The sequence below is a fragment of the Physcomitrium patens genome, chromosome 15 (genome assembly GCF_059467195.1).
Source record: "Physcomitrium patens ecotype Gransden chromosome 15, ASM5946719v1, whole genome shotgun sequence".
NCBI classification, from domain to species: Eukaryota; Viridiplantae; Streptophyta; class Bryopsida; order Funariales; family Funariaceae; genus Physcomitrium; species Physcomitrium patens.
Genome location: NC_143424.1, coordinates 1,277,817 through 1,401,986, shown reverse-complemented (window position 1 = coordinate 1,401,986; position 124,170 = coordinate 1,277,817). Strand labels below are relative to the sequence as shown.

Sequence of the window (124,170 nt, the reverse complement as noted above, 5' to 3'; positions counted from 1 at the left end):
TTTCTGTTTCTGAACAGATCAACCCAGTTGCATATCAGTTACATCTACCGGAGTCAATGAAGATCCATCCTATATTCCACGTGTCTCTTCTTGAACTATATAAGACAGTGGATATACAAGGAAGAAGACAAATGCCACCGCCTCCTATAGAAGTAGATAATAATGAAGAATTTGAGGTGGAAGAGATATTGGACTCAAGGTGGCGCCAAAATAAGCTGGAATATCTTGTTCATTGGCGCGGATATGATATTAGTGAACGCACATGGGAGCCATCCAGGAATCTAGCAAATGCATCAGCTAAAGTCAAAGTTTTTCATCAACGACATCCATCAAAACCAAGATGAAAATCTCTCTTATAAAAGAGACAAGATTGAGGCAAGATAACATTCAATTTCCTATCTTTGTTTGTAACTTCTTTGTATTTGTGACGCTCATTAGATGGAGAGCCAACAACCAGCGGATTCAACTCAAGAACCTTCATTTGCTGACCTGCTGGATGAGACATTACGATTGTCACAACCTTCAAGACGACGCAATCGAGATGAAGATCTTCAAGAACCTTCTACCTATTTCTATATGTAATTATTAGCTTACATGATTATGGCCGTGACAATTCTACGGACGTCAAATATTCATTCTAATTATTATAATGAATGTTCATAGCATATCTTCTATGATTTGATTTGCATGCTCTATTTGTCTATCTATTTGAAAATAGAAGGCCATAAATATGGCAAGTCGTGTGTCTAATAGTTTGAACAAAACTTTTTAGAAACTCCCCATGAAGTGCGGATCCTAATCTAAAATGATGACTTGTGGTAATCTATGGTGACAAAAGACAATATCAAAGATGACTTATACAAGTGCTAGAGTATCAATATCAAAGTACATTGTAGCTATGTAAAGTTGCTTCAAGAGTCAATCTACAAAGACATCAACCATAGTATGATTGTGAGGCGTCTACGACAAACACATAATGAGATCTATGGTTACCTACTTTTAATGTGTTATAGGTAGTAGAATTGGTTGTAATAGCCTAAAAAATGCCCTATTGTGTACTTTGTTATAGTGGTATGATTCATAAAAACATACAAAAGCTTGAATATTATGATTTAAACCTATCCAAAATCATGTCCTTGAGATTTGTTTTAGAGTCTTCTTACATCCTAAGTATCAAAATATTGGTATGTCATGTCCCTCTTGAAGTATGCACGTTTATAATATAACATCCTCAGATACATAAATTCACTTTTTGAAATAGTGTAAGCCATAACTGATACAATAATCTTAATATTTCACATTGTCCATCTTAAATTGATTAATAACCATCTTGAAATAAGCATTAGAAAATATAAATTCTTTTCATTCTGTTCTTTTTATTAAGTCTGAAATGATACTATTCATAATAGCAACTTTTGTCTCATCATTTGATTCAGATTTTAAGTCAAGTTTGTGTGATAAGGTGTCCAACATGGTATATTGTTGCCTTTGTTTGTATTCAAGCTGAATAACAAAGAACTACAATTGTTCTTTTCAATGATGATATTGTGATTTCATATTTTTCAAATACAAATTGTATAGCAAGGATTAGTGGTCAGTCTAAATAGTCATTGGCTTCTCCAAAAAATAGTATTGCCATACCTTTGTGGCATGTATAAGTGATAGTTGCTGTTAATCACATGTTGAATAATTATATTTTGTCTTTTTGAGTTTGCGTGATTTATACACCATAAATTGAAGGCTCCTACCAAAATCGTGTTAAAAAATTACGTCAATAGTGAAGTCAGAAGCATCAATATCAAATATACATGGAAGGTTGTTATTATATACTTACAATATTATAGTAGTAATCAATGCCTCTTTCAACTCTAAGATCTTTTTTTGTTCTAGTTTCCATTCAAATGGAAAACATTTCTCTAATAAGCTTGTTAATAAGGTAGCAATGTGTGCAAATTGCCAAATAAATCTGCGATAATATCTAGGAAGGTCTAAAAATGACTAGACTTTAAAAGCATTCTTAGGAGTTGACTGATTCTTTACTGCTTTTATCTTATTGTGCTCCATGTATACACCTTCGAAGGACACTATATGCTCCAAAAAGGTGCCTTTTACTTCTAAAGTTCACACTTTGATTGCTTGCAATAGAAGCAATTATCACATAGCCAATGCAATACTTTCCATAGATATTGCTTATGCTCCTCAAGGATTTTATTATAGACCAGGGATTCATCAATGAAGATGACAACATACTTATCTAAAAGGTCCCAAAATAATCTATTTATGTAACCTATAAAAGAGACTAAAGTATTGGTAAAGCCAAAAGATAATACAAACCACTCAAAATATCCATAGTGCATATAAAATGACATCTTTTCTATATCTTCTTTGGCAATAAGAAAGTGCTAGTAACTACTACAAAGGTTCAATTTGCTAAAGATAATTGCATCTCAAAGTTGATCAAGAAGATCATTTACATGTGAAAGTGGATATGCATTCTTGATAATGTGCTTATTGAGGCCTTGATAGTCAATACAAAGTCAAAGTCCACCATCTTTTTTGGGTGCAAAGAGTACAAGTGCTCTGCATAGCAATATGCTTTTTTGAATGAAGCCCTTCTCTAAAAGTTTATCAAATAACTTTTACAATTCTTCAAGTTTATTTAGTGTTAGGCAATAAATTAGATGACTTACTGGTTTAGGTCCAGGCATTAGTTCTATTTGAAAGGGGGCACCTTGATTAGGTGGCATGCTAGTAGGTAAGTTGGTTGGAAAGACATCTCAATATTTATGTATGATCTGCTCTATCTCTTTTGCTCCTTTAGCTCTCTTTCCTACTATTGACGCAAGATTCAAAACTACCATGTATACCAATTGCTTATGCCATATTTGCTTCTTTATAAAGGTTATTCTTGGAAGTAAGCTCTTAGCTACAAATTGTTTTGCCATCTCACTCGATATAGGGGCACAAAGAGTTACCATGTATCTTCTATCTTTAAAAGAGATTATCCTTGCTAGTTAATCAACTTATTTATTTTCCACCTCTAGCTATGGCATACCAAAGATAACATCATATCTAAGTTTTGTTATTCTAAACTTCTCTCTGAAGGCATAAGTATCACTTAATCTTAGGGTTTTTTTTTTTTTTTTTTTTTTTTTTTTTTTTCTTCATTTTTCTCATTCAACATATTCTCTCGATTATTTGTTAGGTATATACTCCATCTTTAATCATATTTGTTTTAATTCCAAGTCGGTTGATAATTGCCATAGAGATGCAATTTTTTATAGAGTCACAATTCACAAGCAGTAGACATGGCTATCTTCTTAGTCGTCTTGTTAGACACACCAGTTGATCCTTTTGATAGTTGTTCAAGGACATGCCATTTGTCTCTAAGAAATAATAACTATCTCAAGTATTGGCTTTCAAAGCCTTTATTAGCAAGCCTTATTTTCTTACTCCACTTTCTCATCAATTTGGTGACCTTTGAGATTGTAAAGTCATCGTGATTTGTAGGTGCTTGAATTTTGACGTTTTGAATAGTCTTTGATCTAATACTCTAATTCTCAATAATAAAAATACTATTCCTTTTGCACCAATATTGTCATTACTATCGTATCAATGGTCCTTACAAAACATCAATCTCTATTGGTATTGGTTGTTGTACTATAGTATTGGCTAGTAGCATAAGATTCCACACTATACATGGTATTCTATGATTTTTGAAATCTATAGCATCAATCTTCTCTGAAATCTTAGCTATCTCCTCAAATATTTGAAGATCTCTTAATTCTATCTTTCACTAGATCATAGGTTTCAATCCTCGTATGAATCAATTCATCATCTTCACTTCTAAAATATTGTAAATTTGAAGATATAAGAACTTGAATTGAGAGACATAATCTTACACTGATATGGATTATATAAGGTTAGCCAACTCATCGTATACTAACTTCTCTACATTGATGGGTGGAAATTGTCTCTTAAGTTTGGTTTCAAATTCCTCCCAATGACAAAATCCGCCTCGAATTCTTTAGCTTTGAGCTCGATGTCACCACCAAATGGCTGTTGTACCTTTCAAATAATTAGAAGCATATATAATTCTTTTGTTGGTGTTTGCGTCATATAATTGGAGGACTTATTGCACACTAAAGGGCCATTGGCATGCATCTTCTTGCCTTGAGGTTCCTAGATATGTATCATGCTTGCTCAATTTCAACTTAGCAAATATCAACTCTCTTGGCTTAGAAGCTTGTATGTGCCCATACAGAGTAGCTATCTAGCCTAGAAGGTGTTATATCTAAGTCTCTATTTGAGATTGGTGTGCCGTATCTCCCATGCTGCAATTCTCTTACTGAACTTTATTATTGTAATACCTTCTCTCCTTCCAATTGACTTTTTAAAGTAACTTGTTGGAGCTCTAAAATGGTATTTGATGTGATGACAATAATTAACTTCCAACTAAATGTTGGCTATCAATATACTATCAAAGAACAAACTAACACTCATTCTCATAACAATGAAATATGACTAAATTCTCTAAAGTCTAAAACCTTATCAATTTCATAACAAAAAAGATCTCAAGACAATGTGTCACGGCCATAATCATGTAAGCTAATAATTACATATACAAATAGGTAGAAGTAAGTAAAAGTACGTAAAAGTAAGTTAATTCTATAGTATTTAATATAGAAGCTTCTTAGAAGCTTTGTAGACGCTGCTTTGACTTCATAGGTGTCTTTAATTGACTTTGTAGATAAGAAACGTGGTCAACAAGTTGGCCATGTGCCACACATGTTGTTAGCTTAAAAATCAAGCTAACTATGTGGCCCACACGTAGAAAAACTTGCCTTGTAAGTCAAGGCATGTGTCCCACAAAATCAACACATATTGGAGGTCCTATAGAACATTGCCATGTAGCCCCTAGTTAGATAGTATATATATAGATAAGAGTGAAGGCTTCTTCAGTCTTGTCAACTCCTTTCTTGCTTCTAGTCTAGTTTCAAGGGTCTCTAGTTTTCTTGTCTTTTGGCAATAGCCATTCCAGTTTCTCTTTCAATATATATACTTGTTTATATATATTTTGTTACCTCTCTTTGAGTGAAGGCTCACTTGTCTGAATTGTTTTCTCATCGAGTTCTTGTCCTTGACAGATTGACAAGAGTACACTTACAATATCAGAGCTTTATCTAATCTTGATTAAAAGTGGATTACCCCTTTTTCTTGATAAGATATAAGCGTATTAGAAGTTGCGGATTACCCTCTTCTAAACTGATATTGTCCTTAGTATTTTCTTTGTCCGCAAGTCCTCTCTTCTATTTGTCTTAAGCGATATTAGACATCTTCTCTCTTCTAAGTATTTTCATGGCAGAACTTCTTGAAATAAAGAGTGCAATGGCACAAATGCAAGAACAATTGAGGGAGTTAATGCTTACAATGCATCAACTCAATTTACTACCACAAGGAGCAACAAGATTGGAAGGAAGTAAAAATATAGAAATGGTTGGAGCTGCTTCAACATCTGCACCAAACCATGTCCTTTCTCCTATGGTGGAACACCCTTCAAATGTTAGAGAACCAAGAATTGTCCTACCTGAGAAGTTTGATGGCACCAGATCCAAGTTTCGAGGATTTATCAATCAAGTGCAACTTGTGATTGAACTTCAACCCCAAAGCTATCCAACTCCAAGATCATAAGTTAGATTCATTGGAACGCTTCTTTTAGGTTCGGCACTATCATGGTTTTCATCTTTTCTTGAATGACGAGATCCAATATTAGATAATCTAGAGGCTTTTTTGGTAGAGTTTTGATCCATGTATGGAGAACATGATGCAATTCAAGGTGCAACCAATAAGATCCGTATTTTACGACAAGGCAATTGATCAGTAACGTTATATGCTTCACAATTTCGACAACTTGCAACTGATATCAAGTAAGATGATACTGCACTTATTAGCCAATTTCTCTACGGATTACAATATGAGGTAAAAAAATTAATGCTCAACTTACTTGATCCTCAAACATTGAGTCAAGCAATTGACTTTGCTGTGAAGTGTGACAATCGTCTTTTTGAATTCCGATCTGAAAATCGTACAAGTACACCTCAATATTACTATAATTCAATGGCAACACCAACATCTCTTCAACACATACATTTGGAAGTAGAGGATATGGAAATTGATGTAATACGTTTCAAACCTCTTACTGAGCAAGAAAAGACTCGTCGTCGTCAAGAAGGATTATGTTTATATTGTGGAGAACCAAAGCACACTGCTCAACATTATCCAAAGAAACGACTCAATCACAAAATGAGGAGTATGGCTGTGAAAGAAGATAATATGTCGGAAAACGAGTTTGTCCAACTACTATAGTTTACTAAAAGACATAGCATATCTTTAGTAAAGAAAACTAAACCTGTTCATATAGAAGTCATAGATGGTCGTCCATTGTCTTCTGGAGATATTACTCACGAAACCCTTCCTATAGAAGTAATAATCAACGATCATAATAGTTTTGTAGTATTTAATATCATTAGATCTCCCTCTAATCCAGTCATTTTAGGTTTATCGTGGTTAAAAAAATACAACCCTCAAATAGACTAGATTTCTCGAACTCTCACTTCCTCTAAAAGTATAACTAACAGTGTAGTTAAGCAAGTAGAGAGTAATAAGTTTAGTTCAATTAAACCCGTATTTATACGTGCAAAAGCTTTCTTGCATGCTGCTATGAAAGAATCACCATACATTATTTATGCTACACCTGTTTCTACTGGTGAAAAGACTTCAAGTGGCATTCCAAGCCAATATCAAGAATTCAAGATGTATTTGAAAAAAAGAATGCGGATACACTCCCAGAACATCGTCCCTATGATTGCTCAATTGACCTTCAAGAAGGAGCACAATCGCCATTCGGACCAATCTATAGTTTATCACAAAATGAGTTGGCTGAACTCAAGGAGTATATTGAAGAAAATCTAGCCAAGAATTTCATACGCCATTCTAAATCTCCGGTAGGAGCTCTAATTCTATTTGTGAAGAAAAAAGATGGATCATTGTGGATGTATGTTGATTATCGAGGATTCAACAAGATTACCATCAAGAATAAGTATCCACTACTTTTAATATCTGGACTTCTTGATCAGCTGAATCAAGCTAAGATCTATACAAAAATAGATCTTCGAGGAGCATACAATCTAGTACACATCAAAGAAAGAGATGAATGGAAGACTGTGTTTCGAACTAGGTATGGATATTTTGAATACAACGTCATGCCTTTTGGACTTACAAATGCACCAGCAGCTTTTCAACATCTAATGAATGATATTTTTCAAGAGTTTTTGGACGATTTTATGGTCTGTTATCTAGATGACATGTTGATCTATTCTAAGAATCCAGAAGAACATGAACTTCATGTTTGTCATGTGTTACAAAAATTAAGAGATGCAAGACTCTATGCTAAGATAGAAAATTGTGTATTCCACGCTACTCAAGTCGATTTCTTAGGTTACATCATTTCAAATGATGGACTTATGATGGATCCTAAAAAAGTTCAAACTATTATAGATTGAAAGATCCCCAAACGGTAAGAGATGTCCAATATTTTTTGGAATTTGCCTACTACTATCAGATCTTAATCAAGGACTTCTCTTGAGTTGTAGCTCCACTTACACATTTGACTTGTAAAGACAAAATCCAATGGAATCAAGAAACGGAAGTTGCTTTTGAATCTTTGAAGACAGCGTTTGTTTCTGCACCAATCTTGTATCGTGTTGATTTTTCCAAAGCATTCTTTATGGAAATAGATACATCGGACTTTGCTCTGGGTGCGGTTTTATCAAAAATGGGAACAGATGACAAACTTCATCCAGTAGCCTTTCATTCAAAAAAATTCTCAGCAGCAAAAATCAATTATGAGATCCACGACAAAGAACTTCTTGCAATTGTGGATTCTTTTCAAGAATGGCATCATTATTTAGAAGGCGCTTCTAGTTCAGTCACCGTGTATATGGATCACAAGAACCTCGAATATTTTATGTCAGCACGCGTATTAAATCATCGCCAAGCTTGTTGGAGCATGTCTTTATCAAGATTCGAGTTCATCATCACTTATCGGCCAGAAAAATAACAAGGTTTATCCGATGCCTTGTCTAGACGTTCTTATCTTGCACTAAAAGAAGGAGATGTAACTTTTGAGCAACAAAGAACGGTTCTCTTGAAGCTGGAGTAATTTCATCTTCGAGCAATAAAATCAACATTGACTATTGATTTAAATTTTCTTAAGCAAGTCCAGTTAAGTATATCTTCAGACCCTCTTGTTCGTGATATCAAGAACAATTCTTCTAAATCTCATGATCCATCTAAATTTTAATTCAAGAACAACCTACTGTATTTCGAAGGACACCTATATGTTCCAGAAGGAGAAGCACGTTTACGTGTTCTTCAAGCTCGTCACGACTTCCCAACAGAAGGACATTTTAGATATAATAAGACTTTGGAGCTGATATCTAGGGATTTTTGGTGGCCTCAAATGTGGAAAGCAGTTAAAGATTTTGTACAATCATGTGATATTTGCTCAAGATCAAAAACTCCTCGTCATCGATCTTTTGGACTTCTTCAGCCATTACCCATTCCAAAACAACCATGGTCTTCTGTTTCTATGGACTTCATCACGGATCTTCCAATCTTTGGTTCTTATGACTCTATATTCGTGATAGTAGATCGTTTTACCAAGATGGCACATTTTGTACCATGTACAAAATCTATCATACGTAAAGAAACAGCCAAGCTCTTTCTTGACAATATCTATCGCTAACATGGATTACCCAAGGATATTATATCAGATAGGGGAACTCAATTTGTATCAAGATTTTGGCAGAGTCTTTTCAAGATTCTTAAAGTGGATATAAAACTATCTTCGGCATTCCATCCTCAAACTGATGGACAAACGGAGTGTGTTAATCAAGTTTTGGAGTAATATTTAAGATGTACCATTAATTACTAACAAGATGATTGGACAACTCTTTTGCCATTGGCAGAGTTTGCTTACAATAACACGGTACACTCTTCTACAAAATAAACACCTTTCTTTGCTAATTATGGTTATCATCCACAACTTGGTACTTTTGACTTTTCAAAAGTTGATAATCTTGCTGCAAAAGATTTGGCAATTCATTTTTCAAAGCTACATGCAACGATGAAGGCGCAGTTAAAAGAGGCTCAAGAACAACAAAAGGCCAATGCGAATGTCTATCGAAAGGAACAACCATCATTCATCTTGGGTGATAAGGTATGGCTACTTCATCGCAATATCAAGACCACTCGTCCTTGTGACAAGTTGGACTATCGAAGGCTTGGACCATTTTCTATTTCTGCACAAATCAATCCAGTTGCATATCGTTTACATCTACCGGAGTCAATGAAAATCCATCCAGTATTCCACGTGTCTCTTCTTGAACCATATAAGATAGTGGACATACCAAGAAGACGACAAGCTCCACCTCCTCCTATAGAAGTGGACAATAATGAAGAGTTTGAAGTAGAAGAAGTCTTAGATTCAAGGCGACGCCAAAATAAATTAGAATATCTTGTCCATTGGCACGGATATGGTATTAGTGAATGCACATAGAAGCCAATAAAGAATCTTCCAAATGCAGCAAAGGCGGTGGAGGCTTTTCATCAATGACATCCATCAAAATGAAGATGAAAACCTTCTTTATAAAAGAAACAACATCTAGCCAAGATAACAATCTACTTTCAATTCTTGTTCGTAGCTGCGTTGTAGTAGTGACGCTGAGGAGATGGAGAATCAACAACCAGCGGATTCAACTCAAGAGCCTTCATTTGTTGACTTGCCAAACGAGACATTACGATTGTCACAACCTTCAAGATGACGTAATCGAGATGAAGATCTTCAAGAACGACATGTTCTTCCTCGAATAGATGGCGAGATACAATGCGTTTGGTATCACAATTTGGGAAGGGACTCCCGATGTTTGGTGATTTTGCTAGAGGTAGGAACAACTCCTGATGGTGTTCCAAATATTCTATTCGAAGGAAGTTACGAAGGCCTCAACAATGATCAAATAACTGGGGTGGTCTTTCTGCCCTGGTATGGGACACTACCGATGGTTGAGAGGTCCTATCAATCATCTTCGAAGAGAACAAAGATCAGAGTATGTGGCGAATACAATTCGTCGCATCATAGATTTTCTCAATATATGATGATCGCTCCTCGTGGAACTCGTCTCTAGAAGGGGGAGTAATGTCACGACCATAATCATGTAAGTTAATAATTACATATAAAAATAGGTAGAAGTAAGTAAAAATAGGTAAAAGTAACTTAATTCTATAGTATTTAATATGGAAGCTTCTTAGAATTTTTCTAGATGCTGCTTTGACTTCATAGGTGTCTTTAATTGACTTTGTAGATAAGAAACGTGGTCAACAAGTTGGCCATGTGCCACACATGTTGTTAGCTTGAAGATCAAGCTAACTATGTGGCCTACACGTAGAAAAACTTGCCTTGTTAGATAGTATATATAGAGACAAGAGTAAAGGCTTCTTCACTCTTGTCAACTCTTTTTTTGCTTCTAGTCTAGTTTCAAGGATCTCTAGTTTTCTTGTCTTTTGACAATAGCCATTCCAGTTTCTCTTTCAATATATATACTTGTTTATAAATATTTTGTTACCTCTCTTTGAGTGAAGGCTCACTTGTCTGAATTGTTTTTTCATCGAGTTCTTGTCCTTGACACAATGTAAGACCAATCATACCAAAACAAAATTGAAAGTAACTAAATGTAATGGAACATGAAAAAGAAATCTAAGTAAAAGAAAATAGAACCAAATAAAATCAAATAGAAGAAAAGAAGAAAAAAGAACAAAACTTTATTGAGAGAAAGAGTCTAAAGCCATACTTGACTGAATGGCCAAATGGCCTCCACTAATTCTATTTATACTTTATTCAACTATCTCTAAAACTTTCTAGAATATTTTTAATGGTGGGCCGTATCATGATATCCGCCCTAAGACTTTTTAGAAGGTTCTATGGTGGATCCCATATAAACTACCATTCTAACCTCAAATCTCAAAACCTCTCAAAAATAACTCCAACTACATATGTCTATGTGCAAAATAATACAAATATCCTATCCATGTCCTGTTACATCTATTCTTTGTAGTATCAAAAGTATTAAATAATTATTTTTTGATATTTTACTAATTTTATTATAAATATTATAATTAAGGTTATTAATTAGTTTCAATTATATTCATAGGTAAAAAAACATCTTAAGTGTAGTGATTTTGGTCTTTTTATCTATTAAAATAAGATTTATTATTAAAATTTCTTTATCTTTGTATCACATAATGTTGTTCATGTGTTATTGATTGTATCTAAGTTTTTAAAGTATTCAATATTATTGAATAACTATTTTTCTTATATTCTTCTATATTACTTAGTAATTCTTGTGGTTCTTATAGGATATTCTATTATATCTTAATCTTAATTATCTTATTATTAATTTTAGATTTATTATCTAATTAGAGAAATTAGATGCCAATTAATTAAATTATTCTTTTAATGCATTGTGTTCTTTATGATTCTATAAGATAGTTATATGTATTGTTGTTTGTATCTAATATTGCTCTCATTTATGCTATTGCATTCATGACATATTTTTTATTGTGTATTTGGTACTACATTATATCATATCTTGTAAAATTTGAAATTAGTGGATATTTTGCAATTCTTTCAATCTACTAACTTAATCTGACAACACATCTGCTAAATCATGGTTGACATATCTTTCATGCATAGCCTTCCATGTTGGATCCTACCAATATTGTTCAATTTTCAATTCAACTTAACTTAATCTTTATGATCTGTGACAATTATTTCTAATGTTTTGTAATTGACAACCTTTTATAAAATTGATTGATTTGTCCTTGCAAGTTTAATCAAACCAATTGTTATGAGATACTTTTTAATTTCTATTTTTCAATTAGATGCACTATATATCTATACCTATTGTGGTTGCAAAGTTTGACCAAACCATGCACTAAAAAACTATTGTACTTGTTGGCATTATCTACCCCAAATTGTGTAGATTAAAACCGCCACAAAATCCGACATACATCGACATTGCTGTAATGTTCTAAGCGACCTTTACTAGCAGCTTGAACCTCGAGACAGACTCCTTCTGACGAACACCCAATTTTTCAAGCAATACACAGCACAATTGGTACTGTGACTAATCCTACTTGAATATTGCGTGATTTCATCAGTAACGTCGATTGTTTATTAGTGGGTAGCGCTGTCGATGAAAACTAGGAAGACGAATCGAGGTTATTGCGTTACTAAGAAGGAAGTTTATGAAAAAAAGCAAGGGTGAATTGCTATATTGTCAGAATGACAAGTGAAATAGCTAAGAAAGGTCATTTATCAGCTTCCATGCTTCATCATGATAGTTAACCTTTCTTCTAGTAGCTGCAAAATCGCAAATTAGTACCTATTTAAAGTGAAGAATGAGCTAAAGAATTGTGAATAAATGCCATGTTTGAACTTTCTATACCATCGGGAAAGAATGTGTTGGTTCCTTGACCTCCATGATCTTGATCACGGATGCTACACCAATGCGATGGAGGGCCACAATAGAGTCACCAACTAAACATAGCTTACGTTTCAGTGCGTATCCAATTGCATCATTCAAAATATCATCTGTTGATTCCGAATCAGTAGCCTTTGCTGAGCCTTCGGCCAAGAGAGGTATCAGACCCCTGCAAACGAGAGCTCGTCGGCTGAGAAACGTACCTCGAAAACAAAGGGCAACGTTAACAATGTATCACTACAAACACAACCCATCGGTCCATATCCATGCACAGGCAGAATAACATTGCCATTTAAAAATATCATGGAAATAGGGTTCGCACACATAAAATACCTGACGACCAAGCTGTGATGAGCAGGAGATTCCTCGCTGCAAGTCCAGGTCAAATGATCTGTGGTCATTACGGGAACGGCAACTGACAGAATTGGCACAAACGGCCGGTATTTTGCCACAAGTCGGGCAGTGCTACCTCCGCGAGTCAATACAATGATGAGAGAGGCGCACACTTTCGCACACGTTCGCACAGCAGAGGAAGCCAGACTCTCCAAGGGGCTCATGGGCAAAGGAACGGACTTCATGATCTCTTTGAATATGGATTCATGGTCCAATGCGGCCTCCGCTTCCTGGCAAATATGGGACATCACTGCCACCTACGACCAACAGCAACCATACTCATCAGCAATTTATGAGCTATAATTCTTACTCCACTAAACACGTCTGTAAAGTAGAAGGTGCTGCGAATGTGGTGATGAACAAGGCGCAAGTTAATTAATACTAACTGGTAAAATTCACTACGGAGCGATTCTTGGCAATGATCCTTTTCATGGTCCATCAGACATACTTTACTTGCAGGTTGAGAAAGCCTTGAGTGAAGTGCAGGCTAAACAGCAAAGAAACTTACTGCTAGTTCAGGGTATGATCCATTTGCTGTTTCTCCACTCAGCATTACACAATCCGTCCCATCAAGCACTGCATTTGCGACATCCGTTGCTTCAGCACGCGTCGGCCGAGGAGACTTGATCATCGACTCTAGCATCTGTGTTGCGGTCACCACCGGCTTCCCTGCAGAATTGCACTTGTAGATCATCATCTTCTGGGCCAGAAAGATCTTCTCCGTAGGAATCTCCATTCCCAGGTCCCCTCTTGCCACCATGACTCCGTCTGTCTCTTTCAATATGTCATCGAAGTTCACCAGACCTTCCTGATTCTCAACCTATGGTAGAAATCAAAGCAGGATCAAGACACAATTTTGTGATTCTTTGAATAGAGGCAGAATCACATAATTTTAAACCTGTCTCATACTGAGTAAAACCATGAAAATGTAAATCAGATAACTAACTTTGCACATGGAATCAGATATGGTTTACAGAAGTGTGCGAAAGTTTTATGCCTCAGCTAAGCTTCAATGTTGACAGTTGTTTCAAACTCAATTGTTTGAAAGAAAACTTCCCCCACAACTCAGAAATAAATGATACCAAGGGCAAGAATCTCGAACTTCAGTACAATATTAAAATTTACCTTGGATATGATATGAATTGACTTCGACGCTTCTCCCAATAGCTTCTTTATCGCTAGGACATCTGACCCTTTGCGAACAAATGACGCTGCGATGAAATCAATCTTATTCGGAACACCCCAGGTCATGATGTCATCGATATCCTTCTCTGTGATGGTCGGCAAGTCCACAACGACCCCCGGCAGGTTAACGTTTTTCTTCTCCCCGAGCATGGCTGTGTTCTCGCATCGACACTTCACCATCCCCTTCTCCACATCGCACTCTAGAACCGTCATCGTGATGGATCCATCCGAACACAATATGATGTTTCCCGGCTGCAAATCTGTTGCAAGCTTTTTGTAGCTCATGGCAATCATATTCTCGTCTCCCAAGTGAGTGTAGTCCGTGGTGATCCAGATTTCCTTGTCACGCACCAGTTGGATAGGTTTTCCAGAGGCCAACTGGCCTGTTCTAATTTCCGGTCCCTATCATGATTGAGAATGAAAAGTGGGTTAAAGCTCCTGAAAAGAGATTGAAATTATGTGGAGTGCCGACAATGGTTTCCATTACCCAACTAAACGTGTTTCACTAAAATGAAAACCCTACTGATTGGTCAGACTGATGTGCTGGGTGTCAGTAGTGACCTAAACTTACCAGGTCACATATACCAAATAACTGAACCATTTCAATTGTATTTCACGGGCACATCGGATTCATCCAGACGAGTAAGAAAGATGTTTGAACCTTGGTATCCAGAAGAACTGCACACATCGTTTGAGTGTTTAGGCAGGCCTGTCGCAGGTTGTCCAGAGTGTACTGTTGGTACTCGTGTGTTCCATGGGAGAAGTTGAACCGGGCCACGTTCATGCCGGCTTTGAGCAACTTCTCCAGAACGGGCACCTCCCGGGATTTGGGTCCCAAGGTGCAAATAATCTTGGTCTTTGCGATTTTAAGGCGGCCATCATCAGCTGTCTTTCCTAGGATGTGCTCGATGCTAGTCTTGGTGGCCATTGCTTACTGGCCTATTATGAGATGGGTGCTTCTGAATACCTGATCAGCACCTTGTGATGCAGAAATTCTTCACATGGAAAAACAAAAAACACGTGCCAACTTAATCGGTGAACACGGCAGCCTCACAAACCCCTACTCACTACACCACCACATCAGAACATTCCTAAGCGACTAGGAAACTTGATACTTCCATAGGACAAAAAAAACATCCTCATATCTGTACACACGAACGACACCATTGACAGAAGCTGCGCACAAAAAAGCTAACAAACAGGTAATAAATACATAAGAAGCGCCGCGCTTCCAGTTGTATGCTTGCATTGGATTGAGACGGCAATATATAGAGCGAAAGAGAGCTATCAACTGATCCCTAAGATCCGAATACCAACCGAAAGTCCATTGATGCTCAGAATACACCATTCCCATGAAAAACAATAAAATAAAAACAGAAACAAAAGCATCTCACGAGTCTCAGAGACCTCGAACTGATCTCTAACGAACTCAGTGAAGTAACGAAACATTCTAGAGCCTTCCCCAAACCGCGTAACTCACAAATAGTTATCAAAACAACGAGCAGATGAAAGAAACGACAATCTATCCTCATTCCTACGCACAGAACCAAGACTCCACGAGATCGATCTATCCTCGGAACAAAAACGAACAAGCCCAAGAAATTACAAAGGGATCGAAGCTCCTCTCCCAAAATTCCAAAAAAACGCAACCGAAGGTGACAAACTACACCAAAGCGAGGTGAAAACGCTGGCGATCAAAGCTGACACTGCATTAAAAACACGGAGGGTTACCTCGATCAGCATGTGGAAGAGTGACTTCGAATCATCGTTAGAGAATGCGATATTGTAGCAGGCAGGGAGGAAAGGTCCGAGAGGAATAGGAGCTCCGCCTCCTTTGAAATGCTGCTCCGCTACAGGTTCCCAGGAAACGGGACGAGAATATTAAGACCAAAAAAGGGATCTTGGGACTTGTCTCCCACGTTATCTTTACCTTGCCCTTTACATAGCTTCAGTTTCAAGCGTGAGCTAGATCGAGGAATCCTAGAAGAATCTATATGTCCTCAACCAATGTAGTCAAGGTTTATACTTGTGAATTTCCATGCCCCACAACTCCATCCAAGACCCTTCCCTGAATAAGATTGAAGAAAAGTTTTAAAACCCCATTTGCTTTGATTCATGGCAAGTTCGTAACATCACTGAAGAAGTTGCAGATACATTCTAAACCCAGTGTTTCGACTACCAATGTCAGCTGTAACTCTCCACTTCTTCATGATGGGTAAACCTGACCTTCCAAGAGGATGAAAGATGGGTCATGCAAGCAATCTGCATGTCCAAAAACGGACCAACATCGTGCATTTGGAATAACTGCTTGGACTGCGCTTATTTGGACACGTCCAACAAGACGTGGAGAAGTCGCAACATTTTTTTCTGTTTCGTTCGCGGAGGTGGGAATGATGGTGTCTTATGCATCATCTTTGATATCCGTTTCCTGAGATGTTTATGAAATGCATCACTAACACCTTGCACACCGTCTTCACCCTGCACTGGTTTTGTGGGTTCCATGGCTTTCTCTTTCACCTGATCACCAGATTAACAAGTACACCAGCGCGCACGTTTTCAAACACAGAGTAAACAGCGTTGAAAGGACTAGCTAGCAAGAACAGACTAAAAATTAGAAGTTGACAATACAGTAAAGCCACTTTTGTGTAGAGACAGCAACTATAGGACTACAGTACTACGCAATGGGAAGACAGGAGCTGAATATCGTGAATCCGGGTTCCCCCAAAAGGTTGGTCACCAAAAACATAGCACCACTGTTGTTGGACACTGAAATCAAGCATCTAGGGTATTATTCTCAGCATTCAGAATTTTTTGGTTAGACGACAATCTCTTCATTAATTTCCGGTAAAGTCCTTGGGCCTTCGAATGTTCGCCTTCATCTAAAGATGTGCATCTCCTGATCAACTTATACTGCAAAAAACCAAGAGACCAAGGCACGGATTGTTCTGTAGAGAAGCAGAAGAAAGACTACAATACTACCGGGGCTGCAGAAGCAGTAACGGAGGGTGTGATTACCGCAACCTTGGGACCCGCTGATACAATGCTGCACCATTCCATGGTAATCTAAACTGCTTGTTATAAAGGTGCATACACCTTTTCTGATTACTGACCTTGCACTTTTCCGAAGCGAGTACAAACAGCATAGAAAAGAATTCACTAGTTATGTGTAAATAGAATACAAATTTGGATCTCTGTGTCTCTTCCTTTACATATGCAGCTTACAACTCGAGAGGTGCAACTTAAAGAAAATGAAAGCTGGAGTCATGTCGAACTTTTGCAAATTACAACACTTCCTAAGTCAACACAGATTGTATTCGACTTCTAAACCAAACTCACATTAAGCAATAAGTCTACTTTGTTGAATAACTTAGCTTACAACATATTGTGAGTACTAGAATATGAAAGAGGTTATATTAATAAAAATAATGATAACAATCACAACTGAAGGTTTTTAAGTACTTCTTTTGAAGAGGTCTTGTGCACTCTCAAAGTGAACCCTAAAATCTATGATCTAAATAATTTAATGCTATGCTGACTATATTAATTATAAGTTAATTGATTTATCATAATACTCCCTTTCAGTTGCATCATATGAACAAAGTCATGAAGTTTGTAGTAGGCCTATATGGACAAGTTAATGAACAAGTTCATGACCTTAGATAGCTCCTCCTTTCATCAAATTTGTGAAGTATTATATCCAATAAAGCCATGAACATGAGCACATAGATTGTGTTTAGGTTTTGTGAGATTCATAGTAAGAATGACTACATTATTGTGGTAGTGGGAATAAAATCAAGTCATAATAGTTGATAATAATCTTTCTCTTAAAGAAAGTAATATTTATTTTTCTTAATATTGGAGCAATTATAAAACCAAAGATTCTTCGTTAGCATTGTACACAATTGATTGTTGCAATAGAATATGCTTTAAATTTGAATTGGATATCTAATTTTTAAAGAATAGAATATAAAACTATAGAAGTTTATTAAATGATAGAAAAATTTATTATAAAATAATGTTTTATTTATTAATCATGTAATATAAAACAATTAGCTAAATAAGAAACCTGTGCATCATATTTAATTTGTATGATGCTATTATAGTGCCTCAAAAATATTTATGCATATAATATATGAATTCTTTCAATTCACAATTATTCACACTTATTTTTTTTAGAAGCATTAATATCTCAATAATTATCTTAATTTTCTATAAATGTTACAAATCAAGCTATACTGTAAAGCACTAGATAGAATTGGATTGTTTTTGTGATTAATGAGATAGATAGTGCATAGAATAATTTTAAAGTGATTGCCTTGTGGGATGATTTAAAAGACACTTGCCATTGTTTCTATATCATGTATTGAAACTATAATCAATGCTTGTCTACTGAAATAGTCATTTAGCTTGTTGCAACTTTAATACCTGTTTGCTTTAGTGTATTGCTTTGTGAATTGAGAGTTGAGATAACATTTTAGTTTACTTTCAAGTAAGAAGTTTGGTACTTATATTTATGATAAGGCATAGTTATTCAGTTATAATAAGAATGTCTTTTTATAATGTTGTATTGTGTACTTTGATATTTTTTGATTTTTAAAATAAAAAAATCCTAATTAATGGTTTACTTTCAAATAAAATGATTTATGGTCCACATAAATTTTTCTAAAAGCTTACATTTGTTTTAGATTAATCAAAGGTGTCCAAGATTAAGATAAGAATTTTTGTTTAATCTAATCATTGTCTAATTTAGTCAAATTTTAAATGACTAGACTTTAATCCAATGACTAGACTTAAGTCTAGCCATTATAGTCTAGTCAATGGATTTAATCCAATAGCATCCTTGATTTAATCCAATGATTAGCTTTAATTCTAGTCTTTATAGTCTAATCATTGAATTTAAGTCTATTCAATCATTGATTTTAATTCAATAACTTAATTAAGATAAGAATTTAGATTAAAATCTAGTCAATATTTAATCTATTCAAATTCTTATGTTAATCAAAGATAATAAAGATTAAGGTAAGAATTTAGATTAATCAAGAATTCCAAAGATTAAGATAAGAATGTTTTTGAAGTAGAATATTGATGGTATGTTTACTCACTTGTGATAGGCTGCTATAGTTTAGATGTCTTAATTATGCTTACCAAAGTCTTGCTAGATTTTACTCTTTTAATTTTGATTCTAGTCTAATTTAGTCATTGCATCTATTGGAAGACTAAAGATAGTAGCATTGACTTTGAGATGCTTCAAGGATTTCAATAGAATTCTTTCTTGAGGAAAAATTAAGACTTCTATATTGTGTGCTTCAAGGCTTCTAAGTAAGAATGATAGTTTGAAAAGACCAAACTTTAGGTTTCTTTTGCCTATTGCAATAAGTTTTCTATAGTTTATGCAATGTTAAGACTATACATTGATAAACAAGATAAGATTTCTTAAGTCAATTACTTGACCTATAAAGAGCAGATTTCCACTAAACTTTGGGACATAACAAATATCTTTAATTGTTTTTATTTCATCATTTGGCTTTGGAAGCTCAAGTCTCTCTTTGAATTTGATCTCATGGACTTAGTTCAAAATTAATGTCACCGAATCTTATAAATTATTTTATTCTACAAAAAAATTAAAAAATAAGATTATTATCAAAGTGGCAAAATGTCCTTGAGTGAAGCATCTAATCATGATCAAAGGTAGTATTTATTGAGAGAGCAAGAAGAATTGCTTTAATGCTTTTATTAGTAAGAGGGAGAGAATCATCTATCAAAACTTTATCAACTACTTGAGCTTCTATAGGTCTTCTTATATGATATGTAAATGGTTTTTAAAAATTTAGTAGAAGTAATATCAAAGCATTGCATATCTTAGCAAAGTGACCTAATTTACATCATTAATATGATTATTGAAGTAAGTTGATTTGGTTGTGCATGATTAAGGTACAATACAAAATTATCTTGCTTATAGAAGTTTCTATCTGTTCTTCATCTAGAGTATAAAAGTTGGTCATTGTGAATGATATTTCAAATTCTTATGATTATAGCTTTTTCTTACAATAATTCTTGTAAAAGTCTTAAGTTAGTTTCTTCTAAATATAATCTAATTAATATTTTAAAGATAGACAAAATTATTCTTTCATTTTAAACAATATATATAAATTGATCAAAACAAGATAGTAAGTAAATGAAATTTTTGTAAACTATTGTAGTATTGTCAATCTATTGGCTTGTAGTTCGTACTTCTTTTAGTAATTTGTAGATCAGTTGCATGAATGTTGATACATCCATATTATTTGTCATGCAAGTTGTGGACCATTTTTTTTGAAAAATTATAAGGTTGGCCAAAGTATGTGTTTGATATATTTCTTATATAGCTTTATTCATGCCAATGTAGGATTCATTAAATTGGAGATAAAATCTTATGATTCTTTTATTAATGAAAGCTTGAAAATACCAAAATCTTTTTTTTATTTTCATCTTTAAGCTAATGATCCAAGTCTTGACATATCGGTGTAGAATTTTTGAGTCGTTTGCTTATTGTTGTCATAATAGAGAGAATTTGCCTTAAGAAAGTATTAAGCTTTTGGTTGTTACTAACTGCTCAACTAAGTCTTAAGATAAAAAAACACCAATTTTATATATAATTTTTTTTTATAGAGGTAATTAAATCAATACATAAGTCCTAAGTACCAAAGATCATCCAAAATATGATAAAAATATTCTAAAACCTTATATATCCTTAAGGAGAAATTTTCTTGAACTTCAACAACTCATATCTCACAATTGGACCATCCAAAAAAACTAAAATTTTACATGAAGTATTATTATATTTTTAAACAACTACTACAACAAATTTCAATCATAAATTTATTACCGAATTGTGTGGCATGATTCTATATTTGAAAATACACTGGATACCTAGCTATAGAGAGTTTAGCTTTAACTTATTGGACAAGTTTCAATAAGTGACGTTTTATTATTATAAAGGCCAAAGAAATATAATAGTATCTAAAGATATTTTATTAATAAAATCCTTCTATATTAAAGAAGCTTTATATATAAGGCTTCTAAAAGATTTAAAAATGCCCTAACATCCTTTATTATACCAAATTATAACTAACTATTTGCCGGTAAGTTTGATTTTCCATAAGCTTAAAAAATATCCATAATCTTCTTACAAATATCTATCTTTATATCATAATTTTTTATAGCTGTATTTTTCTATCTTTAACATATATATAAAGTATTGGCTTCCAAAAATCCCTTTACTTTGCATAAAATGCCCAAATTATAGCAAAAATCCTTCAAAATATTTTTCTCTCATAAAAGTTTTTTTTTCTTTAAATTTTAGAAATTCATAACTCTTGATCTAACCATTTAGTTTTTTTTCAAATTTTTAAAAAATTTAGGCTACATCCTTAAGCTTTACTATAAGAAAAAATAAAGTATAAATCTATTATAGATCGTCCAACATCTTAGAAATTCTAGGACGAGCTTTAAACACTAATTTACAAGCATTTGAAAACTATTTTCTCTATATCTCAAAAATCCAAACTCTAAATAAAACAAAACTTGTGTATAAATTTTATTAACATAATAATACATATTTTTAAAAATGTTTAGTAAAAATCTTATCAAAATACTCAAGATATGGCTCAAAATACAACCACTTGTAAATTGGGTCACTTACTACCTTTAGATTGCAAGCACTGACTTCAACTTCCTATAACTCCTTCATTTTAGTTTAGAATTTATCAAAAAATATACAAAAAGTGTAGCCAAAAATATGCTTTCTTCAACCTTACTTTCCAATCCTTCATTGCTTTCCAAATGCACGCATTATGTCCAAAAGAGTGATAGTAGATACAAAATCCACATCCTAACTTTGAGTGCCTATATCTTTTTTATAAAAACTCCAAATCATCCAAAATTTGTACTAAAACTATAGCCAAAATCCTAAAGTCTTTGATCCTAGCCTTCTAAGTTCGAATGACTTCAAAAGAGTAATCCTAATCTTGAATAAGACCTTAGATAGCCTCCTTAAAGCCCATTGAGTATGCCTTTTGGTCAATAGTAATGGAGATTTTTATTATTCATCTCTATTCATCCATATGGATGTCCTAACCACTCTTTTTCCTACCAAAACTCCTTTCTATTCTTTTTTCTTGTAAGATTTACATAATATATGTCTTAAACACCAAATAAAAGAAAAAAAACAAGATTTCAAGAGTCACCAATGTCTTATAAAGGTGGCTCTAAATATATAAATTATTATCAATCTAAAACTAATTTCAATAATAGCCCTTTTAAACATCCAATTCAAAGTAGTAATCTAACTATATTTTTTGACTAACTAAAATCTAATAATGTGGCTTTTATCACATTATATAATAAATTATATATTAAATATTTATATGCATTATTTTTATATAGTAGCCAAACTATAATATGACAACGGATCTTGAGATATTGCCAAAATCCTAATAGTATCTTCAAACCCTTGCTTACATACACCTATGTGTAATTTTCTTCATATCTCATAAAATAAGTACTTAAATACTATTAAATTTTGATATATAGCTTTTTAACCTATTAATACATATTTTTGGAACTTTTAAGTCAAAATTTTTTCCAAAAACTTAAGATATGGTTCTAACCATTACTATCAATAAATCAACTCACTTATTGCCTTTGAATTACATATGTTGTCTTCAATGCTATATAACTCCTTTATACAAACTCTAAATATACATCAAATTTAGAGATTTTTTACAAAAGACATAGATCTAGAAATCATCTTTGCAAATGCAACTTCCAATCTCCAAAAGTTGTCGTATAACTCCTTGTATCTTCAAAAGAACAATAATATGTCTTAAAAAGACTCATTTACTTCAAACAACTATAACTTCATCACCGTAATTCCAAATTCTCTAAAATTTGTACACAAATTGTAATCCAAATCCTAAATCTTATAACCATTGGTTTTTATTTTCAAAAGTTCTCTTTTGAAGTCACCAAAATCCTTGTTATGGTCATTGACAACCTTCTGAGAGCCTATTGGACATGGCTTTTGATCAATAGGAATGAAGAACTTCATCTCTTATCTTCATCCATCCATATCTTATTTTCATCCATTGAAATAAGTTTCTTAGAAGTTTGGATCTTCATCTTTGAGCTCCTATCTTTTCTTTAAATTTTGTATTAAATATCTAAATCATATATAATTTAAACATTATAATCAAAATAAGTAAATCTCAAAATAAATTTTCTTAAATTAAATTTCTTTAAATTGACCTACTAACTACTTCAATATACATCAATACTTATAAATGTATTATATACTTTAATTAATTTTACATACTATAAATAATTATAGTATAATATTATTATTATAGATCTTAATTTAGAGGCCATAGTGTCACGGACATACATATAATTACCTATATGAATAGATAAAAGTAGATAAAAGTAGGATAATTGTGTAATATCTTCTAGAGAAGCTTCTTAGAAGCTTCATAGACGCTGCTTTGACTTTATAGGAGTCTATAGTTGACTTTTAGGCTAGAAACTTGGTCAACAAGTTAGCCATGTGCCACACATGTTGGAAGCTTAAAGAACAAGCTAACTACGTGGTCCATCCATAGAAAACTTGCCTTGTAAGCAAAGGCATGTGGCCTAGAAAGTCAACATATATTGGAGGTCTTATAGAACATCGCCACGTGGCTTCTAGTTAGATAGTATATATAGAGGCAAGAGTGAAGCCCTCTTCACTCTTGTCAACTCCTTTCTTGCTTCTAGTCTAGTTTCAAGGGTCTCTAGTTTTCTTGTATTTTGGCAATAGCCATTCCAGTTTCCTTTTAATATACCTACTTGTTTATATTTTTTCTCATCGAGTCTTTGTCCTTGACAGATTGACAAGAGTACACTTACAATATCAGAGCTTTGTCTTTTCTTGATTAAGAGTGGATTACCCCTTTTTCTTGATAAGACATAAGCGCATTAGAAGTTGCGGATTACCCTCTTTTAAACTGATATTGTTCTTAGTATTTTCTTTGTTATCAATTCCTCTCTTCTATTTGTTTTGAGCGTTATTAGACATCTTCTCTTTTCTAAGTGCTACTATGGCAGAGCTTGTTGAAATGAAGAGTGCAATGGCACAGATGCAAGAACAATTGAGGGAGTTAATGCTTGCGATGCATCAACTCAATTTACTACCACAAGGAGCAACAAGAATGGTAGGAAGTGAAGATATAGAGATGATTGGGGCTGCTTCAACATCTACACCAAACCATGTCCCTTCTCCCAGAATGGAACATCCTTCGAGTGTTAGAGAACCGAGAGTTGCCTTGCCCGAGAAGTTTGATGGTACCAGATCCAAGTTTCGAGGATTCATCAATCAGGTCCAACTAGTGATTGAACTTCAACCCCAGAGCTATCCAACTCCAGGGTCACAAGTTAGATTCATTGGTACACTTCTTTCAGGTTCAACATTGTCATGGTTTTCATCTTTTCTTGAACGACGAGATCCAATATTGGATAATCTGGAGGCTTTTTTGGCGGAGTTTCGATCCATGTTTGGAGAACATGATGCAATTCGTGTTGCAACCAACAAGATCCGTATTTTGCGACAAGGCAATCGATCAGTAACATTATATGCTTCGCAATTTCGACAACTTGCAACTGATATCAAGTGGGATGATGCCGCACTTGTGAATCAATTTCTCTACGGATTACAATATGAGGTAAAGAAATTGATGCTTAATTTACCTGATCCTCAAACATTGAGTCAAGCAATTGACTTTGCTGTGAAGTGCGACAATCGACTTTTTGAATTTCGATCCGAGAGTCGCACAAGTGGGCCTCAACGTTACTACAATTCAATGGCAACACCGACGTCTCCTCAACACATACCTTCAGAAGTAGAGGATATGCAAATTGATGCGGTACGTTTCAAACCTCTTACTGAGCAAGAAAAGTCTCGTCGTCGACAAGAAGGATTGTGCTTATATTGTGGAGAACCTAAGCACACTGCTCAACATTGTCCAAAGAAGCGACGTAACTACAAAATGACGAGTACGACTGTGAAAGAAGACAGTATGTCGGAAAACGAGTACGTCCAGCTACAATAGGGACCGTGCGGCTGGAATCTTGTACAACTTCTAATGAAGGTCCTATCCTCTCCTCAGAACCATCTCCTTGTTTTATAATAGATGTGCGTTTAGGACCTAATAATTACAAAGCCTCTGCCTTGATAGATTCAGGAGCCTCAGCTTGTTTTTTAGATGAAGAATTTGCTAGATGTCATAGAATATCATTAATACAAAAAACTAAACCTGTACACGTAGAAGTCATAGATGGTCGTCCGTTGTCTTCTGGAGATGTAACTCACGAAACACTTCCTGTAGATGTAGTAATAAATGGTCATAGTAGTTGCGTAATTTTTAATATAATTAGATCTCCCTCTAATCCAGTAATTTTAGGCTTATCATGGTTAGAAAAGTATAATCCTCGAATAGATTGGATTTCTCGTAAACTTGATTTTCCTCGGAGCATTAGTAACAGTTCTATTAATCAAGTAAAAAACCATGAGTCTAGTATAGTAAAACCCGCACTTATAGGTGCAAAAGCATTTATACACGCAGCAAAAGAAGGATCAACTTTTGCTATTTATGCTGCACCTATTTCTGAAAGCGTAAAGACTTCAAGTGGCATTCCAAGTCAATATCAGGATTATCAAGACGTTTTTGAGAAAAAGAATGCAGATATTCTTCCTGAGCATCGCCCATACGATTGTTCAATCGATCTCAAAGAAGGAACTCAGCCACCATTTGGACCAATTTACAGTTTATCGCAAGATGAGTTGGCTGAACTCAAGACATATATTGACGAGAATTTAGCGAAGAATTTCATACGCCATTCAAAATCTCCAGCAGGAGCTCCAATTTTATTTGTAAAGAAAAAAGATGGATCTTTACGAATGTGTGTTGACTATCGAGGACTCAACAAGATCACAATCAAGAACAGGTATCCATTACCTTTGATATCAGGACTCCTTGACCAGTTAAATCAAGCTAAGATCTATACAAAAATAGATCTAAGAGGAGCATATAATCTAGTACGGATCAAAGAAGGAGATGAATGGAAGACTGCGTTTCGAACCAGGTACGGACACTTTGAATACAATGTCATGCCTTTTGGACTCACGAATGCACCAGCTGCTTTTCAACATCTCATGAATGATGTATTTCGTGAATTCTTAGACAATTTTGTCGTCTGCTACCTAGACGATATCCTGATTTATTCTAAGAATGTTGAAGAACATGAAATACATGTTCGTCAAGTATTACAAAAACTTAGAGATGCAGGATTGTACGCCAAGATAGAAAAGTGTGTATTTCACACTACTCAAGTTGACTTTTTAGGATACATCATTTCAAATGATGGTCTTATGATGGATTCTAAGAAAGTCCAAACAATCAGGAATTGGAAGATTCCAAAGACTGTAAGAGATGTCCAATGTTTCTTGGGATTTGCCAATTACTATCGGATCTTCATCAAAGACTTCTCACGAGTTGCAGCTCCACTTACACGCTTGACTAGTAAAGATAAATTCCAATGGAATCAAGAAGCGGAAGCAGCATTTGAAGCCTTGAAGACATCGTTTGTCTCTGCACCAGTCTTATATCGTGTTGACTTTTCCAAGGTATTTTTTATGGAAACAGACGCATCGGATTTTGCCTTGGGTGCAGTTTTATCATAAATGGGAACAGATGACAAACTTCATCCGATAGCTTTTCATTCAAGAAAATTCTTAGCAGCCGAGATCAATTATGAGATCCACGATAAAGAACTTCTTGCGATCGTGGATTCTTTTCAAGAATGGCGTCATTATCTAGAAGGCGCTTCTAGTCCAGTCACTGTGTATACAGATCACAAGAACCTCGAGTATTTCATGTCAACACGCGTGTTGAATCGTCGTCAAGCTCGTTGGAGTATGTCTTTGTCAAGATTCGAGTTCATTATCACTTATCGGCCAGGAAAACAACAAGGTTTGTCTGATGCCCTATTTAGACGTTCTTATTTTGCACCAAAAGAAGGAGATGCAGCTTTTGAGCAACAAAGAACGGTCCTCTTGAAACCGGAGCAATTTCATCTCCGAGCAGTGAAATCAACACTGACTGTTGATTCAACTTTTCTCAAGCAAATCCAGTCCAGTATGTCCTCAGACCCTCTTGTTCATGATATCGAGAATAATTCTTCCAAGTCTCATGATTCTTCTAAGTTCGAGTTCAAGAATAATCTATTATATTTTGAAGGACGCCTATATGTTCCAGAAGGAAAAGCACGTTTGCGTGTTCTTCAAGCACGTCATGACTTTCCAGCAGCAGGGCACTTTGGATATAATAAGACTCTGGAACTCATATCAAGAGATTTTTGGTGGCCACAAATGTGGAAGTCAGTCAAAGACTTTGTACAATCATGTGATATTTGTTCAAGATCAAAAATTCCTCGACATCGACCTTACGGACTTCTTCAGCCATTACCTATACCAGAACAACCATGGTCTTCTGTTTCTATGGATTTCATCACAGATCTTCCAAACTCAAGATCTTATGATTCTATATTTGTGATAGTAGATCGTTTCACCAAGATGGCACATTTTATGCCATGTACAAAATCTATCACAGGTGAAGAAACAGCTAAGCTTTTCATTGATAATATCTATCGCTATCATGGATTACCTAAAGATATCATATCGGATAGGGGAACTCAATTTGTGTCGAGATTCTGGAGGACTCTTTTCAAGATTTTAAAAGTGGACATAAAGCTATCTTCAGCTTTCCATCCTCAAACTGATGGACAAACAGAGCGCGTAAACCAAGTCTTGGAACAGTATTTAAGGTGTACCATCAACTACCAACAAGATGATTGGACAAACCTTCTGCCATTGGCAGAGTTTGCTTATAATAATACGGTACATTCCTCCACGCAACAAACACCTTTCTTTGCCAATTATGGCTATCATCCACGACTTGATACTTTTGATTTTTCAAAAGTTGATAATCCTGCAGCAGAAGATATGGCAAATCGGTTGTCAGAGTTACATGCAATAATGAAGGCGCAGTTGAAGAAAGCTCAAGAACGACAAAAGATAAATGCAGATGTATATCGTAAAGAGCAACCACAACTCAACGTGGGTGATAAGGTATGGCTACTTCGTCGCAATATCAAGACCACTCGACCTTGTGACAAATTGGACTATCGTAGGCTTGGCCCCTTTTCTGTTTCTGAACAGATCAACCCAGTTGCATATCGGTTACATCTACCGGAGTCAATGAAGATCCATCCTGTATTCCACGTGTCTCTTCTTGAACCATATAAGACAGTGGATATACAAGGAAGAAGACAAATGCCACCGCCTCCTATAGAAGTAGATAATAATGAAGAATTTGAGGTGGAAGAGATATTAGACTCAAGGCGGCGCCGAAATAAGCTGGAATATCTTGTTCATTGGTGCGGATATGATATTAGTGAGCACACATGGGAGCCATCCAGGAATCTAGCAAATGCATCAGCTAAAGTCAAAGTTTTTCATCAACGACATCCATCAAAACCAAGATGAAAACCTCTCTTATAAAAGAGACAAGATTGAGGCAAGATAACATTCAATTTCCTATCCTTGTTTGTAACTTCTTTGCATTTGTGACGCTAATTAGATGGAGAGCCAACAACCAGCGGATTCAACTCAAGAACCTTCGTTTGCTGACTTACCGGATGAGACATTGCGATTGTCACAACCTTCAAGACGATGCAACCGAGATGAAGACCCTCAAGAACGACATGTTCTTCCTCGAATAGATGGTGAGATACAACGCATTTGGTATCACGACCTTGGAAGAGATTCTCGATGTTTGGTGATATTATTGGAGATAGGAACGACTCCTGATGGTGTTTCAAATGTATTATTTGAAGGAAGTTATGAAGGCCTCAACAGTGATCAAATAACAGGGTGGTCTTCTCGCCCTGGAATGGGACACTATCGATGGTTAAGAGGACCCATCAACTATCTTCGAAGAGAACAAAGATCAGAGTATGTGGCAAATACAATTCGCCGCATATTAGATTTTCTCAATATATAATCACCGCTCCTCGTGGAACTCGTCCCTAGAAGGGGGGGTAATGTCACGAACATACATATAATTACCTATATGAATAGATAAAAGTAGATAAAAGTAGGGTAATTGTATAATATCTTCTAGAGAAGCTTCTTAGAAGCTTCATAGATGCTGCTTTGACTTTATAGGAGTCTATAGTTGACTTTTAGGCTAGAAACTTGGTCAACAAGTTAGCCATGTGCCACACATGTTGGAAGCTTAAAGAACAAGCTAACTACGTGGTCCATCCATAGAAAACTTGCCTTGTAAGCAAAGGCATGTGGCCTAGAAAGTCAACATATATTGGAGGTCTTATAGAACATCGCCACGTGGCTTCTAGTTAGATAGTATATATAGAGGCAAGAGTGAAGCCCTCTTCACTCTTGTCAACTCCTTTCTTGCTTCTAGTCTAGTTTCAAGGGTCTCTAGTTTTCTTGTATTTGGGCAATAGCCATTCCAGTTTCCTTTTAATATACCTACTTGTTTATATTTTTCCTCATCGAGTCTTTGTCCTTGACACATAGTAGTTGAATTACTAAGTACTTTAATTTATTTTTTGTCAATAAATTTGATACAATTCTATAGATCTTCTTTCTAAAATATATGTTTTATTGTGGTCTTCTATAGTTTGTAGTTTTTTAGTAATGCTAGCATTTTGTCCCTCACAATGACAAAATCTAAAATATCTATTACTTTAATTTTGATTCAAAAAATATTGTATGTTTTTTTTTGCATATTCTACTTGACTTCATTGCATGCTGAATGGCCATCTATTGTTTTGACTCTTCAAAAATACTACATAGCTTTGATATTATAATAAATTTAACAAATCATACTAGTATACTAAATTATTAAGCTAATACATAAATAATCTTATATAGTGGTGAATAATTATAACTAATGATAATTATAGAAACTATAGGATAGTTTAGAGGTCTTAATAATTATGTTGTGATGAATATAAGATGGATGCATAGCCTAGGTCTTAAATTACATGACAAATATTAATAGTATCAACAGCTTGGACTTCTAAAGGACATGTTGTTGTAATTAGTTGCTTCTAGAGTATAGTTGTTGTGATTAGTTGTTTCTAAAATATGGCATTGGCATCCATCCACCTCACAAATTATTGTTCAAGGTGGTTAAAGGATGTAGAGGAGCCTTGCATTTGAAGAAGTTTATAGTGCTGACAATACATTTTTATATGGATCAAGATAAAAGAGAGATAACTTTGTCTATAAGTACTATTTAGAGTTGAGCTATCAAGTAACATGTATGTTTAAAGATGAATCTTGTATTTATTAATATCAACAATATTTTTATGAAAATTATTTGCCTTTTAGAAAAATATACTTATTTTTATTATTAATAAATAAGATCATGGTTATCACTTTGTTTATTTTTCAAATAATTCTTTTGTGATAATGAATGGATTTATATTACAAATTAATTGTTCATGATTTTAAATAATAATGATATATATATATATATATATATATATATATATATATATATTTATTATAGATATTAAGAATTTTTATTATTATAAGAAAGAAAGTTTTTTATTAATTTATAACCATTAAATATAGAAATAAAGTAAAATAAAATATCATACATATCCTCAAAATATGTTGAAATATCAAAAATATCCTTATATTCTTGATAATAGCAAATCTATTCTTTAATTCATACCTTATGAATCTAACATTGTTGGATGTCTCTTACAAGGAAGTATTATGTATGAACCACATATTAGTTATTTCTTTGTTATTAATTGAGTTTTATTAATTAAAAAATAAAATTAAAAATATTAAAGAGATTGATAGGTGCAAGTTCTTGAACTTAGCTCGAATAGGATAAGAATATGCTACTATCAAAACTTCATAGATGTATGATAGAAATTAGTAGATACATGAGGTAGAAGATGGTTTGAAGTAACAATTGCAATGTTGCACCACACTAGTTTTTTTATGTACTATTGAAGGTTCTAATCTAATTTAATACTCTTTGATTTTTTGATTTATTTTGTAATAATTTTCACAACATCATAATATCCAAATTGAATATACCCTCTAGAATCAAGTAATAAAACAATGCAATAAACAACTACATTTAAGTAACAAAAAACTATCGTTATTAGACATATTGAGGCAAAAAAGACTAGAACTTGATTACATACAAACTCTAAACTTTTGATGCATGAAATGCAATATTTGTAATGAGACAATGGAGTTATGGAAAGGAAGTTGCTAGAATTGTAGACCTAGTAATGCAAAAAGTGTGCAATGGCATCAAGGATGTCTATTTTGTGTAAGGTCCAAAATTTAAATAAAAGTGCCACACCAAAATATACATGACATGAGATTGAATTCCAAATGGAGCTAAAAAAAAAGATGGTTATTACTTATCACATCCAAGGGTAGATTTGCAATTATCACAAAATTAAGAGGTAGATTTGCTATTATTAAAAATATATGAGTATTCTCAATATTACATCATATTTCAAAGATATATTTGATATTTTTTCTAAAAAAAATAATATGCTTAGCCTATTGTTTCATCCAATACTTAAGCATATCAAAGAAACACATTATTTCATAGAAAATACTAAAATATTAATATATCATTGTAGTTTATTTCTTTATTTATTTATTTAGTTTGGTAATCACCATTTCTCAATCAAACTATCTACTATAAAATTACATTTAATTATAAAATATGTGGTATTAAAGATCAAAGAACTTATAATCTTGTTTGAAAGAAAATCCAACGATAAAAAAAGTATATTTTGGAGATGAGCTAAAGCACATTAGAAACCTTGGAAATTTGGATGATAAATGGATGGTAAATGGATAGAAAGGAGAAGTAGGAAGACGATGTGGGCTATGCCCATGGTGTGAAGGAGGGCGATGGCATGACATGGCATGGCCATGCAAGGTCCACATTCTTCTGGCGATTACGGCAGTCGCAGCGACGGTGGCCGACGACTCTTCGGTGGATCCTGAAGGATTCTTCCTCGCCCATCTTTCGCTGCATACCACAACACAACTCCCCATTCCCCTGTCTCTCAATTGGGTAGTGTCTAGTTTCATCACCCTGTTGAGCAGTTGGTCGCATCGAAGCTAGAATTTCACTGCGAGAGCTCCAAGCACTGGCCGGAAGGCAATCACCTCGCAACTATCTGTAGTTGTTCGGGGAGTCGCTTGGACTGGAACGCCGTCGTCACGATGCCTGTGTTCAGAACTGCTTTCAATGGCTACTCTGTGAGTCCTGCTTGTTACTGGGTGGCGGAATTTTTGTGAGGGTCTCTTCATCTGCAGTTGGTCTATCTGTTTTCGGTTTATCCAATTACTGTTTAGTGGAAGAGCAATGTGAGCCTGAGTGCGTAGACGTGACGCGATTGGAAATTGTAAGCTGGTTGCGATGAATTTTTTTGTCGAATTTGAGGGTTTGGTGGCAAGATTGTTGAAAAGAGATCCAAGGAAATTGTAGGTTAGGATGATTTAGAGTTTTATTTGTAATTCTCGGGCTAGGAATGGATTTGAGCTGGAGAAGAACTTGTTGTCGCTCACAGGTGAAATTCAGTCCCTTCCTGGAGAATCGCCTAGCTGTTCCCACTTCGCAAAACTTTGGCATGGTGGGCAATGGCCGCCAGTATATACTTGACGTAAGTTGCTCCTGCGAGTGAGACTCGTTCTATTTATTTCGAGTTGTGAATGGATTTGTTGAAATAGTAGTTGAAAAATCATAGGAGTTTTCAGATTCCGTTTTTTTATTGTAAATTTTACGATTTTGTGGCTCGAATGTTCATCTAATTGAACCACGCTAAGTTGCTTGTTATTATCCGCAGCTGACGCCAAACGGCTTGGTGCAAGTAGCTGCATTTGATACTCCTGATAGCCTCTATGATTGTTCGTGGTCTGAGGTAGGCTTTTTCCACCTCATTGAGTGGATTCCAGAAGGTTTGATTGAAATGGTTTATCCGTTTCATTGTCAGTTAGGATTCGGGGCTTTTTCTTACCAATGCTGACGTTCATTTTATAAATCAGAGATTCTTCCGTTCGCATCTGGTCTTTAATTTTTATATTCCCCACGTGATGTTCACGATGAGCCATGCTGTTTGATACTTGAAATTTGATACAGGAGAACGAAAATATACTGGTATCAGCGAGTGGAGATGGCAGTATCAAGGTAACAATTGAGCTTTTTCCTGTCTTCCAATTTGGCAAGTCTTCATCAGGCACTCAGCATACTTACAGTATCCAATTACAAATCGGTTTGATCTACCTTATGAGACTTGTAGTAGCTGCAGTTAACGTCGTTAAAAACACCTTCAATGAGAGCAAGGAAATTTCAATGAGCCTTGTTAGTCGAAAACCTAACCTATTTGTTGACCAGTTGTGAAGCTCTGCCATTAGGATGTTCAGCTTGCGATGACATGTTCGGTGATGCTTGTGTCTTTCAGGTTTGGGATTTATCAGCTCCTCCTATGGCTAACCCGGTTAGCAACCGCCAAGAGCATGCACACGAAGTGTATGTTTTAACCCTTGCCAACTATTCTGCAGTAGACAGGCCTTCTCGTTCAACTATATACTGTTATGAGTGTCTTTTCATTCTTTGTCAGAATAGACTTATATTTTGCTATTATTTTCGTGCTTGCTTTTCAGCTATAAAGCTGAAGGAGATCCCAAGTCTTCTTATAGTGGGTGACATCGATGCTTGTAATTGTGAAAATTACTCGTTAACTGCACTGATTAGTCTATCGTGGAGTGGAGCAGGGCGTCGGTGGACTGGAACATGGTCAGGAAAGACTCCTTTTTGAGTAGTTCCTGGGACGACACAATTCGGGTAGGGCTTTCTCATTTAGGAGTGAAACCTCCCCCCCTTCTTGTGTCTCTTTTCTGTCTTTATTGTTATTTACACTGTTTTAGAGGTGTCATTTTATCTAATACTGTATCCTTGTCCTTGTTAAATGTTTATCAGTTAGATATGTGATGTAATTCATCACGAGTTTTATGTTTTTTTAATTTTATTCTCAGCTCTACTCTATTGTATCAGAAAGTACCACTGTGTATTACGTTCCACTTACCCAGTATGAGGATTTAGTGCTTGTAGTTGAAAATTGTAAGTGCATAATGAATAAATGCTAGGAATGGGTGGTTACATCGCCGTTGAAGTTTTTCCAGACCTTGGGCTGGAGTGGTGAGAACACACTGACGACGTTACAATAATGTGAAAAGAACATATGTGTTGGTCACTTGTCGGTATTTACAGTATACAAAGCATCAGACTCTAACTATTGGATTATAGTGCAGTTGTGGACCCTAGATTCACCTCATTCACTAAGGACCTTCGCCGAGCACTCTTACTGTGTCTATAACGCATGCTGGTAAGTCTTTGACAGTGCGTCTTGCTGCGACCACATCTGAAGTGCTTCTCATGCTTACTTTCAGGCATTGTTAGTGGCTGTATTCTGATACTATTATTTAGTATCGATCCCTTCACTCGCGCCACTAAATTTGATTCTGTTGTTGACTAATATAGGAACAATCCAACATTTCCTCATAAATTGGTAGCAAGCAAGGAAACTAACTTTTGTGGGGACTTGTGGAAGACAGGAACCCTAGGCACGCAGACATATTTGCCTCTGCCTCTGGGGATTGCACGCTCCGCATATGGGATGTGCGTCAACCAAGATCAACCTATGTGATTCCAGGCCATGAAATGGAGATCCTCACATGCGACTGGAACAAGTACAACGAGTTCATGCTCGCATCAGGCTCAGTGGACAAGTCTATAAAGATATGGGACGTCCGCAGCCCGCGCCAGGAACTGACACGGATGCTGGGCCACACGTATGCTGTTCGGCGGGTGAAGTTCTCGCCTCACAAGGAGAGCCTCATGGTGTCGTGCTCCTACGACATGACAGTGTGTTTGTGGGACTTCCGGCAGCCTGAGGATGCTCTGCTCGCGCGTCTCAACCATCACACGGAGTTTGCTGTAGGTGTTGACATGAGCGTCCTGGTGGAGGGATTGTTAGCAAGCACCTCCTGGGACGAGTCTGTCTACGTCTGGCAGATGGGTATGGATCCTCGTGCTGCTTAGACCTTCCAATCATACATAGATCATACATTTAGTTATTCTTTTGTACTTTTTTCCCTCCTCCTGCCAACTATTCATCAATTGCATTTAATTCGGCGCCCTATATTTCCTTTTTCTTGGCTCATTTAAGTTTCATGGTCATTATCTTTAGGCTGTTTGAGGATTGAGTTTCCACCGACTTAGCTAAGTCTAATAACTGATGGGCTTACGATGCACCATTTGGCCACCAAAACCTTAAACCCTAAACCCTGGCTTCTCACCAGTTTCCTCAGAGGCTCTGCAAAAAACACACGTGATCAAGTGGTTGTTTTCTAAAAGCTTCCACATTTTTGATAACCTCATGGTGCTTCTCAAAAGTTTTTAGATTTGAGAAGCTATTATGACATATTGATAGAGACTTTTGAATATTTCTATGAAGAGGATATTTTCACAGAAATATTCATAAATATTCATGAATATTCATAACTTTTGTATATTTTATTGAGTAGGCGGTGCAGCATGGACAAAAATTTCTTTTCGACATATTTTGAATTCAAACCTTCTAATAACTAATCTCGGATCCAGTTCTCTACTCTCCAACTTGGGCCACAAGTGTCCAACTGGTTCGAATTTTATCTCACTCGAAAACTCCAGTAGCTGCACCAAACAAAAGCAAAAAAAAAAAAAAAAAAAAAAAAAAAAAATCCCTCTTCTGTCACGCCGAGTTCGAAGAAAATGAAACTATGAGACGTCTGATGTAAATCTTCCCAGTGAAACCAGACGAGTCTCGTTGTCGCAAGCGCTAACCAGAGGCAGCACGACTGGCATGTCGCCGAGGGGAAGCATCCATAAAGGTGCATTGAGCTTGAGCTCGAAGCGGAAAAAAATGGGTGTTACAACTTGCACGTTATGACTGAAGAAAGGACCGTGATTTCATAGATAGATGTCTAGATGTCTAGATGGGATCACATCTAGGTCGATCGTTCAGAGAGCTCCAGCTTCGAGCTTCAGTGTGTAGCAGGTATCATCCGCGGTGGGACCCGTGAACTGAATCGGCCCAGGACTGATGTAACTATCTTCCACAGCCCACTGGTCTCGCATGCTAGCAAATGTCTTGAATGGCGCACCGTCAAGCTCCACCATCGCCTTCTTAATTACAGGCTTGTTCTTTCCCCTGCGTCGCTCCACATCCATGAGCTGCGTCAGCGCTGTCCCGCCCACACCCCACTCAGTCGCCGGCGCGGTCAAGTTCGATACAGATGCAATCAGCCCCGTTTGACCCATGTGCAGGAGACCGCTTGCTGCGAACCCCAGCGCGTAGCAGTAGGTCGCATCGAAATTGGTCGGCAACCCACAACGGCCCTCGTATCCGAAGAAATGCGACTGGCCCTTGAAGAACCCTTTGAATGTCTCCTCGTGCTGCCGTGCGAAGAGCTCCGTCTCCACCATGGAGATGAGCATCTTCTCGGTCTCGATCCTCGCCACTTGCACGTTTCCGTGAGGATCCCGCTCCAGCAGAAGCTCCTCTTGTATGTTATGAGGGAGGGAGTCGAACAAGGCCCGACAGGCGGGCTTCAGCTTCGATTTCCAGTGGCCTTGGGGGTCGCACCCCTGAGTCGCCAGGAGATCGTTCAAGTCTGCAATCAGGCTCTCGATTTCTGGGATGAAGTCGATCAACCCCTCCGGAATCAATATCACGCCGTAGTGTTTTCCCAGCCCGGCCCGCCTGCACACAACATCTGCTATTGAATTCGTCACCTGCCGAAGCGTCTTCTTCTGCGCATGAACCTCCTCGCCGATGATGGCCATGTTTGGATGCGTCTGGAGCGCGCACTCCAGCGTGATGTGACTCGCAGCACGCCCCATTAACCTTACGAAGTGGTAGTACTTCCCGGTGGACCTTGCGTCGACCATAATGTTCCCAATCATTTCTGAGTAGATCTTGCACGCTGTGTCGAAGCCAAAACTGATCGGCACTTGCTTGGATTTTAAGTCCCCGTCAATGGTCTTCGGGCACCCCAACACGCGAGTCTTGATTTTCTTCTCCCTGAAATACTCCGCTAGGACGGCAGCGTTTGTGTTGGAATCATCTCCTCCGATCACCACCAAGCCATCTAAATCCAACGCTGTGACGGTCGTCTCCGCCTGCTTGAACTGCTCCGGCAACTCGATCTTGTCCCGGCCGCTGCATATTATGTCGAACCCACCTTGGTTCCTGTATGGATACAGAAGAGGGGTGGTGATTTCAAGCCACTTGTTGCGCATGATGCCTGCAGGGCCACCTTTAAATCCATACAAGATGCTCCCGGGGGCATGAGTCTGGAGGTAGTCAAACATCCCAGCGATTACGTTGTGGCCTCCCGGAGCTTGTCCGCCAGAGAGCACTACTCCCACCTTCAGCACACGGTTTTCATCGTAAGCTGACCCTTCGCATGGTATCATTTCCACTGAGGGCTGCCCGAATAGATTCGGAAAGAGCTTGGCGATCTCTTCTGGGTGCCCAGCCGCTGTCGATGGGGGCCCATGCTTGAGCTTGAAGTGGCCATGGAAAACTTTAGGCAGGGGTGGGGTGTGATCGAGGCGGCTAGCTTGCACGGGGCTGTACACCGACAAGTCTCGTGTGCCGGTTTTTCCAGGTGCTTGGTAGCCTTCGAGGTGGCCATAAGGATTTGTTACCGTCATGGCTGAAGAGAAACACAAAATCAAACTTAGATTATACCCTAGCATCAATTCAACTTCCAATTTTAAATGAAACAGCTCAAAGTAACGCTAGGTTTAAGAATTTCATGAAAGTGAATAGGTTAAAATTGACCTCAACAAGGTCTACTAACCAAAATGCAGACGAGAAAGACAGATTTTTCCAAGTCCGTCAAACTAAGAGCAGAACAGAACGCAGATTTATAAACTGGCAGTAGGGCTGCGAGAATCGCATTGGGTTCGATGAACTACCTCGCTCTTGATCGACGTCTACCAATCAGTTCTCCAAACCCTCACCGACAGATCTTCCGGCAAGAAATCAATCAGCTGCTGTACTCCGAAGTTGCTCTCAATCGATCTCCATCGCCAGTGTCACCAATCCTCCTTTCGCCACTCACAAGCACAATCAACTTTTGGAAGAGAAGCACAGCACTGGAATCACAATCGCTCCACTATTGAGGAAGTGAAAGCATCCTGCCTCTTTAGCATGCGCAAGCATGCGCGACTTTTTCTAGGGCGACATGAGTCATCATCAGAGCCAACTAAATGGCGATGCGGTGAGGGGACGATGATTCCAGTGATGACTCGGAAAGGAACCCATGCTCACTGCTGCATATAAATATATAAAAATACAATTATTTTATCCGGACGAGGATCTGCGTACACTCTCGCGAATGATGCTTTTGGCACATGCTCTCGAGAAACACAGCACAGGCAGACAGTCACAGCACGACCTGAACGACCTGACTAACAAGCGATCGAGAACCTTTACCTGCCACGTTGTGGGTTTCTGCAATCCTCCCCAATTTGCAGCTATTTATGGATTGTTTAGAAACATAAATTTGTAAGCTTTGGTGTCAGAGTCGACATAATGTGGTTAACCAAGACTGGAATTTTTTTTGGCAGGATGTGTATTAAAATTGTAACACTGACAATAATTTGTAGGAAGCTTTACACTAATGAAAATATGACGGAGAACTTCGTCTACTGGGCAGTTTCTAATGGGGTTGTTCTTGATCTGACGTAAACGTTTTTTGTGCACCAAGCTAAGACTGAAGCGACAGCAACGCCCATTACGGAAATGGAAGCTAAGAATACAAGTGAGTAACCAAAGCATCGCCGGCCATAGCAGGTGTTTATATCCTTGGTACTCCACTGTCGGTTGGGAAAATGGCTATGATAATTCAATACTTCGCGGTCATACAGAAAGCCTACAACCTGTGCAGAAAGAAGGTAGGCGCCAAAGGGAACAATTGACCTGGGGCATTACAACACTTCCCAAATCAGTCCTCATATTTGAAAAAAAACATTGTTCACATTGTAAACATATTAGAAAGCGTTTGGAAGAGGAGATTGATCGAGTAAAGGGAAAATGAGGAATGTCAAACGGTTAATGTTCTTTTCCATTAAAAGTAGCATCCTTCTTAAATCTGATGAGGTCATCTCTTTTAGAAATTGATACGAAAGCAGTTTAAATATTGCCAGTTTGATTACGATTTCCTCAAAAGGGAATGGTTCATTTGGAGACTCACACGATTGCTTTGTAGATTGTAGGGAATTGACGTAATCCGAAAACCTCAGAAACGATGCATGGGATTAAGCTCCAGAATGCCCCGTAAGCAAGACCTACACAAGCCGATCCCAATGCCAATATAGGCACAGCTGCAACTCCCCAACCCCAACTAAATTAATACAACCATAACTCTACAACAATCGCCCCGAGCGGAAAGAAAATCACGCCTCTTTAAAACAAAGAATGGATGTCGCACGTATGACGTAAACACTGAATATATATAAAACACAATCGGACTAAGAGGATAAAAGGTCACGTACAACCAGTAGCAAGCAGTAGGCAACCAAACATCATGGTGAAATGGGCAGCAAGGAGACTGAGGGGCCTCGGCCAGCCTTTCCTCAGCAAAGAGTCGGATCCATATCTGTGGCACACATCGAAAGAATTTAGATGCCCTCATCAGATGATACAAATGTACCCAGACAGATAACAACACCGATGTTGTTAAAATATGATGAGAACTGGTGCTGGTCTAACTTAAAAGTAGTAGGGTAGGAAAAGACAAAATTGAGCCGGAACAGACCCTGCAATGAGGCGCCCAAAGCAACTCCAAATACTAAATAAACCTACTAAACTCTCCACCCCGTCCATATCCATCGCTCTCCCCATCTGTTGAATCGAACAAGAACAATTTTCTGATTAATTCTTTACTTGTTTTGCAGAGCTCTGGCACTCGAAGTACAAAAACTGAATTTCAGCCAAAATGTAAGGTTGAAGATTTAAGCTTATCACAGAACCTGTGACAGGTTGTTGATGACCGCCAACCCGCAGCCCGGCCCCATCATCGCAATAAACGCGAGAATCCTGCAGCGTCATTTTGAGGTGTGGGTAAGAATGAGAGACATTCGACGTCTTGTGTCAGGACATCAACAATCTAAGAAAAGTCTACATACATGGCATTCAAAATTCTAAAGAATTCACTCTGTAGTGAGATGTAACTTACCAAAAATTTGCAGTTTGTATGGCTTTCCTAACTGTCATGTCCGGTGGCTCAAAGGGACTCTCGAATATATTTTTCACACATGTATCCTCGCCCAGGTTTGCGTCTACACCAACCTTTGACCTCGTCTCAAACTCACCCTTGAGAGGTGCTTGCTCTTCATGCTCAACAGTACAAGACTTGTGAATTCGATGGAGCATGACATTACCTCCGCTAATTTCAATGTTGGATTCGTCAACAAGGATATCAAAACCCCTCTCCTGAGCTGAGGACATAGAGGCCCTTTCCCCTGTCATTCGTCTCTTCAGCATCGCGACTGGACTATGGAGCACCTGAAGATAGGAAACGTCAGCAGCAGAAATTCTTTTGAAAAGATCTATATAAAGAAATGTGCAGAAAGATAGTACTAGAGCATACAGTCCGTGTCCTTTATGAAAACTTGACTACAGCGAAGGAATGATAACACTTTTTCAACATAAATATTTAATTTTTTGCAGTTATAAGAACTTACTGGCATTGCAAATGAAATGCCCATGATTGTGATCATCACAATTGCAAATGCAATGAGCACTGGTTTCGTTAATTCATCTTCCAGGAAGGCCTAAGAAATACCATCATGTCCACAGTTTATAATTCAGCATCATCAAGCGACTTCAATCATGATCACTGCTCGGATTTTGCTTCCCCAAACTCTAACATACTACTGTTTGTAACTGAATTGGTGCGTAAATCTACCGATACGTCAAAATCATTTGCAATTCATAATCAGCATTCTACAGCAGTGTATTGTGCAACAAACAAGCAGGAAAGGGAAGGGAGTATACTTCAGTGAGAATAATAACAAGAAGATAAACAGCCAAGCTGATGATGGTCCCCTTTAAACACACGTAGCACACAGTAGAGTGGTGGAGTCAGCATGACCAATTTGCTGTCATGAAGTGACTCAATAGGATATTTAAAAAATAAGATAATTTACAACTTTTGTGCGGTTTTAAACAAAACATTAAAAACGGTGACATTGAAATATTACATCTGTGCATGAGTTTGAAATTGTGAACTTACATAAGTTAGTTGAAACCTCCACTGCGTATTAGCTCGGTTACTCTCCCCAAAACCCTCAGATGAATAGGGGCGGATCATGAGCGCCAGAGCTAAGCCTATAATTGTAGGGCCCACGGCGACAAGAAGCACGTACCTATCTACATTCGGCTTAAAAAATGCCTTGTAAATCTGACACGAAGAAAAATTAAAGTTAAAATTAGACATCGTATCACGTGACAACAAAAATCATGATAGTACCAGAATACTGCTTCCATGAACAAGATGTAAAACCATGCACCAATTTAATTGGTTGAAGTTAACGTTACCGTTACAAAAATGGCCCCACTCAGTCCCACCTCGGCTTTCAAAATGCCCAAAACAGTTCCTCGATGCTCTTGAAAGTTCCGTAAGCTGTGAAATAGCAACATGATCCCATTCCATGAGATTCTGTGCCATATCCTTAGAACAACGATTTCAACTGCGTCAAACATGCAATCAACACAACCTTCCCATTTCTCTTAAGGCTGGATTTGTGGTTTGATACAGGGAGAGAGCATTTACTTGGTACCAATACAAGCTAAGTCCATCCAACTATCACCACCCACGCCTATGCCGATTGCTGTACAAAGCTACCCTTCCCACCATCCCCACCAATCCATGGTTGAAAAATTTAGATAATTTCCTCGGAAAACGTCTATAGGGATATTCAGACAATTAGTCAATATCCATAGTCAATACGAAGTAAGACAAGTCATCAAAGTTTAAGAGTACGAGTAGATCACCAGCCAAAACGGTGGTGACATCTTTCTTGATAAGGTCATCAACACCTGTTCAAATTGATCAACCCACCCCCTCCTTCCATCAGTTGCATCTATGGTACTTTTACGGACATGAACACACGAGAGATTGTGAATGATGCTGAACGAAGAAGACTAGATAGCTGAAACCTCAAGGGAATTGCAGAGAGAAGCTTTCATGTTTTTCAACTTAGTTGAAAGCGAATCTAGCATACTTACAATCATGTAGCCAAAAAAATGAAGCACAGCACCGATTGAGACTGTGACAAAAGGAGGATACAAGTTGAAAAGGAGCCCCCCCAAAATTCCCAGTGATTGTCCGAAATCCTTTGCCGCACCAATTTCATCAACTTGAACTTGTGTAAATTGTAGCACCTCTTTCAAATGTTCGCTATAAACCGCATACGTATACGTCAATCCTCCACATGCCTGAAGCCAATTGAGAAATCATACATGACTTGACCATAGGTAAAGACTCCAGCAATCGATTCAATGCCTCAAGAGCATTATTATATAGAACTTATCTACTACAGAAGAGTTTCGCAAGCTGCAAAACCACTGGTGTTACATCCACTGGAATCAACTTGGGTTGAGACAATCTCGGTTGCTGTGCACCTGAATGGCCATGGCTGATGCCAAGCCTGCCCACTGATCGATCCTCATGGTTAAATATTCCTCCACTGATCCCTCTAGCCCTCCTTTTCAACCTAGCAAAGGAATAGGGTTTCCCACAAGTGTCTGAATCAGCTGCCGCTGCATGAGCTCCACAACAAATTTCCACGCATTTCCTTAATCACATGAGTGAACCCATGTAATTCCATTCCTCCTCAACACAAAGATGGTAATGCTTCTAAGCTCTGAGCTGGAAATTAGCGATACTTACCTTATTCTATTAACCTGTCATGCAACATACCTCTTTGGATTTCAAATACCAACAACCAAGTTAACAAATTGCTTCGACACATTGTAATTTCTAGTTAGCGTCAATTAGGTCACTGGGTAAGCTCTCAACCTGGGTGTCGCAATTGCACGTGGAGCTTTAATGGAATACTTCCGACAGCGTACGAATGAGAAATTGTTTTGCTTCTATCATGTACCTAAAGCCTTCATCATCTCTCCACCACTTAAATCCTGATGTCTTTGTGACAAACAGAAGCAGCGGACAGTTGAGAACTGAGCTAGTTTAACCGCAATACTAACCCGACTTGGATATTTCTCGACCGGAGGAATTGAGGACACTATTTGCCAGTCACATAAGGAAATCTGCACCTTAGAACTCGTGCGTTATTCGATGAATAAAAGTGCACACTCAAACTTCGTACGAGAGAACGAGGCACCACTTGTAGGCTCACTCTCAAAAGAACCATCAAAGTCTACCAGGTGGGACCACAAACATAATGCTCTCCTTCCTATAAATCCTTAACTAGAAATGTCAGGAATAAGAATTCCTCTGACACACTAGCGCTCTCTAATCTTCCCAAAGGGATTGCTCACAAAACCATCTCAATGTGCACATACTTTCACCGAAATATGGCTGCTTCGACATTCCTCCACTCCGACTTCATCCCAACTGATCAGAACAATATTGTAGATTCAAATGGCGCAAACGTCAACACTCGTGTGGCACAAGGTGAGAGAGATAGTGAGAGAGAGCCGTGTTTTCCATGCCCACTATCTTAGTCTCCAGGGCGGCGCACATGAGGGAGCACCGCAGGAAATGCATCTGGTCGGAACTGTTTATCACGTGTTTGTAAAAGTGACCTCCTCAGGGATCGGCATTGCCAAGTTTAAGAAGTGGGCCGTCGTATTCTTGATTCCGAGGCTTGAATTCCACGCGCCTTCCACGATCCACAACGAGGCTAATATCCAACCATTAGACGCATGGTTTTCTCGTTGCGGAAACACCGTAAACTTCAAAACATTACAACACTTTGAACACTGCTTTTCCACAAAAAACGTTCTTCGAGGACTCTGAATGCATTCAAGGTCGCCGTCATCAGATACAAGTGCCCTATTAGTTTCTATAACAATCTGTCGACACAAATGTGCATCGGAAACAATCAGCAAGCTGGATGTGGTCGTCGACCCACTAAGAATCTGACCAAGGATTCGTTTCAAGGATTGCAACCAAATTCTAAGCAACTGGGTGGCTAGACACCGTCGAGCTTCGATAGCTTCTCAGTTACAGAATTGTTGCACATTCAAGCATGATCGATCATGTAGAGGAAACGATCTGACAAGGTGATCCGTGCTTAGCGTCGGTGGCTGTTGCGGAGGGAAGCTTCATAGTTTCGCATCAAGGCCTTCAACCCTGAAACCCGGTGTTTTAGGGTGAACCCGTTTGTTGGGTCTCCATTTCAAGATTGTTCATAAAATGTTGAACATGAAAAAGACTATGTGGGTGTTGATTATTGTTGATACATGTGAGTTTGCATATGAATTGCTTAACTGGTTTTCAATACATAGTATTACTAAAATTTTGAAGATCTGGGAGCTAATTTTAAACGATCATGGTGTTTTGTTTGGTTGTTGTTGTTGATGATGAAATGTTGAGGTGATGTATTATTTATTTATTATGTTTACTAATTTATTTTTCTGTACAAAAATTTTGGATTGTTAAAAAAAAAGATTTGTCCATTCCAGCAAACCTACTTTGTCAATCTAACTTAATTAATTTGATTTTGGTAGAAACAAAATTATTTGCACCTAATAAGCAATATATTGGTAATTTAGATATTTCTTTCAAGCTTGCAGGCTATTAAAGAAAGGTTTATCTGCTTAAGTGAATCCACTTTGTCAACCCAATTTAATTCAGTTCATTTAGGTAAAAACAATACTATTTTTATTTAATAAGCAACATGTTGGTAATTTAGATTTTAACTTCATAATAGGTTCTATTTTAGATTCTAATATTTAGGTCTAGAAACTAGTATATAGAGAAATAGTAATTAGTAGGAGTTAATATATTAGTTGTTGGAAGTAACTGTTATTAGGTTAAAACCTATTAAAGAGTAGTAATGAAGTAATGACTTAGATTAATATACAAACTCATATAATCAATATAAGGAGGAAATTACCTTTAGTGTATTGGTCTTAATATTGTCAATTACTATTGCTATTGTATAATAAATAAGAGTCAAAATATCTTCTTAGAAAATTTGTCCTAATAGAATAAGGAAGTTTTTTTTGTATATTATAAATATAGATTGGATAAATATTAATATTTTATTTTTAGAAGTCTAAATTATTTTGCAAGTGATGAAAATGTTTGACGTGTGGCCAATTTGTTGGCTAAATTTACATCTTATTAATCACCTTCAAATACTTAGAAAGTCAAATCCACATTTATAAAGCTTTTAAAGAACTTGTCCACAAGATATTATCAATTTTACTTAATTTTACTTACTTCTATCTAATTCCTCTTTATTAGTGTTAATATGTATATCCATGATATTACATGCCTTTTAGAGATAAGTTCTAAGAGAATTAATAATCAAATATTGAAAAAGTTCAAAATAAAGCAAATTATATTTATTACATACTTTGATCTTTATTTCTTTTGAAGGTAGTTGATAGGTCCTTTCAACCATCAATAATATTATATACCATAGCAAAAAGATCAACTTATTATATAATCATTGTTGAAGCCTTAATAACTTCTTTTAGAAATATCATTTGAAATACCATGAAGAATGGTTCCTACTTCTAATACTATTACCAAACATCAAAAGTCTTATCCAAGTTTGTAATATCAAATGAGTTGTATCTCACTATCTATTCAAAGAAGAATATGTTATTCTTAAGGATCTTCATTTTTATTACGTTGTCTTAAAGGTTGTAAAATCTTAATGGCTTAAGATATTTTAGCAAAAGATAGCTCTTGAGTTAAATCTCTAAACTATTGATTTTCTATTTTGTTAAGGCAATAAATAAAAAGATTCTTGAATTGCTCCCATATACATTCATTAATATCATATCCATACCCATGCATATGATATTCCAACCTAATTCAACATTGCCTTGAATCTAAGACCTCATCTACTTTAATTTTTTTTCATTATTATTCACTTCTATAGGAAGAAGTAGCATCCATCTTCTCTTTGGTATATCCAGTGTCTTGTATAATTTAAGAAAAGATACATGAAATATCATATTGATTCTTATAGATATTAATAAGTATAATCAATATGCAATTAGATTGATTTATTCACAAATACAAAATATTCAAAGTCTATAAGATTATCAACTTTTTAAAATTCAAAAGTATCAAATTAAAGATGCTAATCATAATTAGCATAGAAAGGTGATTTTTGAATAGAAGAATGTACTATGTTATTGTAAATAAACTTTGCCAATAGCAAAAAAAATTGCCTAATCATTTTAATAGTAGTTGATAGTATATGTCTAATACTACTTTAATACTTAAATTCACATGGTTTATTTGCCTATCAGTTTGAGGATTAAAGACCAAAAATAATTTTATAGTTATTTTTAATATCTTAAAAAATAATTCTCTAAAATTCAAATAAAAATTATAAACCTCTATTTAATGCAATATTTTTTGGCAATCTATGATATAAATAAATATTATTAAAAAAATCTAACTATTTTTTTACCTATAATAAGTTTGTGTATGATACAAAATGTGTCATTTTAGTGAAGAAATCTACTATCACAAATATAAAATAATAAAAATTTAAGATTGAAATATTTATAATAAAATCTATAAAAATAAAAGACTATGCTTGATATATTATTGGAACTAATTGGAAAAGTTCAAAAAATATTAGACATCTTTTATTGTATTTTGAATCTTTTAATCTATAGTAGTCTAAACTTTCTTACAATTTGTTATAAGACCATCATTTGAAATCATATATCCTAAGATATTAACTTGAGTTTTGTAAAATATACACTTTTCCATCTTGACATATAGCCTTGCATCTTTAAGTTTTTGTAATATACAATAAACATAAAGTTCATATTCTTTTGTGATCTTAGAATAGATTAAAATATTATCGAGATAACAAATAATAAAATCATTTAAAAGTTCTTAAAAGATATCATTCATTATATTTTAAAAAATATTTGGCACATTTGTGAGTTCAAAAGATATGATATTATATTCAAAATATCCATATTTGATTCAAAACAAAATCTTTATTCTTCTTCTTTTTTATTATGTATCAAATTATATGTTCTTTCTAGATCTATTTTTGTATAGATCTTTATTTGATTTAGTTAATCAAGACGTCTTAATTTCAAAGATAAAAGGTACCTATTCTTAAAATTAATCTTCTTGAGATCTTGATAATTCACATACATCTATATTAATTTGTTTTATTTTGTTTTTATTTCATTCTTTTTGTTCTTTTTGTTCTTTTACAAATAAGATAGAAGTCTTTATAGAGATTTTAAATGCCGTACAAAGTTCTTAGTTGAATTCTCATTAATGTCTTCATTGAGTGAAGTCAACTCATTTTGTAATAAACCATATATTGGTCCAAATGGTAGTTGAGCTCCTTCTTGAAGATCAATTGAGCAATCATAAAAAAACAATGTTTTAGAAGAATATTTGCATTCTTCTTTTCAAATATACCTTAGTAATGTTTATATTAAATCAAAATAAAACTTAATTTTTTATACAATTAAATACAAGTGTGGAACAAATAACAAAATATGATTTTTTTTTTTTTTTTTTTTTTTTTTTTTATATGCCTAAAAGTTTTTGCATCTATAATTAAAAATTTGGTTGTATTAGACTTATGATTTTCTTCTTAATTAGAAAAAGAATTGATTATGCTATGAAAAAATTAAGATTGTAAAAAATCTAATCTATTCAAAGAATACACTTTTCAAACCATAATAAACTTAAAGTAATTGAATTAGAAGATGTAATAACATAAAATACTATTAAGCTATTATGACCATTTGCTACTACATCTACAAAAATAATTTTATAGATAACACCTCCAAAAGACAATTGACAACCATCTATGCTTTCTACATTTAAAATTTTAGTTTTTTTTTTACTAAGAATATTTTATATCTTTTAAAAAAATCTTCATTTAAAAAACAAGTTAAGATTCCTAAATCTAATAAGATAGAAGCTTTGTGATTTTTGAATCTTAAACAAATATCTTGTATAAAACAAGGAGATGAAATTTAAAAATTGAAGAATTTTAATTTTTTTATGGTTTTATATAATATTTATTATAGATTATTTTAAAATTTCTATTAATAGTTAAATTTAATTTTAGCTTTTAAATATTTTTATATAAAATAATATTTTATAATAAATATAAGGCTATTGAATATTCTTTATCAATTAGAATTATTTTAAAAATATATTTTAGATAAACAAAAAAATAGTATTTTTATATAATTAATTATTAATTTTGATAAATTTGAGCTAAAAATATTAAGTTTAAATATAAAAATAAGATTTTATAATAAAAAAATAAAATAAAAATTCATCAATTGATTGTCACGGATATATATCTACTATAATTATTACCTAGATAATATGAATAGGTAGAAGTAAATAAAAGTAGATTAATTTCATAATACCTTCTAAAGAAGCTTTCAAGAAGCTCTTTATACATTATTTTGACTTTACATGGGTTTATAGTTGATTGATAGGTCAAAAACTTGGTCAATAAGCTAACCACCTGTCACATGTGTTGGTAGCTTACAGAACAAGCTAACTATGTGGCGCCCATATAGAAAACTTGCTTTGCAAGTTAAGATATATGTCATACAAAGTCAATACGTTTTTGGAGGTCCTATAGAACATTGCTTCATAGATCCTATTTAGATATTATATAGAGAGAGACAAGAGTTAAGCCTTCTTCACTTTTATTAATTCCTTTCTTGCTTGTAGTCTAGATTCAAGAGTCTCTAGTTTCCTTGTCTTTTGGCAATAGCTATTCCAATGTTTTTTAATCTACATACTTCTTTATTTCTATTTTATTACTTTTCTTTTGACATGGATTTCACAACTTTATGCATCTTCTTTTAGTTCATCTCCTTGACATTGGCTTAGTTTTCTATCAAATAGAAGTACTAGAATTATATATATTATATATCATCTAATGATGGTCATAGAACAAGGATGATGCTTACGTGATTTAATAAAAATAACTTATATATTTATTAATATCTCAAAGAACTAATAACTTGATAATACAAGTTATTTCAAAATAAATATTTAATTTTTTATATTAATTATTTTAAAAAAAACATATATTTTATATAATAATTTAGATATATATATATATATACATTAATCAAAAATTTCTAAAATTTGATATTTATTTTGATATATTTAATTTTTGTAATAATTATTTTTAAAAATATATATAAAATTTAATTAATATTTAAATATAATTTCTTTGGAAGTTGCATTCTATTTATTAATGATTTATTTTTCTTATTAAAATCACTTAATTAATTTTTTTATAAATAAATTATTTGTAACATGGTTAATTATTTATGTTATAAATAAGTTCATTCCTAAATAGTAAATATAGTTTTTTTTTTTTTTTTTTTTTTTTTTTACAAACACAACATCAATCTATACTTATAAAAAGAATCTAATTAAATAACTAAAAACTTATTTTTTAACTCTCATTAACTCTTATTTCTTATTTATAATAATTTATAGTACCTTAATATTAAAAACTTGTTTTAAAGTTTTAATTTAAGGTTACTTTCAACCTACCTTAATATTTCTTATTAAATAAAATGGTATTATTAGTCTAATACAATTTGAGTGAACTTGTTTGAATGAGAAGATTGGCTTAAAAGAATAAATAACTTTTCAAATATTTTTATTTTAATAAAGTTATTTATAAGATGATTTAGAATTTAAAATTTTTTTTTTTAATAATTTTATGGCTATATTAGTATCTATTGAAGACATTGATTTCATATAAACCATTTTATATAAATAATTTCACATAATTGATACATATAAATTTAGATATGCTTTATAAAAATTTCAAAAAATTGATAATAGTCCTAACAAAATTCATAATGTTTTTTTAAAAAAAATTGTTAAATTAACCTAGAAAATTACTAAACTAATCCACCTATTATCAAAAAGAATTTCATTACTAGATCTAAGTTGATTAAAAACCAATAAAAAAAATGGTTGGATCCGCAACAAATAATAAGAGGTGGATCAATTTAGCATGGGTCATTTTAATAGTTCCCTTTTTTATGTGTTTAAAATGCATAATTAATTTTTAAAAATTATGGTTTACTCTAATAATAATTACTAATTGAAGAAATTTTGGCTAATAAATTTAAGTAATGTTCTAAATTATAATATTCTAAACTATAATCTATCTATGAACTGAAATGTTTCAATAAATTAGATATATATTCTTATATGCAAATAGGCAATACATGTTTCTTGTGTATTAATATACAAAAATATATAATGCATATCCAGTCATAAAAGCAGTCTAGTTGGTTGGATTTTGTTTACTTTGTCTGACTAACTCTTATCTTCTTCTTCTTCTTATTATATATATAAAAACACATACATGTTGATGAATAAAATCTGTAACACAGGAATTCTGAGTTACTATCAGAAGCTATCAGTTCACACTCTTCACATGCGTGTACCATCAATTTTTTCTTACAGTTTCTCTCGCGGCATTACAGAACCAAGTGAGAATATCTATCCTATTTCCATGGGTTCAAACACATCACCTCAATTTGAAACAAATACAATCCGGCTCGAGTCTAAGACAAATGTCCATGTCACAGTTCATGGAGAAACTCACAAAGATATAGGATCCAGTGAAGTTTCCGTTCTACATTTTGTCAAAACTCACACTCAAACACACACAATGATATATATATATATATATATACAAATATAAATTATATATATATATATATATAAATATAAATAAATTAATATAAATATGAACAGAAAACGAAGAAGTATACAAAAATTAAGATGAGAATGTATCGGGTCCATGCCCTTCCGTCGCATGATTACGGAGCTCAAGGTACAGAGAGTACCCATAATGGGACTGAATCACTCGCAACACACGATCTTAACAATCTCCAACAAACTACAGCTGCCAATTTCGAAATGTGGATCACAATGGTGAACATCCGCCACCCAGCTGTACCACCACCCCCATGCAACTTAAAAGAGATAACACACACTTGCTTGCTACTCCACTCACTCAACCTCTCCCACAAAGTTATTACTCCAAGAATTACTAGATTCATGGTCTTAGGATTCAGCTCCATCGGACATGTGTCGACCAGATTCAAGCACAGACCCAAGCTCTCGGTGAATCGTGTTCCAGTGTCTAGCGAAGCGTGTTTCCAGGATTAACTGTAAGTTGATGGAGATACTGTTGTCTGAGTTAGTTAGAGCTACTATGCTATGGTTGGCTTGGTCATGGATAGTGTACAGCGGTGGTAATGGGTACGTAATACTCTGGGACTGCAGCTCAAGGGGCCTGCTTGGATCTCAGCTTCTATAAGAAGCTGCAGCTTGTTCTTCATTTCCACTCTCCATTGCAGCTTAATTCATGGTGGTGCTGGCTGCTTCTAACTGCTGTTGTTGCTATGGTTCGCACTTTGCATCAGCTATTATGATTCTGGGTGGAGAGGATTTCAGATTTGCTGCTTTGCATCGGCTTCGTCAGAATGGTTCCTGCATTTTGGTTGAACTTGAGTCTGGTTTCGCTCAGATCGAAGGTTACAATGAGAGTGAGAAATGTTGGTTTCCAGTGCTGGAATTGTTGGAGATGGAGGTGACTGTGCGTCGATGCAACTGCTCTAATCATTTTCGTACCAGTGTATTCCTTCAAACCTCTTCTCTTGACTGTAGTGGTGGCCTGAAGGAGTTCATTGGTACACAAATCTTGAGAGCATGGAGGAAAATAGAGTAATAGTCTTCTTTGCTGTGTTTGATGTCCACGTGGAGGAGAACTCTTGTCAATGCTACCTTAGCAAATGCATGTTTCTGAATGAGGAATCGTATTCCGGACGCGAATCGTAGTTGCCTCCCTTGCGTGTCATCAACTGGTCGGCTGGAAGTCTCTTCTACTGGAGTCGTCAAGGCTCACGCAGTTCTATTTTTAGGTTTCGTGACTCTACTATAGTCATTGCTAGTGCAGTTAGATGTAGAAGGATATTGATTTGTCGAGTCCAGTCTGATTATGGAGCCCACCGATGAAAGTTCTTCTGAATTACTGAGCAGTAATCTAAGGCGACAGTGGCAATACATCTATGGATTGTTCAATATCCTATCAACTCCATGCAGCTGACTGCAAGTCGGTATTGCCAAGATCCTTAATCGTTAACTTGACTTGGGTCATTGTTCATGCCTTCTCGTCTCAATGAGTTACATGATGTAAATTCCTGTGACAATTTCCGAAGACATCACTTGAGTCATGTCACTCACCCATATCGACGGAAGCGTTCATAGGCACTCCAGCTTGTTGAAGTTATCGACCTTTCTGGATATATCACACATCAGATAGCCTTTCACAGATGTCGATGCAGTCAATGAGATTACAGTTGGTGAGATCAGAAACTTAGATAAGTCCTCCGAAACTGCTGATTTCCTGTTGCTTCGACGTTGCCGCAAATGATTTAAAAATCTAACGAATTTCTTAATCATTTTTAGGCGTCATTGAGATACCAGTAAATTATTTAGACATCCTGTTAGCTAGAACAACTACTTCTCTCACTCAGTCATTGTGATCACACAATGAGATGGTACCTTGATTCCACCAACAGAAAAACATGAGCCAGAACTCTATTCTCATTGACTCATGATTTTACCACAGTCGATCGCCGATTCTGTGTTAAAGTCCAATTCAATGTTAAGTACAAACTCCACGCCCATGCAATGTTTGTTTATTTATTTATTTATTTATTATTATTTTTTTTGCCGAGTAAGAACCATGAAGTTGCAGATCAAGTCACCAGTCTACAAAATGCGCAGATTACTGTGCAGAGTCCCGGTTAGTGAAGGAAATCTGCTCTGCACCAGAATCGAAACATCTAAAAGCAGCAGCATCCGGAGATGAAAGTAGACCTTTGCATCAAATTCAAGTCTTCTTTCTATTCCCTGTAACAATTTTAAATGGATATTTTTTGTTGTATCACCACAAAAATTATTGTTTAAATTTTTTTCAAGTTTGATTTTTTTTTTTTATAGCAATAAAGAAGAGAAGAAAGCTTAGAATTTTGATCCTGACGGGTAAATAGTAATGTTAGAAAAATAAACAAGTTACTCAATGTACCCAGTATATAGGGATATTAGATGAAGAGCCTGTAATGTTAGATTGAAAATACATAGTTTGTCCGTGAAGGGACTGAATCACTTTATATCTTAACATTGAGTATTAATATATTATTGGTGAAGCAAAAAACTTATGTAAATGGGTACAAAAACTTGTGATCTGGTATTCTTTTTAATTCACAAGTATTTCAGTAAAATAAGTACAGTATTAAAGTAATAATTATAATAATAACAAGTATAAATAAAGACAGAAAGCAGTAAACTAAAAAAGAAAAGTTTTTATTGATAAAAAATCCTGTATATATAATGCCAACATATGACATAATGGCCTAAAATGACTGGTCCAGAAGAATCTAGCACATAATATTTTGAAAAGTTTGATAATATTGTAAAAAGTTTGGAAATATGAGATGTAATTCTGTATAACTGGCTATTTCTACTCAGTTAGCTCCTATAAGTCACATCTTATTAATAGAAGTTTCAATAGAATGGCTTTGGAGATAAATAAATATGTAAAATGGATTTTGAATATAACACGCAATGGATTGTTGAATTGAGGTACACTATTGAACGACGGTCAATAGAAACAAATTGAATTAAATTGAGCTTAAAGATGCACAGCATAGATAGAAAATGTTGTAGGGAATTGATTTCCTCCAAATGGTACAAACATCTGATAGAGGATTATATAGTGATTTATTACTAAAACAACTAATTCTGCTACACATCTTTTCTGATGTTGTAATTATTTCTCCAAAAGAATACAGAAAAGAATACCAGCTTAATTTAAGCGTTTTTAATATTTAATAAAACTATGATATAGTACATACTCCTTCATTATTTTAAATTCATTTCCGATCTCTATATATTCAACTTAAAAAACCGTAAATAATTCTCAAGAAATCGTTTTTTATTATAAGATGAAAGTTTAGATTTTTGTGTAATTGAATCTAAGTCTGTTTCATACCATAAGGTCATTAAAAAGCACCATATGAAAGTTGCAGATGCAAGTCAAATCCAAATTCTATAAAAGTGGCTCAAATGAATTTGATATATAAATATATATGTATATGTGTATATGTATGTATATATTCATATTTACACATCCATGAATGGAACTTAACAATTTTTGTATCTTTATGGTAGTTACATTGTAGTAAGTGACTTGATATAGAATGATTTACTTCTGAAGAAAATGTTTTACTTATTAAATCGAAGATGAAATCCCATGCGCAGAAATGTTGTCTTGAACTTCTGTTAGATATTAGAGTTGCTAAAAACATTTTATTTTTCACAAAACGATCACCCTGCGGAAGTCCCTGATGTCACTGAAATGCATGAAGGGAAAATAGTCATGCTATCAACACAGTCGCATAAAGATGCTATTGACAACAACTCCCGGAATCTGCTGCACAAAAAACCAGAAAACTTGCCTGCATTACAAAACAAGAGTTATTTCACATTCAATTAATTCTCAACGTGTACATACACAAATGAAACCCAATGTTCAAGCCAACTGATGTCACTCCAGAATCATCTATGAATAAGCTAAAACCCACATGTAATAGTGATGAGGGATGGTGAAACTTAAGACCTATAAAACTCCATACAGTTTCAGGACACATGGTTGGATCCGGAGAAAAAGGAAAAGATTCCGAGTTTCTAGAGGGCTCACCTAAATCGAGATGATAATCACTATATCTTACAGCAGAACTCGTAGAGTGTAGTTAACTGATGCTTCCCCCACACACAACAAGGAGGAATAAAAAGGATACTTAATACCCATCAACGCGAGCTCCATACTCTGACAGCTAATCTTTTGGAACGTGAAACCATGACTGCTGGAGAAATCAAGGCATTACTGACGCAAGTAAAAGAGCAAGTCAACAGATCTAATATTCCACTTCCTAGTCCTCAGCCGATTATATCAACAACTACGGCACAGACTGCAAAGGCTGCCGCAGCTAAAAAGGCAGCTGCGGTGGCAGCCGCTGCATTTGCAAAAACCAAGTCTGCAGCTCCTGCTGGGACTTGAATTTACGTTTTCTCTCATGTTGGTACTTAACTTGGAAGTGAAGTTGCCGCTAACCTGCACAGTTTATCAGGTTCTATCTTACTCTGCGAGGTACAAGAATCTCCCTGAACTTCAGATTTGTACATTTTGAAATATTGATGGATGGTGACGGTAATTTATTCAGATTGCTTCTCAGCATATAGATACCTTTCCGCACCTGAAAGCCGAACGGCAATTACTTTACCCCTGCACGTCGCTGCTTAGTTCGCAATGGAAGTTCGCAGAAGAAATTCGTCACAAGGCATTCGAGTTATTTCTGTTAGTTTTGTGCTGAAGAGGAACCTTTTTAGAGGCATCATGATTCTGGAGCCATGATTGGCTGTACTAGTGTATTTTAATTTAACATCTGTTTTGTTGCAGTTCTCTACACACCTGTGATAATCCACAAGATTGCCATATGCTTTTGGCAGCAAACGCTCTGGTTGAATTTCGCTATCTTACAAATACTGCTTTCATGCATTAAATAGTAAAAGTCAAGTCAGAATTTGGACTCTACTTCCTGACCTTTGTTTGAAGTGATAACAGTGACAAGTTTCAGTATGAGCATGTTATGATGAATAAAACTTGAAGTAATCCCTTGCAACAAGGTGTAAGTTTATGCGCAACCGACACCATGATAACGGACCTGTGAAGGTCGATGAATCGGGTGCACATGCTGCTCTTCTAAGCTTAAGTCTTATTCCTACACTAAATCCACCCTCGTATAGTTATAGCTACCTGTACTTCGAATTCCTCCCCGATGGACGTAAAATAACTGGAACAAACTGGATGCATACAGGCTTGACCAGGTATGATAAAGGAATCATCTCTATGAGCAGGCGATCGTAAACGGTGTCAGCAATGGAGCCTGATGGCCTGGTGCTCCTAAACTAAGAGTTAGACATAATCAATCTCTTCAAAACCTCACGAGGATGATGGTTTAAGTAGCCACTGTTTGGATATTTTTACTCCGTTCCCTCCGACGTGCATTTGAACAAGTGGCTCTTATACTCCTCCGAAGAGAACTATCGCCGGAACCGCAAGAGGTGCTTAGAAATGACGAGCTGCTCTGGAACCTCAATCGTTGCTTTCGCCGGAGGAGAGGCAAAGTACACCATGGACATTCGCGCTTCTGATTCGTTCACCACAGCTCGGTGCTCCACATTTCGGAACCGTCCGTTTGTCCAAGCCTGAAGCAAAACGGCAGCAAATATCGTATTAAAAAAAGATGAGCTCCAGTCTCAAGAGAGCCCGATCAACATCCAAAATGGGCTACGTTTTAAGAGGGTGCTGCTTTGCGATACCACTAATGATTTCAATTGAATGCCCTCGACAAAATTCTCTTGGGTTCTCTTTGTAAAGCAGAAATAATGGGCAGGGGCACCCTGGTTAGAGTATCTGCACCATATTCCTCCTGCAAATCGTTGAAAAACTCACCTTCACTCAACCTGATCAAATCCTGCTTAGAACCCCGAAAACTCTCCTTCAACTGGTTTGCCGTCTAGGATCTCAGATTCGAAATCCGCATTCCACAGTGTCTCCCAACACTAATAGTTGAAAATCCCCAAAATTAAGTCCCTCCTTTGGGATCCGTCTCTGGTAAGGTTCACGGAGTAGATTTAATCAAGCGGTGGGGCAGCGTTGCATTAGTCCTTGAACATATGTTTGCTCATAAACTATTACGTTGGGGGCTAGAAACTTTCTCCCAGATTCCACCTCCCCACAAATTCATGTAATCCCTCACCGTTCAGAAAATATCCCATTTCGTCTCCTTCTTAGAGGACCGTCCCACTACTACACTCTGATCCCACCTCGGCAACTAAGGACTTCGTCTGCACCGACCATTTTGATTCTGGGATAAGATGTTTTCACCGGTTCTCGAAACAAGACTTCAGAGCATGAACATACCTCGGATCCCTTGTGATATACTCTTTGGGTGCCGAACCATACACCTCTGGTCAGTTCGGTTCATACTGTACCATGGACTCCCTCAAGAGTACTTTTCATTCGTCTCTTGGAATAATATAACACATCAGTGTTCGTTTCATCCGTTCCGTCGAGGGTTTCAAGTACACCACACATCCTCGCCCACTCCTCCCCCTTCGTCCCCTGTTTATTCCCTTTGCCCTCGCCGCCAAACCCTCGCAGCTGTGTGCTCTCTCCGCGCTTCGAATTGCTCGAATCTGCGCTAACATACACGCAGTGACACCTCTGTGTCGCATGCAAGCAACGTGAGAGCGAGTAGCCGCTGCGCTAGCATACACGCCGTGACATCTCTGTGCCGAATGCAATCAACGTGAGAGCGAGGAGCCGCGGATGATAGGTAATCCTGTGGTTTTCTCTTTTTTCGGTTCCGAGATTGTGACGATGGCATTCTGTGTTTCGAATATAGAGGTGATGCTCGGAAGCCAGACAATAGGCTTGATCATAAGCTCATACTTGCTGTATCCTATGCAAGCGCGTGAACAATCAAAAGGTTTGATTTGTCTGTTTGTTATTTTTGAAATTCCGGCTGCAGGGATGAGGATTGGCAAGAAAATAACGGCGCATTGAACACCATATCATAATTGTATCCTCGCTTGCCTAGTGTGCATTCGAATTGCAAGATAGGAGCTGATCTGAATGATTTTAAGGACGGAAGAGTATTTCAACCTGGAATATGGTGAGAACAACTTCAAACTTGTTCGTCTGCTAAGATTCTTAGTCCATTTTGAGGATTGAGCTTTTTCTCTCACGGTTGCAATCCCTTTGTGTCATATATCTTGAAAGACTTAATGCTCTCCATCTCTCTGTGTCGTATAATTTGAAAGGCTCAATCTTCTCGACAAAAGATCTGTATCATATAATTTGAAAGGCTCAATCTTCTCGACAAAAAATCTATGTCATATATCTTGAAAGACTCAATCTTCTGAACAGAAGATTTGACCTGGATCTCTTCCACTGCAGGTAATACTCAACTTTAGTCGCGGATCAGATCTACTATATCTTCAATCGTGAAAGAGTTGGTGTTCATTTTGATGTACTTAATGACAACATATTTCAACGGTGCACAAAGAAAATTAAACCCTCATTAAATTCTTGAGTTACATTTAATTTTCATCACTAGACATGTGCCATGGAAGGTCGTAAACTTAAATGTATAATGTCGCTTGTGTAGGTAAGTCATGTTATTCATATATTGATTCATATATTTGTGATTTGACATAGTAGAAGCGTTATTGTTTCTTTCTTTTTATTAGAAATTTAATTCACTTCAAGCTTATAGCCATTTACCTCATTTGTTGTAGAGAGTGAACTTTTTACACATTGATTACTTTAGTTGTGTCATTAGTATAATGAGTGATTAAAGAAACACAAAGGATTGAAGAATTAAGAAGAGATGACAATTTTAATAGAGTAGTTTCATGATATAACACAGTTGTAAAATAATAAACAAATAGTCTTGTAAGATAATTGAAAGATGGGTGGTGCAATGAGAAAAAATTTTAGTTTAATGTTTATCAAATATATGAATCAATTTTCTTTGTATAAAACATGTTGAAGGATTGTCGAATAAATTAGTTTTGTTAATGTTTGTATTGTCTTTGTGAGAAAGTTTTATGGCAATCAAATAACATTTCAAGAATCTATGGTTATTTGAGTAAACAAAGGAGTATGGTTAATAATCAAATGCTAGGTATTTTTTAAGGTATAAGTATCAATCACAATGATTTTATATAGATGATGAGACATTTGAAATGAGTGTTTATTTATTATTTTATTTGTATGTGTAAATAGTTATTGTATATAAAATAATGAGAGATAAAAAGTTATTTATAAAATAATGAGAAATTTATTTTGTTCATATGTAGTATATCAATAATAATTTTGTTATGTTGAAGACTTTTTTTGGTGACCAAAAGTTATTGAAATGTTGCATAATGCATAGGAAGGTTTTATTTATGTAATTGCAAGCACATTATACATATTTTTATATATTTACCATGGCTTATCTAGTGGAGTTTCTTACAAAGTATGTTTCAATATTAAGAGGTTTTTATTTGCTTGTTGTACATTTGGATTTGCAATTGCTATGAAATCTTGTAACAAGTTTGTGGAGGTTAGTGGAGTTGTTTTCAAAACAAGAGAAGTTTATATAGGAGATGTGCTTACTCAATCCTATAATTACAATCAAGAAATTGAAGTGTTAAAGACTAAAGTCTTTTTGAATAGAAATCAATGTGCAAATATTTGCAAATCACTTGGTCATGTTATCAAAGTATTTGAAGGCTTGAGAGCTTGTAGCAATGAAAGAAGCAAATATAAAGTTTTATTTTGTGAATTTCAATACACAACATTAAGGATGTACATGGTCATAAAAGATTGTGCACAATAACGATGGTGTGAAGCAAGTATCTCTCAAATGGAGAACAAGGAAATGTTTAGAGAATTATTGTGGGACTTGAAGACTTGTTATGATGTGGAAATTGATCTACTTTCAAAGGAGTGTCCAAAAATCTTAGAGGACATAATACCAATATTGTTTGATTTTTCTACTTGTGAAGAAGTTAAACATGATGGTGAAGAATTTCACAAAAGATTGAATTGTGCAAGTATAGATGCGCAATTTAAAGATCATGGATTGGTAAAATATCTACTAGTAAGATTGAAGGACTTGTGGCTCATTGAAGGTGGAGAGTTGGATTCTTTGGAAGTATTAAGTGATATTAAAAGTTTAGAGCTTGTGAAAAAAATAAATGAAGGTTCTTATGGAGAACTCTATGAATCAAAGTGGTTTGGACTTTCAACTGCAACAAAAATTATGGATGTTGAGTTTAATGCAATGTTCAAGAAAGAAGTGGGTATCTTAGCTAACACAAGCCATCCAAACTTAATCAAATATTATCATGCAGCAAAAAGTAGTGCAAATGAGAATGGGGAGCCTTCAACAATGAATAACTCAAGGAGAAAAGTATATTTGGTGATGGAGTTGATGGAAAGAAGTTTAAGTGATATATTGTAGGAAAAAAGATAAATGTTGTATTACTTTCTTATTGATGTTATTTATCAAATTGCAAGAGGAATGTGTTATTTGCATGACATGCAAATTACACATCGAGGCTTAAAGCCAAATAATGTGCTACTCAAAATTATAGATGATGGTAGATTCAATAATGATTTTCAATATGCTATCGTAAAGTTGATTGATTTTGGTTGTTCAAAGATCAATGTAGGAAGGAATCCTAAAGTTAACAAAAATAAATACATGTATGGAACTTCAAGATACACAGCTCCAGAGATATTAAAAAGTATAATGGAATCAATTAAGACATGTGCTTTTGAAGTAGATTTGTATTCTTTTGCAATGACATGTTCTAAGATTCTTTCAAGAAATGATCCATTTAAAGGTGTGATCAAAATAGAAGATATATTGAAAAGAATTGAAAAAGGTGGAAGACCAAAGTTACCTTCAAATTGTGATGATTTTAGTAAATTGATCCAAGGATGATGATTTTTCATTAATTTGCAAAGTTTTGAACCAATTAAATTTTCAACCAAAACCAATGAACTTAGAGGAAGCACAAGATATGATAAAAGAATTATTGATGATTAAAAAGTTCATCTTAGTCTTAGATGATGTGAAGAATGAGAGTCATATTAATGATGTACCTACAAATATTCTACATTCTAACAAAAGTAGCATATTAATTGTGACAACACGAAATTGGAAGGTGGTAAAAGACCACCCTACAAAATTTTACAAATTTGATGTTAAAAAACTTGACAAAGATGCAAGTTTGAAGTTGTTTACAACTTATTCTTATAAGAATGATGATAAATTACCTAGAGAACTTATTGAGATTGGCAAACAAATTGTAAGATCTTGTAATGGACCACCCTTGAGTTTGAAAGTAATGGGCTCATTTTTAAGAGGACAAAAGAGGTTGAGATGTTGGGAAAGAGCTTTGCAAAAGTTAAGGAGAGGAAGAGATTTGGATGGAGATGAAGAAGATAGTAATCACAAGATATGGCTTATTTTAAAGATAAGTTTTGATGCCTTGAAAGTTGAAGAAAAGAATATGTTTTTGGACATATGTTATTTTCTTTGTAACAATGTGGATTGAGGTGGTACAATGAAAGAAACTATATTAAAAATATGGACCTATAAAAAAAGTAGAGTTGAAAAGTAAGATGCAAGTACTGTTTTAAATACATTGGTTCATCAATCAATGATAAAAATAGGAAAGAATGGAATAATAAAAGTGCGTGATCAATTATAAGAGATGGGATGAATGATTGTTGAAAAAGAAAAAGAATTCAAAGACTTACAAATTTGGAATGTGAATATGGTACCAATGTACGGATTAACAACAAAGATAACTCTTTCAAATAGTAATAGAATAATTTAAATAAAATTATTGATATAAAAATAATAATTTACAAAGTTAATAAAATATAATTTTTTTAATAGCTTACAAGAATAATTTTATATTTATTGTATATTGCATTATGATATTCTTTAAAATTTATATGTATTTTATGTATGTAATAAAGCAAATGGATTGTAATTTCTAACCATTCTTTTGTTATGTTGTTCATTAGCTAGAAGATATAATACTTAGTCATGATATGAAGAAAATTCTAAAAAGATTCATCATCAAAGGATTATACTTTTATTCTCTACGAATATTTATATGTAACATCAATGAAAAGTTAAATGAAGATATCTTTGAAATATTTATGTATTTAGTAAAAAATGCCAAAAAATTAAAATTCTTGCTACTATAATATAATCCACTTACTTTTTTTTATTCTTCCAAGAAAATAAAGTTACCCGTTACAATATGCAATAAAGATTTTTGGAAAGTATATGAAGAATTAATAATATTGATCCTAAAAGATTTACATTTGGTGAAACAATATCAACAATACTATTTACAAATAATACATTATTGAGACTTAATTTAGATGGGATTGAATTCAAAGTACTACCTAAAGCTATCAAAAACCTAAAATCTTTATCAAACTTAAGTTTACAAAGTAACTCCAACTTAAAAATAATATCAGATAAATTAACAAACTTATATTCTTTAACATCGCTTGACTTGAGTGGTTGCACAAGCTTGACAAGCTTGGTCCATGAATTGGCAAATCTTTCTTCTTTGACATCACTTAATTTGAGTGGTTGCTCAAGCTTGAGAAGCTTATCAAAGAAATTAGCAAATCTTTCTTCTTTGACATCACTTAATTTGAGTAAATGCTCAAGCTTGACAAGCTTGCAACATGAATTGGCAAATCTTACTTCTTTGATAGAACTTGATTTGAGTGGTTGCTCAAGCTTGATAAGCTTGCCACAAAAAATATCAAATCTTTCTTCTTTGATAAAACTTGATTTGAGTAGGTGCTCAAGCTTGACAAGCTTGCCACATGAATTGAAAAATCTTTCTTCTTTGATAAAAGTTTACTTCATGAATTGGTCAAGCTTAACAAGCTTGCCAAAAGAATTAGCAAATCTTTCTTCTTTGACAAAACTTAATTTGACAGGATGCTCAAGCTTAACAAACATGCCACATGAATTGGCAAATCTTTCTTCTTTGACAATACTTGATTTGAGTGAATGCTTAAGATTGACAAGCTTGCCATATGAAATAACAAATCTTTCTTCTTTAATAATACTTGATTTGAATAATTGCTCAAGCTTGACAAACTTATCATATGAAATAGAAAATCTTTCTTCTTTGACAAAAGTTTATTTGGTGAATTGGTCAAGCTTAACAAACTTGCCACATGAATTGACAAATCTTTCTTCATTGACAATACTTTCTTTGAGCCGTTGCTCAAGCTTAAGAAGCTTGCTACATGAAATAGCAAATCTTTCTTCTTTGACAGAATTTGATTTGAATGAATGCTCAAGCTTGATAAGCTTGTCACATGAATTGATAAATCTTTCTTCTTTGACAAAACTTTATTTGAGTGGTTGCTCAAGCTTGACAAGCTTCCCACATGAAATAACAAATCTTTCTTCTTTAAGAATAGTTAATTTGAGTGATTGTTCTCACTTGACAAGCTTGCCAAATGAAATAGCAAATCTTTCTTCTTTGACAAAACTAGATTTGACTAAGTGCTAAAGCTTGACAAGCTTGCCACATGAATGGACAAATCTTTCTTCTTTGACATCACTTAATTTGAGTAGTTGCTCAAACTTAACAAGCTTGCTAAAGGATTTAGCAAATCTTTCTTCTTTGTATCACGGACACAGAATACAGACTTGATATCTATCAAGAAGTTCAAGAAGAACTGGCAAGAACTAGATTAATCACATGAATACAAGAACAATACCAGAGAGGTGAGCTAGAGCTCCAACAGATGTGTTGTCGAGACTGAAGAACTCTTCAGCTTCGATTCCAATATATACTCCTATTTAGGAAGCTTCTCAAGCAACTTCTACCAACTAGGAAGCTTCTAAAAGGTTTCAGAGACTTGCTTTTAGAAGGTTCTAGAAACTTATCTCTAGAAGGTTCTAAGGACTATGTCCCTAACATCTTCTACCAACTAAGAAGCTTCTAGAAGGTTCCAGAGACTTGCTTCTAGAAGGTTCTAGAAGTTTGTCTCTAGAAGGTTCTAGAAACTTGTGTCTAGAAGGTTCTAAGGACTATGTCCCTAATATCACCCCCTCCTTTAGCTTCGAGGTCTCTGAGAAGCAATGTTGTTGTCAATCAGTACCAACGCAAGAAAATGAAGATCTGTCGCATAATATTATGAACTTCAACTGTTGTGCACAAGGTAAGTGGTTCATTGGTCCTTGAAGCCAACGGTAGTGGCCCACTCCTTCAATTTCTGACCAAGCATGAACTTCCGTATCTTCATTGTGAAATTGTCCTACAAATACGCCTTCTGGCTGACCATCGTAAGTAGGCTCGGACTCAAATACAATCACTAGTGATCGGTTACTTGGTATCTTTTCTCGTCGTCGTGGTGTAGGTGGTTCTTCATCTCGGGGTCGCCTTTGTGAGCTAGTCGGTTGAGATAATCTGACTGGCATAGTATCTATCTCTTAGCTATCCATATCAGAAGACCAAACTATGGCTACTAAAAAAATTCTATTTTATCTTGGAGAAAATAACTACATCAACTACGAATTTTGGTGGTGCTCTCCCCCTTTCTTATATTCTTGGGTGAGCAAGCTTCAGAAAGAAGCTATTGTCGAACCAACTTAGTTTTATGAGGATGTTGTTGATGAAACTCTTGTACCTTTTGTGGCGCATTGGTGAGATTTTCAGTTGGCTCCCACGTTCGCTCATTAATGTCGTAGCCGCACTAATAAACAAGATACTCCAACTTGCCCCACTTTTGCTAGGAATCCAGCACCTTTTCAACCTCGTATTCTTCGTGGTTCTTGATCTCAATACTAGGTGGCGAACATTGCACTCTTCCAAGAAAAGATGACTCTCGATAAGGCTCCAACAAAGAAACATGAAAGACTGGATGTACCTTCATAGAAGCTGGTAATTCTAGACGGTACACCACTGGATTGATTTGCTTTTAGATGATAAATGGTCCCAATCTTCGATAGTCCAACTTATCATATGGTTGCTTGGTCTTGATATTCCGTCAAAGAAGCCATGCTTTATCTCCAATTTTGAAAGTAGGTGCTTCATTCTGAAATCTATCTGCAGATGCCTTGTAGGATTCTTGAGCAGATTGTAATTGAAGCTTCAACGTATTTTGAAGCTCTGATAGTTGTTTTGCAAATCCTTCAGCTGCTGGATTGTTATTTGTTGATGGACTCAATAAATCAAGCTTTGGATGATACCCATAGTTGGAAAAGAATGGTGTGTATTGAGTCGACGCATGGAGGGTGTTGTTATATGCAAACTCGGCTAGCGGCAGATATGTGGTCCAATCGTCTTGCTGATAATTGATGCTACATCATAAGTATTGTTCCAAGACTTAGTTCACCCGTTCCGTTTGACCGTCAGTTTGAGGATGAAAAGCCGAAGAAAGCTTGATATCCACCTTCAATATCTCAAAGAGAGATCTCCAAAACTTTGATACGAACTGGGTTCCTCGATCTGATACGATATCATCTGGTAGTCCATGATATCGATACACATTATCGAGAAAGAGCCTTGTTGTGACTTCACTGGACGATGTCTTCTTGCAAAGGACAAAGTGCGCCATTTTTGTAAGCCGATCTACCACGACAATGATGCTGTCAAATGAGTTCGATGATGGCAGGTCCGTGATGAAGTCCATGGAAATTGAAGACCATGATCGACGTGGAATCGGCAATGGCTGTAGGAGTCCATAAGGGTGATGCCGAGGATTCTTGGATCTTGAACAGATGTCGCAGGAGAAGACAAAATCTTTCACATCCTTCCACATTTGGGGCCACCAAAAATCTCGAGAAATAAGCTCCAAGGTCTTGTTGAATCCAAAATATCCCGCTGTTGGAAAATCGTGGCGAGATTGAAGAACTCGGAGTCGTGCTGGTTCTTTTGGGATATATAACCGCTGTTCAAAGTATAAAAGATCTCCCTCCACCTTGAACTTGTCATCATTGGCACGCTGCTTAATATCAATGGCTACTGAATCTTCAATGGTCACGGCACGTACCTGATTCAAGAAGTCAACATCAATTGGCATAATACTAGCGCAAAGCTGAAATTGCTTTGGCTTCAATAATGTCGTACATTGTTGATCAAATGCTGCTTCTCCAGCCTTTGGTACAAGATACGATCTCCTCGATAAGGCATCAGATAGTCCTTGCTGCTTTCCAGGTCGATAAGTGATAATAAAATCGAACCTAAATAGCAACATACTCCATCGAGCTTGACGTCGATTTAGAACTTGAGCCGACATGAAATACTCCAAATTCTTGTGATCTGTGTATATGGTCACTGGATGTGCAGCTCCTTCAAGAAAGTGACACCATTCTTGGAAAGAATCCACTATAGCAAGAAGTTCCTTATCGTGGATCTCATAATTGATTTCAGTAGGAGAGAACTTTCGATAATAGAATGCAACCAGATGGAGCTTCTTATCTTCTCCCATTTGTGAAAGTATAGCTCCCAAAGCAAAATCCGAAGCATCAGTTTCTAAATAAAAGGCCTTTGTAAAGTCTGGATGTATCAAGATTGGAGCCGTAGTAAATGCGGTCTTCAGGTTTTGAAATGCCTTCTCTGCTAGAGGTCCCTATTCTAACTTATCCTTGCATATCAACCGAGTGAGAGGAGGAGCAACTTGAGAGTAATTCTTGATAAAGATTCGATAGAAGTTGGCAAAACCAAGAAAGCATTGTACGTCTCTAACTGTCTTCGGAACCTCCCAAGACACGATTGCTTCCACCTTCTTGGGATCCATCTTCAAGCCTTCTATAGTCGCAACAAATCTCAGAAACTCTATCTCTATTTGGTGAAATAAACACTTCTCCAACTTGGCATATAGTCCTCGCTCGCGTAGTTTCTCCAATACCAAACGAACGTGTTTTTCATGCTCTTCTTCAATTTTGGAGAATATCAAAATATCATCCAAATAGATGACAACAAAATCGTCAAGGTGCTCTCGGAAAATGTCATTCATCATATGTTGAAAGATTGCTGGAGCATTGGTAAGACCAAAGGACATGACATTATATTCAAAATGGCCATACCTTGTACGAAACGCTGTCTTCCACTCATTTCCTTCTTTGATTCGTACGAAGGGGTAAGCTCCCCTTAGATCAATTTTTGTAAAGATCTTTACACGTCCAAGTTGTTCTAAGAGACCAGAAATCAAGGGTAACAGGTAACGATTCTTCTTTGTTACCTTGTTGAGGCCTCGATAGTCTACGTACATCCGCAACGAGCCATCTTTCTTCTTCACAAATAAGATGGGTGCTCTAGCTGACGATTTTGAATGACAGATGAAATTCTTGGCTAGATTCTCGTCGATGTACTTCCGCAACTCCGCCAATTCCATCTGCGATAGATCGTAGATTGGGCCAAAAGGCGGTTGTGATCCTTCTTGTAAGTCTATGGCGCAATCATATGGTCTGTGTTCCGGTAGCATGTCGGCATTTTTTTATTGAAACACGTCTTTAAAATCCTTATATTGCTCCGGTATACTTGCTGTCGAGATCTTCTCCCCGGTAGTTGGAGCCGCATAAATGACAAACGGTGTGCCTCCCTTGGACGATCTTATAAACACTCTTGCTCCAATAAATAAGAATTTTTCTATTCGGGGTTTTCTACTAGGCTTGCTCTTGGGTGGTTTTGTGAGAAAGGTCATCTTTCGCAACTTCCAATCTATCGATGGGTTATGCTTTTCCAACCAGGAAAGACCAAGAATAACAGGATTTGATGGGGTTCTAATAATATTGAAAATAATATGATAACTATGGTCCTTAAACGTCACTTCTATAGGTTCTGATTCATGGGTGACACTACCAGACAATAAAGGTCGTCCATCTATGACCTCAACGTGAATAGGTTTGGATTTTTGTACTAAAGGGATCTTATGACAGTTTGCAAATTCTTCGTCTAAGAAAGAAGGAGATGCTCTTGAATCTAATAATGCTAAGGTGCTCAGTTTTTGAGGGCCAATAAGTAAAGGGATTGTAAAACAAAGGGCAGGTTGAGCGAAAAGAAAGGAACCTGGTTGTTGTTGCGATATTTCACTGTCCAGCCGCACGGTTCCTATTGTGGCTGGGCATCCTCGTTTTCTTGAATAAACGTGCCCCTAGTCTTCATAATACGTCGATTTTTCTTCTTGGGGTAGTTTCCAACTTTGTGGCCTTCTTCACCACAATACAAGCATAGACTTTCCTCCATACGCTGCTTTTTTTCTTCTAGAGTAAGGGATTTGCTACGTACTGCATCAATTTACATGTCTTCTACCTTTGAATGTGAATTCACGTTGCTTGCCGACATAGTTGGGGTGTGGCGAACCGTATGTTGTCTTGAACGTTGGTCTTGGTGACGTTGAAATAGGCGGTTATTGTACTTCATAGCTTAGCTAATAGCTTCGTTGAGCGTTTGCGGATCAAGAAGAGTTAACAACAAATCCTTTACATCGTCCCTTAAACCCCAATAGAATTGACTCATCAACGCTTCTTCATCCCAATTGATGTCGCATGCTAATTGCCTGAAGTCTGATGCATAGACTGATGTAGAACGCATCTCTTGTCGTAGTGACCGGATCTTTGTTGTAGCCCATCGAACCTTGTCGTGTTCACCAAATGCTTCCGCAAATGCCTCCAAAAAGGTTTCAAAGTTGTTTAGTATGGACAATCGTTTCTCAAACAAAGGAGCAAACCATGATAGAGCTTGTCCTGTAAGTAAGGTTCCAACAAGCCCAACACATGACTCCTCCGTTGGATAGCATTCGGGTTGTAAAACTGTTATCAACCTGATTTAGTTGATGAATCCTCGAAACTTGGAACGTGTACCATCGAACTTGTCCGGAAGGCTAACTCGAGGTTCCTTATGTTATAGAACCAGCGGTGCTTATCGAACCTGAGGCAAAGTTGCTTCTCCAAGTGTAGAAGTTTGAGGCTGGTGCAACCTAGATTGTGCCATCCCAGATGCTCCATCATTATGAAGCCTTGCCACGACTTCTTCAATCTTTGTAGTTCTTTGCGATAACGTAGCGAGGGCATTCATGATAGCACCTAACTTGGACTATGAACTTTCCATCATACTAATGTCTTGGCCCCCGACCATTCTAAGAGAAGGACAGAAATGACTCTACAAGAAGACAATATTGGTTTAGAGGAGGGTACTCCGCAACCTCTAAAATGCCTTAAGAGCTTCAAGAAAAGGGGTAATCCACTCTCTCCAAGAAGAATAAGACTCCAATATTGTAACAAAAGAAGTATCAGTTTAGAGGAGGGTAATCCGCAACCTCTAAAGTGCTAGTATACTTCCAAGCAGAGGGGTAATCCACACTCTAATAAAGAAGAAATTAGCTCTGATATCTGAGGTGAGTGAAGTCTCGACAAACTGTCACGAACACAGAATACAGACTTGATATCTACTAAGAAGTTCAAGAAGAACTGGCAAGAACTAGATTAATCACATGAATACAAGAACAATACCAGAGAGGTGAGCTAGAGCTCTAAGAGATGTGTTGTCGAGACTGAAGAACTCTTCAGCCTCGATTCCAATATATACTCCAATTTAGGAAGCTTCTCAAGCAACTTCTATCAACTAGGAAGCTTCTAGAAGGTTTCCGAGACTTGCTTCTAGAAGGTTCTAGAAATTTATCTCTAGAAGGTTCTAAAGACTATGTCCCTAACATCTTCTACCAACTAAGAAGCTTCTAGAAGGTTCCAGAGACTTTCTTCTAGAAGGTTCTAGAAGTTTGTCTCTAGAAGGTTCTAAGGACTATGTCCCTAACGCTTTGATAGAACTTGATTTGAGTTGGTACTCAAGCTTGACAAGCTTGCCACATGAAATAGCAAATCTTTCTTCTTTGACAAAACTTGATTTGAATCAGTGATCAAGCTTGACAAGCTTGCTATATAAAATAGCAAATTTGTCTTCTTTGATAGAACTTGATTTGAGTGAATGTTCAAGCTTGACTAGTTTACCACATAAAATAGCAAATCTTTCTTCTTTGAAATGGCTTAATTTGTGGAGTTGCTCAATCTTGACAAGCTTGCCACATGAAATAGCAAATCTTTCTTCTTTGACAAAACTTGATTTGAGAGGGTGTTCAAGCTTGACAAGCTTATCACATGAAATAACAAATCTTTTTTCTTTGATAAAACTTGATTTGAGAGGGTGCTCAAGCTTGACAAGCTTGCCACATGAAATAGCAAAATTTTCTTCTTTGACAAAATTTGATTTGAGAACGTGCTCAAGCTTGATTAGCTTACCACATAAAATAAAAAATCTTTCTTCTTTGACATCACTTCATTTGAGTGGTTGCTCAAGCTTGACAAGCTTGCCATATGAAATAATTAATCTTTCTTCTATGACAAAACTTGATTTGAGTGGGTGCTCAAGCTTGATAAGCTTACCACATAAAATAATAAATTTTTTTTCTTTAACATCACTTAATTTGAATAGTTGCTCAAGCTTAATAAGCTTGCTATATGAATTAGCAAATCATTCTTCTTTGACAATAGTTGATTTGAGTAGTTGGTGAAGCTTGACAAGCTTGGCACATGAAATAGCAAATCTTTCTTCTTTGACAAAACTTGAATTAAGTGGGTACTCAAGCTTGACAACCTTTTCTCATGAAATAGCAAGGCATTTTTCTTTGACAAAACTTCATTTGAGTGGATGATTAAGCTTGATAAGCTTGCCTCATAAAATAACAAATATTTCTTCTTTGAAATGGCATAATTTGAGTAGGTGCTCAAGCTTCATAAGCTTCTCACATGAAATAGCAAATCTTTCTTCATTAAAATTTTTTAATTTAAAAAGGTGTTCTAACTTTATAAGCTTACTATATGAAATAGCAAATCTTTTTTCTTTGACAATATTGGATTTGAGTAGGTACTCAAGCTTGTCAAGCTTGCCACATGTAATAGAAAATCTTTCTTCTTTGACAGTACTAAATTTGAGTGGGTGCTCAAGTTTGACAAGCTTCTGACATGAATGGACAAATCTTTCTTCTTTGACATGGCTTAATTTTAGTAGTTATTCAAGCTTAACAAGCTTGCCAAAGGAATTAGCAAATCTTTCTTCTTTGAACTTATTTAATTTAAATGGATGCTCAAACTTGATAATCTTGCTACATGAAATAAAAAATCTTTCTTCTTTGACAAAGCTTGATTTGAGTGGATGCTTAAGCTTGGCAAGCTTGCTATATGAAATAACAAATCTTTCTTATTTGAAATGGCTTAAATTGAGTAGGTACTCAAACTTCACAAGCTTGTCACATGAAATATCAAATCTTTCTTCTTTGAAATGGCTTAATTTGAAAAGATGCTCAAGCTTCATAAGCTTGCTACATAAAATAGCAAATCTTTCTTCTTTGAAAATACTTGATTTGAGTAGATGCTCAAGCTTGAAAAACTTGTTAAAAGAATTAGCAAATTTTTCTTCTTTGGCATCACTTAATTAAAGTGGATGCTCAAGCTTAACAAGCTTGCCACATGAATTGACAAATCTTTCTTCTTTGACATGGCTTAATTTGAGTTGTTATTTATACTTAATAAGCTTATTACATGAAATAGCAAATCTTTCTTCTTTGATAATACTTAATTTGAGTTTGTGCTCAAGCTTGACAAGCTTCCTACATGAAATAACAAATCTCTCTTCTTTGAAATGGCTTAATTTGAAAAGTTATTTAAGCTTGAGAAGCTTTCTACATGAATTGGCTTATCTTTCTTCTTTGACAAAACTTGATTTAAGGGATTGGTCAAACTTAACAAACTTGTAAAAGGAATTAGTAGTTTTTTTTTTTTCTTTAACAATACTTGATTTGAGAAGATGCTTAAGCTTGACAAGCTTGCCACATGAATTGGCAAAACTTTCTTCTTTGACATTTTTGATAAATTTTAAATTTTAAATTTATTAAATTTAATTGGTTTTTTTTTTTATTTATTTATTTTTGCAACATATTTGTTGTGCGCTATAGAGAGAATTAATAAATAGTAGAAAAAAAATTAAGTATTGATTTTTTTTTTTATTAATAAAATTAATACGTATTTTAGTAGGAATATAATAAAATACTAATTAATGTGTGAATTTGAATACAAAGCAATACAAAAAAAATACCATATATAAAATTGATATTATTATCTATTAATAAATATAAAAAAATTAATTATAACTATTTTATTTGAGTCGATTAATAATTTAGTAGCAATGCATCTATAATTTGTAAACATTTTATTATTAGAGCATTGCTAATAAAAATTTGAAGTAGTAAAAATTATATACATTAAAGAGCCATCTTAAATAGTTTTATTTATCTTCTTATAAGTTGTACTAAAATAAAATTATATATAATTATATATTAATTGTATATAGAAATTTTAACCAAGTTTCAAAAATATTAAATTAATATACCAATAATTCATTTTAATAAAATATAATATCTCAATATTATGATTAAAATATTTTAACTTATAATTATACATATGGATATAATTAATATGTATTTTATTTTAATTAATATATATATTAAATATGATCTTTATGAATATTATCATTAAAAATTAATCTACTACAAATGATTGAATTATTAAATAAGATATGAAATCATATAAATCTATGTTATGGCACTAATATAAACAATAGGTTAGTGCATCAAAATACATTAAAATTGTGTCTTAACATTGAGCAAGACTAATAAAATAGAGCTAAAAATAAGAACACAATTAATAAATTTTAAAAGCACTATGTTATATACAATCATAAATATAAAGTTATATGAACTTAAAATTGGAAGATTCATGATAAAATCTATAAAAAAAAGGCCATGGTTGTTTTGGTATAGATAGTAGTTGAAAAAGTCTTTAAGGCCAATAATAAAGAATTTTTAATTATAAACAAATATCACATATTTTTACAAAGTCTTTAAATGCAATCTATATTTGAGGCCACCAAAAATCTATTCATATTAACTACAAGATTTTGTTGTATCCAAAATGTCCTTTAGCTAGAAAATTGTAATAAGTTTAAATAGCATATAGTTGTGCTTTACTTTTTAGAATATACAAAAGTTTATTAAAATAAAATAAATTGTTCTTGAATTCAACCTTAGAAGTATTATGAAATTTAGAAGAATTATTTTTTATTTTATGAACGAGAAGATTTAAAGACATATTTGATTAGGTTTAATTAAAAAATATTAAATAAAAAATTAATATTAATTTTATTGGTCAAAGATGAAATTTCTCTGTCTATTGAAAAAAAACAAGTTAGTAGGCTTAATATATAGCTTTAATAAGATTGCACACAAAAAAAAGTATAGTATAAGATGACTTTCACTTCCAACAATAATTACTTATATGTAGCGGTTGCTACCCTAGAAGACAATCAAGTATATTTTTTAGTATCTTATCTTCTATTAGAATAAGCTTTAATATATGCTTTATACTCCTAGGATCTTTTGGCATGTCACCTACTATAAAGATATCTTATGGCATATACTTTATATTCTTACTTAATCTTTAAATATTTCCTAATAGATCTTTTAACTTCTTGACCTAGTCTCTTGGTCCTTGACCTTGTTTCTTATTTATAAGATAACCTTTTTACATACCAAGAGATAATCATTTAAAAATTAACAACTTATATAAGATTATATTTTTTTATAAGATAACTTATTTTATTTTTATTTTTACTTAATTTAATTCTCTGATCTTGCTATTTGTCAAAGACTTTCAAACCTAATATCTTTGTTAACACATAATGTCTATCCTTTATTAATGCCTTTGTCAATATATTTGCATATATATCTTTTATTGTACAATATTTCATCTTAATCACTTGTATTTCAATTTTTTTTTAAAGTGATATTAAATATTAATATATTTGATTTTTAAATGATGCTTTGGATTCTTTGCAAAAACAAGTCATCCTTCATTATCACACTTCATTAGAATTTCTTCCAATTGTACATATTTAATGTCCTTCAAAACTTATTAGTCATATTATCTCTATTATACCATAGTTTACTACCATATACTTTGTTTCTATTATGGGCTTTATAATTATTAGTTGTCTCTTGTAATTCCATGAGATATCTTTTATTCTAACAAAGAACAAATATTCCATTGTTGACCTTCTATTATTTGCATCTCAAGTCTAAGCTATATTAAAATAATCATGAATAATAATGTAATCACTTCCAAGATATAATTTGAAGTGCAAAATATCTTTTAAGTACTTCATGATTCTTTTGATGGATGTCCAATGAGCTTGTCTAAGCTTTGACATGTGTTGACTCACAATATTCATTGCATATGTAAGATCCATCTTTATGCCAACCATTGCTTATATAAGAGAGCTTATTATTGTCATATATAGAATACCTTGTATTTGACCTTCAACTTCAACAAACTCATCATTTGTGAACTTTAATAACTTTATAATAATCTCCAAAGGTGTTCCAATAGAAATGCACTTGTCCATATTAAATTGTTTCAATACCTCTTCAATATACTTACTTTCATTCATTATAATGGTCTTAATAATACAATCTCTTACAAACTCCACTTGTAAACAATAATAAAATTCTTCCAAATAATTCATCTTATATATATTTTTTTTAACTTTGCCTTCAATCCATCCATCATCTTTAAGTTGGATGAATAATTAGATTGAAAAGTTGCAATTAAAGAATTGATGGCATACTACTTCAAAACCACATGCAGATAAGAAGAACAACCAAGTTCACTTAGTTGATGGCTTTAATAATAATCCAAAAGCTCTCACATATTAGATACCAACAACTTTAATAACATAAACCTTGTTTTTTTCCCTCTGATTCTAAGATGCAATACTAGACAAATCCAACACACAAATAAATATTTGTTGTTGTCTTATTGCATGCAAATGATGGTTTTGAATAGTAACAACCTAAAGAGTAAAAAAATAAGATGTTTTGATGAAAATGTTGGTCAAGAATTGTAAATTATTACATGCGGCAGCTACATCCAATAGTAGTATGGACACAGCAATCCATCGCCAATTAGATTGTAGAGCTTGTGATGCCCATTGAGATAATGCCAATCTGTTGCACGACACACACATTGTCAACTAACCGCCGCTCGCCTAGGCTCGGCACTCCAGAATCCTCAGCCACCGTAGAGGAAGAGCCGTTGATCCAACACCAAGGACGTTGCAGCCTCAACTTGAGAACATGACAGATCACGTCGGCCAGCCGCATGCAACCTCAAAATTGGATGAGAGTCCACAATTAAAGAGTCCACAGTGGGGACGCTACTCCACTGCAAGCTAATTGAAAGAGCTAGCAAAAATAGAACTCTGAACGACCTTGATCCAAATTCAAAATCAGAACAACACCACCGCCGAGCAAAAAACCTCAGGAGCTCAAAAGATCAGCGCCTTGGTAAAAACAGAGTCTTGCACAAGAAAAGAAAAAAAAATGGACGCCGACGGTGTATCAACACCGCAACACTTAGGAATTTTGACGCTTCACCGCAACATGGGCAGCGCCACCGCGGAACGAAAACGGTAATCAAAGACAACCAAAAATCAAGAAGCGTCCAGCCGTACTCTGTCGGCGCCGAGTAACGCAGCTGCAAAGGTGATAATCAACAACGCCGCAACACAAACACCACAATTCAACTGCTGTAACAACAACGCCGCCCATCGAGAACATGCAAGGTAGCACTGCACAAAATCGGAATTGTCAAGGGCGGAACTTTGCCACTTTGGGAGCCGCAGTACAATGAGCAAAACATGGAAGAACAGGACAGTAATTGTTCTAATAGACTGAGCACACAAGGAACAATTGAAGACTAGTCACCTACTTCAAACCATGGACGCCACACAACACAGCTTCCACACCCATCGTAATCCAAGAGCAAAAAAATCGTCGAACAACGTAGAACAACTGCCTTGCATGTTCTCGATGGGCCATCGAGAACATGCAAGGACCAGGCCAAAGGAGAAAAAACGAAGGAAGAGAGACTAAACAACATCGCCTCTTGTGTTGCCATACACAACGGCAGTCATACATGAACATGATATTTTTGTTTCCAGGAAGAATTTTTGCAACTTAAAAAATTTATTCATTAAATTTGTCTCAAATACATAGACTTTTTAAATAAAGATTTATTATTGACTATTTCTTTTTATAAGAAATAAAATATAGATTGGCTATATTTTTTATTTTTTAATTAAATATTTAAATTACATATAATTCATAAAAAATATTGTGAAATTTTCCTTCAAAATATTTTGCAAATTATAAAATATTTTCTACAAGCATTATATATCCAAGTAATTTTATAATTAAAAAAAATATAGTAATCATAATAGTATGGTCATAAAAACCACTTCTAAAATGATTCTTTATTATATATAATGGTAAATGTCACATATAAAATATCATCAAATCAAATCAAATCCTTATACAAAGCACCAAATTTTGCATCCACATTTTTAATAAAAATCTAAATCTTTGAAGAACAATTCTACATCTTGGTTAATATTGAATCTTTTCTTATCTAATGCAATACGATTATTTTCTTTTACAATTATGTATTGGCAATTTTTGCACACAATTTTGGTGACTCTAGTAGAGAATATATTTAGATTACTACACTCTGGACATGCTTCTTTGCATAGCTTAGGTAGTCTCACTTATGTATGTTTTTTTTGAACTCTTTTTTGTCTTTGTCATAAAACTTTGAGTCTACTAAGTTTTGGCACTATTAGATTCTTTTTGCCATATCCTTCTTTATTATCTAATTTTCTCTTCTTCCTTTGGCTTCCAAATCCAAGTCTAGTACTTATAACAAAAGCTTGTATAAGGGTATAAGTCACAAAATTGACTCACTTGTGTATTTAATATAATAAAATGCACTTATGGTACTTAAAGTCACTACTCTAGTGAATTAATGTAAGAAATTTGAGATAAATAGCAAAAATTAGAATGTCAATTGTAAGGATGGATCTCTTATAGAATTTTTTAAAGAATGAATTTTAAAATAAATATTTTCTCTTTAATTTAGCTAATATAAATTTATGATTTTATAATAGTAGTTTTTATTATTTTTAAATATTTAATTAGGCTTAAAGCTAAAAGAAATCATTGATCCAAATTTATTAAAAAAAAAAGAAAGAAAAAAAAAATAGTGAAAGAAGGTAGGCAACTAGTATGAAGAAAAAAAAAAAAAAAAAAAAAAAAAACTTTATTAGCTGAATAGATGTTGGTCGAATTTCCTAGAGTTGTAGGGATCTGGGGCAGTTCTAAACCTTGGTCACATTCTTTTGCTTTTTTCTTTTTTTCTTTTTACGTTTTTGTATATTATTGCAAAGCTCTACAATAGACAGAGTTTGTAGTTTATATTCTCCTTAGCATTGTGGTTTATATTTATCCTTGCATTGTAGTTTATATTCCCCCTAGTATTATTGTTTGTATTCTCTATCATTAAAAAGGCCCCAATACTATTTCCTTTTTAACTTAGAATGATTGTAGAAGTTGTTGAAGTTGGTAGTGGCGGTAGTGTCGTTAGATTTGTTTTGCTCCAATTGTGATTGATTCTTTGGTAGTAGCTATAGTAGATTGTTTTTGTGACATCCTTTGATTTAGTTGTATATTATTATTTTTTTGTTGTTTTTATTTTGAAGTTGATAGTACAATAGTTGATTTGCATGCAACTCATTCTGAGATTTCTTACGAAACAAGAAGGTTGGTGATGAGTCGGACAATGTCGGCGAGCACCACAGGTTGATTAGCGATGGTCCTTCAGCGTCGGTGCACGTAGGCCACCTAACGCCCTCGCTTCCTTGGGACGTGGAGCAGAGCAACGAAGTCCCCCAACAGCGATGACTTTGCTCAAGATTAAGAGTCGACTGAACAGTCTCTTCACGTCAACAGCGATGACTTTGCTCAAGATTAAGAGTCGACTGAACAGTCTCTTCACGTCAACAGCGATGACTTTGCTCAAGATTAAGAGTCGACTGAACAGTCTCTTCACGTCAACAGCGATGACTTTGCTCAAGATTAAGAGTCGACTGAACAGTCTCTTCACGTCAACAGCGATGACTTTGCTCAAGATTAAGAGTCGACTGAACAGTCTCTTCACGTCAACAGCGATGACTTTGCTCAAGATTAAGAGTCGACTGAACAGTCTCTTCACGTCAACAGCGATGACTTTGCTCAAGATTAAGAGTCGACTGAACAGTCTCTTCACGTCAACAGCGATGACTTTGCTCAAGATTAAGAGTCGACTGAACAGTCTCTTCACGTCAACAGCGATGACTTTGCTCAAGATTAAGAGTCGACTGAACAGTCTCTTCACGTCAACAGCGATGACTTTGCTCAAGATTAAGAGTCGACTGAACAGTCTCTTCACGTCAACAGCGATGACTTTGCTCAAGATTAAGAGTCGACTGAACAGTCTCTTCACGTCAACAGCGATGACTTTGCTCAAGATTAAGAGTCGACTGAACAGTCTCTTCACGTCAACAGCGATGACTTTGCTCAAGATTAAGAGTCGACTGAACAGTCTCTTCACGTCAACAGCGATGACTTTGCTCAAGATTAAGAGTCGACTGAACAGTCTCTTCACGTCAACAGCGATGACTTTGCTCAAGATTAAGAGTCGACTGAACAGTCTCTTCACGTCAACAGCGATGACTTTGCTCAAGATTAAGAGTCGACTGAACAGTCTCTTCACGTCAACAGCGATGACTTTGCTCAAGATTAAGAGTCGACTGAACAGTCTCTTCACGTCAACAGCGATGACTTTGCTCAAGATTAAGAGTCGACTGAACAGTCTCTTCACGTCAACAGCGATGACTTTGCTCAAGATTAAGAGTCGACTGAACAGTCTCTTCACGTCAACAGCGATGACTTTGCTCAAGATTAAGAGTCGACTGAACAGTCTCTTCACGTCAACAGCGATGACTTTGCTCAAGATTAAGAGTCGACTGAACAGTCTCTTCACGTCAACAGCGATGACTTTGCTCAAGATTAAGAGTCGACTGAACAGTCTCTTCACGTCAACAGCGATGACTTTGCTCAAGATTAAGAGTCGACTGAACAGTCTCTTCACGTCAACAGCGATGACTTTGCTCAAGATTAAGAGTCGACTGAACAGTCTCTTCACGTCAACAGCGATGACTTTGCTCAAGATTAAGAGTCGACTGAACAGTCTCTTCACGTCAACAGCGATGACTTTGCTCAAGATTAAGAGTCGACTGAACAGTCTCTTCACGTCAACAGCGATGACTTTGCTCAAGATTAAGAGTCGACTGAACAGTCTCTTCACGTCAACAGCGATGACTTTGCTCAAGATTAAGAGTCGACTGAACAGTCTCTTCACGTCAACAGCGATGACTTTGCTCAAGATTAAGAGTCGACTGAACAGTCTCTTCACGTCAACAGCGATGACTTTGCTCAAGATTAAGAGTCGACTGAACAGTCTCTTCACGTCAACAGCGATGACTTTGCTCAAGATTAAGAGTCGACTGAACAGTCTCTTCACGTCAACAGCGATGACTTTGCTCAAGATTAAGAGTCGACTGAACAGTCTCTTCACGTCAACAGCGATGACTTTGCTCAAGATTAAGAGTCGACTGAACAGTCTCTTCACGTCAACAGCGATGACTTTGCTCAAGATTAAGAGTCGACTGAACAGTCTCTTCACGTCAACAGCGATGACTTTGCTCAAGATTAAGAGTCGACTGAACAGTCTCTTCACGTCAACAGCGATGACTTTGCTCAAGATTAAGAGTCGACTGAACAGTCTCTTCACGTCAACAGCGATGACTTTGCTCAAGATTAAGAGTCGACTGAACAGTCTCTTCACGTGAAGCAGTACACTTCCAAAATTGGATGCCGTCTTCTTCTCAGTAGCTACGCTCTCTGATGCAAACCTCCTCGACTGATTACTTCAGTTACACTTCAAGATTCCCTTCTGATACTTCTGCCTAGCTATTGTGGCAGCTCACTCTTATCGCAATTCAAGAACCCTCCCACGTAATGTGACACACACATCAACTAATGTCACACAATCGGGTTGAACTCGCTTCCCAATTGGAACAGTTACCACAACGCAATCCAGCAGTTCAGGCTCCTCTATTTCAAGAAGAACAAAACTACCAAAAGAAGTCTGAAAAAAACCGATGCGATAGAATGCTAGTCACTGGAAACCCGGTGTTGCACCGCAGCACCTCAACTGGGAGAAGGGCCACCAAACCAGCCACACACACAATCAATATCTTTACAGAGCTCTCGAATCCGAGGAAACAAAATAAAGAGAGACTCCATTGTAATCGAAGCCCCACAACACCAAATTTTTGCACCTCCGCTAATAAGGAAGAAAGAAGGTTGCTACACAGTAGCTAAGAGAACACCAGAGCTCCCTTCTTGCCACACTTGCAATCGAACTGTGAGTCACGAATTTGACTCACGAATTTGACTCACTTGTGTGTTTTAGTACTAAAAATACACTTAAAGTGCTTTAAGTCATTATCTTAGTAAGTTAGTATAGGAGTTTTGAGATAAATAGAATAAATAAATAAATGATATAAAAATAAAATAGAATGTTGGTTGCAAGAATGGACTTCTTGTTGAGTTGTCTTTGAGAAGGGATTTAAAATTATATATCTTTTCTTAAGATTAGCCAATAAAAAATTATGATTTTAATAGTAGTCTTATCTCCATTAAATGTTTAATAGAGCTAAAATTAAATAGGATCCTTAAACCAAAACAACACAAAGAAAAATAAAATAAAAATAAATCACCTTGGTAGCTTTAAACAACTAAATAGGAAGAGAACAATAGATTAGAAAAGAAATATGTATATATATATATATATATATATATATACATATATTAAAAGAGTAGAAGAAGAATAGAGAAGGGGGAAAAAATAAAAATAAAAAAATGAAGAGAAAGAAAAATAAAATAAAATAAAGAAAAAATAAATAAACAGAAAGATGAACAGGGGGGCGAGAGGCTGCCTATGAACGGCTGCAGCCTCTTTGGCAGTAGGGTCCAGTCGCCTGGATCCTTGTCTCTCTCTTGTTTATTTTATTTTTTGATTTTTTCCGTCCTGGCTCTGGGAGCTCCAAAGGGTGCCTTTTGTCTTCTCTTCTGACGGGCTGGTGTATGCAATAGTGCTGCGGTTGCAATTCATGGCATTTTCTTTCTTTCTTTTTTCTTTTTTTTTTTTTTTTCCCCTTCTTCGTGTCCATTCATAGGTGGTGTGGAGATGTCTCTTGCTACGGTGCAGCATTTTCCTTGTTGTGATTAGTGATATTGATCCCTTTGTCGTCAAGGGTTGACCTCGTGGCAACTAAAGCTTTGATAGCATAGTTGTTCCTTTTTCCTCTCTACGGTGCAACAAGTGCCATGTGGTGACTACAAATGGTGTGACTATGGGCTGTCTTTGTCCCGTGAGTGCAGCGGTAGAAGCAACTGTGTTACGGTTGGAACTTGGGATTGCAATGTAATAGTCAAGGACCGGGTTTGTTTTCCCTCTCCTTTTATTTTGATTGAATATTCTTGATTGTAGAAAGCCCCCAAGGAAGGCAAAATCTGGAAAGCTCAACATTTTATTTATTTAATTATTTATTTATTTTTAATGTTTTACTTTTGATTCTGGTTGCGGTGGTGTCGTAAGTATTTTTTCTTTGCTGAGGTGCAGCAGAACAGTCACTGAGAGAGTACCCAAGTGACGACAATCCGAACTTGTTTGTATTGAATTTTTTTGGGAAGGTTTCCAAGCTCCATAGATTGTGAAGTTGTTTGCATTGGCCATTTCTTGGTGTGTGTGTGTGTTTTTTTTTTTTTTTTTTTTTTTTTTTTTGGAGTCCATTGTGGGGGATGGTGCGCAGCAAGGGCAGCATTGGTACGGGGAAGGCTTTGGCGACTGCTTCCATTTTTTTCTCTTTCGGTTTCCGTTTTGGACAATTTCAGCAGCATGGCTAGAGCCCGTTGCAATTGGTGCATGCTATGAAAGCTGTCGTGTTGGGTGTATGGAACTCGAAAGGGCGGAAGCAGTGGCCGTTCGAGGAGTTTTGCTCTGCGTCCTTTTGAATGGGAGTGCTGCGGTGCACCGATATCTTCTTGTGTTTTTTTTTTTTTTTTTTTTTTTTTTTTTTGGTACGACTACAAGATGCCGTTGAGGTGCTGCGGTGAAGCTGCCTTTAGATTGAGATCGTGCAAGCTGGTGCAAAGCGGTACTGGTGGTGGAGTTTTATGCTGCGTAGAATGTGGTACTAAATCGTGGAAGAAAGGGGCCATCAGGAGCATTCATGTGTTGTGTGCGCATTGGTTGGCGTGGTGGCGGATTGTTCCTCGTTCCGTTGAGTACTGCGGACATCAACCTTCCTTTTTACAGTCGGTGTGGGAGCTTAGAATTAGACGATATTGTTGGCAAAATGCCTTGTGGAGGATGTTGGCGTCAACCTCCGACTTGCGACCAAGTGCAAAAAACTATCTCTAATGTGTCCCTGATTCTCATTCTCTCCTCAGCACCACATTCTCTTCGAGCTGCTGCTCCCTCGCATTCATGCTCTTCCTTGGCCGATCCTTGAACACTACTACTATCTAAGAGTACTTGCCATTTCTACTCTTCGGGTTATAATTTCTCCATTCCATCCAGGATAAAGATCACCGCTGTTGGGGTGGTCTGCTTGGACACACTCTTTGGCAACGTGCAGTGGGATGTGACACAGCTCGCAGTAGTTGAAGGACGGGCTATGTAGTAATTGCTGCTTCCATAGATTTAATTCTTCCTGAGCTCTCTGATCCTTGATCCTAGTTGTAGTTTCTCCTAGATGATGGTCTTGTTGGTGAGGTTTGCACTGTAGATTTTTAAAGGAAGGCACTATTGTAGTGCGAAGCCATTCACATGCACGGAATATTGTTAGAAGAAGGCGTCTGGAGCAACCACAATCTCCAGATGAGAGTAAACACAAGAATCAATCTCACCCAAGGGTGAGATTTTAGATTGGATGAATTTATACATAGATAGAATTCAGATCTAGATGAAGTTAGGTTAGAAACCAAAGGAATTAGGGTTTATACTAAATTATGTTAGTTGGATGAATAATTGAATTTGGATGACAAATTTAATCAAGGATGAATTTTTATAATACGGATGAAGTATGTAGATGAATTGTCATTCAAGGATGAATTCTTCTTGATAGATGAATGTTAATTCAAAATTAAAACAAATAATAATAATAATAATAATGATAAAATAAATAAATAAATAAATAAATTGGAATGGTAGTAATGATGATTTTTAAGTTGCATAACATTTTGGAGTGACTTATTTTTATATGTGTGAGTTGGTAGTAGGAATTGCTTGATTACTTGGATGAATTAAGGTGTTTTTTTTGGGTGGATTAAATTGGATCAAATAAGGGCTACAATTTGTCAAATTGCATAGTTAATTCCATTGTTGTGAGCTAGGAATAACTCCAATTAGTAGAGGTGATTCAAAGAGGTTGAGAGTGATTTCATTAGGATTTAAATAAGAACTAAAAGTTCTAAGAATTAAATAGTTAATTCACTTATTGTAGATTAGAATAAATTTTCAACTAGTGGAGGTTTATTTTAGCTCACACGACCACCACCACTTTATATTATAGAACTACAATACAATACCATTCCAACAACATCTCCAACTTCAAAACAACACCAAAAGAAGTCCAGTGCCACACTTCTACCACCAAAACTGTATTTTTATGAGGCTAGAAATGCTTCCTTGACACCACTAGCATTGCAAAAATGGATTTGGCATAACACATAAATGCCTCCTTCTCCTCTTGTAATGCACAACCACAAAAAATAAGTAGAAGACAACTTAAAAAAAATTGAAGTTGAAACTCATCCATAAAAAAAACTCACAAAAAAAGATAAAAAGAGATAGGATCCGAGGCAGCGCAAACTCCTATTAGCAAAAAGTTGCCAAAATTTAGGAGCAGCATCTTATTTCTCTTCCATTTTATTTTATTTTATTTTATTTTATTTTAATTTCATTTTGTTTCTTTTTATTTTTCTTTTTTCTTTCTTTTTTTGTTTTTCTTTTTTTCTACTTTCTTACTCTTCTTTCTATTTTTTTTTCTTTTGTCTTTGTTAGATTGTTTTGAATCAAGGATTCCACCTCACCTTCTAATCTAACTTAAATCTTTTAATATCAATAAAAACCACTACTATCACATTAAGACTTATATTAGCTAAATGAAGAAAAGGCTATCTACTTTGAAATTTGTTTTCAAGGAATTTTTGCAAATGACCTACTCTAACTACTACATCCTATTAATTGCTATTTATTTCAAAATTCCTATATTAACTTCGTAAACTAATAACTTTAAGGATCATAAGTGAATTTTTTGCATTTAAATCTACAAGTGAGTCAATTAGGTGACTGACATCATCAACTAAGTAAAATCTCACAATGATTTCAAATGATGAATAAAGAACCATGCATAGTTAGGTGAAAAGGTCCTTTGCTTATGTAAGTTGTAAATCATCAAATTGATTCACAATTTGTGTTAGAACAAAAGAATGCAATTAGAATGCCAAGTGCAATTATTAGGTGAAGGATTAGGTTAAAAAGACTAGATACATGCAAAATACTGTAAGAACAAAAAAGAAAATCTAGTTTAGAAAATCTAGTAGAATTTCCCATGTAGAAGGTATCTTAGAAGGCATCAAATTGGCATATTTTTAGTATCTTTGGAGCAGCTAGATTGAATCTAGAATAGTCAAAATTTTAGTATAATCTAGATTTAAATACTATATAATATATGGTATATGGTTCACCACAGAATGGTTATTGTACAAAGGCCATATGAAATACAATATATTACTAATACAAGATACTAATAGAATATGGAGATGGTGTAAGACAAGTTGAATACAGTCAAAATATTGGCTGTATATGGTTGGATAATGTGTACTAAATACAAGTATCATACTAGACATACAACATACGATATGGTGAGAATCCAACAGCTATATAATGGATTGTGTATCGGATGGCGGTTATCCAGTGGTGGGTTTTTGAGGAGGTCCTGATCCAGATATTGGAAGAATTCGGCTGTCGTCGAAGCGGTTGGCAAAAAGGGTCCCCCGCACGATTGAACTCTCTCTCTTAATTTTTTCTTCTTGGACCTGAGAGATCTGTATAGCTCAGTGTGTTTTTGTGGCTGGAGCCGGTGATCTCTAGCATGTGGTGGCAATGGTATCACGACGTTTTTTGGGTTGCCTTGTCTACTTGCTGCAACCGACGGTTGGAGCTGTTGTTGGGGATTTTTTGGCATAGGCGTCCTTTGGTTGGTGTTGCCTCAGTGCTGCTGTATTGCAGCAATTTATTTGCATGCAAGGAGGTAGGTCATCAATGACGCTTTGATTCTTCTTGTATCTACATTGGTGCCACTAGAGGGGTGCGGTGTAGTTTTCCTATCAAAACTTCTTTGTCTCAATTTCCCTTGCTGATTGGTCATTATCAATCAGGTTCTCTCCGAATTGTTTTTTTTTTTTTTTTTTTTTTTTTTTTCTCTCGTGTTGTTTTTCTTGTGCCTCCCAATCCGTTTGAATTTGCTAATAGTAGTTCCTAGATTTTTCCTTCTTTTATCGCTGGTCAGGATTCTTGTTCCTTCCCTCAATTGATTCTTTTTTATTCTTCTGTTCTCTTATTGATCGTGCTTTTTTTTTTTTTTTTTTTTTTTTGTTCTTTTATTGAATTGTACCCTTGCGGTGCACTTTCTACGGAGCCAGTGGAATCTTTAGTTCTCTCCATTGGCTGCTGGCGGTTCTTCTTTGTGTTTGTGTGGTGTGCAGTGGTGTAGTTTTGCACCATCCCTTGTGGCTCCAATAACTTGTCGTTACTTGACTATGCGAAGGTCACTGCAACTAGTCAGTGAATTCAAGGGCACGATGGGGCGAGGCAGCTGTCCACCGGAGCTGCTACAACTCATTGTCTTCTCGCCTTCCCTTAAGTCAAATCAATTAAGCAGCTGCAGGGACTTGGCTTTAGCTACGCGATTCTAACTATGGAATTTTGAGTGTGGAGAATAGCAATCCCGAAGAAGGTTGACTCATTGTATCGAGTTGAGCTTCCATACCTTTATTATTTCCTTCTCTCGAGCAAATTGGAATTGAGTCGTGGTTGTCATTCAAGTGAAACTGGAGCACGAAAGATTAACAAATTTGGTCTTAAGAACTGGTGGTGCGAAAACTATTTCTTGGAGCTTCCGATTGTGCTACTGGTTGGAACAAGGAACGGGGTGCAAGCCTTGGATTTTCTTTCTTGGTGGTTCCTTGCGCCTCTAGTACTCAACTTCACGTGCAATTTTGGAGTTGGGCGTTGCATACAACAGCTCTTGATCTATGGCATTGCTACTCTACTCCACTGAGAATCACTCTTGAGTGGTGGTGCCATAGGCGGTGACATCTGCATTAACATTGATCTTTCTTCAAGCTGGTTGTAATCATCAAGGGTGCGAATTCTATTCAGAATTGGGTTGTTCTTCAGTTAGAAGTTTGTAGATGGACTAAAAGTAGGTAGGCAGGTTCATATTCTAGTGTCCACCGAATTAGGTAGATAGGCTCAATTCACAGAACCTATGGAGTTTTGCATCGTCCGCTCCTACATCATCACGACAGTCCACGGTGGACCTTCATCGCGAGGGATCAATAGCAGGGGAACTCAACATGAAGTTATAAGAGAAGTTCAAAGTATTACTCAGAAGTTGTACATCACAGGTTGTGAGTTATAAATCTCGATTGAATCTTGCCTTTAGTCAATTGTGAAAAGAATTCCATCTAGTAAATCAAGTTTGAGTCAAAAGAATTATGATTGATGAATCAATTAAAGATTGGATGAATTAAGTTAGGTATGGAAGAAAATATATGGATGATAGTTAATCATTAGTAGATGAATTCATATTTGTAGATGAAAAATCATTTAAGGATGAATCTTAATGTTAGATGAACTTTTAATTAGATAATTAAATAGAAATAAAAAATTATATTAAAATAAAATAAAATCATATACTAACAATTTCTTTCAAGCAAGTGGTTTTTTTTAATAAAAAAGTTGTTTAAGTAGCTTGCATTGTAGTGGTGGGCTGCATGAGTGTGAATTTAACTAATTAGAGAATTTAAGTTCTTTTAATAAGAAATATGAAAGAATTTTATGTGATCAATTCATAAGTTAATTAATAGTTGTGAACTTGAATAAATCACCTATTAGAGGGATTTGTTTAGCTTACATTGAAAAGTTACAGGATTTATTGAACATTAGTTAGTTGATAATTGAAAATTATTAGAAGTATTAAATAATTAAATTGTTATGAATTGAGATGGACTTCTAATTAGTAGTGGTTTATTTTAGTTCACACAATTCCTAGAGCAAAATAGAAAGATTTTAGCAATTTCTTAAATGTTGAGCCTTGCACAAGGAGAGTGCATCAAAAGTGATCAATACAAGATAGACAATTAATTTTCTGGTTTTGGTTTTAGTATAAAAGTTTGGAGAAGATAAAATTGGTTTAAGTTTGACATCAAGTGTGAAGGGCATGCAAAAGGCTCTGAAAGGACTTGTATTACATATTTGATACTATCTAAAAGAATTGGATTATGAGAGTGGAAGCTTTTCTTTTAGTTGTTACAAGGTCCAATTATTAGGGTACAAGCAATCATTAAGAGCTATAAGTAGTTTTTTGTAGTTGAGATTAGGTAGCACCAAAAGAACACAAGACTTATTGTGCACCAATTTTGAAGTGTAATTTAGTTTGAAAGAATTTCTCTAATGATTGTTTGAAAGAATTTAAATTTGTTAGTAGAAAAATTATTCATAATGATTTTTAATTGACTAAGAATTATATAATAAAAAAAATTATTGCTCAAATAATAAATTAATACCATTGAAGATGTTATTGTAGTAGACCTTTGTAGTATAAGTTTGTATTTGATTATATTCCTTGGCTTGCTCCAACATCAAGGCTACAATCTACAAGAGTCTTGTTCCTTCTTTGAATTATTCTTATGATACAAAGGTGTGGTAGAGGCAAAGGACTACTACAAGTAGTAATGATTGTAGGAAGTTTCTTTGTGTATTGGACCGACTTTCTTAGACTCCTTTTTATTTTAGGTCCTTAAGCTCTATAGAGAGTGAGGTTATAGACAAAGCTAACAAGTTCTTCTATCAATTAGTGATCAATGCATTGATATCTTCTGACTCAATGAAGTTTCTCAAATAGATGATGTCACATTAGATCAATTGAAGTAGGTTCAAATGAATTAAATTAGAGTAGAATTAGATTAAATTAGATAAGATGCATATTAAATGAAAATTAATGTATTGAATAAAGATTTTAATTAAAGATGAAGTTTTTAGGATAATTGAAATTTAAACAAAGATGAGAATTTATTTGTAAATGATAACTTATATTTGGATGATTTTTTGTCAACAAATAAACTTTGATTAAATTTAAAAAATTTTAAAATTTTAAAAAATTAAATTAAAAAAAAAAATCTTTGAGCACGAATTTTTTGAGTGATTTATTATTGTAAATGTGAGTTAATGGTAGAATTTGGCTTGATTATTTAGATGATTTAAGAAGAATAAAGAGAAATTTGATTAGGATTTGAATAATAGCTATTACTTATAAAAATTACATAGTAATTTATTTGTAAACTAGAATAACCTTCTAATTAGTGGAGGTTTATTTTAGCTCACATTTTGGTTTTTTTTATTGCAAGCTTTATCCTATAAGACTTAGGCTTACTTGTAAGGCAATTATTTTTATTGTATTATTTTTTTTTTTTTATTGTTTTAAACTTTTGCTAGTACCACCTTTTGATTTTATTGTAGATTGTTATTTTGTAAGAATTTGGAGTTGAAGAGGGAGCTTAAAGGTATTTAAAGGTAAAGTAGAAGAAGACCTAGGCAAAGATTTAGAATCATTTAAGAATTAGAATCAACAAAACTTAGGCAAGGATTTGTCATGTAAGGTAGAGCTCTACTTCAAGAAGGTCATCACTTCCCTTCTTTGTTATTTCTTTGTTGAAGGCCTATCTCTAGTGGTTGAGGAATTTAATCACCCTCTCCAACTTTTGTATTCTTTTTTTTTATAGATGAAAAAGATTGAGTAGGCAAGCAATCCTTCTTCTTTCTTTGTAAATTTCCTGTTGGGAATAATTTTCTGTGATAAAGAAATTTGATCACCCTCTCTACTTGCTATATCCCTCTTAGTTGTAGATATAGTATATCAAAGGAAAAAAAAAAAAAAAAAAAAAAATGAAGAATAAAGAAGAAGAAGAAACAATAAGTATTCAAAGGCTATACTCTAAAGTAAGTTATCTTTTAATAATTTTCTAAGTTTTCTATTTATTAAATTAATACAAGTTGTGGAATGAAGAATAAGAAGCAAGAAAAAGAAAATTGGCACTTAGGAATCAAAATCAAGGAAATTCTTAGCCCTTTTTGAGTTTATTTTAATTTGTTCTATTTTAGTGCATACATATATAGCAGGGAGCAAAGCACTGGAGGGTAGAATTGAGGAGAAAGAAACAAAAGAGATATTCAGCAAATCCTTCTTTTAGGACATGAATATAGTGGATGTTTATTCTTGTTCACAACAAGTTAGAATTAACTATCCAAATTTTCTAAGTTATTACTCTTATTTAAATCATAATCAATCACTCTTTATTCTTCTTTAACCACTCAAGTAATCAAGCCCAACTTCTACTATTAATTCACAATTACAATAGTAAATCACTCACAAAATATATGTCCAAAGAAATTCTTTTTCTTAACTTTTAATTTATTTTTGTTTATTTATTTTATTTTATTATATTTTATATTTTATTTAAATTCATCCATTAACAAAGAATCATCCAAGTATAAATTATCATCTATACATAACTTTTCATCCACTCTTAAATTCCATCCATGCTTAAACACTTCATCTTTTATTTAATTCTCAACTAATAGTAACACTTCCAATTTAAACCCAATTCCAACCTAATCTACTTTCATACAGTCTACCCTAATCAACCTAATGTAAACCCGTCTGCTTGAAGAACCTCACCAAATCGGAAGATTTTCCTTACACTAGTCGACATGTTGTGAAAAAAAACGTACCGACCGTGGCAAGCTGCCTGACCACTGCTGAAAACCCTGACTGTCTCCTTCGCTCACGATCCCGCTGTAGTAGCACCCGATTCCCCTACGTTACTTTACTTTAGTAAGAGCTACTCTATTGAAGTCCCTATTGGTGAGCTGGCTTCTGGAGCGGTCTGCACACACAACGATATTAGACGATGTATGAGATGGAGTTATGGAGCCTCCCTCTTAAATTGCCCTCTTGAAGGAGCAATAATCAGTATCCTATTTCTATCAGACAATGCGATCGCAGCGACATAGAAAGAATGAATTCTAATCAATTCACTGAAGTTTATAAATAGCGCCTCGATTGCACCTATGTCCAGTTACCATCCACGCAGTGCCAAATACTTTGATAGGGACTCCTATAGAATTATTGTTGGGAAGAAGAGTATGTTTGGACTACCCATGCTGGTCAGTTCAAATAATTGGAGCTGACGAGGTCCTTGTTACTCACTCGCACTGCAACACATCACTACTGGTAGCGATTCCTCACCATTCTGAAGCTCAGAGAAGTCGCATAGCTCCAAGATGATTGCAGTGTTGTATCTAAGCAGAGATATTAAAAGAAGTTTCAATATCTATGAGGCACGAAGCTCTACAATTTTTCTACGTATGTTGAGGCACGAAGACAATCGGGGTAATTAAGAAGGAAATATACTAATCCATCAACACAAGCTCAGATTGGGCTTGTTAATGCATGGGATGATTTCAAGTTGACTGATTCACTACTGCTGCACACGATGTGCTGTGATTGCAAGAACGAGAAGGTTGTTGACGATACTTGATCGTTCACCATGTGGCGATGGACATCATCTTGAACTTGTCTAAGTTCGCCAACTATTCCAGGTCCGCTAGAAGGGGGAAAATCTTGATTTTTTTCAACGCATCAACCACCATAACGTGATTAGGGAACTAGAGGGCAATGTTGGAGCAGCACCGCGGAACCACCGACAACACACGAAGGAGAAAGAATGCGAAGGGTGGTATCGGTGCGCACAACACTACAACCACTGTCAAACAAGGGAATATAGCATGCCTTGCCGCACACAACTTTGCCGCTCCTAGCACTAATCCGATAACTCTCAACCGTACACCAATACTATCCACACTCAAAGTCAAGAGCTTCACCGCACATCAGCACCAATCAACCACCGTGCAACACCGCCACACAATGTTGAGAATAATCACTAGCATAGCAATTTGGCCGCGACACGCCGCAAGGTAAAACCGCCTCAACAACAGGGAATTATGAAATCCGAGAGCGACACCACAAAGGAGAATCCTCAGTCGCCTCTAACCGCACTGCTTCCAATTGAGAAACAAATGGCATCCAAGATCCTTTTGGAATCCGCCGCTCAACAACAAGAAACAACAACCACCCCAGCGAAAATGGAGCAAGACTGGATCAGGTGGCGGAACCCTTCGACTGCAATAGTGGTTCAACGGCCAACCTCAAATCGCAACCCAGCAAAGATATAGGCACTAGATCAGCACGACAGCGCGCCTCTCCTAACGTCAAACCAAAGAGAACAAGGGAGGAAATGAAGAATCTTAGTTGACGTTCCGCCGCATCCAACTGCAACTGCAACAAAAAAGAAAAAAATGAACACAGCAACCCTGATCCTTCTACAGCATCGCCGCAGGAAGGAAAAAACCATTGACCAACTGCCGAAGCCGCCGCACAGTACTTCCGCTCAATGGGAATAACTAACCAACCCAAACCAAAATCGGAAGAATCCACGCTTTACTTCTATCAACGACACGGTAACTCAAACCTAGAAACAACACATGAGTGAAAAAAAAAAATTGCTTTAGCCACAGCTTGCAGGAAATGCGAAGCTATGGCCTACAAAAAAATTGAAGAGGAGTGAACAATGAAGCCCAGGGCGTACCTCGTCGGACCTCGGTGAATCTTCCTGGAAAAAAATTGGATCAACCTCTCCTCCGAAAAAGCCAAGAAGGTGAGGGATTATATATATATATATATATATACACATATTTGTCTTGTCTTATCTTCTTTTTTCTTTTCTCCTCCTACTCTTTCTTTTCAGCTTTTCTTTTCTTTTCTTTTTTTTTTTTTTTTGGATGTTTTAGCTCTCTACTATTTTATTTTATTTTATTTTCTATTTCTTTGCTATTAGATATATATACATGTATTCTAAGGACTACTAACAAATAGTGGTTTTTTATTTTTCTTTTGAATAGGTTTGGAACAACAATCCTTCTTTAGCTTTCTATTTATTTAAAAAAATCAACAACAATCAAACTACCATTCTTGGAACTTCTTTTAATTTTAGATAACTTAAAAGAAACATATTTATCTTAGAAGTCCATCTTAAGAAATTCTACTTTAGGTTGCATATTTGCTATCACTAGTCTTTTTTCTATTTAACTAAAAATTCCATTATTAATTCACAAAACTTGTGATTTTAATCATAATAAATGCATCTTTTATACTAAATACCTAAGTAAGTCAATTTGGTGACTCATAGTGGGGTAAATAGAACCTTCACCTTTTAATCCTATCCTTTAAATTTTAGCTTGTGATGAATTAGAGGGATTGTTATAGATTTTTTGTGGTGGTTTATTAACAAGTGACATGATGGTTGACAATGCAACCAGGTGAGTTTTTCTACAGAATTGGCTTGATGCATACAAGGAAATTTTTTGTCTAATAAAAATTATATTATTAAGCATTGTAGTGGATAATTTCTTAATGACTTTAGTATGAAGAAATAAGAAAAAATGAGAACTTAGTAAACACCTAGATTTTTACACCTTGAGAATTTTATAATATGCCTATTATGTTTCCACATAGAAACTATCTCTATTCTTATCTCAAATCCTTTGACTTCTTATTTTTATCAAAATCAAGATTAAGCAATTCAACTTTAAACCTATCTTCAATATTTTTATTAGTTAATTTTATCTTATCTTCTTTAACCTAATCTTAAAAGTTCTTACAATGAGAATAATTATATCTTCATGAAACTTTATTTTATCTTCATCTTCATCAACCTAATCCTTAAAGATCTTATATTAAAAACTACTATGTTTTTATGAACTTTATCTTATCTTTATTTTCTTTAACCTAATCTTTAAACATCTATATCTTTATAAACTTCATCTTATCTTTTTCTTCTTCAACCTAATCTTCAAATATCTATATCTTCATGAATTTCATCTTGAAATTCTTACAACTTAATAATAGACCAAAGGTGTATAATGAAATGATATATGAATATATCAAATATAAGCTATTTATTATGTTTTCTTTTTGATAATTATAATTTAAATTTGAAGCTATTTATAGCTCTCTATAGTGGATTTCTTTCAATACTATTTAAACAAAATAAAACTAATTTATTTCTAATTATCATTACTATCAAAGGTGGTTTCAACTACATTGTCTTATAAATACAAAGGCAGCTAATGCCTTTGCCTTTTTATACTCTCTTGTCTTTTTTAACTCTATTTATACATACTTCTATAATTTTTTTATACCAAAGTTTTTTTTTATATTAATTTATTTTCTTATTATTTTTTTATAATATTTTTTTAAAAATAAAATAACATCTTTATCTTATTAATTATAAATTCTAAGATTAATATTACTTCTTCTTCCCATAATTAATTATTTCTATCCAATTAATCATTAAGTGAATAATTCACATATTGAATACCTTGGATTTTTTTATTTTTCACTGTATACTTCTATAATTAGTAAATTTTCTGATCTTTAGCCTCTAGATTTTCTTGTAATGAATTCTTTTTTTCATTCTAAAGCTTATTTTTTCTTTTAAATTAAAATATCATTGGTTTTAATAAAAATTAAATTATTTCCTTATACATGAGTTGCATTGATCTTGTTGTAATTTTTTTCATGATATCTTGAATTGTTCTCTTAAATTTTACTTGACTTGTTTAGATATATTGTCTTATCTTTCATATTATTATGGAAAATATTTCCATAATTTTGTTTGATATTTAAAAGATTATAGGACCTAAATATTTAGTATGAAGCCTTGAGAGGAGATTAGAGCCTAAAGAAGAAAATCTTAACTAGTAGGAGGCATGAAAGCAAGGTATGATTGGATGAAGGCAAGGAATGGAGATCTTCATTCCTATTGGTCAAAGGCTATACTCAATGGGCTTCAAGGAGGCTGCCCAAGGCCTTATTAGGGATTAGGATTTCTCTTTTAAAGTCATTTGAGCTTTCGAGGCTAGAATCAACAAGTGCAGGGTTTTGGGTATAATTTGGATGACGAGTTTTTGTGATTTCAAGTTTTTGTGAAGGAGATATAGGTGTTCAAAGTTAAAGTGTCAAATTTGTACCTACTATCACTCTTTGAAGCATAACATATGATATATAATATGCATATAGAGAGCAATGAAAGATCAACAATTGGAATTGAAGAGAACACTTTCTTGGCTACATTTAATATATATTGTATGACGAATTCCAAGTCTAAATGAAGGAGTTATAGAGCATTGAAGATAGCACATGTAATTCAAAGGTAGTAAGTGAGTTATTTTGTTCATAGTAATGGTTTGATTTATATCTTGAGTTTCTGCATGAATTTTTGGCTAAAACCTTTTGGAGAAGGTAGATTATTGTATTAAAAAGTTATACATATAAATTTTGTGGCATTTGAGTACTTATTTTGTGAGATATGAAGAAAATAGCATGTAGGTATATATAAGCTAGGATTTAAATCTATTTTTAGGGTTTTGGTGATATCTCAAGATCTGTAATGAATTTCCAATTGAATTTTTTGGTGGTAATTTTTGAAAGTGTATCAATACTTCATGTAAAATTTAGAATTTTTTGGATTCTCCAATTGTGAGAATCTTTCATTTATCTCCATCTTTGATAAAGACTAGGTTATATGCTTTTCATAGATTTATTTTTGTATAGATCTTTTCTTCATTAAATTAATCAAGAAGTCTTGAAATCAAAGGTAGGGGATATCTATTCTTAGTGATAATCTTGTTAAGTCTTTGATAGTCTGTATATTTGTAGAAATCTATCTTTTTTCTTCACAATTTAAATAGGAGCCTGTGCTAGAGATTTTGAATAGTATATGAAGTTTTTAGCCAAATTTTTATTAATATACTTTTTTATAATAGTCAATTTATTTTGTGATAAGTTGTAAATTGGTCCAAATGGTAATTGAACTCCTTCTTGTAGATTAATTGAATAATCATAAGGTCTATATTCTATAAGTATATCTATATTTTTTAAAAAAAATATCTTAAAAATCTTGATATTGGCTAGGAATACCACTTGGGCCTTTCAATCATCGAAAATGGCTGTGGTATATATAACAAAAGATGATCTTTCTTTTGTTGCATGTATGAAAGTTCTTATACCTACTAGTAAGGGTTTAGATATATTAAACTTATATTTTTTTACTTGAATAATAATTTTTTTGATCAAACTACAAAAAAACTTAAGGTTACAAGAAATCTAATGTATTTAAGGGTTATAATTTTTTAACCTTAATAATCCTAAAATAATTAGATTGGAGGAAGATCTTATCACATTAAATATTATTGTGCTATTATGATCTTTAATTGCTACATCTAAAGAGACAATTTCATATATAATATCTCCAGAAGATAGAATATAACCATCTATGACTTCTACATGTAAAAATTTAGTTTTCTTCATTAATAATATCTCTTATTTTTTGAAAAAATATTTATCTATAAAAGAAGCTAAGGCTCATAAATATAATAAGATACGGACTTTGTGATTTTTGGATCTTAAGTACGCATCTATTATAAAACAAGGTAAAGGATCTAAAGAGAGGATAAGACCTTTACTAGATATTGCATATGATTCAAATTGTATGGTCTTTATTACAACAAGAAAAGTTTATTTTTTAACATATTATCTTCTTTGGCAACCATCCTCTTCATTTTGAGATTGTATTGCTTCTTTGAATAATATTGAGTAATGTGTTTGGATTCTCTACAATATATGTATAAACCTTCTTAATGATAATAGGTCTTTTAGTACTCAATAAGAAGTTTAAAATATATTATATTAATTTGCATTGATTCTAATCTTAATGAATAAGTTTTTGAAAACTTAGGAACTATTTTCATTATTTGATTTGTTCTTCTTCAACCAAATCATTGTTCTTGGTACCTTTTAAATAATGAATTATTGTATGTAATGGCTTGATCAATAAAATGTTCCAAAGATTTTGCTTTTGATATTATTAATAATAAATCTTTTATGTTGACTTTCAATTCATATCAAAATTAATTAATAGGTGCTTTGTCATTGCAATCCACCTTGCAAGTAAGGTTTTAAAATTTAGCAATATATATGATAGCTGATTGTGATCCTTATCAAAAAGATAAAAGTTTGCTCTCTACTATTCTTTTTTAATCACTTTCTTTAAATGTGGCCATAAATACTTCTAGGAATTAATTAAAATTATAAAAGAGTTGTAAATTCTTTTCTAACAAAGGTACAAACCAAAAGAGAGTATTTTTAGATAGAAGTGCATTTATAAATCCAACTTGAGTAAATCCATTAGAGTGTTGGAAAGGATGCAATTTTAGATAAAGCTTGACTTCTTGAAAAAATCCTCAAATTTTTTGTTTTGTTCCATGAAGCTTCTTAGATATATTAATCCTTGTCCTTATTGTACTTATAGAAACAAAACTTCTTATATTTGGTTATGAGTTTAATCTATTTACTTCTTTCAATTGCACAAATTTTTGATGCAAACTCCGAATTTTTTTTATAGGCATAGGATTACTATTTCTATGGTTGATACTAGTGATACATAAAATTTCCACCCTAAGAGTATTGACAAGTTCTTAAAAATTTTCAATAGTTGCAAATCTATTCTCACTTCTTTTAAGTATAGCATCTATAATTTTTCCATCCATTTCAAATAATTTAACAAATCTACAAGTTAAATTAGAAGAAGATAATTCATAATTTTTAATGTCAAATAAAAATTTCTAAAAAGAAGAATAGTTTTCTTTCTTCAAGGAAAAAATTACTATTAGAATTTTTTTTATTTTAAAGGTAGATAATTTGAAACCTTCAAAATATAATAATAGAAGTAAAATAATCCTTTCACTTCTAAAAAAATTAAAAATAATGAATTTGAACTCTTGTCAAACTATCAAGGACATAAACCTCAAAGAACTAAAATATTAATACACTCTTGTATCACTTAAAAAGACTAAAAAATCACTCAAAGATGACATAGTATTAAACTATAAGAAAATTAAAAAGTCTTGAAACAAGACTAACAACTAGAAAGATATTAAGAAGAATAAAGAAGGCTTCACTTTTACTCCATATATATTCTTAACTAGGAGCTATATGGCAATGTCCTTTAGGACCTTCAAAATATGTTGATTTTGGAAGATACATATCTTAACTTGCAAGGCACATTTTTAATATGAATGTAGCATAATTAACTTATTTTTTAAGCTATCAATACATGATTAATTTGTTGATTAAGTTTCTAACCTATTAATCAACTATAATCACATATAAAATCAAAGCAATATCTATAAAGCATATAAGAAGCTTCTCTAGAAAATATTATGAAATAAATCTAATTTTATCTACTTCTATTTAATCATATAGATAAATATTAGAATAAATATGTATGTCTATGACACATGCTTCTATGGATTCCCAAGTGGTGTCGTTTTTTATTGTAAATTGTTATCATAAAGTCTTTGATAATGCTTAAGATAATAAAATTTAGTAACAATTATATTGATTGCAGCCTTATGTGTTGTATGAAGAAAAGTCTAATTAATTGTAATTGAAATCTCAGCTTGTGACCTATTAGCCTTATTACTCAATGCCTAGTCAAGTTCAACTATGGATGCTTAGTTGGAATTGAATGATTTTCAAGTAGGCTCTTTGGTCAACACTTAGTTGGAATTATTAGTCAATGCTTGAATTAGAATGTTATCATATTACATGAAGTTTTCTTAAAAATGCATTAAATACTTGGTTGTGGAAAAAAAAATTGAAGTTGCAATGAGATGATTATAACAACTCTAATAAAATTCCTAAATAAATTCTATTTGAATTATAATAATGCTAATAAATCTTTAATTAAATCCAAAATAAGTTCAAGAATTTACAAAAGAAACATAAAAAAATAATAAATTAACCTTAATAAAATATATACAATAAAAAAATCTTAAAAAAACATAAAAAATAATGATTCTAATTGAATCCTAATCAAATTCCAATATAGTCTTAAAAAAATTCTTATAAAATCTTAAACCAATCTTAATCAAAATCTTAAATCAAATCCTAATCAAATCCTAATCAAATTCTTTTTAAATTCTAATCAAAGTTTAATCAAATTCTAATCAAATTCTAAATTCTAATAAGATCTTAATGAATTCTTAAATTCTAATAAAACCTTAATCAAATCCTAATCAAATTTTAGACATATCTTAATCAAATTCTAAATCCTAATCCTAAATAAATTATAAATCTTAATCAAATCTTAATCCAAATCTTATGCAAATTCTAATCAAATTTTAGATCCTAAACCAATCTTAATCAATTCTTAATCAAATCCTAAATCTTAAACAAATTCTTAACAAATCTTACGATAGATTGAAAATTCAATGATTAATTATTGAACCATTGATCTTAATTAAAATCTCATCTTAACTTAAATCAAAAAATAGTTAACAAGCATATAAAAATTGAAAAGAATCAGACTTATTAATTATAAGAAAAGCTCTCAAAATCTTTTTGTCCTTAGCCACCTTCCTTTTCTAACTTAAATGTTGATCTTTCAACAAAGATTTTTTCTTGTTAAACTATTCAATTTCTTCAAAATTTAGATTGTACGTAGATATTTAAGTCTTAATTTGTTTTACCAAATTTTGCTCCAATTAAACTAGAAAATATTGCTAAATCTTAGAATCATTCATTGATCTTAAATCTCAAATTTTTGAGACCATAATCCACAAAATTCTTATACTCTTCAATCTAACTATTTAATTGATTTCAAATTTCTTACACACATTTATAACAAGCACAACAAAAAACTGTCAAATTTTCACCTATAAATATGCCATGAAATTCACAAAATCCTAAAATTTATAAACTTATTTTATTTCTTAAAATCTAAATCCACTAAGTATATTATTAATTTTGAAAATCCCTCAAAATTTCAATATTAATCCAATTGATATGAAATTAACTCTTAAAAATCTCTTCTCTAGTTTGCTCTTAAATTCCATTCTTTGATTGACAAAAGATCTCCAAAAACAGAATAGGTGCTCAGTTTTGTGCCTTAGGATCTGATTTTGATCTTGATTGGCAATTGATGCTCTTTAGGTATCAATTATTATTTATTTGGGATAATTTTTATTAAAATAAATTCTTCACTCTTATTTATATATATTTATATCTTTTATTTTTATAATCTATCTTATTTTGTTTTATTCATTGCAATACAAAGTAAATAGAACCTATTTTTATAAAAGACAATTCTACTACTATAAGATCTTACTACCTATCTATCTTTTATCTATCTTCATCAAATTCTTGATCTTCAATCTATTTTTTTACTTCCATTTTAGTATCACTTAATAGATTTTGTTCTTCATTATTATATATATATATATATATATATATATATATATATATTACCTCTTTATCTAAATAATTTGTCTTATTTTCTTATTATAAGTGTCTTCAATTTCATTCCATTAATTTTTTTTAATAGATATATACCATTATTATAAAAGCATTTTTTTGAGACATCTATCTTTATTTCTTATAAAAAAAAATCTCACATCCAACTTTCAAACCATCTATTGTTAATTCATTCTTGAATTCTTGACCTATTTTCTTTGGATTTCTTAAATTGGATTGCATAGAAGCCTTTTCAATGCTTTCTTTAAAATCCAATTGTAGTAGCAATGCTATTGGTTTAACCTTCTTTGTAATGGTCTTATATTTTAAATTCATTTTTACTTCATACTTATCCATATATTCTTTCATTCCATCATAAAATTATTTAGAATGCACATTTATTACTTTATTACCTCCTTCAAAATCTAAATCCAAGAACATTAACAATTTATCCATAGTATCACCAAAACAAGATTTTTCAAATATCTTGATATATATTCATCTTCATCAATCAGTCTACAATTTTTTAACTTGTTGTTTCATATTATTGATATTTTTTTTTCTATTCTTCTTAAATTATTTATATTTTTGAATAACATATATCTATCTTATAATAATCCTATAATAACCTCATATCTTCTATTAAATAGAAAACCATCATCTCTTCTACTATTGCAACCTCTTTTTACAATGGCCTCTAATGAAAATCCTTTGAATCATCAAGATCTTCAAATTTTTTATGTATCCTTAGCAAAAACATTTTTCTAAAACTATCCCAATTTCTTTCATAATTTGCACAAATTGTTAAAAATTATACCATCCTCTTTCCATCTTAACTTCTTATCCTTACATAGAAAAACCATTATCTATAATCTTTATTTTCATTTGTATGGCAATAATATATGGTTGTCCTAATATAATAGGAAATGTTGACATATTTTGTACAAAATATTTTTGTTCATGAATGACATCTCCTATTATCACTTTAATATTTGGACAAGCTCCATATAAATCTTCTTTTGAATTATTTGTTGATCTTATCATCCACCCATATTCAATGTGAATAGGTCAATTTTTTTTTATATATATATAACTCTTTTGACATCAAATTAATCTTAGAACCATAATCAATTAATGCTAAAATTAGTTCTTTTAAATTTCCTAATTTTACTAAAGTTTTTGTAATAGCCATTGTCTAATGATTTTAAAAATAATGACTAAAGGCTTAAATCACATCTTCTTCTTTTCTAAATCTAACTTATAAAACATCTCCAAAATTTTACATTTTATCCTCTTCATCTATACTACTTTTCATTGACTTTGCTTCTTATATATTTGATGTCATAATATCTCCTATAGATTTTTTTTTTTTATTTATTGTATCAATAATAACTACATGAAATTTATATTTTGTAATCTTTAAAATTTTACTAATTATAAATTTAACTTTTCTAACTAATTTTTTTTTAATATCTTCTTTAAATTTGTAACATTCTCAATATTTGATTGTAATTTATAAGTAAGATCATTTATTTTTTTTATCTATATATATATATATATATATATATATATTTTTTCTTTCTTTTATAGAAATATTCTTTATTTCTTTTTCATGCATAGGATTCTTTTATTGCTATGATTTCTCTTTCTTTATAATTATTTTTGATGTTCCTTCATTATTTTCATCTTTCTTTCATTTTTGTTTATTTATTGAAGAAATACAATAAGTAAGATATAAGTAAATAGAAATAAAAAAATTTATACATGAAAGAAGTAAGGAATGAGATACTTCTTATTTCCAACACCCTTTATTTATATGAGGAGTTTATATCTATTATAGTTGAACTTCATTTATAATCATCTTCATTCTTCTTTGCTTTATTCAACTAAATTCTAAATTATTCTTAAATTAGCTACCGCTCTTTATCTTTCATCTTTTTATCTTCATTCTTTTCTTATTCTTTGTCAATTAGCAACTTACTTAAACTAATATCTTCTATATAATATCTTATTTTTACTTTAACACTCTCACTTTGCTATTGACCAAAGGCTTTTAAACGTAATGCTTTTGTCAACTTCTGATATGTATCCTTTATTAATGCTTTTATAAGCAAATCAGCAACCACGTCTTTTGTTGCATAATATTTCATGTCAATTACTTCCATTTCAATCTTTTTTCTTATATAGAATATTGAATGTCAATGTGCTTGATTCTTAAGTGATGCTTTGGATTCTTTGTAAAAGTAATGCATCCTTAGTTATCACACTTCATTTAAATTGCTTCCAATTACACAAGTTTAATATCTTCTAAAACTTCTTTTAGCTAAATTGCCTCCATTGCACCATGACTTTCTGCCATGTATTCTACTTCTATTATGGACCTTGTAATTATTGATTATCTCTTATAATTCTATGGTATGACTTCTATTCTAATAACAAATATGTATCTTGTTGTTGACCTTCTATCATTTGTATTATTAATCAACTTAGAAATTATTGTTTGATTTTTTCAACAAATCTTTGATGTTGATCTATGTAGATATTTTTTAATTTTCTATTCAAGAAATCCATCTTCACATCTATTTGATGAATTTCAAAGTCCATTGCTGCTTCAATTGCTATAATGATTCTAATGGTGGTGAATTTTGCCAAGGGAGAAAATATCTTATTAAAATCAATATTTATAACTTAAGAATAGTTTTTGGCAAATAATCTTCTCTTATATCTCACAAATTTTTTCATTGCATCCCTTTTGATTTTAAACACTTAGATACAATCAATTGAAGATTTATTTGGTGGAAGGTGAATCAATTTCCATATTCTATTATCCAAGAGTGATTTGTACTCTTCTTCTATACCCTTTTTCCACTTCATAGTATTTGTGGACTTCATTGCATCATACAAATTCAATAGATTATTAAAAAGTGCAACATTGGCATGTCTTTCACTTACTTGAGCAAAGATATAGTTCTTCCACCATTCACCACGTGGTCTTTTTTTTCTCAAAGAATATCTCCTTTCATTTGAAGAAGAATCATCTTATTGTACTCCATGCTTTCTTTCAAGCTTCTTCTCCTTTAAAGCTTGTCTTTTTTCATTCAAAGGTTGGTACTCCTTATCAACATCATCATCATCATTTTCAACATCTTAATTGCTAGACTTAGGAATTATAGAGGCTATCTTCTTTATCTTCTTTGTTTTTTCATCTTCATTCATATTTCTACCATCTTCATGTAAAGGACAAGAACTTGATAAAAATAAATAAACAAGCGAGACTTTTCTCAAAAAAAGATGAAAAAATATAAATAACTCAATATGCATATTAAAAAAGAAATTGAAATGGCTATTGCCAAAAGATAAGAAAACTAGAGACCCTTAAAACTAAACTAGAAGTAAGAAAAGAGTTGACAAGAGTGAAGAGGGCTTCACTCTTGTCTCTATATATACTATCTAACTAAGGGCAACGTGGCAATGTTCTATAGGACCTCCAATATGTGTTGACTTTGTAGGACACATGCATTGACTTACAAGGCAAGTTTTTCTACGTGTGGGCCACATAATTAGCTTGGTCTTCAAGCTAACAACATGTGTGGTATATTACAAACTTATTGACCACGTTTCTAATCCAAAAAGTCAATTAAAGATACCTATAAAGTCAAAGCAGTATCTATGAAGTTTCTAGGAAGCTTCTAAGAAGCTTCCATAATAAATATTATAGAATTAACTTATTTTTACCTACTTTTATTTATTTCTATCTATTTATACATGTAATTATTAGCTTACATGCATATATTTGTGACATTATCCCCCTTTTTAGGGATGAGTTTCATGAGGAGCGGTCATCATATGTTGAAAAAATCTATGATGCGACGAATTATATTCATGACATACTTTGATCTTTGTTCTCTTCGAAGATGATTGATAGGGCCTCTCAACCATCTATAGTATCTCATATTAGGGTGGAAAGACCACCCAATTATTTGATTGTTGTTGAGGCCTTCATAACTTCCTTCGAACAAAACATTTGAAATACCATCAAGAGTTGTTCCTATCTCTAGTAAAATCACCAAACATCGGGAGTCCCTTCCAAGGTCGTGATACCAAATATGTTATATCTCGCCATCTATTTGAAGAAGAATATGCCATTCTTGAAGATCTTCATGTCAATTGCGTCATTTTGAAGGTTGTGACAATCATAATTTTTTGTCTGGTAGGTCAGCAAAGAAAGGCTCTTGAGTCAAATCCACTCGTTGTTAGTTCTCCATCTCTTTAGCGTCACAACTACAAAGAAGCCACAAACAAGAATTAAAAATAAAAGGTTATCTTGCCTAGATCTTATTTCTTTTATAAGGAAGGTTTTCATCTTAATTTTGATGGATGTCGTCGATGAAAAGCCTCTACCACTTTTGTTGCATTTGTAAGATTCTTTATTGGCTCCCATGTACATTCACTAATATCATATCCATGTCAATGGACAAGATATTCTAATTTATTTTGGCATCGCCTTGAATCTAAGACTTCTTCCACTTTGAACTCTTCATTATTGTCTATTTCTATAGGAAGAGGTGGAACTTATCTTCTTTTTGATAAGTCCACTGTCTTGTATAGTTCAAGAAGAGACACGTGGAATATTGGATGGATTTTTATTGACTCCAATAGGTATAAATAATATGCAACTGAATTGATTTGTACAAAAATAGAAAATGGTCAAAGTCTTCAATAGTCCAACTTGTCATGAGGACGAGTGGTCTTGATATTACGACAAAGTAACCATACCTTATCATCCATGTAGAATGGTGGTTGTTCTTTTTGATAGACATGCGCATTAACCTTTTGTTGTTCTTAAGCTTCTTTTAATTGCACCTTCATCATTGCATGTAGCTCTAATAAATGAATTGCCAAATCTTTCACCACAAGATTATCAACTTTTGAAAAGTCAAAAGTATCAAATCGTAGATGATAACCATAATTGGCAAGGAAAAAGATGTTTGTTTTATAGAAGAATATAATGTATTATTGTAAGCAAACTCTGCCAATGGCAAAAGAGTTGTCTAATCATCTTATTGGTAGTTTATGGTACATCTTAAATACTTCTCTGAAACTTGCTTAACATGCTTTGTTTGTCCATCAATTTGAGGACAAAATGTCGAAGATAGTTTTATATCCACTTTTAGAATCTTGAAAAGAGTCCACTAAAATCTTGATGCAAACTTGGAAGTATCATAAGACTTTAAAGGATTTTTTTTAATATCATGAATAAGAAGATCAGAAGACATACTTGACTGAACTTGCTTAATAAAAGTTGAATCAATAGTTAGTGTTGATTTCATTGCTCAAAGATGAAGATGCTCTAGCTTCAAGAAAATTGTCCATTGTTGATTGAAAGTTGCATCTCCTTTCTTTGGTAGAAGGTAAGATCGTCTAGAGAGTGTATCTAACAAACCTTGTTATTTTTCTAGTCGATAAGTTAACTTGAATTTAAAACTTGACAAAGACATACTTTAATGGGCTTGGTAATATTTCAAAATACGTGCTGACATAAAATATTCAAGGTTCTTATGATCCATATACACGGTGACTGGCTTAGAAGCACCTTCTAGATAATGGTACCATTCTTAAAACAAATCCATGATTGTAAGAAGTTCTTTATTGTGGATCTTGTGCTTGATCTCGGCTATTGAAAATTTTCTAGAATGAAAAGCTATTAGATGAAGTTTATCATGTATTCCCATTTATGATAATACGAAATCCAAAGCAAAGTCTAATGCATTTGTTTCCATAAAAAATGGCTTAGAAAAATCAATGCAATACAAGATTGGTGCAAAAACAAAGGTTGTCTTCAAAGTTTTAAATGTTACTTCCGCTTCTTTATTCCATTGAAGTTTGTCTTTATAAATCAAATATGTAAGTGGAGCTGCAACTTAAGAGGAGTCTTTGATGTAGATCCAATAATAGTTGGTAAATTTCAAAAAGCATTAGACCTCTCTTACTGTTTTTGGAATCTTCCAATCCATAATAATTTGAATTTTTTTAGGATTCATCATAAGTCCATCATTTGAAATGATATATCCTAAGAAGTCAACTTGAGTAGTATAAAATACACACTTTTTTTATCTTGGCATAGAGTCTTGCATCTCTTAGTTTTTGTAATACATGACAAACATGAAGTTCATGTTCTTCTATGTTTTTAGAATAGATTAAGATGTCATATAGGTAACAAACAACAAAATCATCTAAAAACTCCCAAAAGACATCATTTATTAGATGTTGGAATGCTGCTGGTGCATTTGTAAGTCCAAAAGGTATGACATTGTATTCAAAATGTCCATACCTTATTCGAAATAAAATCTTCCATTCATCTCTTTCTTTCATGCATACTAGATTGTATGCTCCTTGTAGATGTATTTTTGTATAGATCTTAGCTTGATTCAATTGATTAAGGAATCCAAATATCAAAGATAGTAAGTACTTGTTCTTGATGGTGATTTTGTTGAGTCCTTCATAATCGACACACATCCACAATGATCCATCTTTTTTCTTCACAAATAAAATTGAAGCTCCTGCCAGAGATTTGGAATGGCCTATGAAGTTCTTGGCTAGATTTTCTTCAATATAGTCCTTGATTTTAAATAGCTAATTTTGTGATAAATTATAGATTGGTCGAAATGGCGGTTGTGCTTTTTCTTGAAGGTCAATTGAGCAGTCATAGGAACGATGTTATGGAAGAATATCCACATTTTTCTTCTCAAATACATCTTAAAAATCTTGATATTGGCTTAGAATGCTACTTCAAGTCTTTCCACCTATAGAAACAAGTGTGGCATAAATGACATAAGGTGATCTTTCTTTTGCAACATGCAAGAAAGTTCTTGTACCTACAAATATAAGTTTAATTGTACTAGACTTATGACTTTCTACTTGATTAACTACGCTCTTAGTTATACTTTCAAAAAAGTCAAGACTATGAGAAGTCTAATCTATTTTAGGATTATATTTTTCTAGCCATGATAAATCTAAAATGAATGGATTAGAAAGAGATCTAATAATATTAAATATTACAAAGCTACTATAACCATTAGTTGCTACTTCTATAAGAAGGGTTTCATGAGTAACATCTCTTGAAGACAACGGATGACCATCTATGACTTCTATATAAACAGGTTTAGTTTTCTTCACTAAAAGTATGCAATGTCTTTTTGTAAATTCTTCATGTAAGAAACATACTAAGGCTCTTGAATCTAACAAAGTAAAGGCTTTGTGGTATTCAGGTCATAAAATAATATTTATCATAAAATAAGGAGAGGGTTCTGAAAAGAGAATAGGACCTTTACTAGGTGTTGTACAAGGTTCCAACCACACGGTCTCTATTGTAGCTGGAGAAACTTGTTTTTTGAGATACTATCTTTTTTGATAGCTGTACTCTTCATTTTATGGTTGCGTTGCTTCTTTGGGCAATGTTGAGCAGTGTGCTTAGGCTCTCCACAATATAAGCACAATCCTTCCTGACAACGACAAGTCTTTTTTTGCTTAGTAAGAAGTTTGAAACGTATCGCATCAATTTGCATATCCTCTACTTTCAAACATATGTGATGAAGAGATGTTGGTGTTGCCATTGAATTATAGTAATGTTGAGGTCCACTTGTATGGTTTTTAGATCAAAATTCAAAAAGACTATTATTACACTTTATAGCAAAATTGATTGCTTGACTCAATGTTTGAAGATCAAGTAAGTTGATTATTAATTTTTTTTACCTCATATTGTAATCCGTACAGAAATTGGCTAATAAGTGCAGCATCATCCCACTTGATATCAGTTGTAAGTTATCAAAACTATGAAGTGTACAACGTAATTGATTGATTACCTTGTCGCAAAATATGAATCTTGTTGGTTACAACTTGAATTGTATCATGTTCTCCATACATGGATCAAAACTTTGCCAAAAAAGCCTCCAAATTATTCAATATTGGATCTCGTCATTCAAGAAGAGATGAAAACTATGATAATGCTGAACTTGAAAGAAGCGTATTAATGAATCTAACTTGCGATCTTGGAATTGGATAGCTTTGAGGTTGAAGTTCAATCCCAAGTTGTACTTAATTGATAAAACTTTTAAACTTTGATGTGGTGCTATCAAACTTCTCGGTTAGGACAATTCTTAGTTCTCTAATATTGGAAGGACGTTCCAATATAGGAGAAGGGACATGATTTGGTGCAGATGTTGAAGCAGCTCCAATCATTTCCATATCTTCACTTTCTACTAATTTTATTGCTCCTTATGGTGGTAAATTGAGTTGATGCATCACAAGCATTAACTTCTTCAATTATTCTTGCATTTGTGCCATTGCACACTTCATTTCAGTAAAGTCTGCCATGATAACACTTAAAAAAAAAAAATATCTAATATCGCTCAAGACAAATAGAAGAGAGGGCTTGAGAACAAAGAAAATACTAAGAACAATATCAGTTTAGAAGAAGGTAATCTGTAACTTCTAATATGCTTATGTCTTATCAAGAAAAAGGGGTAATCCACTCTTAATCAAGATTAAAAAAAGCTTTGATATTGTAAGTGTATTCTTATCAATCTATCAAGAACAAGAACTTGATAAAAACAAATAAACAAGTGAGACTTTTTTCAAAGAAAGATGACAAAATAGAAATAACTCAATATGTATATTCAAAAAGAAACTGGAATGGCTATTGCCAAAAGACAAGAAAATTAGAGATCCTTGAAACTAGACTAGAAGCAAGAAAAGAATTAACAAGAGTGAAGAGGACTTCATTCTTGTCTCTATATATTCTATCTAACTTAGGGCTACTTGGCGATGTTCTATAGGACCTCCAATATGTGTTGACTTTGTAGGACACATGCCTTGATGTACAAGGCAAGTAATGATTATAAGATATTTGTATTAAATATTACAAATTTTAATGATCTTCTTGGTATCCAAACACATTATCTATATGCCTTAGTATCTTCACAATATCCAACAATTATACATTTTGTATCTTTTGCATCAAGTTTGAATCTCATATAATTTGGTATCTTTGCATAATTAATATATATAAAAGTCCTCATCTATGAAATGTAAGGTTTTCTCCTACTCTACACTTCTTTTAGAGCCATTGATGTGACTGCACTTATAAGACATTTATTCTTTGTATACATCGCATTTACTATGATTTATACCTAAAATTCATCGCCAAAGTGTTGACCATATAGCATACTCCTTGTCATCTCCACAATAGTTTGATTTGCAGTTTTAGCAACTCCATTTTGTTGTGGAGTATAAGGAATAGAGGTTTGTCTTATAATACCTTGAATCTTCAAGAAATCATCAAAATACTATGATAAGCATTCACTTCTATTGTTTGTATGTAATTCCTTGTCACTCACATTACTTTTCTTTAAGTACCTTAAATTCTTTTAATCTTAAAAAACTCTCACTCTTAGATTTGATGATAAAAATCTACAACTTCTTTGAAAAATCATCAATAAATGTGACAAAGTACTTTGTTCTTGTAATTGATGGCATTCTCATTGGTCCACAAATATCCAAATGTATAATTTCTAACAACTTGCTTATATATATTAAGTAGAGTAAATAAACCTCTACTAGTTAGAAGTCTATTCTAATTTGTAATAATTTAATTATCTAGATTTTTCAACAAGTTCTTATTATTATTTCATTATGTATCTAATAATTTCAATAAAAATTCCAATAATGATCAACATAAATCCTTCTAATATGTAATCCATTCTAATTCACCAATATTAATTAACTTATAATTTAATTGTTTTTTTAAAATTTTTAATTCTCAACTAATTAAATTTTATCTTCAATCTTTACAATAACAATAATATAAGATACTTAATTAACTTAACAAAATTCTTATTGAAAAAAATAATTTTTTAGATGATTTAATTCAAGTCTATAGGATTTTTAATTTTAATTTTTTTTTTATCTAGTATTAATTATCATCCAAAAATTCAAAATTCATTCCAAAGAAATTTCCATCTAATGAGTTTTCATCCATGAATAATTTCTCATATACAAATGAAAATTCATCAATTTTTAATCAACCTTCATTTATAATTTTTCATCCACTTTAAATCCTAATTCATCTAAATTAAAATATCATCTACATCGACTTAACTTCATTAAGTCGCACAATTGTTTTTATTCACCCTAAATTCAATCATACAATTTTGAGATCTTGCTTACTTCCAAATTGATAACAAACTATCGAAGAAGAGCCTCTGCTTCCACTAGCACTTTACCTTCGTTTTGCCCAACCTTATTAACGCTTGAAGAGTTCTCACGCAATGAAAGGATGTCGAAGATGAGCTTGGACCAGGGCAAATGCAGAGATGCAGCTACTTCACCCTATCGTGATGATTATAATGGAGTATTTGAACGTAGAGAGGACCATGCGGATGTCGTTGGTGACGCAGTACTAAGGGAGAAGGAGCGGTAAATCACAAAAACCACCATTATCGGTGTTATTTGTTCACAACAGAATGATAACCTTAACTTCACAGCTAGCTGTTTATCCTAGTCTTCTCACTACAATCCAATTGGCACTACCTAATATTCTATCTACAGGACTCCTAAAGATTTTTTGCTTGTTGTTGTAAGTAAAAAATGCTGCCGATGTCAGTTTGTACACGAGCCAATTGAGCAATGCAGTAGTCGTAGTCACTGCTCAATCGATACAAGGGAAGTTGGCCAACTCCCTTCTCGTACCCCGCTGGACCAGCGACTGGCTTCGCACTGCAATCCTCCTAAGTCAATCTGAGCTACTTCCACGGATGCCGTCGCTGTGTAGAACATAGTTGGCGAGGAAAGTAAATGGAAGTGGGTGCAATCAAACCATTTATTGTTGCTGAATAACCCTGTTAGTAGACAACACCAGAACCACCTCGGTGGCACCACAGCCGCCCCGATCGAGTGGTCTTGACAAGATCAGGGAATTCAAGCTTAATCAATCGACAAGGAAGGAACACGCTAACTGATTACCAAGCAGATCACCGTGGGCCACTGCATGATGTTTCCTACCCACTATAAGGCCGTTGATAGACAATGTTGTACTGAAGGTCAGAACACTTGATGCACGCAGCGAAGAGGAAGACCAACCGCCGCTTCCTGTCCTTTGAATGTGAACCACGAGAGATGGAGGGAAAGAAACTAATGTTACTGTGAAGAAAAAAAAACAAGAGTCAATCAAGGCCAGGATCTGCTGCAATACGCCACTTGCTGGTGATCTAACCTCCCTTTTAGAATCTCTATGGAGGCCGCGCTATACAGGGATACTCGAGGTGTCTAGCTGCTTCGATGGAATGCTATTGGTCACCAAATCAGCCTCGATGCTCACAACGCAACGTCATCAAGTAATCAAATGTAATTCAACAAAATGCTGAATCCTACTATGATAGTGTTTGTCAATAAATAACCTACAGATTCACGGTTGAATGCACTAAACCGAGAAAGAATTTGGTCTAAGAAAATCAACTCATAAGCTCGGTCTGACAACTGCGCAACTTTACCATAGTAGCACAACAAGAATAGCGCCGAACCATGCCAATCCACCAGCTTAAAGAAGAATCAGCGTCGACAGCCATTGACCGACGGCACACACCAAGAGCAAGATGATCAACACCACCGTCTATACCGAACTGGTATCAGCACCACTTCCACAACCTAGAATCCGCCATTGTCCAAGAGCACACCAACCACCACATGCAAGAAGGGAATAACCACACCAACCGCACCAACTTGAACGTCGCACTAGTTGCAGCAATTGTGACCCTAAAAACACACTACTGAACACTCTAAACACAAAACGAATCGGAAGAGAACAGCTGGATCACACGCCAGCAGCCACTAATTTGTAGGGAATCAACCTAAAAAAACATGAAGACTCTGGAGAGTCCGATGCTCAGGACAGAAAATTAAAAAATAAATAAATAAATACAGAGATAACAAAAGATGACTATAAGGGAAAACAAAAGAAACCAATGACGACGGCACCGCCACCACGGAACTACACAAAAAAAACTAGAATCAAGGAAATGTCGATGACGAAAATCCGCAACACACTGCAGCAACCTTAACAAGGTCGTCGACAGTAGCTTCACAGTCAAAGAAATCGCCCTGATGCTTACGAAGAATCAGAGAAAACAATCGAGATCTAGAAGGCTGCACCACAACACTCCCATGATCCGAAGAAGATAGATGAACAGTTCCGGAGTGCCCGGAGCTCATTAATTGTGAGAGAGGACCTGGGGTGGCCCGGACCCTTGTAGGTAAGGAGGCTGCAGGAATTCGGAGAAAGCCTCTTGCCTCCCTTCCATCTTTTTCTTTATTCTTTTTCTTTTTTCCTTCTTTTTTGCTTTTGTTTTTCTCTGCTTTCCTATTCTTCTTTCTGTTTTTGTCTCTTTCTTTTCTTTCTTTTGTCCTTGTTGGACTGTTTTGAATCAAGAATTCTACCTCACCTTCTAATCTAATTTAAATCCTTTAATGTCAATAAAAACCAATAATATCACCTGAAGACTTATACTAGCTAAATTGAAAAAAGATTATCTACTTTGGAATTCTTTCTCAAGGAATTTTTGCAAAAGACCTACTCTACCATTACATCCTATTAATTGCTATTTATCTCAAATTTTCTATATTAAATTCCTAAACTAATGGCTTTAAAGACCATAAGTGCATTTTTTGCAATTAAATCTATAAGTGAATCAATTGTATGACTCAAACATGGTGACCATTTGGGATGAATTGTAGAAAAGAAGAACCTAGAATAGATTATTTTATTTAAAATTTCTTATTAAATTTTATTATTTTATTATTTTATTATTATTATTATTATTATTTTATAAGAGTCTAATTGATACTTTTTTCCTTCACTTAGAATATCTATAATTGTTTGGTGAATGAACTAAATTGAAAAAAAGACAAGGCAAATGAATATGATTATGGCATATCTTGAATTCTAATGTTTTAGTTTTCTAAATTCTATCCAATCTTGATAATTCATCACTTACGGAATTGAATAAGAGTGAATTTAGGAATGAATTATTTGATACTATGTATGGTAAAAATCACATTCTATTCCTTATATCTATTTTTTGAAGTTCTAGTAGGAAAATCTTCACCGTTAAAAATTTGAAATCTAATTGAATTATTTGGAAAGACTTTTTTAATCAAATAAGTATCCAATCATATAGCATCAAATTTGTCAAGAAAATCTAATCTCCTAGCATCTTTTAAAAAGACTATTATGCTAAGACTATAAGGTTCTAATCTTGTATTGTTTATCAAAGGTGATTTTTCTACTTATTTGAATTACATCTATATATTGAGAACATCATCTTTTGGCCTCATCTAGACTTTTTAACCATTTAATCCTATCAATTAAAGATTAGTTAGTAAATAATCTTTTTGTTAAGATGATACAAAAAAAAAATCTCAAATTTGATCAATAAAATGGCTTCTATGCTATAAACCAAAGAAAATAGGATTGCTCAGGTTGTCATCTTAAATATCATCCTATGAGTCTATAAGGCTGCAAGGAGCTTTATATTCCAATCTTGATTGGATGTTATTATAATTTTTTTGAAAATATTAACCAAGGTTTGGTTGATCCGTTCTATATATCCATTTGTTTAAGGATAATAAGGAGTAGTCTTCCTATGATCAATTTTAAATTGTGAGGTTAAGTCTTTTATTGCTTCATTCAAAAAATATTTTTTTCTATGACTAATCAAGATTTTTGGACATCAAAATCTAGTGTTAATTTGCTCATAGAAAAATCTAGCAACTTGCTTAGCATGATTGGCTTAAGTACTTTTGTCTAAGCCCACTTGATTAAATATTTGATTACTACCATTATATATTTTATACTACTAGTGGAATTTGGAGAAATCTCTCCAATATAATTAATTTTCTATTTTTCAAAGAAAATTAAAGGTAAAGACTCATAAAAAGGCAAATTCATCTTTAGATCATTTTTAGCATACCATTGACATGTGTCATATGTTTTAGTATATCTATATGCACCTTGAAATAATGTGGGCCAATAGTATCCAATTCTAAAGATTTTTTGGTTAGTCAAGGTTCTCAAAAAGTCACCCCTATATATACTATTATGACATGCTGATAGAATGGTAGGAATTTCTTTGCCCATCACACACCTCCTTAACAACTTGTCAATTCTATGTCTATATAATTTACTTCTAATTATAACATAGTATTTACTAATGATTCTCATCTTCTTAAGTTCTATTTTAGAAAGATGAAAAGGAAGGAATTGAATTCTTAAAAACTTGGTAATTAATTCATATCAAGTAGGAGTGGTTGAAACAAAAAAATTAGCTTTCATCTATGAAGGCATCGTCAATTGGAGTTTCATTAATTAATTTTGACAATTAGATACATGTTCTAGTTGCTTTTGTATCTTTTAACCTTGAATTCTATGATATAATCAAATTCCTCTAGTAGAAGCATCCACCTTATAAATCTACCATTCAAATCTACTTTATTAATAAGGTATTTGATTGCCATGTGGTCTACAAAAAATACTACTAGATTTATGAGAAGATAGTGCCTAAATTTCTTGACAAAAAAAAACCATAGTAAGGCATTCACATTCTATGATAGTATATTCCTTTTCACAAGATTTAATTGTTTTCTAGCAAAGTCTATAGAATAGTGCTTGCCTTTCTTTCTACTTGCTTGATATAAGATGTTTTTTATGGCCACCAACAAAATATCACAAAGCATATGGAAGATTAATATCCAATTAGATGGTCTTAAGATAGGAAAGGTACTAAATTTTTCTTTAAGAGTATCAAATACCTCTTGACATTTTTTACTCCACTCAAACTTTACAATTTTTGGTATTAGTCAAATCATGGACATGAAAAGTGTAGCATAGACATGTATGACTTTTCCAATGTTGTCATGTAATATAATTAACAAGTAAAAAGAGTGAAGAAATTATTATATTATAAAAGAGCTTACTTCAATTATTGTAAAAAATTATCTTAAAAAATAGACAATAGTCCAAAAGAAGGTAAAATTAACAGTGTAAATGCTATCTTTTTACAAAGTAGGCTTCTACTTACTTTAAAAGTCCATAAAGAAGTAAAAATTAGATATATTAGAAATAAAGAATATAAGAATATGTAGAAAGAAATTAGGAACTGATTTAAGTCAAAATTAACTCAAAAAGAAAAAATTTAATACTTGAAGAGGACATGTTATTAACTTGAGTCGAAATCAGATCCAAAGGCACAAAATTGAGCACCTACAGCAACTCTAAGGTTCTTTTGTAGATTGAAGAGTGTAGTTTGAGACCAAACTTAATAAGATTTTTTTAGCATTAATTTTGAGTGATTTTAGTTTGTAGTAACGTTGTAAGAGCTTTGCAAAGTCACAATTATTTTGGGTGATTCTAGAATTTATAAAATAAAAAAAGATATTATGTTTTGGAGAATTTTGTGAGTTTGGTAGTAGATCTATAGTTCAAATTTTGAATACTTATGTGAATAGTTGTTTGAAGTATATATTATAAGTTTGAACTTGATCAAATAATTGAATTGAAGGTTATTGAATTTTAAGTAGATTGAGGTCTTGAAAACTAGACTTTGAGGGCTAGTTAGGATTTCTAAGATCTTTAACAACTTTTTAGTTGAATTAGAATGAAATTTTTGTATAACAATAATAAACTTGATTTGCTATACATATGTGAAATTTGAGAAAAATTGAACAATTTAAAAAAGAGATATTGGCATTGGAAGTTCAACATTAGATTGGAGTAGGAGGCTAGCCAACATCCAAGCAGATTTTAGGATTTTTCTTCCATTTGGTAAGTGCAATTATCCTCTAATTTTATATTTTTATTACTAATTTAGTTTTTGAAAAGTGAATAAAATTTTCAGCAAGATCAAAAATATGATCAATAGATATTGAGGTTCTAAATTGTGTTAGAGTTAGATTGAATTGATTAGGTTTTGATTAAGGTTTGATTTAAGATTAGAGTTGGGTTAGGATTTAGGATTTAATTAAGGTTTGGTTAGAATTTAAGATTGAACTAGGATTTAGGATTTGATTTGGAGTTTTTTTAGGATTTAAGATTTTGGATTTGCTTTGGATTTGGTTAAGGTTTGATTAGAATTTAGGATTGGACTAGGATTTAGAGTTTGGTTTAAGGTTTCCTTAAGGTTTAGAATTTAGGATTTAGAATTTAGGATTTGATTAAGGTTTGATTAGGATCTAGAATTGAACTAGAATTTAGAATTTGATTTAGGATTTAGGATTTTTTTAGGATTTTGAATTTTGAATTTGTTTAATATTTAGAATTTAAAATTTACTTAGAATTTAAGATTTAGGATTTAAGATTTATTTAGGATTTAGGATTTGGCATAGGATTTGATTAAAGTCCATTAGAATTTCAACTAAGATTAAATTAGAACTTGATTGAAATTTATTTAAGATATAATTATGATTATTCTAATTCTTTTTAGGATTTCTTAGAGATTTTTTAAAGATTTTTTATAGATTTCTTTTGAATTCTTTTAAGATTTCTTATTATTTCTTTTTTAATTTCTTTAATATTTCTTTTAAATTTAATTAAAGCTTGCTTAGCATTATTAAGATTTAATTAGAATTTATTTAGTATTTTATTAGAATTAAGATTTTTTTGTTGTAATTTCCATTCTATTTTCTATAACGAGGTACGAAATGTATTCTCAAGCAAGACTTCACATAATATGACATATTTGATGAATCTAATGTAAAAGGCTTAAAGTAGAAGGTATTTGGTATTCTTAGATTATTTAAATTATAAAGAAGAAAGACAAGAGAGTTGAAAGAAGAGCTATAGGTGGTGCTTCAATTGGAGCTATAAGTAGAGGTACTAGTAGAGGAGAAGGTATGTATTTTGATTCCAACTCCGAAAGCATGTTTGAGGCTTTTGTCTTATTCATGAAACAACAATAGGTTAAAAAGTACAAAGAAGGTATGGCAAATAAAGCATTATAAGCGATTGTAGATAAGATTGATCAATTTGAAGGGAAAGTCATTACAAAGTATTTAAGGTACTATGTGAAAGAAATGGAATGGAAGTGTGTTCCAAAAAGAGTTATGGTTCAATTATTTAAATTAGCTACAACACCAAAGATAAAAATCAAATAAAGTCCATTATAGGACATTTTGGAGGTTCATGGAAAAAAATTTCTCAAGCATTGAAAGATGAGTTTTTCTTAGAAGATAGTGAAAAGATTACAAAAAAGTCATTTTTTGAATGGATTGAAAGGCCAAAGAAGGATATTCTAGTAAGAGAATTATTAAAAAAGTTTGAAAAGTAATATTCTTGTTTATCAAAGAAAGAGAGGCAATTATTGGATCTAAGTAAAGTGGAACTTTTTCTTCAAGGAGTTTATAGAAAGTTGCAAGAGAAGTTGGAAATCTTGCTTGAAGATAAAAAAAGAAGATAAAAGATTGACAAAAAATTGGAAAGAAGTAGGAGAAGCAATAGGATTGCTTGTAAAGAGAGAAAAGAGAAAGGATAGGATAGGTATTCAAAGACTATTACAAGTATCTTAAGTAAAAATATCCACTACCAATCATATATCTATGATTCAACCTTCAATGGCTACATCAAAGAAAGAAGAAATGAGCATCAATGAAATTATACAAGGAATGAAAGATTTGTGAATAAGATTTGCAAAATTTGAAGAGAAGAGGTAATCATCAAGTTTGTTACAAAATTTGTTAGAGTAATAAACTTCGGAAATAGAGATATGAAAGCATTGATGGTTCATGCAATAAAAGCAAAGACATATAGGATTAGACATCAAAAGAATCCGATGCATGAAGAAACAATAGTGAATATTTCTACAAAAAAAAAGAAAATTATGAAAAAAAACAAAAAAAACAAAAAAAAAAACAAAAAACAAATGATCTTGCTTATAAATTGTAATTGGATATTGAGGCAACAATGGATTTAAAGAAGATTTTAGAAGAATAAATTTTAAATAGAAAGGTGGAATTTATATTGGAAGAAGTTTTTGAAATAGCAAAGAAGAAATTCCATAAGATCATTATAGATATTATTAAGAAAAAACCACAAATTTTGGATGAAAATATGGCTTCAAATATATATAGGACAAGAGTGATGATAGATAAAGAGGGCAATAATTATACATATGGAGATGTTTCATGTATAAAGATTATAGAAGAAAAATAATAATAAAAAAAAACTTCGAGTCATTATTCTTATAGTTATTGGATAAGAGCAACAATGGACACATAGGTGAAGTTGGAGAATTCAAAAAAACTTATTGTAGTATTAATTGATCATGGTTTAGAGATCAATTTGATGTCAAAAAAATTATATGAAAAGAGAAAGTAGCCTATTTACGTCAAGCATGGGTAGATGATTTAAGTGACAAACAATTCATAAAGAGAATTATATGGAGGATATTGAAATGTGAAGGTTACAATAGGAGATATTAGTGATGAACAAAATTTCTTTGTGCAAGATATGTCTACTTATCCTATGATTCTATAACAACCTTATATTCTAGCTACTTACATGGAAACAAAGGTTATGAATAATGAATTAGCTTATGTTTGAATAGAAGTCAAGTTGGAATAAGAACAATACAATTTTTGATGATATATACTAATTATGAGAGAAATCGTGGGAGTTTGAGAGAGCAACCTTTGGCAAAGGTTATTAGAGAATTTAGAGATGAATATGTGAGGGATTTTTACCACATGCTATTATAAAGTGGAATTGCAATAGTAGAAGGAGTCATGGCTTTCCACTTATTAGAAATGATGAGGCCATTGTTGCATTATCATAGAATAGATATATTTCATTCAAAAATATAAAAAAAAAATTAGAAGAATAGAAAAGGAAAATACCAAAAATATAAAATATGAGTTGAAGAAATGTGAAGTGTATAATAAAGATGAATGCATGTCTGGAATGTTTGAAAAAAGTGGCTTTAGTGATACCATAGATGAATTACAAGTATTATTGGATTTAAATTTTGAGGGTGATGATAAGGTAGTAAATATGAAATTTAAGGAATTTTATAATAAGATGAAAGAATATGTTGATAGATATGATATAAAGGTAGAAACTAAGTATAAGATTTTTGCCAAGAAGGTTAAACTAGTAGCATTGCTACTACCATTGGATTGTGAGGAAAGAATTGAAAGGACTTTAATCCAACCCAATTTGAAAGATCGAAGAAAAATAGGGCATAAATCTAAAGATAATTTGACATTAGATGGATTAAAGGTTGGATGTGAGAACTTTCTGTCATAAGATGAGGAAAGATGTTTCAAAGAGATGTTTTTTTGATATGGCAAGGTATTTACATTTGAACCAAATGAAATAGGATGTGTAGATCAAAGTATGGTCGCATCCATGGTTATTTTCATGATTCCACATAAACCATGGAATTAAAAGCCAATTTTCTTTTCAAAGATCCATTTGCCTAAGATTTTTGAATTACTCAATGAAAAGATTAAGATGGAAATTTTAGAACCATGTATTGCACCATATTTTAATTGGTGATTCACAGTACATAAGAAAAATGAAACATTGAGGTTTATTCAAGATATGCAACCAATAAATAAGGTTACTATTAGAAACATGGATTCTAGTCCAATAGTGGATGAATTTATAGAGGCATTAGTAAAAAAAGTAATTTATTCTATGTGCAATCTTTATTCAAGATATGATCAATCTTAATTGACAATGCAAATCAAAGATTTGACAACTATGAAGATGCCATTGGGTTTGATTAGAATGTGTATATTATGACAAAGGGTTACAAATTCAATGGCACATATGATGAATGGAATGCATAAGGTATTAAGAGATTTTATTCTAAGGAAAATAATACCTTTTTTACATGATGTGCCAATGAAGGGATGTGAAGAAGAAAAAAATGATGGAACATTACATTCAAAGGGATGTAAAAAGTTTGTAGCAGATCATATTGATGATTGTGAGAAGATTTTGACAAGGTTAGAAGAGGTTTATTTAACCTTATTGGAAGTAAAATAAATATTTAGAATAAAAGAAGTTTTGGTGTTAAGACATATGTATGGATTTTATGGACATAAGCCATTGATAAAAAAAACTAGATGCAATTCAAAAGATGAAAGAATATTCAAATACATTAGAGGTTCAAAGATTTCTAGGTCATGTATTTTTATCATATTTGGATTCCACATTTTGCACATATATCAGAACCATTATATTGTTTAGTAAGGAAGGGATTTAAATTTCAATGGAATATTAAGCAAAGAAAAGAAATGAAAAGATTGAAGAAACTTCTTTTTTCACTACCAACTTTGAGAAAGATTAATTGTGTTTTAAGGAGGCTAGTGATATTGATGATTGATATTAATCCAATTGAAATAGATTGGACAGATGGACAAGTTGATGAATAAAGGAATAAATATGTAGTAAGATTTGGAGCAAAGGTTTTGAATGGTAGGCAAAGGATATATATACAAATTAAAAGAAAATTACTGGATATAATAATAACTACAAAAATTAAAAAAGAGTACTTGATTGATACATTGATAGTTATAGAAATAGATTTTTTTTATCTTTATTAGGTATGATTACTAGTTTTTCTATATCAAATATAGTAATTTTAAGATAGATTACATATATTAAGTCTATGAATTTAGAATTCAAGCATTATTTTAGAAAAGACAATGCGAATGCAGATATTTTGTTATGACTATGATATGATAATGAAGATGATATGATTGATGATGAAGAAGGGATGGATTGTATTTGACTATACTACTTGAATTATTTTCAAAAGTTTTATATGATGATAAATAGTTATATATTAGAAAATACTGAAGTACATTAAAGTAGCAAGAAAATTGAACAGATTATGAATTTAAAAGAATTTTGAAGAAGTCTTATAGATATTTTCTTCAAGATAGATTTTTATGGAAGCATCCAAAGCAAAGGAGTGGAATGCTAAAATGAGTTGTATGTGACTATGGCACTCAACAAAATATCATTAAAGAATTTCATGATAGTTAGTAGGCCAAATATTGAGGCATTTGAGTAATATTTGCAAAGGTAAAAGAAAAATATTAGTAGAAGGGCATGTATAAGGATGTGGTGGATTTTATAGGATCTTGTGATACTTATCATATATATATATATATATATATATATATATATTCAAATATTTGTCATCGAGATGGATTGAACACAACATATCCATTAGTAATTCACTACAAATAAGTGGTTGATTTAGTTGCAATGCCAATAGAAGTTAGACAAAAGAAATATTTGATACTTTCTTAAGATGATTTGACAAATGAAGTAAAAGAGAGAGTGCTTCAAACAAAGACTACGAAAATGATATGTTGGTTTATATTAGAGGAAATTATTAGCTAGTATAGTTGTATTGGAAAAATCACTGAAAATAGAAGATAATTGGATGCAAATCAAGTACAAGAATTCTTTGGGAGGATAGACATTAGACTTGTATTAACAATCGCATACAATCTAGAAGGAAATGGCAAGAGTGAACATGGACACTCTCCAATTGTTAAAGTATTAGTTAAAGCATGCAAAGATAAGATAGATGATTGGCCTAAGTTATTATTATTTGTATTATGGATGGATTGTACAACTTATAGTATGATTACAGGATACATGCTAACAAAATTGATGTATGGAAAAAAATCAGTGATGTCAATAGAGGAGGTTGTATCAACATAAAATATATTACCTTGAGAAGATGGTTTAACAAGAGAAGAATTATTAGTATTACAAATTTGACAACTTAAAAGAAGATCTGAGGACATTGAAGTAGCTATAAGGAAGTTAAAAGGGGCAAGGAAAAAAAATAAAGAGAGGTTTGATAAAAGCATCAATTGCATCCAAAACTAATTCAAAATAGTGATTCAATGTTAATTTATTATAGTAGTTTAAACAACCAACATAGCACAGTAAAGAAATTTGCTAAGAGATGATTTGGACCTTATATTGTCAAACAAGTATACGGCAATTGAACATACTTGTTATGAGAACTTGATGGTACAAAATTAAATAAATCTATAGGAAGTAAAAAAATCAAGTTATTTAAACAAAGAGATAAAAACATTAATTTTGATGAAGAATAAAATCCATTACAAGACATTGAGATGGAAGAAAAAGAACAAATTGAAGATTAAGAATTTGACCAAGATGAAGAATACTCTACATCAATATATTAAAGAATTATTGGTGCATGCCACTATGTAGGTCAATTGAAAAAAATATTTTGATATTTTCATAAGAATTGCTTTGTCCATTTTACTTCTTTACCCATCTTTCCTACCACTAATACAAGATTTAGAACCACCATATATATTAGTTACTTACGTTGTATTTGTTTCTACATAATGGTCATTCCTACAAGTAAGTCTTTAGCCATAGATTGTTTTTCTTCCTCACTTGATGTGGAGGTATAAAAAGTTACCTTGCTTCGACCATCTTTGGAAAAAATTATCCTTACTAGTAAATTAATTTGCTTATTTCTTACATCTAACCATGGCATATTAAGAATAATATTATATCTTAGCTTTTTTATTTTAAACTTCTTTCTTAAGACATAGGTGTCACTCAACTTTAAGATTTTTTCTTCACATGTTTCATTCAATATATTTTTTTGATCATTTGTAAGGTATATATTCATTTTTTTTTTATTATCTTAGTATTAATCTCAAGTCAGTCAATAATTTTTATTAAGATGTAATTTTTTGTGGAGCCACAATCTACAAGTACTTGATATGGATGTCTTCATAGTCATTTTATTCCATACGCCAATCGACCTTTTTTTATAGTTGTCTAAGGCCATATCATTTGTCTCTAAGAATGAACAACTATCCTCAATAATGGCCTTCATTGCCTTTACTGAAGAGTTCCATTTTTCTACTCCATCTAGTTATCAACTTGGTGAGTTTTGAGACTCTAAACCTCTCTTAATTTATTGGTGTTTGAATTTTGACGTTTTGGAAAATCTTTGATCTGATAGCTTGTCTTCCAATAATAAAAATATAATCTCTTTTGTGCCAATATTTATTGTCTTTATAGTATCAATGATCCTTACAAGGCATCAATCTCTATTAGTATTGGTTGTTGTGCCATAGTATTAGATAGTGGCATAGAACTTTGTACTATAGGTCATGCTCCATAATTTCTAAAATCTATAGCATCGACCCTCTCTACAATTCTAATTGCCTCTTTAAATATTTATGGATCTTTTAGTTTTATCTCTTGCTAGACTTTAAGTTTCAATCCTTGTAGAAATTAATCCATGATCTCTATCTCTAAAACATTATCAATTTGAAGATATAAAGACTTGAATCAAGAGACATAATCTTATATTAATTTAGATTGTGTAAGATTTTCCAACTATTTTCATGTTATCTTCTCCACATTGATGAATTAAAATTGATTCTTAAACTCAATCTCAAACTCCTCTCAATCATAAAATCTACCTTAAGCTCCATAGTTTGAACTCAATGTTGCTACCAAATGGTTGCCACATCATTCAAATAATTAATTGCATATATAATTCCTTCAGTGGTATTTTCTCCAAATAATTGGAATTATTGTTTCATGCTGAAGAGCCATCGCCATACATCTTCTTATTTTAAAGTTTCAGAATATGTACTAAGCTTACTCAATTTTAGCCTAGTAGATGCCAACTTCTTTATCCTAGAGGCTTCTATTTGCTCTTATAGAGTAGCTATTTAACCTAAGAGGTGTTGTATGTAAGCCTCCATCTAAGATTGCTCCTCTATATCTCCCATGTTACAATTTCTTTACTGGACTCTCTTATTATAATGCCTTCTTTCTTTCTATCTTATTTTTTAAGAGTAACTTGTAGTAGCCTCAATACAATATCCAAG

The 124,170-nt window shown here is 33.6% G+C and overlaps 4 protein-coding genes, 2 long non-coding RNA genes and 1 other non-coding gene across 12 annotated transcripts; 3 read left to right on the top strand and 4 right to left on the bottom strand.

Moving 5' to 3' along the window:
* Window positions 1-12,142: 12,142 nt before the first annotated feature.
* On the bottom strand, window positions 12,143-16,062 carry LOC112291986 (pyruvate kinase, cytosolic isozyme). 2 transcript variants are annotated; one of them, XM_024540029.3, is made up of 6 exons: window positions 15,909-16,062; window positions 14,839-15,172; window positions 14,118-14,579; window positions 13,501-13,812; window positions 12,933-13,249; window positions 12,143-12,789 (listed from the first exon to the last, which is right to left on the bottom strand). In XM_024540029.3, exons 2-6 carry the CDS (start codon window positions 15,103-15,105, stop codon window positions 12,558-12,560), a joined length of 1,590 nt encoding a protein of 529 aa, XP_024395797.1. In that variant the 5' UTR covers window positions 15,106-15,172; window positions 15,909-16,062; the 3' UTR covers window positions 12,143-12,557. The 2 variants fall into 2 exon arrangements, with proteins under 2 accessions (XP_024395797.1, XP_024395798.1); XM_024540030.3 differs by having other exon boundaries at window positions 12,143-12,768.
* Window positions 16,063-32,319: 16,257 nt separating this feature from the next.
* LOC112292327 (peroxisomal targeting signal type 2 receptor) lies at window positions 32,320-35,537 on the top strand. 2 transcript variants are annotated; one of them, XM_024540666.3, is made up of 8 exons: window positions 32,320-32,586; window positions 32,898-32,990; window positions 33,174-33,248; window positions 33,467-33,514; window positions 33,789-33,856; window positions 34,102-34,171; window positions 34,639-34,712; window positions 34,942-35,537. In XM_024540666.3, the coding sequence occupies exons 1-8, from the start codon at window positions 32,551-32,553 to the stop codon at window positions 35,426-35,428; spliced, it is 951 nt and encodes a 316-aa protein (XP_024396434.1). In that variant the 5' UTR covers window positions 32,320-32,550; the 3' UTR covers window positions 35,429-35,537. The 2 variants fall into 2 exon arrangements, with proteins under 2 accessions (XP_024396434.1, XP_024396433.1); XM_024540665.3 differs by lacking the exon at window positions 32,320-32,586 and having other exon boundaries at window positions 32,729-32,990.
* Window positions 35,538-35,881: 344 nt separating this feature from the next.
* LOC112292326 (pyrophosphate--fructose 6-phosphate 1-phosphotransferase subunit beta) lies at window positions 35,882-38,607 on the bottom strand. Its single transcript, XM_024540664.3, has 2 exons — window positions 38,354-38,607; window positions 35,882-38,088 (listed from the first exon to the last, which is right to left on the bottom strand). The coding sequence occupies exon 2, from the start codon at window positions 38,084-38,086 to the stop codon at window positions 36,389-36,391; it is 1,698 nt and encodes a 565-aa protein (XP_024396432.1). The 5' UTR covers window positions 38,087-38,088; window positions 38,354-38,607; the 3' UTR covers window positions 35,882-36,388.
* A 366-nt stretch (window positions 38,608-38,973) lies between these two features.
* Window positions 38,974-44,695, bottom strand: LOC112292325 (protein NUCLEAR FUSION DEFECTIVE 4). Of its 4 annotated transcripts, none has more exons than XM_024540659.3 (15): window positions 43,465-44,693; window positions 43,068-43,159; window positions 42,672-42,881; window positions 42,438-42,482; window positions 42,217-42,284; window positions 41,982-42,066; window positions 41,677-41,844; window positions 41,439-41,489; window positions 41,126-41,215; window positions 40,618-40,946; window positions 40,412-40,478; window positions 40,198-40,283; window positions 39,935-40,038; window positions 39,634-39,763; window positions 38,974-39,359 (listed from the first exon to the last, which is right to left on the bottom strand). In XM_024540659.3, exons 2-15 carry the CDS (start codon window positions 43,113-43,115, stop codon window positions 39,086-39,088), a joined length of 1,755 nt encoding a protein of 584 aa, XP_024396427.1. In that variant the 5' UTR covers window positions 43,116-43,159; window positions 43,465-44,693; the 3' UTR covers window positions 38,974-39,085. The 4 variants fall into 4 exon arrangements, with proteins under 4 accessions (XP_024396427.1, XP_024396430.1, XP_090112296.1 ...); XM_024540662.3 differs by lacking the exon at window positions 43,465-44,693 and adding an exon at window positions 43,336-43,459; XM_090256170.1 differs by lacking the exon at window positions 40,198-40,283 and having other exon boundaries at window positions 43,068-44,695.
* Window positions 44,696-56,351: 11,656 nt separating this feature from the next.
* LOC149987697 (uncharacterized) lies at window positions 56,352-57,678 on the bottom strand. Its single transcript, XR_016506520.1, has 2 exons — window positions 57,230-57,678; window positions 56,352-56,982 (listed from the first exon to the last, which is right to left on the bottom strand). It is a non-coding gene; the product is annotated as an uncharacterized LOC149987697 (long non-coding RNA).
* Window positions 57,679-57,928: 250 nt separating this feature from the next.
* Window positions 57,929-59,775, top strand: LOC112292612 (uncharacterized). The gene is made up of 3 exons (XR_012219000.2): window positions 57,929-58,115; window positions 58,311-58,454; window positions 58,739-59,775. It is a non-coding gene; the product is annotated as an uncharacterized LOC112292612 (transcript).
* Window positions 59,776-85,432: 25,657 nt separating this feature from the next.
* On the top strand, window positions 85,433-87,176 carry LOC149987696 (uncharacterized). Its single transcript, XR_016506519.1, has 2 exons — window positions 85,433-85,761; window positions 86,278-87,176. It is a non-coding gene; the product is annotated as an uncharacterized LOC149987696 (long non-coding RNA).
* Window positions 87,177-124,170: the final 36,994 nt, after the last annotated feature.

Coding starts and splice junctions, on each gene's coding strand:
- LOC112291986 (XM_024540029.3), bottom strand. CDS start 15,105: ATGGCCACCAAGACTAGCATCGAGCACATCCTAGGAAAGACAGCTGAT. Junction 14,580..14,838: donor CAGTTCTTCTGGATACCAAG/GTTCAAACATCT, acceptor CAATCATGATAG/GGACCGGAAATTAGAACAGG. Junction 13,250..13,500: donor GATCATACCCTGAACTAGCA/GTAAGTTTCTTT, acceptor TGTTGGTCGTAG/GTGGCAGTGATGTCCCATAT.
- LOC112292327 (XM_024540665.3), top strand. CDS start 32,859: ATGGATTTGAGCTGGAGAAGAACTTGTTGTCGCTCACAGGTGAAATTC. Junction 33,249..33,466: donor ATGATTGTTCGTGGTCTGAG/GTAGGCTTTTTC, acceptor AATTTGATACAG/GAGAACGAAAATATACTGGT. Junction 33,857..34,101: donor CAAGAGCATGCACACGAAGT/GTATGTTTTAAC, acceptor GGAGTGGAGCAG/GGCGTCGGTGGACTGGAACA.
- LOC112292326 (XM_024540664.3), bottom strand. CDS start 38,086: ATGACGGTAACAAATCCTTATGGCCACCTCGAAGGCTACCAAGCACCT.
- LOC112292325 (XM_024540659.3), bottom strand. CDS start 43,115: ATGAGGATCGATCAGTGGGCAGGCTTGGCATCAGCCATGGCCATTCAG. Junction 41,490..41,676: donor GGAGGTTTCAACTAACTTAT/GTAAGTTCACAA, acceptor GTGTGTTTAAAG/GGGACCATCATCAGCTTGGC. Junction 40,947..41,125: donor GCATTTCATTTGCAATGCCA/GTAAGTTCTTAT, acceptor TCCTATCTTCAG/GTGCTCCATAGTCCAGTCGC.